The sequence below is a fragment of the Antennarius striatus genome, chromosome 16 (assembly GCF_040054535.1).
Source record: "Antennarius striatus isolate MH-2024 chromosome 16, ASM4005453v1, whole genome shotgun sequence".
In the NCBI taxonomy this organism is placed as follows: Eukaryota; Metazoa; Chordata; class Actinopteri; order Lophiiformes; family Antennariidae; genus Antennarius; species Antennarius striatus.
Window position 1 is genome coordinate 14,017,908 of NC_090791.1, and position 121,896 is coordinate 14,139,803.

General features: G+C 40.6%; 5 protein-coding genes across 11 annotated transcripts; 1 reads left to right on the forward strand and 4 right to left on the reverse strand.

The window, feature by feature from the left end:
- Positions 1-689: 689 nt before the first annotated feature.
- On the reverse strand, positions 690-2,803 carry LOC137609394 (immunoglobulin lambda-1 light chain-like). The gene is made up of 5 exons (XM_068336390.1): positions 2,697-2,803; positions 2,291-2,604; positions 1,858-1,865; positions 1,254-1,291; positions 690-1,095 (listed from the first exon to the last, which is right to left on the reverse strand). The coding sequence occupies exons 1-5, from the start codon at positions 2,734-2,736 to the stop codon at positions 773-775; spliced, it is 723 nt and encodes a 240-aa protein (XP_068192491.1). The 5' UTR covers positions 2,737-2,803; the 3' UTR covers positions 690-772.
- A 3,390-nt stretch (positions 2,804-6,193) lies between these two features.
- aatka (apoptosis-associated tyrosine kinase a) lies at positions 6,194-38,219 on the forward strand. Of its 3 annotated transcripts, XM_068335898.1 has the most exons (14): positions 6,194-6,280; positions 21,012-21,145; positions 24,391-24,532; positions 27,326-27,405; positions 29,231-29,349; positions 29,472-29,559; positions 29,682-29,815; positions 30,514-30,598; positions 30,694-30,815; positions 31,456-31,605; positions 31,915-35,302; positions 35,414-35,567; positions 35,667-35,870; positions 36,765-38,219. In XM_068335898.1, the coding sequence occupies exons 1-14, from the start codon at positions 6,199-6,201 to the stop codon at positions 36,806-36,808; spliced, it is 4,926 nt and encodes a 1,641-aa protein (XP_068191999.1). In that variant the 5' UTR covers positions 6,194-6,198; the 3' UTR covers positions 36,809-38,219. The 3 variants fall into 3 exon arrangements, with proteins under 3 accessions (XP_068191999.1, XP_068191997.1, XP_068191998.1); XM_068335896.1 differs by lacking the exons at positions 6,194-6,280; positions 21,012-21,145; positions 24,391-24,532 and adding an exon at positions 26,177-26,966; XM_068335897.1 differs by lacking the exons at positions 6,194-6,280; positions 21,012-21,145; positions 24,391-24,532; ... (2 more) ...; positions 29,472-29,559; positions 29,682-29,815 and adding an exon at positions 29,999-30,097.
- An 87-nt stretch (positions 38,220-38,306) lies between these two features.
- On the reverse strand, positions 38,307-86,665 carry baiap2a (BAR/IMD domain containing adaptor protein 2a). 5 transcript variants are annotated; one of them, XM_068335902.1, is made up of 15 exons: positions 86,450-86,665; positions 71,005-71,080; positions 68,032-68,118; positions 56,594-56,655; positions 55,156-55,227; positions 53,509-53,646; positions 47,493-47,645; positions 45,582-45,824; positions 44,781-45,012; positions 44,453-44,654; positions 44,278-44,346; positions 44,037-44,190; positions 43,779-43,816; positions 40,268-40,310; positions 38,307-39,762 (listed from the first exon to the last, which is right to left on the reverse strand). In XM_068335902.1, exons 1-14 carry the CDS (start codon positions 86,519-86,521, stop codon positions 40,283-40,285), a joined length of 1,626 nt encoding a protein of 541 aa, XP_068192003.1. In that variant the 5' UTR covers positions 86,522-86,665; the 3' UTR covers positions 38,307-39,762; positions 40,268-40,282. The 5 variants fall into 5 exon arrangements, with proteins under 5 accessions (XP_068192003.1, XP_068192001.1, XP_068192000.1 ...); XM_068335901.1 differs by having other exon boundaries at positions 38,309-39,762; positions 44,031-44,190; XM_068335900.1 differs by lacking the exon at positions 40,268-40,310.
- An 822-nt stretch (positions 86,666-87,487) lies between these two features.
- On the reverse strand, positions 87,488-94,488 carry LOC137609980 (charged multivesicular body protein 6-like). The gene is made up of 8 exons (XM_068337366.1): positions 94,326-94,488; positions 93,965-94,074; positions 89,916-90,003; positions 89,611-89,697; positions 89,205-89,270; positions 88,753-88,833; positions 88,112-88,187; positions 87,488-87,817 (listed from the first exon to the last, which is right to left on the reverse strand). The coding sequence occupies exons 1-8, from the start codon at positions 94,389-94,391 to the stop codon at positions 87,768-87,770; spliced, it is 624 nt and encodes a 207-aa protein (XP_068193467.1). The 5' UTR covers positions 94,392-94,488; the 3' UTR covers positions 87,488-87,767.
- A 960-nt stretch (positions 94,489-95,448) lies between these two features.
- On the reverse strand, positions 95,449-121,566 carry LOC137609847 (protein tweety homolog 2-like). The gene is made up of 14 exons (XM_068337182.1): positions 121,281-121,566; positions 117,034-117,206; positions 112,063-112,174; positions 108,210-108,430; positions 105,336-105,431; positions 103,853-103,925; positions 102,251-102,320; positions 102,090-102,145; positions 100,615-100,707; positions 100,436-100,528; positions 98,711-98,853; positions 98,397-98,582; positions 98,233-98,311; positions 95,449-96,413 (listed from the first exon to the last, which is right to left on the reverse strand). The coding sequence occupies exons 1-14, from the start codon at positions 121,407-121,409 to the stop codon at positions 96,321-96,323; spliced, it is 1,617 nt and encodes a 538-aa protein (XP_068193283.1). The 5' UTR covers positions 121,410-121,566; the 3' UTR covers positions 95,449-96,320.
- Between the last annotated feature and the right edge of the window lie 330 nt (positions 121,567-121,896).

The following is a 121,896-nucleotide window of genomic DNA, read 5'->3' on the forward strand; positions in this document are numbered from 1 at the left end:
CTCAGCTCTGCTTGGTTACATATGATACAGATCTACCAGAGGAGTTCAGCCTTTTAATGTTAAGCCAGACAAATTGTTCCCAGCAGAATCGTGAGAAAAATGAATGTTAAATCAGGCTCTTCTGGGGCCTCTTCTAGTTTAATTGTATTGATATTTCTTCTCGTACATTTTGAAGATGTACTCTCAGTCTTTTTGCTTCAGACTGATTGTGGAAAATGGCTAGCCTCAGGCCTGAAGTAAATGCACATCTGGATTGATTCGTTTTAGGTGAATGGTGGGGCAGAGCACATGTATTTCTATTTTGAATTAAAAAAACCCCAAACAAACCCGCAAAACACAAACTTTTTGGTAATATTTTTTATTGAATGAGCTTTCAAATATGCAGCTGCAAAGCCAATACAACACTCCCACCTAAATATCACAACATGTATTACAAGCAGGCACACAGATTTTTTCTGACATTAAAACAGTGTCATAAGGAAAAAGAACTAACGAGAAAAAAGCAGACATCAAATGATAGATAGATAGATAGATAGATAGATAGATAGATAGATAGATAGATAGATAGATAGATAGATAGATAGATAGATAGATAGATAGATAGATAGATAGATAGATAGATAGATAGATAGATAGATAGATAGATAGATAGATAGATAGATAGATAGATAGATAGATAGATAGATAGATAGATAGATAGATAGATAGATAGATAGATAGATAGATAGATAGATACTTTATTAATCCCGGAGCAAATGGTGACTCTGCTCGTTTATTCTTTTACACAGTTTGATTTTTTGATGCTTTCCTCTGAGGTCTGGGAGCCCAGAGACACTTTACATGTGTAAACTTTATCCATGTTCCAGTCTGATGTCTGGACAGTCAGAGAGCTGCTGATCTGGAAAGTCTGGTCCGGTTGCTGAACAGCGGTGCTGGTAGAGATCCCACTGCTCACTGGAGTCCCACCAACCAACCAGTTCACGTCTGCAAAAGGCACAGACTGACTGGACAGACAGACCAGAGTGGCTTTGTTGGACTGGAGCTCAGCAGTGGATGGAGGGAAGAGCGTCAGGACAGGAGGAGAGAAGCTGGAGCCTGAAAATACATGAAGGACGATCATCAAGTAACCAGCAAAGAAATGATTGTTAGAGGCAGAGCCTCAAGAAAATAAAATGGCCTGATTTTAAATTAATACATCCTCTTTCTAAGTCACTGAAGGCTCTCCTGTTCCATCAGAAGTTAAAGGTACTTACTTGTCACAATCAGCTTGGTGCCATGTCCGAATACCACAGTGATTCAGTTTGTACACACGGCTGTACAAAAACCTCCTGACTCTCACTGATGAGGAGGAGGAAGTGAAACATCCTAATTAGTTAACATGCTAGTTGAGGATTCAGACTTGGATTGGTCTGAGCAGAACCAAAGGCATGGTGAGCTGAGACAGGAGAAATTTAAGAACAGACTCAGGATTCAGGTGAGCTTCCCTGAGATGGTTTCTGACAGTTTGGGATGAGACTGTTTACCTCAGTGTCTGGGCGGCTGTCTCAGTCCATGTCACAGGAGGAGAAGGTGGATGTGGTAGTCCTGGTCTGACATGGTTACATGAGACCTACAGTTTAGTGACTGATGAAAGTTCTACTAGGACTGGCGGGAACCAGTGGAAATTCCACGATACAGCAATAATAACAGACTTTGTTTTCTTTCTTTTTTTTTCACCATCACAAGAAAACAAACCGCTGTGTCCGACGAAGCCGTAACGGCTCCGTTTGTGTGGGACATGTCCAAACCATCTCAGTCTGGCCTCTCTGTCTTTATCTCCAAAACCTCTAACCTGTGCTGTCCCCCTGATGTACTCATTCCTGATCCTATCCTTCCTGGTCACTCCCAGAGAGAACCTCAGCATCTTCATCTCTGCTACCTCCAGCTCTGCCTCCTGTCTTTTTCTCAGTGACACTGTCTCTAGGCCAAACAACATCGCTGGTCTCACCAGTTTTCTTCACCTTTCCTTCCATTTTAGCTGAAACTCTTCTATGATACTTTTCTCCACCCGTTCCATCCTGCCTGCACACGCTTCTTCACCTCTTTTAATTTTTAACAATTTCCTCCTAAAAGTACATTTCATGAGATACGGGACAGGTTGAGAAGTTTAAAAATGGATTTTAAAGTGGAGTTCTAAAAACATCATCAGCTTGTTGATTCACAATCAACATATTGGAGACTGAAAAAGCAGAAGTGTTTGGTGAGGAGGTTTTTGTCAGAGTGTAAATCACTGTGATGCGTACTCATTAACAGAGCTGTCCCATGTCTTACAGTAATAGACTGCAGAATCTCCCTCCTCTACATCACTGATGATCAAACGATAATCTGAACGTGACTGATGAGTAGAAGTGAATTTTGGGGCTGAAAACCCAGAGTTGTACGATACAGAGCTCCAGCCATGATAGAAGCTCAGCACCCACTGAGGGACTCCTCCTGGACTCTGTTTATACCATCTCGCAGCTGCATCAGTAACCGTCCCCAGGTTACAATTCATGGTGACCGTCTCTCCCTTCCTGACGGTCACAACAGGAGGCGTCTGTGTCACCACCGTCACACCACTCACACCTGGAAACAACAAGACGACATGGAGTCAAGACAAACACACAGACTGAAGACTCCAGCATGAGGTCAGAGCTGCAGTGAGTCAGCCTCCTTACAGGTTAGAGCAGAGATGAGAGAGCAGAGCGTCACCAGCATGTTGTCAGTGTGTGCTGAGAAAGGTCTCCTAGTTCAAAAAGTGATCTGACTGCTGGCAGATATGAAGGTTTGGAGGATGAGGAGAGGAGGTGCTGGAGGAGCAATTTATTACAACACTGAAGCAGAGAGAGACTGACAGGAGGAGGAGCTTTGAAGGGAAGGGAACCTTTTTTCAAAGTAAAGGAGACTGGAACTGGGATTCTGAGATGCATCTGCATGGGTGGTCACATTTGTGTTCCATATTCTGTAAAAGGAGCTGTCTCTATTACTGTCATTACATGATGATTTCCTGATTTCATTTCAAGTGATATAATTTAATTTTGCTGCTCACCTTAAGAATGGAATCAAATTTATTTCTGCCTTTGAACATGGATGTTTATATTTGAGGTCTTCATTTACATAATAAAGAGATGTCTTGCTGGTGAATCCTGGAAAATCGGTGTGGTCATGTTTCCTAATGGAAGAAGAAATTTATTTTCATTCAGACACTTCACTCTTAATGGTTTCAAACAAGTCATATTAGTCGACGGGGATATGTTCCATTGTGATGCTGCTACTACTGCCTGTCAAAAGTAAGAACAGTAACTCCCATTCTCCCTTTACAACTTTTTAGGGATATCATAGGGAGAAAAGTCCTTGAAAAGTTTGCAAAAAATGTCACAACAGGGAGGCAAGAGAAAATATTTCATTAATGCATAACCCTGGTTCTCTGAGAAGTAAATGAATCTCACAGCGCAAAGAAATATGGATGAGAATAAGTCTTGTGGTGTAATAGTGACAATAAGAGCTCCAAAATATGTTTATACTGAATACCATAAAAATATTGATGTTGTAACTTTCCACCTTAATATTTGACACATGACTAAAATGTAGTGAAATGACATTGAAACACTAGTGTTTCCTATGTCAGGTCTTTATTTTATATCAACATGATATGTTTATTTTCTAAAATTCTTTATTACATTGATGAAATCCCTGTGATGTCAATGTCACTGTCCACGTCTGTCTTCAATGTCAATAATATATCTGATCTTTTCTTTAATTATCTATTCACTTCAAGTGGTAGAGGTCAGTCACTAAGCTTTTGGTCTTTCAAGAATTTATTGAGGGAAGTTCTCTCCAGTCGTTTTCACAGTCCCAATCACGGCGGTCAAACCGTGCATTAGATAATGTGTTATAGAGGCAGAAAGCAGGAGTTAGTGAGGAGGTTTTGTCACACTGAGAATTACTATGATACAGCTACAGGTCATACATTAGTGGATTCCTATTTCTGAGCTCTTTATTATGAGGTGATAATTTAGCTTTCTTGAGGCTTTAGAACTGAGTCAGTCTGAGTGGAACCTTGTTGAAAAGTCAGGTGAAACCTGCCTTTGATATAATCTGAGAATAAGTTGAGGAACATCACCAAGAAGATGGTTATACCAAGTGAGATAATGTCCATCATTGACATTTGTGTCACAGTTAGGAACAACCACTTGTCTTGCAGACGCTGCATGAATGGAAAGCGTGTGGGTCAGAAATCTTGTGAGATCAGACATACTTAATACTTAAGTGAAGGAATTGTGGGTGAAAATGTGGGCCAAAAAGACATCTGATGGTGCAGCAGAGAAATGAGCAGGGTCAAACTGTGGGGAGTACAGAGACAATGAGGAGAGAAGACAGGGATTTTAAACATGTAATGTTGCTTTCATTCACAGACAAACTACTGCATATAAACACGCATATGCAAGATAGAAATGGATATTTTCCAATTTTTCATACCTTATTTTTTTTTACAAGATAACATATTGTTTGTTTCTTTTCTTTAAGTCAGTCAAGTGTGGCTTTAGAGATCTGAAAAACAAGTTCTTAATTTACATGAAGCTAAATAAACAGCTGCATCCTGCTGATGAGAGAGAAGAGTTTGAAGCATGATTCCTCTTCCCTGCTGAGAGCTCAAGTTGCTTTCCAGCAGTGATCTAATGCTGCTCTCTAGTGTGCATCCAACAGAAACACACCAGCCTGCATTATCTGAATTCCTTTATTGACATTATTGCGCTAAACAATAGGTCGCAAACAAAGATGCATTATCTGGTTAAAAAGAAAATACACAAATAAAATGCCACACAACTGCTTCTTCAACTTTCAAATGTAAAAAAACCCCAAAACTTATATATCGACAATTCAATGTAATAAAAATGGTGAAAGTCATTTTTTCTTTTTACCATTTTAAAACGTTTAGGTCATGACTGCGTAAGTGTTCAGCATGCAGTGCTGAATGTGTAAGTTTGAAACATCCCGTTTTTTGCTTTTGATTGATTTTTGAATGATGGATTGAATTTAATTGGCTGCAGTATAAACTATTCATGTTCCAATGGTCCAAAGTAAGCTTTCCATACACCCAAAAGTGATTGAAATGCCAGGTTTTCTCAGAAGCACTTGTTCACTTAGAAGTCGGTGATGAACCTGACACTGGCTGCAGTACTGCTGACAACCAGCAGGGGGACTCCTGCCATTTCTTATCCGTCCTCCCTCGTCATGTTCAACTTCTCGACTCGCACCTTTTACCCCATCAGCTACCCTGCTGTCCCTTCCTATGACCTTTTCATTTCATTTAATTAATTTGATTTTAAACGAAACGTTCCTTAGTGTCCAAAGACATGCGTGATGTCTTCCTTTGTTGCCTGCATCCCGTCTGTTCGTGAGCCAATTTAATGACCAGTATGGTGCCTAGTCCATTAAAATATCCTCTTCATGACGTCGCCAAAATGCCACGATTAACACACGCAAAACACGACGGCACGCGTCTCTGTTGACAGGTTTATTCCACCAGAAATTACTAGGATGTTACTTTCAAAGTAAAAGGAAAAATATTTGTTTTTTGTTATGCATGATTTTATTTTGAAAAGACAAAACGGAAACATGGACTTCATTTGACTGGACTCTGGTGCAAGACGTGCTCGTCGTCCCCGTGCAGAAGCTGAAACCCAAATGCGCATCGCAACCGACGCATTTTAAGGAAGGAAAAAGGACCAAAAAAACCCCCAAACAAATAAACAGCATTTCACCAGAATCAGGGAATGAACATCCAGGTTCCTTATTCTGAAAGAATCACAGATGGAAGATAACCAAATGTTTGGCGATTGCAAGATTTACATTAAAATAGAACTGGTGTAAATAATGGACGTTTCACGCGTATAGGTTAAAGTAAAGCCAATGCAGAATAGCGGTCAAATGAAAGAAAGAGAGAGAGAGAGACGGGTCTTTGCTGTCAAACAGATAAACCAACAGATGTTGTCAAATGTCAACATCTGTCTGCAAGTCTATTGGAGCTGAAGGTGGACAGGATTCTCTCTGCCAAGTGGAATCAAATGTTGCGCACTGCTGTTTCTACTACAGATCTGAAACGCACCTGAGTCGGGAATTCGTTCTTGACCTTTTCGTGTTCCAGCTTTTGCTCTCTCCCGCAACGCAACGAGGAGGATGCTATTGGCCCTACATGTGACTGTCATGTCTTCGGCATTTTTCAATCCTAGCTTTGCCTTCAGCTCCCACTTTGACACAGGTAAGGGTCGCACTGATGACTTGGAGGAGGTCGGGGTTGTTTTGGGTTTGTTTGTTTTTTTTTTGGTTTTTTTTTCTGCATACCTAATTTCGATTTTCAGTTTGCATCATAATTATATTTGGGATTTGACGCAAGGCTATACACGACATCTTGATGTGCACATCCATCATATTGAGCTTTTCCAGCACCTAGAACCATTATCATCACCACCAGCGCGTCTGCATGGATGGTCATCCTACACGTCCGTTCCTGTGCATGGCGGCTGACTTCCATATGACAGAGGTGTGTGTCTCTAGCTGCTCTGTGCCCCATTTGGATGCAGTGTTTAATCATCCCTGGGTTTATTGGTGGGAGAGTGAGTGGGGTTGGGGGTGGGGGGGCACCCTTGGTGAAGGAGAACCCAGGTGCTGCTGCAGTGCTACAGAGAACCCTTGCTGACAGACAGTGTCTTGGCTCCATTTACAGCAGAATAAATATCTTTGTGCAAGAGTGTGAACATGGATGCAGTACTAGCAACCGAGTGCAGCGTGCTCAACATACAAATGGCAGTCAGAGGCTCTCTCTGTCCTCCTCAAGCTAAACTCATGTCTTGGTCCAATCACAGGGGCCTCATCTACCCGACTCCCCACCTCTCATTCATCTTTTACATTATGACTAAAATCAGTTGAAAGTTGATTTGGATATTTTTATGAGCTGGCCTTTCCCCCATGGAGGTGGGAGGGTTTTGTGCTCATTCCTTCTTGACGACAGTGCACAACATGACAGTTATTTGTTATTTTTATTGAATCAGTGGAACACTTTTTTGGTGCAAACTTTCAGAAATCATTCAGAACATTTGCTCATCCACATTACAAAAGATGGGTCACCGAAATGATGTTGTGGGTATGAAGAATTTGTTTTGTATCTTGTCATTTGATGATCATTTCTGCTTTGAAATATAATCACAGAGGACAGGTTGTCTATTTAGTGGTTTAGATATTTGAAAGTCCACGACAGAAGCAGTCCTCTATGTGCGTGGCGGATGCTGAGGTGGTCATACTCAGCTCAGCTTGGTTAAATATGATACAGATCTACCTGAGGAGTGCATCCTATTAATTTTAAGCCAGGCAAATTGCTCCCAGTTGAATCATGACCAAAATGAATGTTAAATCAGGCTCTTCTGGGGCCTCTTCTACTTTAATTGTATTGATATTTGTTCTTGTACATTTTGAAAATGTACTCTCATTATTTTTTCTTCAGACTGATTGCGGCAAATGGCTAGCCTGAATTAAATGCATGATCTGGATTGATTAGTTTTAGGTGGAGGGTGGAGCAGAGCACATGTAGCTCGTATGTATCTGAACTTCAAGGTTGGGTCTGGACCATTACCTATTGTTGCCGTGATGATGTATGTTTCGCATTAGAGCAGCCCCTTACCAGCAATCCTGTTCATTTCTAGTCATTGAACTGAAGATCAATGCTGTAGGTGGAGGGGTTTGGGTGGGTGGGTGGGGGGGCGGGCAATGATTTTTATGCTTGGTGCTGAAGACTTGAAACGCAGGAGTCCTTTGTACAAGCGTTGAAAATCAGCTGCAGTGGCTGGACATGCTGTCTGACTAGAATCAAGTAAAGACACTTACAATTATGACCCATAGCAACTATCATGAAACCCTCCATAGCTGGTTCTCCTCCCCACACACCCACTCATTTAAAGAGAAAGTGTGTTGTCAGGTCACTCGTCACATAGCATGGTGTTATTAGAAATCAGCAGAGATGGATGTCATGTACAAACCTGATTTGATTCTAGTTTTGCGTGTGTGTGTGTGTGTGTGTGTATGTGTGTGTGTGTGTGTGTGTGTGTGTGTGTGTGTGTGTGTAGGGGGGTGGTGGTTATTGACAGTTTTTGTGACACCTGTCATAACTGCCCTGTACTCCTGAATGTACAGCTTCAAAACCACAAAGACCTCTCTCATTTAGAGAGGGAGCAGCTTTTTGGGGAGACATTTGAAACCTGGCTGCATCCCCGAAACAGAACTAACATCAACTGCTTTACTGTCACAGCGAGCAGAAGACAGACGGACCTGGAAGGCAACGCTGATTCACCAATAAGCTGACAATGCAGGGCTGTGGGAGGCTCGTCTTTGGGCAGTCTCCTCTGAAGCCTGGAGATGGCAGCAGAAGCCAATGTGCATGTTATGAATGGTAAAATTAACACCTTCAATCACTTCTACACTACAGCATCATGCATAATGCACAGTCCGCATGCATTGGAGGCTCCATCCGCCCTCGTACACTTATGGATGCACCATTGCTGGCTGTATCACAGTGATGCGGACATAGAGGAGAGGAGAAACGTGTTAAAAACTGTATGGTGGCTTGTTCAGAGAGCTCCTCCCTCTGAATCAGTCGGCACAGTCCAGCCGCTGCTGACGATTTGATTATTCATATCTGCATATGTTACATCTAGCACTTTAGTTGCATAAGTCTGCCTCCGGGGAACGAGCATAAGAATGAAGTGGATTTAAGCAGTCATGCAGAAACAACAGTGTCTCCTGCGTGCGTGTGTGTGTGTGTGTGTGTGTGTGTGTGTGTGTGTGTGTGTGTGTGTGTGTGTGTGTGACCATGTGGAGCAATTCTTCAAATTTGGGTGTTGATCAGGAGCATCTGGATCAACATATTTTTAAATTTGTAAGATAGGGGCAATTACTAGATTTTCGCTGCTTATTTCATGGACAGGGCAGGCAAATTTTTCATTAGTTGCACCTGACTGTTCCGCATGCCTGCGCAACATTTTAATTTGCTATTCCTACTGCTTGGAATACCCCACAGAAGGGCATACATTTACCAGCTCTAATTTCTGTGAATGACTTTGCTGTGACCCTATAGGATCCAGAACCTGAAATAGATCAATTACATACATGTTGATTTGAAAAAAAAAAAGAAAATTTGCAAAAAAATCGACAATGACATTCCCATGAGATCTAAAGTATGAAAATATGATCTGGATCCAACTAATATCCCAGATTTGGTGATCCAGAAATTTCTAAATTTATAATGTTCACAGAAAATTCAATATAAAAGTAATCCATATGTACTTTTAACGAAAATCCACTCACGCTCACAGCTACAGACAATTTGAAGTGACTAATTCATCTAAGCTCAATGTTTTTGTGGTGGAAGGAAGCGGAACAACCTGGAGAGAACCCACATATACACAGGGAGAACATGCAAACTCCACACAGAAAAGTTCCAGCTGGAATCAAACCAAAAAATATGGCTGAAAAGTGGCTGTGAATTCACGACTTACATGTCAATAAAAAAACAGAGAAAAATATTGGGGAATATAGAGTGTGTAATTTCCCGTATTAAGTCACTCTAACTTGTTTTGCTTCAGCATCTCTCTCGCATACACACTTTCACACCCATCTGCATACAAATGTACACACACCATGTCTTTGTGTGCATCATGAGACCATGAGAAGGCATTTCAAGAGCATATTTCTGTGTCTCTATATGGTTTGCACATGAATCTAATTTGTGTTTATCAGCCAGGCCTAAACTCACGAGGGTCCAATCATTCCTTCCTGGAGGTCCCGAGTGCAGAACTGTGTTCTGTCAGGTCTGTGCCTGAATGCTGATGAAATAGATGGAACCACATATGGTTAAGTTCATCTTAGACGTTACATTCTCCAGAGAAAAAAAACAGTTGACAGCTATAAGTTTCAAAGATTTAGATACCATATCTTTAACAAATATCCATCTCTTCAATTAATTATTTCTATAAACGAGAATAAGCATATTATTGCTTTTGAGACACAGAGTGCCAAGTAAAGTAATGAGAAAATATTTTCATCAGGAGTCGAAGCTTTACACCACTAAACATTTTAATTAGAGTTTGCGTATATATGCAGGAGGCGTTTTAGCTTAAATTTTATTTTTTCAGAGTAAAAAAAAATCTGAGATACGAGCCGTGCTTCGGGACACCACTGCTAGTTGGCGGATGGATACAACATCAGCTGAGACTGGATCTCATTCTTGTTCGTAGACTAAAGATGCAGCTTGTGTGTTCTTGTGACTTTTGGGTTTCTTTTCATACTTTATTTTGTACTTTTCATATTTTTTTATTCTTTATATAACATATATATATATAATAATCCTATATAATTATAGAATTTAGGGGGTTTGGAGCTTTTTTACAAGGCTGGAACGGAATTAAAATGATTTTGATTATTTTAAATGGGGAAAATTTGTTTGAGTTACGACATGTTGGACTTACGAGCTAAGTCACAGGACTGATCTCAGTATCTCAATTTACTATAGTTCGTTATGGCAATGCAGAAAACCATGCTATGGACCATCCTTTTTTTTTTGGTGACATAGTAGCTGCGTGTGTGTGTGTGTCTGTTGTAAATAATATCATGGTATATTTGTGGGGCATTGCTATGGCAACCAGCTACACTGCGGCGGTAGTACAGCTGTGCTAAGTAAAAGGTGAGGTGAGCTGATTCCATCAGTGTAAAAGAAGCATTAGAAGTTCCTCTTCTTTGCTTTTAGCTTTGGTCACCTGCAGATACCATCAGTGTCAATGACTTTAATTAGCACACCTTAAATTATGTTCGGCCTTGTTGTAGAGTTTCAACCTGAATGTGTTCAATTGGGGTATCTTTTTGCCAGTCTCACCCATCTGTTTAAAATAAATCTGTTGTTGGTACATGAATACATAAAATGTAGTCAGTCAGGCCTTCGCCTGAGAATAAACATCTGCTCTCATTCATTGTACTCTGATTTGATTTTAGAACATGTGAATAATACAGATAGTAGCCCCAAATTCTTTAAATCAGTTTATCACAATTTTTTCTTAAAAATTTGAGTCAACTGCTCATTTTGTTGAACAAAAGCCAGTGAAGCCCCCCCCCCATGTAAACAAATGGTGTTAATCTACATCTAGCACCTTCACACGGATACTTCGTGAATGTTGCCAAATGAAGTTGAAATATGATTAAGATCCTTTCTGGTCCCCTTTCCTGACACTGTCAGTGGACGGATATGACAGGCCTGTAATGCTGATTCATGGCGGTCCCCATGGGCTCTCACACCCGGTTAATGAAAGCTATCATGTCTCTGCAGGTCAGCGCATCGCTCTGCCATCTGTAGTCATTCACAGAGAGAAGGGTGAGACACCAGCAGAGAGGATGTAAAACGGTGGTGGATGCTGTACTCTGCCATTAATCATGTCATGCTGTTCCCTCCGCTGTCAGCCCATCTTGAGACATATCCGTACACATGCGTGCTGCAGAGTTCTTCTCCTCCGTGTCTCTATACCAAGCCTTTTCTCATCATAACATGTTCAGCACTCTCAGGTTTTTCCATCCTTCCCTCCCTGCCCTCTTCATGCGGGATTCAGAGGAGTGCTGCTAAAGGGGGACCTACAGTATTTCTCTCTTGGGAAGCCAGGCGGTGTCAGAGGAGAGCTGACTTCTCCTTTAATCCAGCCCATTGGTTCTGCCAGTGGCTGTCAATCACAGCAAAGCAAAGAAGAGTAGAGCAAATGAATCACTCTTGGTCCATCAATGCCTAATTGGATAGAATGTCATTTAAATGAGGTGCTCAAACACTTCTTGATGCCAAAAGTTGACCCTGAATGTTTCTTATATATTCATGCAATAGAAAATCAATTTTGTCTATCCTCACACTATTACCTGAAAATGGAATTCTTATTTGATGACTGTTGGTCAGTTGTTGTCATTATAATTCTGTAATAGGATACATCTCCATTAATCAACTTCCAGTCAAGTATCCATCCAGCTCTGGCAGTTTTGTCATTTCTATAAATGTTCATTTACATATTGTGTACAAATTCTTCTGTTGGAGTGTGTTTGGTCTTTGGCTTGCCCCCATTCTTCCAACATCACACTCACGGCTGAGAGTGTGTGTGGTATTTTGGGAGGCCACTTGGTGCAGTTCAGGCAGGGCAGATAGTAGAGCCTGTTTGCCCCTTGAAGCACTGTCTTGAATGTAAATGCATCCTCAGAGAGATTTGGGGCTGGTTCAGCTCCTGCATGTCTCTTTACTTTCCTCCTCACAGTGGCATAAATTTACATGTTTACCCATTAGGAATGTTGAGGGAAATCAAGGGAAAGCCAGTTAAGCTCCTAAGTGATGGTGGTTGCTAGCCTTTTTGTTTTGGGGACAGTAACCTCTGCTGACAGAAACATCCCACAGGCTTTTTGAATCATATATACAGCTTGAAACCATCGTCACCCAAACACATTCCCACATTCTGATGTATTTCCATGGCTTCCAGTGTTGTTTGGATGTTTTCTTTAATGTTAGTCCTGTTAGATGGATGTTAACGTTGGACTTCAGCCGATGACCACTGATCAAAGTTTAGTTGTTTACAATCCATTGAATAGTAATTTCAGTTGAAGTTGCGTATTCAATCCCTCTCTTCCCTGCTCTTGGGCAAAGCGCCCACCTTGCAGCTTTGTCATTACTTGGTGTTTTGATCTACAACAAGAAGCTGCATTTGTTTGTGCATCGGTGCATGCAAAATAAATATATCGGTAAGAAAAGACGACTAAAGTAAAAAAAAAAAAAAGGTAGATTGCAAATAGGGGGTGAAAAGGACGAGAGCGATTTACTGGTGTTTTTTTTTTCTGGGCTGCATCAAAGTATAATCTGTAGTCTGTATACTGCTCGTAGTGGCCACGGGGGTTATCCCATGCAGGACACTGTGAACACAGTGTGATTCTCAGAGAGATAGTCCTCAATCTATGGACACACAGCACAACCAAGAGGCTGAATTGTTCGTAAGTTGTTATTTATTAAATTTTGATTTATAATCGCCATTTCAGTTTATTTAAATGCATTGCAACTGTAAATATGAAAGTTCCCTAAGACTTACCAGAAACATTTATGGGATATAAAAACAACACGTAAATGAAATAAAACAACGTAGTACCATAATGTAACTTTTACATCTCTACCTCTGCTGAATGAATTTTATCCTCATGGATGTGGAGGCTAGGCTAAGCTTTAAAACACTGAGATATTCCACTGCACTAACTTGAATGATGCGCTGATGTGCTGGAGAGTAGCATCAATGATTAAAAAATATTTCAAATAACAGGCAGATAGTGATAGCTTTCTTACAGGTAGTCTATAGTCTTCTTGTTGGCTCTAACTCTCAACATGACCTGAACTGTCTGCAGTCTCGATGTTGGCGAATGTCTCCATGAACACAAATACAGTGTGGGTTCGTTTCCAGCTCACAAGATCACAAAGATGTGGATAAAATGAGAACGAAACGCTGCAGATGAAGCACAAACAGGAAATCTGGAAATGCCACATGGAATCCGACATCAGAGGAAACTGCTCACTTAGTCTGATATTTGCTGAGTTATTTTGACATGATTTGTGAAATCTTAATCTATGTGGTGTTAATGTTATGATGCTCAGCATAGGGATTAAGGGGAACTACAGTAGTCTGATATGGTGGTGCGCGGTTGTTTGTAAAATTGAATGCTCTTGTCTCGAGGACTACCTGTGCTCCTGTGGGACACATGGTTCTGTCCTGGCCTTGATAAGAGTGGGAGGCATCACTCAGCCTTGATCAACATACCTAATTTTTCTCCCTGTCCTTGTATGGTGAGACTGGCAGCAATGGAGTTTAATTAAGACTTGCGAAACAATTGTGATGTGTTACAGTACTTATTTTCACATTTAGAAATTACTCAACCTGTTAAAATTTTAGTTACAGATGTCTTTAATTATTGACATCAGAAATTCCCATTTCAATTGTTAGAATACAGTAATTGTTTCTGATACCTCTGACATGAATAAGTTTCCCTTATTTAGATATTATTTTCAGATATGCCACTCTTAGTTTCACGTAATTCTTTCCTTATCAAAATATCATTATCACTTTTTGACAAGTCAAAAATTTTATTTGTAAATGTGGGTCTGCAGATTATTAAAATGCTAAAATATTGTTGGTTGGTTATGTACATCATAGGCTCCAGGGTAAATGGCTGAACATTGAACAAGCTTATAATGGCATTTTATGAGAACAGAGAGAATTACGAACATTGACATAATGACTTATGATAATCAAGTTTTATATATCATGATATGGAATTGATACAAGTAAAAATTACATTATGCACAAGTACTGGGAATTATAGCATGTCCACATTGAATACATAATTGTGTTGATGAGTTTCAGTTGTAAGCAATGTTAAACACTGGCTAGGTGTATTTGGGTTAAATACAGCTGGGCGGCACGGTGGCGCAGTGGGTAGCGTTGTCGCTGCACAGCAAGGCGGTTCCAGGTTCGAGTCCCACTCTGTGCAGAGTTTGCATGTTCACCCCGTGTCGGCGTGGGTTCTCTCCAGGTTCTCTGGCTTCCTCCCTCCTCCAAAAATGTGCTTCAGGTTAATTGGCCGGTCTCAAATTGACGTAGGAGTGAGTGTGTGCGTGAATGTTTATCTGTGACTCTGGCGTCATGCCCGGGGTGTCCCCTGCCTCATGCCCAAGGCAGCTGAGATAGGCTCCAGCTCCCTGTGACCTGTGACAGCGGACAAACCAGTAGAAAATAGATGGATGAATATACACAGCTAGCCTTTCCACTAGATGGGAAAATAATTGTTGATATTGATCAATAACATTGTGACTAATAGGAAATTCATTGTACATATCTTAAATTAGATTTCCTAGGAGTCAGAATTGCATTATGGTTATGTTGGCTTGGTTTTCAATCTCGTCTAAAGAGTAATTGTTGATATCTACAGTTGGTCTACTACTATTGATTAAATGCTACAAAAGGTTAGTCCTGTCCTATTTGTTCTCGTTCCCTTTGCTGCCCATGCACATTTTGAAGAGATTTATCAAATACAGGATGAGTTCTGTCGCATATGGCACGGCTTACTCCTAATAAATATCACATTAGATGTGGAACTGACATTAATTTGCTTCAGCTGAAGCTGCACCACAACAGAAAGACCTCACAGGCACATCCTTTATTTATGATCTACCATGAAAAGTTCAGTGGCCGTGCACTACACTCTCATTTCATACATACACGCTTGAGCACTCATAAATGGTACATTCCTTCTTCTTTGGTGGGCCTCTGATTCTCTACATCTCTGAAATTCTCTTTTGTTAATCCAAACCAAACAAGCTGCTGTTTTTTTGAGGGAAACCAATCAGATGTAACAGCACATAACTGTAAGTAATGAAATTAGACTTAAAAAAACTAAAGTCAAACTTTCTAAAACTGCAATGGCATGACTTCCGTATTTATTCATTTATTCACCATGCAGAAACATTTCTGTCTCAGTTACTCTATCATTTAGGTCCACGTATTGTAACCTGAATTGTGGAAGTGGCCAGGTTACTCCTTTCTGCTGGGACATTACTCCTCTTCCTGTAGTCAAGAAGACAGCTTTTTAATAAACTGAGCGTGAAACTGGCTTTAAGTGCTTTCTTTTCGCTTCTCTTTAGAGCTAGTGAAATTGTGTGTGCTTCTCAAATATTTAAAGGGGCTGTGTTGTTGAGTCTCTACTTTATTTCACAGTAGGAGGGTAGATTTGTTCTGTAAATGAGGCTTTTATAAAAAAAAGTTCCATTCTTGTTTCCTCTGGTTAATATTAATAAGCCTTTTGTTTGCGAATGAAGATTTAATGAAGGTTACAACATACATAATCTAGATTGTCAATTTGTACTGGAAATACTGGAAATTCAGTGTGACAAAAAAATGAAAGACCTGTGACGTTAAGCGGGGGCTATGTAATGATGAAACATAATTTGGTGAAACATAATTTGTCATTTTCTTCTCAGAGGCATTCCCCACACTGAGGTACTCTGAGGTACTGACAGGGCTGTTAAATTCAAAGTGTCTGTGGCAGAAGTCAGAATTAATGACAGAATTTGTGAGTGGTGGTTAAAAAGCAAATTGGCCACTTGATTGAGTGCTTCAAGAGAGAAGGGGAGCATCGGAGTTTTCTGCTGTTATTATGATTGTCTTTTTTGAATGTTATCTGTTATATTTTAAAAGACTTTTTAAATATTTGAATCTACATAAAGGGCAGCTGAGTTATCCTAACCTGGATTCTTTCTGTTGTCTTTCATGAAGAGTGTTTTGTCATCCACATAGCACAATAACACTGTCAACAAGCGTGATTCACTGGAGAGCAGCCTCTCCTTGGATATCTGAAAATTTAGTGACCAAACACGGCTGATTTTTCTATTTTAGACTAAACTTTGGTCTAAAATAGGAAAAACACCATGATGCATTGTGTCAGAGTCCATGGATTGGTGGTGATGTAGGTAAATACGTTGATTTATGTGGAGTACTTCGGCTCAAATGATGATTATACCTTTATTTACATTGAAGGGTTAAGTAATTGGAAGTGGGACTATTTACAAATACATATCAGCAGACCCTGTGTTAACTTTGCACACCATCAAACAGTAACATGAAAAGATTGGAGCAGTTCTGGGTCTGGTTTGGTGGAAAAAAAATAAGAAAGACCGAAAAAAAAACAGAACAGAATAAGACGATTGAAAAAATGAGAAGTTCTGATGTTAAGATAAGCACAGGGGGGTTTTAGTCTTTGGTCAGTGGAGCCCTATAGGCTCAATATTACTATAAAACAAACTTACCATAATTCTTAAAAAAACAATATAGACTGGCTTTATTTTGTATAACATGTTTATGCACTGTTTGAAGTATATTTCTGGAATCCAAATTCAAAATGCTGCCAACAAACACATATATCGAATAAATAAGGTAATGGAAGATTTTACTCAACTACTTTTAATATGCATTGACGAGACACACAAGTGATGAGTCACAGATGAAGGCCGAGGTGGTGAAGGGAAAAGAGAGACAGAGAACAAATCATTTGGGATGTTTCAGTCACTGCAACATTGAACTTGATTCTCACAATCAGTGCTTAATTTAATCAATTTTAAAAAATAGTTTACACCTTAAATCACATTTTCTGCTTCCAGTTCATCATCCAGTTCTTCAGTACCTGTAGAAACATGACAGTTGCGGCCGAGGCTGCATAATGTTTATGCATGAGGATTTTCAGTAGGAATAAACTGATGATAGCTATATAATACAAATTTTGGAAAATACTTTAAAAAGACTATATTTGACTTTTAAAATTCCAACGTTTTATATCCACTTACATTTAAATACAATTTGTCAACAACCACAAGGTTTCTACTTATGCTCTGGGATTCTGCAAAGACTGCAGTCACTAATTACTAGTAGACTTCTTTTGGGAATATTTTTTCTCTTGCTCCTGGTGGAAATTTATAGCAAGAAGACTCATTAAGAAATGAGCAGACAAACTCATCTTTTAGGCACAGCTGTCATTGTTTGTGTAGTGAATTGTACTGAAATAACAGCCAAACAGAATACAACATGTCACAGCACAGTGTGGGGGAAAAAAAAACATGGTTGTGAGAAAGAGGGCAGTTAATTTCTGTCCATATTTTTTCCTCCAGCTCTGTTAAAAGTCCCATCCATCCATCCATCCATCCATCCATCCATCCATCCATCCATCCATCCATCCATCCATCTTCAACCAATTATCTGGGGCCGGGTCGCGGGGGCAACAATTAGAGATGGTATGACCCTACCAAAATCATTGACACTAAAACCTATAAAAAGCTCCTTTGTGAACCAACCTGGTAATTTATTTGTGCTGTATAAGGAAAAGTGAAATACGTAGAGAAAAAATATAAAAATTGGTTTGCTCTTTGACAAGGTTGTCATTGGGATTACATAGAAACTATTGATCCTCAAATTTGATGCATATACTCTTTATCAATGGTGTTAAGATCGAACTTTAGTCAGAGCAGCCCTTTGCTGTTAGGGTCATATTGGCTGTAACATCAGGAACATTGTGTTCCCGGCCTTAACTGATATGGGCCAAAGCATCACACTGCCGCCACTGGCTTGTCTTATTCCCATAGTGCATCCTGGTGCCATATGTTCTCTGTGTTAGTGACGAACCCGGCCATCCATGTCATGTTAAAAAAAAGAAATGTGATTCATCAGACCAGGCCACCTGCTTCCGTTGATCCCTAGTCTAGTTCTGACGCTCACATGGGCACCCTGACTGGTCTGTGTGTTTGTAGCTCCATAGCCATCAAACTGTGGCGCAGTGTGTTTTCTGACAAGTTTCCATTAGAACCAGCATTAGCTTCTTTAGCAATCTGTATTCTAACACAGAAGTTTTGAGAACAAATACTGTTCTCAAAACTGCTGCCTAATATACAGTATTTTACCCACTAACAGGGGCTATGATAAAGAGATAGTCAGTTATGAAGTTATGTTGTGGAGTGAAGTTATGGTGCACTTTCTGTCTGTTTTTATTTTGGACAACACACACACACACACACACACACACACACACACACACACACACACACACACACACACACACACACACACACACACACACACACACACACACACACACACACACACCTACATATACAGTATATATTCTCAGCCACCTGTGGTGGTATGGCCCATTGGGATTTAGGTACTTCTCCTACATACTGGGTTCCTGCACACTATCCCAGCCACTTGGTTGTGTCTCTACACGTAAGCTGATCAAGCTGCTATGTGCTGGACTGTCTCAGGGACATCTTTGCATAGTCTGCTCTACTCTGGTAGAGCCTGTCTTGTATTGAATGCTCTTGTCCCATGATTAGAGTCTGCGACATGTCAGTCAAGTGGTTTCCAGTCACTGGTAGCATTTCTTGTAGTCTGCCACCTCTTCAACTTGGTGGTGGTACATGCCATGTCCCTCCAGTTTGCCTGCTCCTCCTACTCTGCACTCTTGTTGGGTTTCTGCTGCCTGAGACATTCCCTTAACAGCTCATCCTTGGGAGGCCTGTGGTGTACTATTTAAGTTTAGCAACTGCAATTGCTGGGAAATTATGTGATCAAATCTGCTTAGAGTTAAGATTCGGAACATAATGGAGTGACATACAAAACAACATGAAAAATTTAGAAATAGGTCGTTTTATGCCTATTTAAAGAGATAACTGCTTACGTAGGATGCTCCAACAACCGAACTATTAGTAACTCAATGCATGGAGTTCATTTTACTTGTTCTGTGAGAAGTCTGAAAAAAAAACTTTGATGACATCATCAGGGTGACCTTAAGTTTCATTGGCTGTGAGGATTGGTCACAAAGGTATATTTATCTTTATAATACAGCATTGTTTAAAGCTTGAGACATAAAATTCAGCATGTCTAGGACTCTGATGCATGAGTTTTTAATCTGGTCACATGACCAGCGCCTGGGTTACCCTTTAAAATGTAAAGGTCCATAGAGCAGCTCCAACAATGGCAAATACTACTTAATCAATGATCATTATAGTTGAACAGTCTTCAAAGTAGCGTAATACAGTAACCAATTAAAATATATGAAGGGGCTAATAGTAAATAAAACAGGAACCTAAACAAAACATAGGGCTGTGATAAAATCAATCTTATTTAAGGTAGATTATTTATTACTGGAGGGTAGATGTGCATTTTTTTTCCGCAGAGGTGTGCTGAGGTGGAGGCAACCATCTAAATTGTTCCCAGTGGATGGTTAATGTAATGCAGTGGTTTAGCAGGCCAATAATTCATTGATTGAATATGAATCACTGAAACATTTTTTTAAATACTTTTGGTGTAAAAATGCTTTATTTAAGGTTGGCCTTGTGTTGAAGAGACATATAGATGTATGATGTATGAGTATTAAGATTTAAACACAGATTTAAACACAAATTGTTTTAGGAGTAGGACTGGGACTAAATGTGTTTATTGAAGGTTGCGTAGTTATGTGTGCTCCTTATAGTTTGTGTTTGCGCATGTATATTTATATTTGTCTGAGCCTCTCCCTCAATTTCCATCCATCTCTTCTTCTTTCACACTTCCTTATTTCTCCTTTTTCTTCTCATCTCTTCCATCTGTACTGGCAAGAGGGTCTTAACTATAACTTGGATCATATGGAGATGCTCCAAACTGTGGCATCTAGTCCTCTGACCTGTGCTACAGCTAAACAGACCTCGTGATATGTGTGCTGCACATGTGTTCACAGCAGCACAAAGGAATTATTAATTACCCAAAATCAATAGCTTGCTGTTTGTTTACTGGTCATAGACTTAATGAAAAAATTTCTATGCAGTTAAAATGCTTTGCATTCAGACAGCTCTTGATGTGTGTTTGGCTTTAACAGCATTTTGTGCTCTGTTCTGTAGAGTAGTTACTTTAATTAAATACATTTCAGGTTGAATTTGAATCACAAACATGACAACAGTTTAGAGCACTAAACTGTTGCAAAAAGCAAGAACCGGATCGCTGGAACTTTTTATTCGTCACAGTTGTTTACAGGGAGACATTATGCACCGCTACACCCAGACTCCACTTTATTAAAGTAGAGCCTGTGATTGTGTTCATGGGTGATGTCAGACTTGTAACCTCCTGATATGTAGATATAAAAATTGTAATATAAACAACAGGAGGCTGCATGTTGTTCAAAGTTGCATAATGTAGCAACAAATGGAAAGCAAAAGAGAAGGGTAACGGTGAGTCACATGTCTTCCTTCAAGCTGAAAATAAAATGTGCACAGATCACCTTTATCTGTATGTTTTTAATTTCCTGTTTGACCCGGTTTGCTGTACGATCTTTGTGCCGTTCCACCCCGCTAACACAATCTTCCTGTGATGTTGCAGATGGGGCTACGCTAAGTGAGCTATCATGGCCCTCATCCCTGGCAGTGGTAGCCGTGTCCTTCTCTGGCCTCTTCACCTTTGTCTTCCTCATGCTGGCCTGCCTCTGCTGCAAGAAGGGCGACATGGGCTTCAAGGTGAGCTCACTGCTGCCCCCTACTGGAGGTGGTGAAGATGGCATAAATTGTATGTGGGCACAACGCAACTAGAAACCAACACTTGCTAGGCATCGCATGTAATGAACGATTACTAATAGACACAGATCTATAAAAAACATTCTGAAAATGTTCCATTGATTGGTTTATCAGTTAATCAACACATCTATTGATGAGTACTTATCGGTGTTTTAATATTTCATCACAGGATATGTTGGAATAACAATCATATTCAGTATTGTTCAAGTATTTTGCCGACAACAACACCTCTTTGAATACAAATGATGCCACCGACTACCCTTAGCTGTCTCAGGCTGGCACACATTGTCTCTGTGTTGCATTCAGCTGCCAGCATGACTCAGCCATGCTGTGTCACACATCAGCGCTTTAGTGAGCGGCCGATGAGGTCTAATGGAGAAACGACAGGCAGCATATGGAGAGAGAGAGGGAGGAGAAGTTCCTCATTAAAAGTTTGCCATTAACGTGCTGCTCATTTTACAGCTTTAGGATCAAAACATATGTTCAGTATTTGTTACATTTGAATGTTCTTTCCTCTAAAAGCTGTAGTTTCATTATCGGGCATCATTTTAAGCCGGGTTGGCCAGGTTGAAATGACACTAAATCCTGCAGAGGATATTGTCTCATTGCTATTATCAAACGCAACACATCTGCAGTCAATGTCCTCTTCAACACGTAACTGAGAATGACAGTCATGTTGCCCCGACTGTGTTATTTTAACATCTACTATTTTTTTTTTCAGTTCAGGCATGTTTTATTCCTTGACACCAACACTAGTGAAAATCCATAATCCTCGAAACCCTGTTAGATTGAAACAAATAAAGAAAAAGCAATTGTTTACAAGCAATTGAAAGAATTTCCCATTAATTTGATGGCATACACCATCACTAATTTTAAAAGATTGTAAATGTTGAGACAGCAGTGCCAGCCTCCTCAGACAAAAATAAGGAAATTGTGTTCTTTTTCATGACTTCTCAGTTTGAAATGTTTCCTTCTTTCATCGGTTTTTGATTATTAATGTCGTATTGCTCATGAACCACAAACAGTGTCTGACGTGAGGTACTACTCTACACAACTCTGCACAACAGTTTTAAGTTGATGCGGAGCTGCCAGTGGATTTTAGAATTCTGTTATGTCTTCCTTCAAAAGCATCAGTCCTCATTTCCGTTTGAGAGTTTTCTTGCTTACTATCCTGGTTTACTAATGGTTTACATACATTGGATGAAGCTTTATGCATAGACTTACTTTTCATTTATCTGGTAAATGGCAAATTAGAAAAAAAAGTACATTTGTTGAAGGTTCACTAAAAGGATACAAACAAACCTCATCTAACAAATATATATATTGTTGCCTAAAATGTGAATATTCTTCCTCTTCACCCTTTTTGGTGCTGGCGTTTCCCCAAACCGCCCTGATTATAATAAAGTGCATATTCTTGTGGCATTTCTGCTGTCCATAAAAAAAATCTCTATTCTCCTTCTGCGCCGTGCTCTTACTGGAGCACATGATGTGAGGTGGGGTATTAAGTGCTTTCTAAACTGAAGGCTCTCTTGGGAGCTATGCAACGCTGACTCACAGCCAGGTGCTCGCTTTCACACTACACACCGCGGAGAGTGGCAGATGGTTCTCCTGAATGATACACACATCCTGTATACACACACACACGGACACACACACACATAGACACACACACAGGCACATACACACTCTCTCTCTCCTGCTCTTGCGTTTTAGAACACACACAAACACACACATAAAGCCATTCAAATATTTCATATTAAAACCAGTGGCCTCCTTTCTCATCCCCTCCTCTTTTCCATTCCCTTCTTTACCTCCATGGCGGCTGCTAGTGGGAGATAGACTTGTTGTGTTTGACAGTTCATTAGTCAGCAGATGGAAGGGAGGGAGCTTCTGAGGTCAGACTAGAGTCTGGTTTGCCCACATAGCCTCAGTCTAAGAAACTACAAGATTGATTTGAATTGTCATTGAACGCCGCTTTGTGAGGTACAGCTGTAAATGTTTAGTGGGAAGAGGGAGGCTGTGATGTCTGCTGCAATATATATAAAACAAAAAAGAAAAGATACATGGAGACTGGCATCACTCTTTGTGTCAGTTAAGCCTTTCTCTTCTTCATTTTTGTAAAGGGATATTCATAAGTACAGTATCTGACTTCTATTTCAACATGGCAGCCTCTTCAGAACAAATTATCACTATCACTTACTATTGTTTATGATTTCCTTTGTCTGTGCCACAAACACCTCTATATAGCTGGAAGTGTGATCTGGGTCTGTGTGTTACAATCACTAACTAATAGCTACTTGGGTGAAGACTAAACCTATTCTCCTTCCTACACTGAACCACACCATTTGATTTCAGATCAGCGCTGACATATAGCACTTTAAAGGGGTTCTAGAGGGACAGACCATTATAGAAACAAGCTACCACAATTAGGAAGCAAGGACACTGCAGCAAACCGTGGGGAATGACCGTGTATGGGGGTAGAAAGAAGGTTACGAGGGATATAGAGAACAGAGCTGAGGGGTGTGGGTATGGTCTGCTGGGGAGGAAAGAGGGTCATTCTTTCTATTCCCTCCATCTTTATAGGGAGGAAGGAGGTGAATCTGCAGTTTAGTGATTAGTGTGTTTTTTTCCTGCATTTCTCCTTGCCGTTTCTTATTTGTACATGGATAAATTGAGAATACTTGTTTTGGAAATAATTAAAAAACATAATAGACAATGTGAAGTAAGGATTTGACTCAAATGCTGGTGCAACATTGTTCTGTTCTTGTACTGCACATGTGTTTTGAGTATCATGTGGTAATACACACATTTACCAGATCTTCTTTTTATTTTACAATACTGCTAAAAGCATTGTTGCAATGACATAACTGGTGAAATGAAATGAAAAGCATCATGTGCTTTTTACGTTGTCAAAAAAGATAAATATCAATATGAAATCATGTTTTATGTTTTTTGCTACAAAATATGTACAAACCAATTTTGTAAATGTGAGGAAGGAGGAAAAGGATGGGGCTCTTTCTTCACAGACGCATCAGTGCTACTTTGTAGTGACTCCCATCGTACAGTTTGTGTGACTTATGACTGTGGTCATAGGTGGGCATTCATATTAGAATCATTGTCTCCTACTAACTCAGGGAACGGGTGGCTCCAAACGGATCACTAATTCCAGTCTGTGTTTTTTGCACCAGGAGTTTGACAATACTGATGGAGAAGAGTACCAGACAGATCTCTCTGGCCTGGCCTCACCGTCCTCCCAGAACGGCCCTGAGGTCTACATCCTTCCCCTCACGGAGGTCTCCCTGCCTGTCTCCAGACAGCCCGGCAGATCCAGTAAGAAACTGAACATAAACACATACCACCACGTTTTCTTTGTTGTCAGCATCGTCTCCTAGCTCTTTTGTTTTATTGCTGCCAAACTAGGAGGCAAACTGGATTATGAGACACATTAAATGTTGATTTGGAGGACGTAAACCTGCATGTTCTGTCAATCATAGTTCCGATATGGCCCCTTTTGTCTTTCTTTTATTTGTTATACCTTTCCCACTCTGTCTTTCAAAAAGAGCCACACATCTGTGTTGCTCTGTAATAAAAACACAAATACAAATAATCTAAGTTTTGCTATTATTTTCTGTGTCCATGATCCTTCCCTGCATCTTCACAGCATATTCATTTTTCTTCAGGTCATCTTTCATCTCACTCGTCCATTTAGTTAAAATGTTTGTGCATGTATGCATGTGTGTGTGTGTGTGTGTGTCTGTATGTGTCATGTGTGCAATCCTGGGTCCTCAAAATGCCTCTCCCTACATGAGTCACTTGCTGTCTGTGCTGCACTGTGCTCAGTCAGATGGGTGGTGAGCTAGGGCTCGGCAGCCTGGGATGTGAGCTCAGGCAATGATTGGACAAGGCAGTCTCAGTCTCACAACCAATCGGTAGCCTCCCTTCTGTCCTCCACAGCTACGGCAGTATGATTGGCCCAGGTGTTGCAGGGTGAGAAATGGATAAATGGTAAGGACGAGAGACAAGATTGTGAAAGAGAAAGTCTTGTTTCATTATCTAGCAGGAAAATGTTCTCATTTTTTTCCTTTTTCAGTAAAATCACCTCTTAACCTGTATGTAAGGTATAAGTTAAAATATGAAGGTTTATTTTTTTTTGCTTTGCAAATATCTGACTTATATACAGAGGCTGAGCACAGGGAAAAAAAATTCTGAAAAGCTTCCAGTGTACACATTAGCGTCACATTTTCATAAATTAACCACCTCCACACTGACATAATTGTGGAACAAAAACACCATTTAAATAGTTAAAGCTCTGACCATGAGTGCTGTGTTCTGTATGAGCTGGGCATTGCTTTATCTTCTGTGAACACAGCCTACTATTTGCCATTGATCTGACAACCTCGCTTCTCACTTGTTGCGCTAATCTTTTATTTAAGAGGTCATGTAGAGCTTTTGAATGCAACAAAATGATTTTCTGCGAAACGACTACGTGTGGGTGTCATTCCACACAAACTGACCCATCCATTTTGTTTTGCTGTGACCCTACCGTGTTCTCCGGGAATGTCACGAGTAGGACGGGAATGCACACTCACGCTCACACATTCCACGTTTGGAATAATACCACCTCTTAATTTCTTTCCTTTCTCCATTGAGGGAGGGGCGGTGGAGGCTCAGGGGTTTTGGGGAGTAGTGTTATCCCTGTGACAACCTCTGCCCGGCGTTCCAAAGCAAAGAATGGATCTTGTGTGTGTCTGTGTGTGTGTTTGGTGCACTGGGTACCAGGAGATGTAGCGTGAGCGTGTGCGTGAGTGGGCCGAACAATGACACCGATTTAAGTCGGCTGGGCAGTGGGTGAGCATAAGGCTAGGCTGAAATGTCCGTGGAACGCACCAGTGGAGGACTGGCATTATGGGGAGAACACAGTGAAGGGTCTGTGACAGAATGAGGAGAGACAGGGGAAGGGTGGTGGCATGCACCAGGACCTAAGAATCGGGAGGGGAGACTTGAGATAGGGGTGGAGAGAGTGTATGATAGAGGTCTTTTCTGCGTCTGACAGAGGAGCGTTTGTCCTTCTGGGCAGAGGAATGCTGCTGCCTTGGGTGACACTGAACATTACGTGGGCTTTATGTCACTACTGGGTATCTTCAAGCTGTGCACAGGGCTGGCACGTCAAACAGCACACTACCAACATGCGTGAGTGTCACATCGGGCGTGATACATGACCAGAAAATCTGGTCCAGGGCTGAATTCCACCTCAGAACTCCTGCGAGGAACCATCTGCAAGATTGCGCCTCTGATTCGGAGCTGTGAGAAGTTTCCAATCAGCTCAGTTTACAGTAGATTCGAAAGTAGCTTGTACAAGAACCGAGGATTTTGTTGTGTTTGCTCGACAGCTGGAGAGCTCCAGACGAGGACAGTGTGTGTGTGTTTGTGTGTATCCCAGTTGGAGGATGAGCTCGATGCAGACTGGGAGAGGCGGTGTGGCGAGCTTGTTCAGCTGCGCAAGGGCTCGGAGGGTTAAATCCAGCCGAGGCTCTCTCACACACACACTGCGACCGTGGGCTCTTTCTCACACACGCACAATGAGGCTAAGACGCCTGGGGTTGAGGCTGGGGCCACGGGCTGCAGGTTCTCACACTCTGGACCAGCCCTACATCCCTGCCTGGGATACAGTGCCTGTGCTCAGGGTGGCTGGCCGCTCCACTGCGCCATCAGCATCTCCTCTCTGCTCACCATCACCATTCTTAAAATATGAGGATACAAGGAGGTATTTGAACTTGTACATGACTTATGTCCTTGTTTCTAGAATGTTCTATTTCTAGCACTTACTTGATTTAGCGAAAAAGTTTTTTTTTTTGCCTTGAGACATTTTCTCCTTCTAAGCTATGTAACATTTTGTTGAGGAAATGTACATTTAGAGTTTATCTAAAGGGAGTTTCTATTTTTCCCTCATTAACTCATCCGTGGTGTTTCCCTCCGTTATTATTGAAATATCACTTTTATGTTTTTCCTTAATTTCCTTTCAATGAGGTGTTTCTTATGTCATTATCATTTATTTTGTGTTGAAGTAGTATTGTTTGGCTGATCTAAGAATAATCTTTAAGTCTTTCTCACTGTTCTTTCCAGTCCAGCTGCTGAAATCCACAGACCTTGGTCGGCATAGTCTGCTGTATCTAAAGGAGATTGGTCATGGCTGGTTTGGCAAGGTAAAATGTGCTTTTTTTTGTTCTTTAAACAAACAATATCTGGGTTTTTGTATCCAGACAAGCCATTTTGGTCATTATTACATACAGTGGGGTCAATAAGTATTGGGCCACCAATAAAATGTGCAAGTTCATCTGTTTAAAAAGAGGTTTGTAATTTTCATCATAGGTACACATCAAGCATGACAGACTGTAAAAAAATAATCCAGGAAATCACATTGTATGGTTTTTAAACAATTTATTTGCAAAAATGGGTGGCCAATAAGAATTGGGCAGCCAGCAAAACCTACTTTTAATACTTTGTAATGTAGCCTAGGTTGGCAATGACAGAGGTCAAACGGTTCCTGAAGTACCTGACCAGGTCTACACACACTTTAGGTGGTATTTTGGCCAAGTCCTCTGCACAGATGTTCTCTAGATCTTCTTCCTCCGTGTTTGAACTCTAGAGGGAGTTCAAACACGGAGTTTTAACTCCCTCCACAGGATTTCGATTGGGTTGAGGTCTGGAGACTGGCTATGTCATTCCAGAACCTTGATATGCTTTTTACGGAGCCACTCCTTGGTTTTCCTGGCTGTGTGCTTTGGATCGTTATCATGCTGGAAGACCCAGCCACATTTAATCTTCAATTCTCTGACTGAGGGAAGGAGGTTTTTACCCAAAATGTCACAATACATGGCCCCATTCATCTTGCCATCGATGCGGACCAGTCTTCCAGTCCCTTTTGCAGAAAAGCATCCCCAAATCATGATGTTTCCAGCCCCATACTTCACAGTAGGAGTAGTGTTCTTGAGATGCAAATCAGCACTCTTCTTCCTCCAAACACGGTGAGTGGTGTTTAAACAAAAAAGTTCAGTTTTGGTCTCATTTGACCACATCACATTCTCCCAATCCTCCTTTGGATCGTCCAGATGGTCTTTAGCAAATTTCTGACGGGCATTTACATGGTTTTTGTTTAGTAGGGAAACCTTTCGGGTAATGCAGGATCTCATCTCATGATGACGGATCATTCGAACCCCATGAGGTGAGATCTTGCATGGAGCTCCACTTCTAGAGAGGTTCTCAGTGATGTTATACTTCTTCCATTTTCTAATAATGTTTCTAACTGTGGATCTTTTCACACAAAGTCGTTTACCAATTGCAGTTTTACTCTTCCAGCTTTGTGCAGTTGTACAATTTTATCTGTGATGTTATTGGGAATCTGTCTGGTCTTGGTCATGGTGAAGACTGGAGTCTGACAGTTTGAAGGTGTGTGCAGGTCTCTCATGCATCTAATCAGTTCAAACAGGTGCCATTCATACTGTTAATGAGTGGGGGTCGGAATAATAATACTTATTGGCCACCCATTTTCACAAATAAATTTTTAAAAAATCATACAATGTGATTTCCTGGATGTTGTTTTTTTTTTTTACATTCTGTCTTACACGCTTGATGCGTACGCATGATGAAAATTACAAACTTCTTATCTTTTTAAATGGGTGAACTTGCAAATTTTTTAGGTTGCCCAATACTTATTGGCCCAACTGTTTCAACCACACAAAGTACTTTGTTGTGTGCGCGGAATGCAGTGGTAATGTGATGATCTCATTGTACCAAGACAAATCTTTCACTTGTATGAGGGTGTGGATTCAGTGGAGGAAGATTTGAAAATCACAGTCACAGTGAATTCCTCACAATTTACTGTACAGTCCATGCTGCTGTAATACTTCCAGAGTTACTCTGACACCATTCCCATTGTTTTTTTCTCATAAGGTCTCACTAAATGAGTGGGAAATTGCTCGAAAAAAGTTCTGGTCTATATTCCTACGTCCTCCTTTCTGCACGATTCAGGTTTTGCTTGGTGAGGTCAATGCAGGCCTCAGCACCACCCAGGTGGTGGTGAAGGAGCTAAAGGCCAGTGCCAGTGTCCAGGATCAGATGCAGTTCCTGGAGGAGGTTCAGCCATACCAGTGAGTCCTCAGATACACCTGGGGTCACATTGCATGTAAAAGCATATTGAATGATCAGATCATGACTTGTATGTATAGTCTATGCGGATTTATACCAACTCAAATCTTGTTTCTTTTCCCAGAACCCTCCAGCACCCTGCTCTTCTACAGTGCCTGACTCAATGCTCGGATGTGACTCCCTATCTGCTGGTCATGGAGTTTTGCCCTCTGGTGGGACACGTGTTAATAATCAAATTCAGATTATTCACAGGATACCAAATACCTCTTAAAGTCCTCCCTATGCCCATAGTTTTGGATCACTGAGAAAGTTAAACTTTTCTTTTGCTTTTCAGGGTGATCTGAAGACCTATCTACGTAGTTGTCGGATGGCTGATTCTGAGACTCCTGACCCTCTGATTCTCCAGCGAATGGCCTGTGACATTGCCTCAGGCCTTCTTCACTTGCACAAATACAACTTCATACACAGGTACAGCATTGCAGACATTTCAGCTCTATCCATCTTCATCTATATTAATAACCCAGAAAAGAAGACCGTCCTGTGTGTCTCCTGATGGTCTCTTCCTGCAACAACATCCTGGTGCTGCCTGAGTAATTGTGACAAAACTCCAGCATCAGTGATTTTGTTGCAGGAGGTGAACCCCTTGTGACTTCTCAGCCATGTGATGGCTGCCAAGTGAAATACCATATCTGTGGAGGAAGTGCAATTAGACAAAGAGAAGTTTATTTTAGCCTGTCGTCAAATGGTCAGGTGAGAAATAAACGTATGTTTCATGTAGTGCTGTGGATATGGAAGATTATTTATTGCATTTAGACCTATTTAGTGACAGTATTGGAATCCAACTACTAAGAAAGAATGGATTTTATTTATACACTGACTATACAGAGGACAAACATTATAAAGTATCAGTCACGAAAATTATAGGGGTACTTTAAACCCTATCAACAAATATGTATAAAAATTCTTATTTAGACACTAAGGATACTAGTTTGATCACATTTTTCCCAGTTAATGATTTTTTTTTCTCAACTGAGCCCCACTATCAGTGAGAACCTCAGAGATAAATCAAAAACTTTTCAAGGAAATTTCAAAGTAAAATGACCTAAAAGCATGCTCATTCAGCTTATCTGTAGTGTATTAGATGACAGTTTCCTTTGTTTTGACAGTGACCTGGCCTTGAGAAACTGCCTGCTAACATCAGAAATGTCAGTTAAGATCGGAGACTATGGCCTTTCTCACAGCAATTACAAGGTCAGACCGTCAAGTAATAACGTCATTATTTTTATTTAACGCTTAGTCCTCACAATAAGCAGTACTCATATATGTTTGTTGGTGTTGTTCTGCAGGATGATTACTATGTAACTCAAGACCAGATTTGGGTACCACTGCGCTGGATTGCACCTGAGCTCATAGATGAGGTCCATGGAAACTTGCTAGTAGTCGATCAAACAAAATGCAGCAACATATGGTGAGATACATCATAGATAGTTTTTCTTTGCACATAAAAAAATGCAAATGAAGTGCCATAATGTTGATTTAATTTACAAAATATTGTTAATATATTACTTTGGATTCACAGGATTAGGCTGTTTTTTTTATTTTTTGAGAGTTGATGCATCTAATAACATTTACTGAGGTTTAACACAGTCAGTTTTATCTCAAAAATGAGAATAATATGCATAGATTAGTCACTGTGATTAGTTGTGATTGATTATGCTCTCAAAATATTAGTATGTGTGGTGTTGGGCTAAAAAAACAAGTCATATTGGCTGTAGTGATCAGAATGTATTTGATCACAGTCATCATCACAACATCTCAGTTTAGTTTGATTAGTTCTTAATAAGATGCATTAAATATCAGCTCAGTCGTTATATTATCTCTGTTTAGTATACCCCTGTGAAAACCCATTCTGGCATAATAGAAAGAAATTGGTGTGTGTGTGTGTGTGTGTGTGTGTGCGTGCGTGCGTGCGTGCGTGCGTGCGTGCGTGCGTGCGTGCGTGTGCATGCGTGCATGCGTGTGTTTGTGTGTACATATGTATACTCTTTAGGATTATTATTGTTCTGGGTAATGGGTGGTGAACACTTAAAGATCTCTCCCTGTTCCAGGTCTCTGGGGGTGACTGTGTGGGAGCTGTTTGAGCTCGGAGCCCAACCGTACAGACACTACTCTGACAGACAGGTGCTAACTTATGCTGTGAAGGAGCAGCAGCTCAAACTACCCAAACCTCAGCTCCTATTCCCCTTGGCTGAGCGATGGTGAGACACACACCACACACTCAGGGTGACACACTGCAAATAGACATGCCTGGGTTAACGCTCATCAGAGATCAATCATGTTATTCGTCTTCACCAAGTGGGCCAGCCTAATGTTCTAAAGCTTGCCTCATGAAACTGAATGCAGTTGAGTTGGTGCAAACATTGAGGAACAGTAGGCACAGCTCGACACACAAGGAGGAATCTGAATGTCTTCTAACTGCTCTATGTCAGCACCTCAACAGGACTGCTTTCAAATGCACTCTGTCTTCTGCCTCTAATATTTCTCCCCACTCTGTCATTTCTTTTAAGGTATGAGGTGATGCAGTTCTGCTGGCTGCAGCCAGAACTCAGACCCAGTAGTGAAGAGGTGCACCTTCTGGTGACATACTTGTGTGCCAAAGGCTCCAGTGAGGCAGAGGAAGACTTTGAACAACGGTGGAATGCCTTGAGGCCCAACCTGCTTGGTAGTACCTCTCACACAGCGACATCCACAGCGCTGGTCCTAACCCCTACACCTGCCACAGACGATGACGCCAGTGTAGACCAAATTCAAGCAGTGGAGCTGGCCTCCTCTGCCTCGTCTTCCTTCCCTCTCCTGGAGCAATTTTCTGACAGTTTTCACTCTGACACAGGGGATGACCTACTCACTGTCACAGAGACCAGACATGGTCTCAACTTTGAGTACAAGTGGGAGCAGGCCAGAGCAGAGCAGCCCTACTGCTCCTCCTCCACCAGTGGGCCTTTGGGACAGGGGAACCCACACTACCAAGATATCTACTATTCAAGTAAAGGAAGCACATCAGGGAGCTGCAAGACAGACAGCCTGACCTCAGGCATGTCCCCATCTTACTGTCAGCCTGAACACACAAGTGTGGTCCCAGTGCTGAGCGCCCACAGCCCCTCAGTCAGCAGTGAGTACTACATTCGCATAGAGGAACCAATAGACTGTAACATTAATTTGAACGACAACATGGTGGACTATAGCCCCGGATTGGAGGCCAGCAGCAGCAGACTGTCATCTGAGAGTCAGATTGATTCATCCATTGAGCAGTCCACTGCTTATTGGGCAACTGCTGACAAGTCTACAGCCTATGATTCTGACTCAAGCCCCACTGTCCAACTAAACATTAAGGCAATGCCAAAACAATCAGCCAGCACCAGTCCAGTAGCATTAGGCCATTCTAACCACAGCTTAACATCTACTCAGGAAGATACAGTAGTCTGTGAAAAGTCATCAACGTACAAGACACATCACCACTTCTGTCTGTCTGAACAACTGGATACATCATCAGAGTCCAGATCAAATCTTGTCCATTCAATGCAATTAGAAAATCCACGGCGTGCATTACAAGCAGTGAGCAGCCCCAGCTTAGGGTTCTGTGACCCTTACCTTGAAGAGGGCACAGGTCGCAGAATGGTCAATGAAAACTGCAACAATATGATGGGTCCCCTCAGAAAGACATTACCCATTGTTAACCACATTAGCATTGATGTCGGAACAGACGATGGTTTACTGGTAAACTGTCCGAGAGGCAATGATGTTGAGGATGATCTTTTCTCTGAAGGAGAGCCCACTAACTGGATATCAAACCGTTCAGCAAACAATAACAGCCTGAGCTTTGATAGAAGGCAGACAGGAGATGGTAATGACAGCTATGTGGATTTTCAATATTCTGATCATGATAACACAACTCAAGTTTGGTCATTAACTAAGGCCAACACCAGAACCTTCCAGAGTTCCAGGTCTTGTGGCATTTTTGAGGCTAAAAGTGGAGACATTGCCAACAAGGCTAATGAATTAGTTTCACACATTCAGCTTTATCCTAAAGAAATGGAGGAATTTTCCACTCCAGTGGGAAGGAAATTAAATGCAGAAACTCTTAGAAGTATTGATTCTCTTACCAGAGTAATTATTAATACCAGAGATGTAGAGGGTGGAAAAACAGAGGGGATATATGAAAAGCAGTTGCTGAATAATGGGCAGAGATTGTATTCTCAACCTAAATTGATTCAGGAGAAAAGCTCTGTAAAATCTCTGTCCTCTACAAAGGATCCTGAGACTGGCCAAACAGTTTTGCCAGTTAAGCAGAGGGGGCACATTTGGGAGAGGGTTTCAACAGGACTCTCTTTTGGTGTTGGAGACAAGAGGCTACACTATCCAGGGGCATCAGTTAGCAGCAGAACACTGGACAGTGGGATGGGGGTCAGCAACTCCAGCATTGGCCTGGTTGAGCTCGGCGACTTCAGTGAGGATGATGATGACGATATCACAGATATTACATCAGGGATCTTTGCTGACTTCAATCTGGACTATGCCGAGGTAGAAGAAGAAGAAGAACTGAGCCCATTGAAGAACACAGAGAGAATGCCAGACTCTGTAGACACCCTGAACTTGTCCTCATCATTGGCAAGCACCTCGGATCAGGCCTTCAGCCCTGATCCGTTCAATAACCCCGTCCTTCCCAAATCTCTAGATAGTGGCTATGACACAGAAAATAATGAATCTCCAGAGTTTCTATTCAAAGAGCTTGGAGACTCCCTTAGTGTTGAGCGGGACCAGAGTATTGATGGAGAAACAGAACTAGTTCTACCATTAGGTTTAGGCCAAGGAGTCTGCACTTCCACAAGCCACTCCAAGCTACAGTTAAAAAGCCTGACTGATAACCCATACAGGGACTCCGCCTATTTTTCTGACTACGATCCTGAAAATGGGAGAAGCTCTCCAGAGGATAAAAGTAAATTCTATGAAGGTTCAGGTAAGGGTAACATCACGGATAAAAAATTTCAGGCACTCCTAGATGATGATTCCTTCCCACAGCAGTTCAGCAATGAAGACAATTTACAAAATGTGAAACACATCAAAACTTGTGTTTTGGTAAATTTCTCTGAGGCTCACCCTAGTTCACCCCAATCCATTCCTGCCCCTGGGTTGTCCATGCTGTCACCCTTTCCTCCACAAATGGGAGGCTGCCTGACCAAAGAGTCGGCCCCTTCAGAAGATGATCTTGGTTTGGAGACAGATCACTCAGGAGACGAACCTTCTTCAGAGTTTATCTCCTCCATTGGGTCTGAATCCTCCTCTACCATCCGGGAGGCATCAGGAAACCATCAGGAAGGAAATAGAAGAGCTGATGATTCCTCCCAAGTCCAGGCTTTGCCTTCCGAATCCACTGTAACTGAGGCCACAAAGGACAACAAACATGCTGACGGATCTATAGAGGATGAAGAACTCCCTGAATTTAGTTATATTAAAGACGACACAGAAGACAGAAAGGAGTCTGTCAGAATAAACGAGGATGATTTTGAAGACATAGATGCAGAAGAAAGTGACTCACAGGACAGTTTACGTGAAGAATCCAATGGTCCTGTTGACCTGTCTTCTTCCTCGTCATTGTTGGAGCTGTGCGGAGAGAAAGTGAGAGCTCCGCTGGAGGAGGCAGAGGATGAAGATGACTCAGATGACAGTGACTCTGATGAAGAGTTGAGGACCTACAACATTCAAGATGAAGAGAGTGAAGAGAGTGAGGAGGATTTCACCACAGTGCCAGTTGTTGTGAGCGACTGCAGCAGGGCGCTACATCTACGAAGCCTCCTGAAGATGCCAAACTTGCTTGCCCAATCCTTCTGTGATGAGTTGGAGAGGAAGAAAAAAGCTGTGTCCTTTTTTGACGATGTTACAGTGTTCCTTTTTGACCAGGTATGACATGGTAATGGGCCACAATTATATATTTGTACCGTCTGTTGACGGGATTGTTGTCTTTGCAAGATTATGTTGTGATAGGCAATATTTTTGGTGTGTGACCTCCAGGAGAGCCCCACAGGGGAGCTGGTTGACTACACCTTCACTAGTGAGGAGGAATCATCAGAGGAAAAAGCTTTTGACCACCACCTACAACCTGAAGCAGAATCCCGTGAAGGATTTTGTGTTTCTGAAGAAACAGAAAAGATTAACTCAGAAGCAGGTGAGTTTTTTCAAGGACATACATTGACTCACATGGTAATACTGATTGATTTATCCCACAACGCTTATCATAGCTGTGAATGTGCTTGTGATTATTCAGATCAGGGTTGTGATTGGAAAGGTGACCTCTTGTTTGAACCCTGCTCATCTTCTCCCAACGCCATCCCTGAGTCCCAGTCCTCACCCACATCCACCTCCAACAGTCCTGAGGCCACAAAACCTGCAGCTGTGGCACTCAATCGTTTCATGGTCTCACGCTTCTCGATCACACACGTCTCCGACCATCACACGGGCTCAGCAACAGGTCTGTATTGACTGTCTTCGACCAGCATGAACTGTTGTATGTCCCTTTAGGTATAAATTCAGTCACCAATTGTTTTTTGATGACATGATTTCTGAATGTCTCTGTTACAATGCTGTGTGTTAGCCATCTCCATTGACACTGTATTTGTTATGATCTGTCAGATCACTTCATTTAAAATTATACTTGTTCATATGTGCGTGAAGCAGCAATGACAGCTTTCGTCTGCTCCAATGCAGAGCAGATGGTCATTCTGCCTAACAGACAGATGCTTTTGACACAACAACCCATGTTCATTCTTCTCACTGATTTGGCAACACGTCTAGTCATGAACCTGACTTGTGAGGCGTGATCGAGGCTTGATCTCTGGTTAGCTGGCCACCTGGTGCACTATGCATCAACTAGACCTATAGTTGCTGGTGTGGTTCTGACTATGCAATGCCACTGCTAACACCATTAATAACAAGGCAGTCCGAGACTGCAACATCCCGTGACACCCCTGAATTCAACATTTTACCCTGACCTACACATTTTTGTGCCTCTGGCTTCCTGAAAATGTTGCTTTTTGTTTTGTGATTATACAGTATGTCACCAGGTTTCAGAGATGTTTACCTAAAAAGGTATACAGTGCGCCATCGTTCTTTGCGGTTAATGCGTTCCAGGAACCACATGCAATTAATGAATTCCGCGATAAGAGCGACAAACTATTTATTTTATTATTCACGGTAATTTAAATGTTTATGAACTGATATTTTAATAAACTGATTTCGTAAACTGATGTTTTTGAAATGTTCATGAAACCATACTGATATTAAACCACCTTCTATCTGGATTACCTTTCCCACATTCCTATAGACTGTCTGAAAGCTGTGATACTAATTGCTGTATTTCCAACAGCTCAGAAGACTGAGTGTCCCACAGACCCAACTGGAGGAAAATGAGCCCAGATCCTTCTCCACACAGAAAAACAGCAGTATGAAATCTAGACGTTTTACAGAGTTTTATTTTTTATCAATGTTTGGGGCATCTGCCCCTGGTTACCCTTTATGAGACAGTGCCTCATATTGTAGTGAAAGAACCTCAATGATCTTTATTTTGTGAAGAATGAATGCTGCAGGTAAAATAAGTCGATACAAAGTCCATCATTGACATTAGTTTAAACACGGTATATGAACATCGCTTTGCTCAGTGCAGAGTGTCTGTTGCTGACCTCTCATTAACTTGTGAATTTTAAAGAATGAATCAAACTAAGAGGATTAAAAACAAAAGGTAGCACAGTGACACTTCATACCTGCTCCTCTCTTCGGTTGCCTTGGTCCATTTGCTTACCATTGATCTGGCCTTCTGTTTTTGAGACTGTTAGACAACTCTCATTGTTGGAGCCAGAGAACAAATCCACTGTCACACAAGAAGCTGTGGTGCGTTTATGAACACATTAGCCGACCCACAGCCTTGGGTGGTGGTGATGGTGTTGGAGGTAGATGGAGGTGCCGAGCTTTGCTTTGTCCAGTTATCCAATTCATCTTGACAGGTGGACAGTGTGGATTGTGTTAATGGAAAAATAATGTGGGTAGTCTTAATACCACTACCACTCACTCCAGTTCATGATGATGTACAGTTATCCCATCTGTCAGAAGCACTTTGTAGTCCTACGGCCAAATGTTTTTGGCATTTTTTGTAGAAAAACCCTGGAATGAAATATCCTAAGTACTTACGTTTCTATTGGAGCCAACTAGATCTTCCCTTTATTTGTGTCAGTAGCAATTTTCATAGATTTTATCAGCAAAAATGTGTCAATAAGATTCAACAAAATTCAGCCTCTCATGTCATAGATGTCAAATGTCAGTATCAATGTTTATGCATCTTTTTGACGTCTATAAATTGACCGTTTCCTCATGACATTTATTCTGAATGCCCAGTCTGATGTGTACAAAAAAGAAAACCATATTTAAAATATGACATGTGACACTTATTGTGTGAATGTTTTATTGATATATAGCAGGTAGCTTGACTTGAATTACTACTGCTGTATCAACAGCTCCCTCCCCCTTCCCCATCCTTCTTTTGCTTAAAGTGCCAATTCTGTTTCGTCTCACCTTGCCTTTTATGTATTGCAAGACGAGAAAATGTTGCCAGTATTTTTGTATGACTTAAAAAGACGTAACCGGAGATGTGTCTCATAAATTTGCCAAAGAGATAACACAAAGCCGATTGGTTAAAATGGAAGACATCTTGGGAGAAGACGAGGTAGACTGTTGTGTGCACCAGTAGTAACAACATCGCTGTTTCCATTTTTGTCATCACTCAATGCTATTGTACCGCCCCAAGGAAATAAATTCAAATACTTTTTCACTTCTAGTTTCTGGGATTTACTTGCATGATGATGTCAAGCGAAAACAAGAAAACAAAAACATGAAAAGATATACAAGTATGACATTTGTGCCCAATTTTCATTTATTTTGGACAAGATAATTTATTTTCACTTTCTGTACAGTACAGATATAGTACAAACAGGGACAGAAGTGAGGAAAGGACAGTGAAAGCTATATAAAAGTAAAAATGCATTTGAATTTGCCCGATCATATCACTCAGTGTAAAGGATTCATCTGTGGGAAATTTACTTGATTTATTGCAGTCTACACTCATTGCTTTGGCTCATCCACACATCCCAACACATTTCTCCATCACATACAGTTTCACTTGTATCCTCACACATCATACCATCAGATAAATTCCTCTGCTCCAACGCTGTCTCTTAGATGAGTTTATAATACGAGAATGAACGATCACAAGTCATGATAATACTGTACCTTGTGTGATAAGCTACCACTCCCTCAAAGCTAAATACATAAAAGTCCCATTATGCGTCCGCTGTAATTTATGTAGCTGGCAGCAGACACGTTACTGAAATTTAAAAAGAAGTAAATTAAAGCAATTCAAAATATTGTATTTTTCCAGTGAAATAGTGAGAGCAAGGTGCTGGAGCTTAATCAGCAATGGAAAAAGTAACTATTACATGCAAAGAAAACAAAAGCAAACTTACGTTCTCAGGAATATCACGAATTACAAGTTGAGCTTTGATGCCCTTAAACCAGTTTAGAGTATGACCGGGTTAATTTTACATGAAGCGCATGTTTAAAAAGAAAAAGGCACAGCTCCCACATGGAAATATGGGTGTACTGTATCACCACTTGTAATTATACAGAAGTCTCTCTTAGCAAAATCAGAATCATAGTTTTTATCACCTTATGACCCGCTCTATTTGTGGCAATTTATTCTTCAATCTACTCGTCGTCTCTAGTGATGCCCTGAAAACTTAAAGACTGAGCTCGAGTCGGCCTCATTTAAACAAGTCATGTATTGTGCCTTTGCTGTTTGTTAATGTAAATATCTCAAATTAATTTTACAGTGTATATTGTTAAAAAAAAACAAATCCCATAATAGAAATGCTGATAAATAATAATGGGATGGCGCCACTAGTAAAACCTATTAGCTATACTTCATCCACGGTCGCTGGGATCTAAATAACTAAAATCTATCGATGCACTTGCGCTCAAATGTTCAGGCAGATGCGTTCAGTGTTTGTGGAAGCGTTTACAAAACATCATGAGGATTAATCAGAAATTCTCAAGAGTGCATTTCCATGGCAACAGAAACAAAACAAAAAAACTGAATTCATAGTGGTGTTACATCTTCCATGAGGTAATCCCCCTCCCACCCCTAGCTATACTTCTCGGCTATGTTGCGATAACATCATACAACATGTTAGCATTATGGTCCCGTTTAAAAGGGCCGATTAGCGGACAAAAAGGTCACAGCAAGAGGCTAGTAGAAGATTGGAGCAGATCGGTCATCAATGAAGGTGGGCCGGAGGTAGACCTCCAAGGAACGGTCACTGTGGGGAGAGGAGGGGTGAGAAAAGGAACAGTGATAGTTAGGATGAACATGACAATATGTAGAGAGATATGTGGACAGAGTACAACCACAGTGGAAGAAATCATCCTTCCTATAGGTTTGCTTCTTACAGTAAACTGAGCAATTAGTACTGAGTTAGCAAGCATATAGTGAGGAAACTGCAGTGAGAAAAAAAGAAGATAAAAAGCTAGATTTTAAGAATAGGTATGCATGCAGGGTTTGTGTTTATGATACTGTGAACCACACATACAAATAGAAACATAAAGAAATAAAAATTCAGGTGATTCTTGTACAACCCAAGGCCTGCTGGACTGACAGAACCAAATGCTGCCACATCCAAAGAAGCCAAAGGGACAGAAAAGACCCGTGATTCCCATCATCCTACTGCAGCCAGACAGCCAATGACAGCAGAGAGAGCTGGGCAGTAACAGAAAGAAAGAGAGAGTGATTGGCTGGCTGAAAGGCGATGGAGGCTGGTGACTTACGGTGGTCCTGTTCCCTCAGAACCGGGACAATTCTGGACCCAAACTGGAAGGTAAAGAGAACCTTTGGGTTTGAATGGCTCATCTCTCAGATGCATGCATGGGTCACATTTTGTAACAACACTGCTGGTTAGTCTGGTGCAAAAGGTGAGGGTGAATATACTGTAGGGTGATAATGACTATAAACGTAACGAGGGATGGAAAACTGAAGTATGCATCAAAAACATGCTCAACATGCCATATGAAGTACTGCAAGTGCTGATGTAAAACCAATGTAGTCAACACTGATGTTTAATAAAATGTGTGCATTATTTCTAGAACCAAACCCAATACAATGAAAATAATTTAAAAAAACAACCCTAAAATACGACATAAGGATCCAGTCAAAATTCAGATTCTCACCATAAACATATCGTACACACACCTCCACCACACACATACACACACACACACTGACAGAGCAGCACAGATGCCATGGGTGTTATCGGTGGAGGGGTAAAGATGAAATTGCATGCCTCTGAAACAATTCACACATGCATGGAAGTAAAAGAAATCAACAGCAAATTAACAACCATTAAAGTGGAGGGGAGATAAACAAAAACTAAAAATGTCATTGTGACTGACAGAACATATTTCTCGTCAGACCAAACTGTTATTAATATATAGAGATATGTTTTATTCAGAATACCTTTGTAAAAAGTCACCATACATTCAAGGTCAATTTTCAGTATCACATTGTTCTGATTTCCCTCCACAGCATGCATAAGATAAACACTTCAACTGATCAGTAGTTTCTCATTGTTTCTGGAAATAATTTCCTTTTTTTTTGTACAGGACAATATAATTTTTATTTTTATTTTTTTCAAAAGAAAGGACCAAAAACTACATAGCCACTCGGAATACAATCATAAATAACAACGAGAGCTGCAGAAGCCGTGTTCGTCATAAAACCTTAAACTAATTCACAGCCATTATTGAGGACAGTCAACAGAAAATAAAAAGCCTCCTCCAAACTTACTGCAGTTTCCGATAAAAAGACATTTTCTGCCAGGAAGTTCAGACAAGAACGTCGAAAGAAAAAAACAAAACATATCCTGTGGTACTGAGGGTGAAAATTTTTATCAAAAATGTATATGAACACATTATTTTGCATTGACCATAATGTAAAAATTTTGGTGGACTGACAGAAAATAACTAATATATATACGGTATATATATATAATTTTTTTTATTATATATACTGTGTATTCTTCAAGCGCAATTTTGTAGGTTTGCTTTATTGCACATAAAATATGTGTTTAGTAGAAAAAAGAAGCAAAAAGTAAGGCAAATATGACACACACCCTCTGGACGGAAAAATCAAGTCTAGCACTGACACAAGGAAGCACAGCACGACCTACAGGATCTCCCAGAACAGAAACATGGTAATCTGCTGCACAGCCTCACGTTGAAGAAGAGCATGTGTGCTGCCGGGCCAATGTGTGCTTGAAAAAGGCCATTCAGCCAGTGGCTTTAGTACAATGACATTGTAGTCTTTTGGCACTTATACAGTACATGAACATGTCCTTTAGTTTGACAAAATGACACAACCATGTACATGCATGAAGGACAAGCAGTAGCAAAGGCAGTCTCTTGAGAGACCAGTCCGTGATGTTGGACTGATCAGAGAGCGTATTCAGAGTCCATATCGCTGCATGCCGAGCAGGTAGGCCCCGCTCTGGCTCTCCCGCTCAACGCAATCCTCCACCCACCAACCGCTACTGTCCACACCAACACCACCAGCAGGAGCAGCAGCACCCAGGAAGGACGGAAGGAGGAAAAGGAGGGACCCGAGGAGGAAGAGAGGACAGAAAGGAGGGATGAAACTGGCCTCTTCCACTTGGAGAAGGGGTGTGTGTGGAGGCTGAGGCGGAGGAGGAGGAGGAGGAGGAGGAGAGGTGGAGATAAGTGGACAGGAGGGAGGCTAAGAGGAGGGGGAAAGATGGGACGAGGCCCCTTTGCTATCCGGAGCTGTCTGTGTCTGTCTGTATGTCTGTTCTCACACAGTCGAAATCAATTTGCCATCAGGACTGTCACTGTGGAACAAAGAGAGAAGGAAGCTTGCCAGGTCGGACACACTCAGAGAGAAATGGAGAAAGACAAGACAGGCACAAGAAGGTGAGGTAGGGTTTAAGAGGAGCGTAGGTGGGGGTCCGGAAATCTATGTTGCCCCCCACCTACAACTACGACCCCAAACACACCTGCCGTGATCAGGAGGATTGGACTTGCAATTCCCTCATCAACAGTTTTTATCATCCAAACACATTGGCTAAATGGATGCTACCATCCACCTCAAGCAGCTTTAGTAAATATTAGTCCCTGAAAAGTCAGAAAAATGATCGGGACGTTATTGTTGATGAGAAAATTAAGTCATCTCCTTAGCTGGACGGATGCAGTGTTAGATTAGACTGTAAGGGGTGAATGCACCCGGCAGGGCAGTACTGTCTCAAAATACTGATACAGTCAGAGCAGACAAGAGCATGTAAAACAGCTTGACACTGGAGCCCAAAGCCCCAGGCTGACAGGCAGTGATGACTGAGATGAGGTCAGCGTGATGTCTATTGTCACAACACGTGCTCCCAACACCACACTCCAGCTCTCTCACGCGTACAGACACATTTATATACATGTAGACAATTTTATAGTCCCTGTTCACACAGAAACAGACACAGAATAATCCATAACCCTGTCCTCAACATGACCCCGATGAGTCATCTCAAACTCTGCCATAAGCAGCGTGACAATAAAGTGGACCCCAGCTAAACTGCATTCATTAATTTAACGACTCGTTTTCAAAAAAAAATTATAGCGAGAGCAAAAAAGAAGAAAAAGTCGACGGTAAACCTCCTTAATTTCACTTCGGGGATCAAACCAGTATATAAAATTAAAAAAAAATTAAAATTAAACATCCATTTAAATTCTACACATGCATAACATTAGGTCTCTATTAAAATGATTAATCAGCACGGAAAGTAATGGCCAATTGTTTTTAAATTTTTAGACGACTCCCTATTCTCTGCCATCATTTACAGATATCCATAAAGTGAATTTACGTATTTAGGTTATAGAAAAAAGAAACCATAAGAGGAGAGCATTAAAAATTTTTTGAATACAGACTAAAAAAAGAAAAAAGCCACAGAACACAATAGTGATAATAATAATAATGAGATACTGTCAACGAGCAACAATTCCATACTAAAAATGGTTCTGCTGCTACATTTTCCTTGTATTTTCTCACCATCTTATATTTGCTTTGTTTGTAACTGATTGGTTCATACACTTCACATTCAGTAGAATGCAGAAACAATAAAGTAATGGTAATACAGTAAATTATTATCGGCTTAAAACGTGTACGCAGTTTTTAATTGGCAGACACAATAAGAAGTTGATCAATGTCTACTGAGTGTTATATCAAAGGCTTTCCTTAACAGCAGCAGTCATACTGGTGATAAAAGAGAGCAAAGAAGGCACTTACCTTGTGGCAAAGCGGCCATCGTAATCCTCAATAGCAGGCTGAAATGATAGAAGGGAGCTTTTTTTTTTATTTTGCATGCTCTCACATAAACAGCAGGTGGCAGCAGAAACTGAGCAAAAATCCTCTTCAGTTATTGCAGGATTACTTATGAGCAATTATACAACACAAGTCAAAACCTGGTGGAAGCTGCAAAATCAGCCAAGAGTGTTTGTGTGTTGTTCAAGGCTACTACAAATGTTAAACTGTACTTACTTGTACCTGTGTGCCAAAGCCTGCCATGCTGTAGGGGCGTGGGCGGGTCTGTGCTAGGCTCTGTGCCAGCAGGCGGGCAGTCAGGCCGTAGTCAGGTGTGGGCAGTGATCCATCATTCTCCAACAAGTTCCCCGTGCTGCTACTTTTCCCATGGTGCAGGCTGGGAGGCGAGGCAAACAAAAGCATCAGACTTGTGCTCATTGAGCCGACACACGGTTGGAGAGGGAAAAAAAACAAAACTACATACTTCACTTTAAGCTTCTCGCTATCGCTCTCCGGCAGTACACGTGTGTAGGAGAAAGGGAACCAGCCACGCCTGAGAAAGGCAAGTTCTGTGTTACTGTACGGCCATGGAGAGGAAATAAGTATTGAATCCTGCAGCTTGGATTCAGGCAAGAAAGACTAAATCCAGAGCTACTCACATCTTGTTCTTCTCGTTCTCCCCGTAGTGCCAGCCGTCGCGGGCTTCCGGCACTAGCAGGGTGATCACGTCTCCCTCGGAGAAGCTGAGCAGAGTGCTGTTGTCACCCGCAGCGTGGGAGAATATGGCCTGGACACGGGAGCGTCCGTTCTTTTCCAGGCCCGCAGCCATTGAACTGGATCTGGGCAGGGTCCGTGTCTCTCCTGAGGAGGGTTCAGATAATCACTGTGAATGACTGGAATCTTTTCATTGGTCTATAACATTTGAAAGAAACCTATAGAAAAAAAAAGGTCAGACAAGGAGGTGTTGCAGGATTTCTGATATCTTACCGACGGGGTTCTTATTCTTGGCGGGAGCAGGCCTGCGCACAGGGAGGGTGTTGGAGTAGACATCGCTGACCTGTCTCTGGGGCTGAGCCTGGGACTGGCCCTGCGCCTGGGCCTGAGGGGACGAAGGCCTGACTTGGGACACGGACATTGTTCCTCCATCCGTCCAGTATTCTTCTCCGTGGACCCCTGTTGTCCCGTTGACCATGGACATACCATCAGGGCCCATCAGCCTCTGGAATAAGAAGGTGACAATGAGAAAATGGGAGCAGCATCAGTTCCATTCTGAGAAACTTAAACTAGGCTGAAGTATTGATATGAATTCACTTCAATAAGATAAATTACAATTTTAGCATTCACTTGTTTGATTCCCTCTAACAGTCCCATCTTCTTCTTTATAAAGGGCCAAAGGCAGACAAGCTGACATTAAGACTACCTCAGATACCCAATGTAGAGAAAAGAAGGCTCAGCCATCAATTCTGATGTTTCATCCTCATATTACAGCAACTTTTTGCCAAAAGAAATACATCCAAAAAACAAGCACTGAACAGACATCAATGTGATGTAAACTACCAAATGTATTTCTCCTTTTGTGTCCTGAGCATTAATTGATTCATCTCCCATCTGAGGAAGAATTTGTGACCTATACTCCAGCTAGCCCCCAGGAGACAATCGATAAACAGCACAGAGTACCCACCAAGTGGGAAGGTTTGTATTTTCGTTTCCTTTTATTTAAAATAAATGTACAAACAAGATCTTTTTCTATTGTTGGAAAAATAAGAGAATAAAAGCAGTAAAACTTACCGCTGGGTGGCCCAGGCCACCGCCCATGAACACAGCCAGCTCTGGAGGTACAGGAAGAGGCTGAGCCCCGGGGATAGGGTCTGAAATAACCAGGTTGGATTTGGAGGTATGGAGGGGGCTTGTGCCCCCCAGGGCAGCAGAGCCCATCTGCTGGGCCAGGAGCACGGCCCTCTCTGGCAGCTTGTTGGGGTCTGAGCAAGCCTGCTGCCACATCGGGATCTTCTGGGTCAGAAGGTCTTTACCCTGAAAGAAGGAAGGACAGATCAGAGAGGACAGACACTGATGTGGCTCCAGAAAGACCAGAGGAAATAAAAGATCACTTTGGCATTTTCTTATGCTAAACGTTCAATATACTCTTATATACAACTACCTGAGACACTGGAACATTAGATATTGTTAAATTGGTCAAAGGAGGAGTGGAAAAAAAGTGAATGGATGGGTTTGTTCCTGATCTGGGTTGTGGGGCAGATTGTGAATTCAGATTCAGTGATAGAAGTGAAACACCAAAAACACAAATGTCACCTCTTTCAGACAATAGAAAGTAAAAAAACAAAACAAGTGTGTGCATCTAACAAATTAAAAAAAAAAGTTCTATGACGTTATGAACTCCTTGACCTTAAACAAGTCTGTTAAATCTTTGAACTCCTTGCATCGTGATGTTACACAGACTTTCTTCATATAAATAAAAGCTGGTTACATTCAAACCTTTTCCATTCATGTTTCTACAATGGCGACTAAACAGGAGAGACACAATCTATGTCAGCTAGAAACAGTTACCTTCTGCAGGTCGCAGTGCCCCTGGAAGGGGTTTTTGGGGTTTGGTGCTGTGCTCAAAGGCACCTTGATAGGAGGTGAGCTGTCACATCTCCAGCTACCTGTTCACACACCATACTTAGGTCCACGCTGGGCTTGAACTGGCCACCCTCAAACCAAGTCCATATGGATTGAGCTACTGCCACCTCAAATTTATCTGAATCTGAACAACTTCTCATTTAATAACCATTAATCTGGACATAGCATTTGAAAGACTAACAAAAACTCTGGGAAGTTTGTACAAAATTTTTTCAAACTGCTTAATTTCATAGTCTCTAAAAAAATAAAAACTGAAATATCTTCAAGTTTGTTTCCACTCCTTCCTTGACCACTGCCCTTTGCAAAGCTATGATAATGTGCTGCGTGGGTGAGGATGCGGGACGGACTAACAACCGAGCTGCCCACGTCAGCATCTCACAACCTGTGGACACGGCTGTTGTTCCTACAGACACAGAGATAGAATTTAATGGGTGTGCAGGAATGCACGCTTGCATCTGCAATGTGAGTTGACAGGACACACACAAACATGCATGCAAAACAGATGCAGCTCTGTCTCTTTGTGTGTGTGCTAATTTGTAGCTCTCACCATCTCCTCCCCTCACACACACGGAGACGCATAAATCTCGAACACAAACGCACCCTCTGGCAGAGGGTTCTTCACTTTGCTGAAGATGAACTCTTCCTACGCACACCCCAATTCTGATTAATGACTAGACTCCTGGTTGAAAACAAAGTCATCCTCCAGCCGCATCTTCATGCTGGCAGCTCACACCCACCAGTGATCTCAGGAGACCAATGTACTCCATTACCCAAGAATTTCACAATCTCTGGTAATGGCTATGCGCATGTTTGTAACAGATATACACACAAAACAAAATGCATAAAACAACATCTTTTCAAAATAAAACAAGTATTGAGGTAGTTTGGTTTTCTTGTGTTGTCACTATTGCCAATCAAATCTAATCGAGCTACATCCCCATTCCAAGATGAAGCTGATTATCCAATATTTCGTTAACTTCCTCTTTATTTATCGATGGAAATAGGCAACATTAAACATTAATTGAGTCGATTTTGTAATGGAGTGGTGTCTGGACATACCTTGCCATGGTAGGCGCTGTTGTTCTTGGCCACCGCACACTGGCGGTCAACAAGGAAGCAGTACCTGCGGCGCTCCTCAGACAAAGCTGTCTTGTATCCTTCGGCGATGAAGGTGTCCAACTCGGTCTGCTTACTGCTGATGGTCTCCACAAACTGAAGGCAAACAAAAAAACAGCATATTTTACTGACTGGAATACCCGTTTTCTTTGCGGTGCAGGTGAATCATGCATTTAAAAAAAGTTACTTTCACATTTAATAGGCAAGGCTGATGCACAAACGGCTAAGGAACACCCTGCTTCACATTAACACAATTACATAAATTCGCACTTTGGAGCTTCTTGGTTAAGCACCCTCTTTCAATACCAATCGTGAAATAGTACCACAGGGGCAATTAGGGCTAAGTGCAGTAGCAGCGGTCGCAGTTATGCAAGGTAAAGGCCTTACTCAGGATATTTCTCTGGCCAGACTTTCCCTGCCGTGCGCTGCCGAGAGCAGGCAATTAAGACCGAAGGCCTCGTGGAGGAACGTCTCACCATAATTAAACATGACAAGTGTGTTCATCTCAGCACAAGAGAGTCAGAGAAAGAAAGTGTCTTGATGAGTTGACACATTTCGCACACACGTTTTTTTTTGTTATTTTTCAGAGGGTCAGATTCCATGACCTCAAACTTGACCTTTGGTTTTGTAGCTTTGATGTTGCTGCGGGTGACTATTGTAGCACAGAACTTGTTTTACAAGGAGCATACACTTTGAAGTTAATTTCTTGTACGTTCATGTTTTATTTTGATTACTTACAATGATAAACCACAAAATTTGAGTACGGGTATAATAAATAAATAAATAAAATCACACACAGTGTGTATGCTTCCCTTTCGTCTGTATGCGCCTAAGGGAAGCATACAGACCACACCTCTTGTAACATTAGAATAACCACAGAATGACTCTAACACTGAGTTCAAATGTAGCTTAAACATGTTAATATGGTTAATAAAAAACAATTAATTACTAGATTCCCACTTTCAGACCTCTACATAGTATGTACGATTTTTAAAAAATTCTGTCTGATTGTTGAGGAGAGGTGGCCAGACCACACCTCTTACTAAACCTGTTGCAGACTGAGCAAAAAAGCGTAATTCTTTATTCCTTTATAATTAATTTGGAAATTATTAAAGCAAGCACTAAAATGATTTCTGGTCTGTTTTGTAATTTAGGATTCAGCCACAGGAGAGAAAAAGATAATCATAATCCAAGTTTGTTACTGCCGCTGTCGAGTAATTAATATTTCCTCAAGTGGGTACATCTTCAAAAAGTTTTACTTTTTTAGCCCACGAGGTCTGATTGAAAGACAAATAAAGTTTGTTGAGTTGGAGCTCCTCCTCTTTGCAGCTAAATGTCTGCTCCTGTGGTGTCACCACGCAGTGCAGATGTATTTCATTAAGTAACCGTTGGAGCACACGGCTTCCCCCCACCGACAGCCACGAGGTGGCTCAAACAAATTGGACATAAACATTCAAGGGACGGCCTTTCGGATAAGCTTTTGGAAGAAATCCACCAATGCCATTACACAAATCCACAGAGCCAGTTGTCATATGAAGACAGTTAAGACTTTATTCTGTTTTGTTTTTTTTGTTTTTTTACTGTGCACCATAAGTTCAAGCTAAGTGCTTGGGGAACCGGTTCAGTCAGTTTGAATTTCAGTTCTTGACAGTCACAGCTTTCATTTGGAGAGCGGAGCGTGATCTCATGGAGGTGACGAGCCATCGAGTACCGTAAAGGCTCCGTGGCCTAATTCTCCTATCAAGCATTCACCACGGTAATCCAAGACAATGAGTGCAGAGGGAAAACGCCAGGGAGTCACTATTACATCGAAGTGACCTCGGGTTACATCATAGCCGGAGCGACTAGTTCGACAGAGGTTCTGAGTATAAATGAAACCTGCTGGATGTCAATGCAGCGCTGGAATTGTGGCAAAAGTAACTGAATGTGTGACGATTCGCTCTTTTTACACTAAATTCAGTTTCCAGAGTGACAGCACTGAGCAGACACAAATCCCTAACCCAACCAGAAGTGAAGAATACAGCACGGTTCAGAAAAAAACAAAAGTGATTTTACTTTGGATGAAAAGGTTTGTAAGAAAACACTCCTCGGTGGGGGGACAGAAAGCATCTTCTCTAAATCCTGAACTTCCCACCTATACCGGACTCTTAGGAATAAACGGTGCTCTAAAAAGCCTTTATTCTAAATGAGGGTACCTTGGTGAATTACATAAAGAGCCGACTATCGTTTTGACATGGGCTTCACCCACCAATGAGACGTCACAGATAGACTGAGGGGTCGTGGAGAAACAGGAAGAGACAAGAAGAGACAGACGACGAAGTGGGAGAAAATACGACGAAGAATGTGAGAGAGGGAGAGCGATGGAGATCAACGAAATGTGGTTGCCAGCTGCGTCTGCTGGCAGACTGTGCCCAGACACACTTTTACTTTTTAATGAAGAGGGGAGAGAACAAAAGGCAACTTTTTATTTGCTAAAGTAACAGAAGTGGTGGAGGAGGAGGAGGGGGAGGAAATGTTGAGCTCGACTTATCAACTTTTGCTTTAACTTTCTCTAAAGAGCTTCTTTTCATCCAACACATGTAAAACCGAGCACATTCCATACATCTGCAGTCAGGGCCAAAGCCTTTCTGTGCATCTGGTGTGCATTTTTAGTTTTAGCTTGGGTAGTTTTTGCCCTCTCCGTATGCCGTACTCTCAGAAGGACAGAGAAGATGACTTCTCTGCTCACATGCAATGCAGTGGTGATACGATCAGTGCAAGCGAGCGGACTGAAAATGAGAAAGGGAGATTGATTTTCCTTTTCCCTGATAACTGACAGTACAATATGAGTCCAGGGCCTGATGAGCTCGCTCCTCTGCAGAGATGAGCCACTTCTCTCTATGCTGAAACACGCAGAGTTACTTTAATATTTATATACAGACACACATAGAATGTAAATCAAATGTAAATGTTCAGAATTGGTAATAATCATTGTGGATTGAAATCCAAGATGAACACATTTGGATGAATGCAAACACAAAGCATGAAATACACGCAGAACTTTTTTAAACCGTTAATGGCATTATAATTTTTAGTGGTAAATCACATCCCTTAGACAAATCCCAGTCCCAGAAATTACTTAAATTCAATTTGTAATGTTAGAAAAAAAGACAATTAATACAAAAAACAAACAAACAAAAAACCCCCCACAGTATTGGATTATTGCTTCAGAAAAACAAAGCCGTCTTGGTATTTTACTCAAGTACATACATCTACATCTAGTAGTTCAATGACCTCATCTCATTCCTGCTACTTCCTCCTTTATCTCCAGCCATATTGTCCTGTACGGATTACCCACAATCCTGTGTCCTCTGACATGCGATAGGACGCCTTAAAGAACATCATACATTTGCATGACGGCAATCCGAAAAAGCTTTATCTTCCTTAGCACATTGTCCATTTTGGTCCATCGACATTCACATTTGATCAATTCAAATTGTAACAAACAATGACGACACACTCACAAGCAACAGGTGTGTTGACTGTACTGTACTTGTTGGATACTGTCAAAATAAGAAACAACTTTTTTTCAAGCCGAACTGGGAAATTTAGGATCCCTATAGTTTAGACTCATTTTCAAAAACAGAAACAGATATTAGATTATATCTACATTATAATGCTATAATCTTCATCATATTTTGTGGTTTTATTGTTGTTACTTGAATATTTTTTAAAAAAAGGGCTTACTATCTCCATTTAATCAGAATGAACAGTTCAGATTGTTGGGTTTTCTGCTGTGCTAGACGGTTGAACTAAGTCCGCCTGTCACCACATCCACGTTGATCCACAACCAGATGTTGAATAACTTAGAGGATTAACTGCTACTCATGAAATGTAGCATCGTGGGGCTCCCCGGACAAACTTTAAAGCTTTCTATGATTCCCCGAGCATCTGCTGACTCCATCCAGAAAACTTCCAATCAAAAATCTTCCAGGCTTTTTGCTGAGCAGTTACAACATGACCCCTCAAGATGGAGATTTCAACACTGTACACAAAACGTGGCAGCACAACTTATTGTTTCAGCATCATAACCACAGCGCCAACATGCAGCAGCCACCATTCAGGAGAAACAGCAAAAGAAAAACTTTTTTTGGCATGAAAAAGATCACATCGCATGGAGAATGTTTTATCAACATATTTCTACTCCTGAGTCCCTGGACATAGATTAAAAATTGCCATTTGGCCCAAAAAATCTGCTTGCATTTTTTTTTCCCCTGACGTAACTAATTCTGAAACCTTCCTGAATTTGCTGATCCACCTATGCTTCTTTTCATACTGGAAAAGCATCGCAGGATGACTGAACCAACAGCCTGAGACATTCAGTGGGGAACATGTAACAACTAGTCACAGGCTGATATTCACAGGGTTAATGAACTCAAAAGGCCTCTTATACTCAGCTCCATGCAAAACAGTTCTGCTGCCTACACTGCAGACTTAGAGGCATCACAATATGTCTCCTCATGGTAGCTTTTGACACAGTGGAACAAACTCAATGTGACACAGAACGTCAGATCAATCCAGCACCATCATAACAGCCCAGACAGGAAATGGCAGATGTGTTGTGTGTGTGTGTGTATGTGTGACTGTTTTAACTGGACAGAGTTGGGGCTTTCGTCTCCAATTATTGCAATAAGGAGCAAAGTTTTCAAAAGCAGAGCACCCTGTGAAACAATAGAATCCTTAACAGCTTGCAGAATCTGATTCTGACATAACCCGAGTTCACAGCAAGACACACGGGACTCTGCAATTATTCTGCAAGTCTTAACCTGTCAGAGGTTTTTAGTTTCTCTCCCTTCAGGTGGTCCCACTTCCAGCATCCGGTGAGCTCCTTAGTAAAGAGCAGCAGTTCCCTTTTTTCCTGCTGCATCATGTTCTTCTTGCTTTGACAGCAATACCAGCTACATGATTGGGCCAAAGAGTTAACCACCGTGAAGTCCAGCAATAAGGGTCTTCACACAGCTTTACAGGGAGCGTATAGGGATTTACACTCAGAACAATCACTACTTCACCCACAAATTAGGCAATCAAGCGACAAACTAAATGTGAAAGACGATTAATTAAGTTTAAGCTGAAGGTTCATTCCAGTCACTCAAAACCCATTTCTTCAGGGCCGCTCTGACAAGAGATCGCTTCCCTCTGCAAACAATCACATGAGCAGTGACGCCCAGGGCGAACCCCACTCTGTTCTCTCGGACGATGGCGTGACTGCTTGATGTGTAATCAGTTTGAAAGGATGTAACATCAGCCATCAGCTTCCCAAGACTGAAACCGTGGCAAGAAAATCTAAGAACGTTTTATCGATAGACTATATAGTAATTACGCAAGCATACCTTTGTCATGTCACGTTTACAACTTTACATAACTTTGCAGTATGTTTCACATGACTGTTCACTTTTAGAGTCAACTATAAGCTTAGAAAAATGTAATGAGTGAATAAACACACAAGCAAAACACAGAAATGTCTGGATAAAAACTCAGCATACTTAAAATCTGTTCCTTTATTCCTTTGAATAATGGTATTCTGCTGTGAGATTTTCATTTTTAAATATCCAGGATTGTAAAAAAGAACAATTATACCCGAAGCCACGGACCAAATTACGTAGGCCGAAGTAAACGCATTCTCTTTTTTTTTCAGCATGACCAATTAGAGCTGCCGACTTACTCTCTTCTGTGTTTGTGTGCAGCTGCTGTACTGTATGTGTATAGATGTATGAATGATTGTGTTTTAACTTTACGAACAATCAAGTCATCATTTTTGCACGAAGACCAATAAAGCACCAAAAAGTCACCCACATAAATGCAAAATTTTGTTTTAAACAGAGCAACAGTGCTGCAAACTGACATTTTCATTTTGATCAGTTCTGGGGTGTTTTGCCCTTCTCTCCTATTCCGATGCTTAAACAGGCCCCACTCAGCTCACCTGCATCTCCTTGTCTCCGTACTTTGAGGGGTTCTTGCTGCCCTGGCTCTTCCGGCGCAGCTTCTTCAGCTCAGCCTGGCACTTCTCCAGACTCTCCCCTTTGTTCTTGTGTTCCATCTGGTATTTCTTCAGGGCAGCCTACGTGAGATGAGGAGCACGGCACAAACACTAAATCAGGGCAACATTTCATGACAAAATTTAAAAAGTTAAGAGTGAAAGTGGGTGGGTTGGGGACCGCCTGACCCTGCTTCCGAGGAAATTTGCATGATTTTTTTTTTTTAAATTGCCATTATTGGTCTACCCGGTTTGATTTTGGAACAATGCAGCTCCTAAGTGTGTCTCACACAACCCGATGTAATGATCATCCATCTCAGGATGACTTACAGTTGATATTCTTTTTTTTCTTTAGTTTGTTTGGCAGAAATCTCCAACAGCATGCAAGTGTAATTTTTACAACGAGCCATTGGCATGATTCATGGCCAGGATTTATTTTTTTAATTAATCACACGTGCATATTTAATTATTTTTTTGACAGTGCATAATCACTCAGCAGCAGCTCCATTGCTGTATTAACTGTGTTCTAATGTAACATGGCTCATGGGGTTAATATACGGGGCAAAATTGGCAGATGAGATTTGATGCATGAGGCTGGCTTAGGGCGTGAGGCGAGGCAAACTCAAGGCACGTTTTTCAACATCACTTTTTTTTTTTCCTGACCAAATTCTGACCTCAGTATAACACCTGGACTGTTGTAAGCCAGCTGGTAAGCCTCATTATATATGAGGGACAAGAGAGACAGACGATATCGACAGATCCGAGAGTGAGAGAGATGGTGAAGGAGAGGGAGAGAGAGAGAGAGAGAAGCACACACATCTTCAGTCTTATAAGAAGCTTTTCTTTGAGTCTGTTTGAACTCACTCAAAATTTCTGATTATTAATTCACAAACTCTGAGGCAAAGCGAGTGCGATTATCACTGCGGCAGATCACTGGGAAATTCATTAAAAGCAATGAATGTTAAAGCGTCGAGGTAGAAAATGTCTGCAGTGGTTGATGCAGCCGAACGAAAGTACAAAGCATCAAAAATTTCTATCTTTTTCGAATCATGAGTTAAAGATTTTAGTGAAGAAGTAAAACAAGAACACGTTTTGTTTTAAACTTAACATGGCAACAAACTTTCCTGTCAAGTTTATCCGTTAAGACAAAAAAGGGCGCAAATATGTTTCACCAACAAACCCTTTTTTAAACATTGTGCGCATTTATTTTACATGTTACTGCAGTGTGTGTGAGCTGAAGCATTATCCGTCCATTGATACAATAGTGGCCCCATTATGCCATCCTCCAAAACAATGTACAGGAGTGAACACACACACAGAGACACACAAACACACGCACAAGGGTTATCACGATCAATCCACGCTTGATGGGTGAGTAGACCCGAAATGTTATTTCAAATTCTCTCCTCTCACCGATGCTTCCTCTAATTGGCTTCGCCTTTGATTCAGATGACAAACTTTACTTCTATCTCGGTTAACGTGGGCGTCACACAGGAGCTTCACACACCTGATGTACCGTAGCACAAAGCGCTGCAAATAAAAGCTGGAATATGGACTTCCAGGGATTGGAGAATGCGTCGATAGGATACTCACAGTCAGATAGCGAGCGTCCAGCTCCACTTTCTTCTCCAGCTCTGAGAGCAGCTCGTTGTGGAAGGACTTCAGCTGCAGAGCGAGCACAAAAAGAGTTCACAGAGTTGACAGAACTGAAGGTCGGAGACAAAAACTTGGACATCACATGGCACACAATGGACAGATAAGTGATTAAAATACGTGTTGTGCTCATTTACTGAGTTACTGAGTAAATGTTTGTCCAACACTGTCCCGGCCTGTGAAGCCTGCCTGCAAATCTCTGTGACGGTCACAGACTGCGCTGACTGTGCTAACACAGAAACCATCTGCAAACCATAGATTGCAAAATTACCTGCCTGAAGAACCAGCTGCCCAAACAGAACAAAAGGTTCAAGCCCAGCTCCATGATGCTGGTCAATGATGTCATACATGTCGTACGTCAATTCCCTTTAATTATATTTTTTTAACTACTGCTGGAGTCACATTGCAGTTGAGATTTTTTTTTTTTTCAAATTCAATCTTTTCTCTCTCAAATGATCAATTTTAACTTTGTAAAGGGTGTGAATACCCATGCTGATGAACAACAGCAATGCCATTGCTGTAACAGTTCATTTCTGATGCAGGCTTTCATTGCTTGTGTTGGTTGCTGTGGTAACAGTCGTACAGTAACGGTCTGTCAGCTTGTTAGGCTGCGAGCGAGGAGGCAAAAAACAGGATTTGGTTGAAGCAAATTTCCCATTTGTATAATAAAACTAATCTCATGCATCCCAGTTGGCATTGCTGACAAAACACTGACATGAATGTGCTCAGTGTAAAAAATCCACAGACCTGAACAACCAAACCAGTTTGGGCTTGCATTTGTCAGCCGTGTGAACACTCCCTTAGTTGAATTATTTTTGTGTTTCCTTTGGGTTTGAGAATTTTTCCCAATAATCTTCAAAGGAATTCTGGATTTTCATTGTCGGGTTGTCAGATGGAAACGCTGTTGGTTAAGGGCAGCTCACTTTAGATTAGGGTGTTCAAGCTTCAGGGCATGCATGAGATTAAAGGTGTTTTTCTGTGCAGGACATTCACTAATTAACTCAATATCGAGCGTTGCTATATGAGTGCATATTACCCAGAATGCTATACGCTTCAATTAAATCACTTGATTTTCCAAGCCACCTCCTGTGTGTTTGGATTCTTATGAGCTCAGCATGTCTCTACATTCAATATGAGCTCCTGCTCATTTAATTACCACATAGTCCCTGCTCTTCCCATAGGGACAAATCTATGTCATAGCCTGCAAATTTGTTGTGCAGTATTATAGTGTGTAACAGATGCAATACCACATTTGCTGTGTGTAAACTATTGTTTAAAAATTACCAACACACAACTTAGAATAGAGCCAGAGTTTTATAGAGAGCACTGTAGTGTTGAAACACACAGCTAAAAAATCCTTTGAGCCCAGAATACCAACCATCTCCTCTAGCTGCACTTGGATCTGTCTGTGGACCTCAGCCATCTGGAACAGCACATCCCCTACACAGAGAGAAGGAGGGAGACAGGAGAATGCACATGAAGAATATTCAACAGCTCACGCATTCCTAGAGCGGAGAAACAAGAGGAGGAAGGTGGAAACCACAGGAACAAATGGCAGAAACAAGACAAGCAGGAGCGACAAATGGAGAGATCCCAGCGTGCAAAGCTCATGCAGTATTTAAGACACATGAAAACACAGGACGGATGATTTGTAACCAGGACAATGAAAACGTGTTGAAGGAAAACGGATAGAATGAAAACAACAAGTGACAACAAGTATGACAAAATACTAAAAACTGAAACGTAGTTCAAGAGTCGCCAAAGTACTGATCTCTTGTGAAAATCACTGCCCTTCTTTTTTTTTTTTGATCAATCAGGACATCTGGCAAAGTGATTTCTAGAACAGTAAATTAAAAAAACAACAAAAAAAAACAAGAACTCAAGGGATGATCATAGTTTCCATAAAAAAGAAGCAAAAAAAGCCATGTTTTTTTATTTAAAGAAGCGATAAAAAGGGGCATGCAGCTTATGAGAGTCATGTTCATATACCTACAGGCTGCCTCTTCTGAATATGCAGTGCATTGTCAAGAAAAGGAACACAAAGAGCCACATTGAGCAGAGGACACATATACACATAGAGACCTGATGGAAAGACAATGTGAGATCTGCATGTACAGAAAAATGAGACACATACATTAACAAAGCCTTTTAGCTGAGCATATTTCTGTTGGTACACTGACACTAGTTTATCTGTTACCCTATTGCATTAAAAAAGGCAAAGTATTGATGCTTATTGCTTTGACATTTAATACCTTTATATTGATATTAGTGAGAAAACTTAGCAACAGAGTGAGGACATTAATCTAAAATGGATTGAAACTGAAAACACAGTTTACATCTTGTATCAATTTATGTGGTTAATTCTTCTACCTATGCCTGCAGTGATGACCTGAAGTATCAGATAACTCTCTCTGGCTTCTTTGCAGGCAGAAAAAAAACTTTTTATTTTTTAAAATTTCTATTAGTTGTAAAGAAGTTTCAGTGACCATTAATGATGTATTTGACAATATTTTAGATGAAAAAAGATCAATTAGCAAAGCATTTCTGGTCTTTTCAATTTTGGCAAAAAACAAATAACCCATGTATGGTTAAAACCAAACTGTAGTGAAATATTATCCATTATATTATAAGCACTGGAATTTTTTGAGTAACTCCTCATGCAACATTTGAAATTTATTCAGTTTTAAATGTACATTCCCTTGTGTGCACCTCCTCTCTTGAATCGGTAAGAGGGCATCTCAGCACAACTCAACATTCTTCATAAGTTCAACTTGTATTGAAGTGGTTTAAGTACATTCTTCAGTCTTTACCAAAAGCCTTTAGAGTGGTCTTCAACTCAACAGACAAGACATACAACGCATTCTAAAAACAGCCATTAGAAGTCAGAAAAAAATAATGCAATTCATATTCTGCAGTAAATAAATAAAAATAAAACATAAATATTGGAGAGATAACAATATGAACTGTTAAAGCAGCTTTTTAGCAGTGTGTAAAACTAATTTTAAAAATTATTCAAATGTAGGTAGAATTAAAAATAATAAAGGCATCAACTGTTATTTCTGAGTTTAAGTTTAAATTGCCCCCACCATGGTACACACAGAAAAGCAAGAAAAATATACAAAAGGTTTTTTGCAATAAACTAGACAACAGATGAAACTATTAAATAAGTGTAATTTACAAAATTAAAGAAAAAACTCAATTATATGAAAAAAATCTAATATCATCTATTCCTTGACGGTGAAAACAAGTAAATTCCATTTGCTCACAACTTAATTAAAAAGATTTATGAACCCATAAAGCAGTTCATTTTTTTGCTGCAGGGCTGTCCCGAAAGTAAAATTTAAAAACTTTGATTCAATAATATAAATATTAAATACCTGTATTTGAATTTATAGTAGTAGTATTAAGAATTTATATTTTATTCATGATTTAGAAGAAAATATACAAAAATAAGTTGTTTTCAAACCATTACAACTAGGATGCAAAAAAACGATTTACTAATGACCGAAATTACATTTTAAACATCATGGCAAGTTGTTGGTCTCTACAAAAATGTAATAAGCATGTAATGAATTATACTTAGAGCGATGTTTCCACTAAACAATAGACTACAGATGAGTTTTGCACCTACAACAATTGTATACCCAAGACTGTGAGGCGTTTTGCATGTAATGCAACATGCACACTGATCTTGAGCCTGACAGGAGCAGAGAAGCAGGCCAGAGCATCCTGTCAGCTCCCAGCAGGCTCGCTAAGCAGCTTACAGATGCTCATCCCTGATCACAGTCCTTCAAGGCTTAAAAACCCTGGCACTCCTTTAGCAGCTTCAACTAGCTAGATCAATTAACAAATGAGTAGCCATTCCTTGTATCCCCACCCCCACCACATACACACATGCATGTGCACGCACACGCACACACACACACACACACACACACACACACACACACACAGACCAAGTAAAAGGCGGCAGGGACAGGGTGTTTGCAACAAGTCAGAAAGGTAAATAATGAATGAATCTGCAAGACATTTCTTCTTCATCTTGCAGTCTCATTACAATAAATGCATGATGTCAATGCAGTGGGAAGGAGAGAGAGAGAGAGAGAGAGAGAGAGAGAGAGAGAGAGAGAGAGAGAGAGAGAGAGAGAGAGAGAGAGAGAGAGAGAGAGAGAGAGAGAGAGAGAGAGGAGGGAGGGAGGAAGAAATCACACTTTGAAAATGCAAATAGTTTCCATGGCAACTTCAATATCACACAACAACAGTAACAGAAAATTGGGATGAAATCTTCATAGCCAATCCACGGAGAGGTTTTCAATCAAGAGTTAATAATTTAGAAAAAAAAATAATGTAGACAATTGATGCAGATTATCATTTTGTACAAGAAATACTTGGCAGGCAACCTGTGACACAACCTGTGAGACTCAGTAAGAGTTGTCAAGCCGACGAGGATATCCGCATAGCAGCTCATGGCACGGCAGACGGGCTGATATCCATAGTGACAGAAGCACAAGAGCACACAGAGTGTGTGCTCTTCGACACAAAGATACACAGTAAATAAACCCTCAAAGGCCGGTCATTAGTGGATCAAGACTTCCAGGCTCATCTCAACCCTCCCTGCATCCCAGAGAGAGACACTGACTGAAAACAACAACTCATTTGTGGGGAGGGGAGCTCGCGTTGAGCTGCACCTACAGCTCAGCAACACACAGCCTGGTAACTTAAAACACAGAGACGGACACATGGACACATAACCAGGTTGCATACGAGCAAACCACCCCCCCCAAATTATGACATCATCGAAGAGTGTAGCTGTATTGAATGCTTGTATAACAAAAGCGATGCTACACCCACACAGGTAGAGATGAAGGAAAAACAATAAAAGAATACAGGCTGTGCAGGGGAAGAAAACATTTCAAGAGTGGAAGTTCGCAACAGAGAGAACAAGAGAGACAGAGATGGAGGGAGGAGAGAGGTATGGAGGTGGATGGAGAGACACTGAATCACTGCTGAAGGTCAATCTGGATTCACTACGTGTTGTCATGGAAGCGGGATAACGCTAGGGTCGTTTCCATGGGAGAAGTTGCAGCTGTGATGGTTGTGTTCAAAAAATGCTGCGCAAAACATCACCACTCTTACTACCAGCTATCTCTGAATCAGCATTTACACCTGGGGAGTATGTGTGTGTGTGTGTGTGTGTGTGTGTGTGTGTGTGTGTGTGTGTGTGTGTGTGTGTGTGTGTGTAACTCCATCCTAACATGCACAGTCACAAGAAGAATAACAGCAGTGGGAAAATGTGTGAGATGTAGATTATAGCTGAGATTTTGGTGGTCGCACGTTTACATTTTAGCCATCCCATAAACTCATTGTGTAGATTCTGGGGGACAATGTAGGAGGAAAGCAATGGTAAATATGTGACAAGATATAAATAACATAAGCAAACCTCAGCTGTCACGACCTACTAACCTCATATAAGTTTGTCCAGCATTTAGGTCATGAGTGGGGAAAAATGAAAAGATGTGGGGCGCAGTGCATTTGCAAAATAATAGTCTCTTGGAGGATGCTGCACATTACATGGTGGGTGAGACGACACATAGCCAAATGGAATTCAAATGGAATTAAAGAGGCAAAATCACTGAAATGGTAAAACATAACACGGCGGTTTCCCTCTGGTGTAATAAACAAAGGAGGATTTCTGAGGATTTCTACATAAGATAGCATAATAGTTTAATTGTTTTGAGCTGTGGAAATACAAACCCAATGTGTCAAACTGGTCTTCAGAGTCTCGTGGGAAGTGTAGTTTTTTCAATACTACTAAAGCAATTAAAGGATTAATCTACACAATGAAAATTCTGTAGTCCCTTTAGCTGGAAGCTAATAGAGAGGACGGATTTTCTTGTAGTCAACATGATCGCCTCGTCTACCCCTGCTTCTTCTGCTCTGCAGGTCACTGGGGTTGCTGGAGTCTATCCCAGCTGACTATGGGCGAGAGGAGAGATACGCTCTGGACCCGTCGCCGGTGCGTCACTGAAGTTAAATAAATCATATTAAACTAAATCTACTGGAAAAATAGTCACATTCAGGAGGGGACAATGAATCAGTTCAGTATTGCTGCTTTCTTACTACAAATACACTAATAATGCTTTGCTGCGCATATGTCTCATCCTGCTGTATGTTACCCTGCAGCTGAATATCTCAGTAAAGCTATTTTATTATCAAGTTGCAGAGATCATCAAATGCTCCACAAATTCTTCATTACAATCTAAATGCGATATGTGTGATGTGTCAAATATCCCTTTATTCTTCTGATTCAAACAAGATCTTAGGCTACATGGAAAAAATAAAATCAAAGGAAACTTGCACTGGAGGCCAAAGGCAATCTTTGTAATAATTAAGGCTTAGATTTGAATTTAGGTATGCTGCTTTGAGTTTAGATTGATGGATTACTTCCAATGATCATATCGCTCCCCTCCTTCCCCATACACTCCAGTCTCATTCATTCCTATTACTAACTTGACTTCTTCCCAGAGTCTTTTTGACTGGCTCTTCTGCTAGAATCCTTGTCAAAATTCACTGACACCATCGTCATCATTATAATCATAATAATCACTATTAAGAAGATCATCATTACTATTATCAGTGTCATTACTGCAGTACAGTAATTATGACTAAGACAAACTGTCATGTTTCTATTTAAATATCTGTTACTGTTATTGTAGTGGCATGTGTCAGTGTTCCTGTTCTTTATTTTATCTACCCTCCATTTATGTCCCCATCGATCTTTCTCACCCCATCTAGTCAAGGCAGAAGGCTGCCCAGCTTTTATCGAGAACTGCTAAAGTTTTCTGTCACATGGTTGCTCACGGGGATCGCTGGGACTCTGATGAATTCGGAGTCGGTCTAGACCAGGGGTGGGCAAACGTTTTTGGATGGTGGGCCACATGCAGTTTTAAAATTTGACAGGCGGGACATCTGAGTAGCAGATGGAGTGTTTCTTTGTATTAATGCAAATGACAAGCAAAAACAAGTATATAAACAGTTTTGCCCTTTAACAGTCAGCACGTCATACATATGCAAGGATGATTGTGAAAATTATTTTACAACTGCATTTATTTCATGAAGCTAATTATACAGCTTAAACAAGTTTCGCGGGCCAGATTATGAAATCCAACGTAAATGGCTTTCATGCCTGGTCTAGATCTACCCTGTTTTGGAAAGTACATTTAAATAACGTTTGGTGCTATATACTGAAAATGCAGAAACTCCTACTCGGATATACAGATTATAGATTATATGTGACATATCAAGAGTGGAATACTTCTTGGGTTTTTTGTGACCAAATGTTTTAACATTGAAATGCATGAACTACCTGGGGGAAAAAAGCTCAACATGAAAGAGAAGCAGATTTTACTTTAAGGGAAATTGGGCAGACAGGAGGTTTCAAAACATGTTGGGTTTAAATCCCTGGGATACTTGTACACACCCTCACAATAGCACGGTTTTCTCCAAAGCTGTTGAGCAGAGGCATTTTTGCTTGAGTTGAGGCACTAAGACAAGAGTGCAGTCATGCAGCTACCTGTTGAGGTATGGAGAGTCAAGGAGGGGCCAAGTTAAAAGCCAAACTGAGCCCTTTATTTGTTATTTGATATAGCCAGTTAGACCAAAGCAGCAAGAGGAACAAGGGAAGGCGTTCACTTATTAATGTAACTAATGTCCAACAGGCTCTATCAAAAGTTTGCTTCTTGTCCAATCTGGATGAACAAGTTCTAAATATACAGTAATAGCTTGAAATAAATGCATTTTTGCATGCACAGCAAATATATATTAGCCAAAATGTGGACATACCGGTTAAACTGCAGGTACAGTTTCACATTCATTGCTGTGGAGCTTTGCATTTTTTTTGCAAACCAGCGTAGAAAATATTGCGTCGTTCATTCTCGTGCATCTGCTGATGCACGAGTGTGAATGTTGTTCATGCAGCTCTGTCCATCTCTATCCCAGCTGTATTCAAGCTCACCTTGAGCACATGTCACTGCCACGAACAAATGAAGGGCAATGTGATGTGTGATAAAGAGCGTGGGGGCCACTGGTTTCCCATCATGCAGCGCGTGTCTCAGAAATAGAGCAAGGGAAGGCAGGGACCCCTGGGATGGTGGTACAGAGCTAAGAAAAGAGCTCTTCTGCTCTCATTTAAACAGGGACAGGTGGTGGAGGAGGAGAGAGGTAGGCCAGACTAAAGGCAGACAGACAGCCGGCTAACAGATAGAGGAAGAGGACTGAATTTATTTACTTGCGGGGGGATCATTCACAAACAGCATGTCAGTGTTAACATCGCCTCTGACCTGTGCTACATTAAATGGACATTTAGCATTCTAGATGGTGCCTTTTTATCATCACAAATTTAATGCTTACGTTCCCTAATCATTAACCTAAAAAAGACAATTATGCTCATTAGTCTGCAGCCTCATTTTCCCTGCGAGATCACTTTTTCATCTGGTAATTTCTTTAAGGTTCTTCTTTCCTATTGGCCCTCTCCCCTACAGCAGCCTAACCATTGAATGTGGTTAAATAAGACTCTATTTTTTTCTTCCCCTTTAATGCCTGTAATTTCCCAAAAGGCATATCTTTCTGCTGAATCATACATGTGTGTTATTAGAATACAGCAATTAGGAAGGGTTACAGATGATGATAAGAAGCCAGATACACATTTGATGTGCTGGAGAGTAAGCGCTTACCACTCCTGATCAAGTCTGTTGGAAACAGAGTAATTAATCAAATGGCTCAACAAGGATTGCTTTTTAACAAGAGGACTGGACGAAGAAAGCCATAGCAAATATAAAACACGCATTTTATGTTTTATATTTTATTATATCTGTGCTGTGAATATTTGCTGAAAGTATGGCTGATTTTCACAGTAATCGTAAACTTCCAATAGTGAAACATTATCTATGTAGGAAAGCAGTGGGGAGCCAGCCAAGCACCTGGTATCCCTCAACTCTGTTTCACCTAATGATACGAAAGCAAGGGCTGATCATCTTAGTCCAAAAGGGGTCCATGGCCAAAATCACAATTTCTATTTAGCGTATGGTGCATATGATCTCTCATTTAAAGTGGTCCAATGATAATAAATTCCTACTAGTTTGCAAGTTTTAAACATAGACAGATACACTGATGATCATCTATTCAAATCAAAATTCACAGCGAGATAACAGCCCTCACCTTGGACACGAGTAGGTGGCTACTGTTCTCTTTGCTAGCACACAATTTAAGAAACTAGTGAGTCATACTGAATTACAATGGAATCATTTCAGTTTTGAGAAGAAAACTCAGGGGAAGTTTGTATTCAGAACGCGAATAAAGATAAGGCCATTAGTCGAACCACCTGTGCAGTTTTTATTTCACGTTAACATCAGGCTGCTTGGGTTGTGTTGGCTGCAAATAAAAGAAAAACGGATCGCTATAGTGCGTATCTATAAAGAAGAGTTTTTTTCTAAATGGTAACACTGGCTTACTGCCTGGACTTAGTTATAAACAAGATGAGCAAGCTCTGAGAATTATACTAAACTAAAAAGCTATGAACTGTGAATTAATTCTCTGTTTGGACTGAGGACTAGAAGAACAGACACAATGACGTTGAGTTGCTCAGTAAAACTCATCAGATTCCAAAGTCGCATGTCACAAAGTCAAGGAGCGGACTGATGGTCGAAACAGAGGGAGAAAAGGGAAAGATAGGGATAGTTGTGTGGATGTGTGTGAGTTTGCATGCACATGTGTGGGTGGCAAAGTGACAGGCGATGATTAGTCCAACCGGAGGAGGATCTGTGGGCGGGAGTGCGTGGGGGTAGTGGGGCTAGCGGGAGAACGAGAAAAAGAGGGAACGAGAGGGAGGTTCATTGGGCGGAGATAAATACAAGTGGATTAAAAGAGCACTCATACTGTATAAACACAAAGAGCCGACAAGAGATTTATGCACACAACCGTGCAAGTATGAAAAGCATGAGCACACGCAGCTCATACTCACCAGGGTGGACTCCAGTGGGAACACACAGTTCTCCACGGGAGGAGGTGTATGTTGATTTGTTTAGAATTAAAAAAAAAATGCAGAAGAGAGGATGATTTCACAAGGTAATTCAAATCCCTGTTTAAAGCGTACATGTGTGCGTGTCTGTTTGTGTGTAAAAGACATTAGGAGAAAAAAGGAGGAGGGAGGAAGAAAGATGGAGAGCAGCTGCCGCCTCTTAGGTGTGTAGGTGGTACCATTTGCAGCCCGTCTCCCACTGAGCCTCAGTGGAGTTAACAGGCTTTAAAGAGCTCAAATTCATATGAAAGCGTGAGCACTCACAAATATGGGGAAAAAAACCCCATCTCTTTAAGATAAACAACCAATCAAAGATTATCTTGATGCCATGACCATGACTGATGTGATTACGAGTATGGGAAATGGGACGTTCTGTTCTGGAACACAATCAACAAGAAGCGTACACTGATGTTTACACTGATGTCCATCTTTAGCTAGTGAGATCAGATATTTGGACCGAAAACCCCTTGTGATGTCTGTAGACGTTTCGAAATCTCAAGGGTGGCATAAAAACGCTGCCTTCTTTTTATCCCGGAGCAAGAGTTGATCATATTAAGTAAAGGAGGAGATTTGTGGAGCAGAAACATCTCTGTTCTGATCTGATTTGAACCTGATGATTATCACATGCTCTATTTTACTCTGTAAGGGACTGTAAAAACTTGAAGCTAGCAACTGAGACCATAAATTATTAAGAAACTATTCACTCATGTAATAAATCCAAAAGTAGGGGTCAGGTTCTCATAAACTTCAATATTTCATTTGGCAGCACACTCCATCACTCAGTTTGCTGCCTCAGTTTGATATCAAATACAGATCTGAGAAATTTCAACATCTCAGACCCAGTTTGTCCTCTCATTGACCTGGATGTTACAACAGAGCCTGGGTGGAATTAAAGTTCATGAGACAGGAATCAGTTATTACTGATTCTAATTTTAAAAAACGGTAAAAAGCAAACAAATATAAAGCATGAATATTTTTATCTTTCTAATCTCCACCGATGTTTAAATAGTTATTGAGAGCCACAATTTTATTGGCACCATCTAAAGAAAGATAAAATTAGTACAAGATTGTTCAAAAAGTGTAGTAGCAAATTGGACATTGATAGTATATATATATACAGGCTTAACTCAGCTTGACACGCTGCCAGCTTCAGGAGACACCTGTGATCTACTGAAGTCACCTCTCGTGCTCCCTTTTCCTCCAAACTGGATATTTCTGTACTTCATCACTAGATAAACAGGAAACTCTGGGCTGACCCCAGTCCATGGCCTGACAAAAGGTCAGAGCGCTGGAATCAACCACAAAGGTGGGGAGCAGGTGGCTGGAAAAACAAAAACATCAATCTTTTCCTATGTCATGATGGCTTCAACTGGCAAATTATACTAACGTCTTCTGAACAATTGAGCACAGCAGGAACAGACCAACACTCATCAGTTTGATCATCCAAGTTAAAGTCTCAAGCTACATCACAAACTTACAATTTCCAGATATAAAGAGAGAAGATAACCCAATGGATGAGTCATTTCATCCAGCAGATCTTCCTCCTTCCTTGGAAATAGAATAGGTTTTTTAGGCCTGTCATACACACTTGTGAAAAACTTGTAAGTAAAATAATACTTCCCCACACAAACATGTACTATATATGTAGGATTTTCAAAACTGTGATTTTCTGCACCCAGCAGGACACATTTATAATGAGCATCCCGGTTTCCGTTAGCATGTTGCCACAATGTTTAAGTGCTGCAAGTCAGAAACCGTTGATGCTTTTGTTTTGCACCAGCTTAGCTGATGATGTCTGGTGTGGAGCATCAATGTGGAGATGCTGCTGCAAACTTTGGGATCAATGAGATACCTCACATACAAGGGGGGAGTGAAAGAGAGAGCAACAGCGAGAGTGAGAGAGGCTCACTGAATAAAACATCCTTAGACCACTTTCATGTCAGTCCCAGTTGGCCGGGCTGGAGGAAACCCACACTGGATCTCAACACCACTGAAACAAGAGCCCCCGTCACATTAATGGATACTTCTACCCTCATCAGGTGGTTGAAAGGCAAAATCAATGCAAAGGGAATCTCTTCAAGTAGGAAATGATTTCCCCAAGGGCTGCTGACTGCAAACACAGCCACATTCTGTGACCACCTAGGACACTACAATGTATGAAAGGACTGTCACTTTTCTGTCATAAAAAAGAACATGCAAGCATCGCACAACGCTGCTGCTCGTCTTGATACATTAGTCACACTGAATCAATACAATGCTGAACAATTTTTGATTGGCTAACTTCTGCCAATCACAAAAAAGGATTTTCCAACATGAAATTACATCTTGTTTGAAAACACGCTAAAATCATCCATACTGTTGTAAAGAAAAGACTCCCGCCTCACTCACAGACGGTACATTCATTACCGTCATCTATTTCCTTCTCTGATGACATCCTTCTCACCACAAGGAGCCCCACAAATTGGAAAAATTACTTCCTCCAGGAAATAATCTAACACTTAACTGCTTTTGGATTAAAATGGTTGAGTAAAAAAAAAAAAAGCCACCTCCTGTGCACAGAAAAACATTTGAATTTAAATGCATTTCCTGCACAAGATGCTGTCAATACATAAAGGGTTTGTGCAGCTGGGTGTACAACAAAAAACAATGCTGCTTATTAAATGTACACCAGTATGAGCGAAGGTAGAGAAATGAGTGACTGGCGAAAGACAGAGGTCATCAAGTGTCTGTCGGTCACTTACCCAAATCTTTGGATCCTTGGCTCTCGCTGGCCAGTTCACCCATCCTGACCAGAGCATCAAAGTAGCCTTTGGCTGCAAACGTCACATCTAGAGATGGAAATAAATAAAAAAAAACAAGCAAACAGGATGGCTAAGTTATATTAGATCCTTTACTTAATTAAAAACACCAATACTATAGTGTGAAAGACAACAATCCAACTTAATAAACAACACTAAATGAGTATTACTAAAATGTAATTATTTTGGTAATACAGTACTCATTTATTCCTTTAAAGGAAGTTTGTCAGCATTTTACTATTATATGTAGATATTTCATTTTTGAAAAAGCATGCCTGACTCATCGTGTGTGATTCATTTTTCTGAAGGGCAGTTTGGGCTAATGTCATCTACTTCATGAATACTTTATTTAGCTGGAAAGGTACAATAGGAGTTACTTTCAATCAAAGACACACAAAATGTGGAGACATTACACATTAAAAAAAAAAATCTTAAGTATAAATTGTAGTGAATACCAATTGTAGTAAAGTAAGTAAAAACTACAATAATTCTAGTACAATGAGCGTCAGAACATTTGGAAAAGACAGGCCACAGTTTAACTGTGTAAATACCAGTCAGGTAATACTGACATCCTGTTTTCTTCTCACATGTTTTTCAAGTAGCTTCTCAACACGAAAAAACAAGCAGCCCTGTGGTTGCTACGTAATTAATCCACATCATCTCGTTGGCATTCTAAGACGTAGATCGCAAATAGGAAATTATTTCCTGACAGATAATCTGTGCTCTACAGGGATGTCACACAAGCATCAAAATGTGTTTTTGTTGCATTTCATTTCTGGATTTGTGTTAAAATGAGAAGGAAAGCTGCTTTATGATCCCAGGTGTGTTTAAGAATTATGTTTAATATTTAAATGATGATTTTGCTCAAAGGTTTATCTCCCTCTGCTCTGCAAACGAGCCTGAATTAATGTTGAGCTGAAGTTAACTTCTTTTTGTGTATGCCTTTAGCCTTTCTAGGATAGGAAATGTACAACACAATTAACTTTTAATCACTTTTGTCTGGGCTTCCCAGTTATGTTGAAGGATTTTTTTCTTCTCCTGACCTCTTTTTAATAAGCCACAAAATGGACAAATAAAATCAAATATTTACAGGTCAAATAAGAAATATCTTTTCCTTCTCTTACAACAACCGATCAAACTTCACCAGCTTCTCTTATGAAATTATGGGAGGGCAACCACTGGTAAACACTGCTGACCATGGCATGAATATTGATTTTCATGATGAATGCTAAGTCTTATCCATCTCTTACTACCTTAAAAATCTATCACTTATAATAATGAATGCTCCTGGTAACCATGATCGATTTCCACCTTCGTCTCTACTATTTCAAATGCTGTCTTGCTAGCCATCAAGTTTTACTAGAGAAAACTTAGCATGCCTTATGTCGTGCAATTCATCCTTTTTGAGTTGAAAAATGTGTGTACTTTGGAAGTGAATCAACATTCTTCCATGTGACAGATGGTCTTCTGCATCTCAGACAGCTGCCAGGTGAGAAATTTATAACAATAGCCTCGCTGGAGCGACCTAGTTCTACCATACAGATGCATTCCCCCAACAGATGAAGTCTCCCAGGATGGATGCCTCGAGGCTTTGCTCCAAGGATGAGGGGCATATGCTAATGTTAATTCCAATTACAGACGTGTCAAAGGGAGAGGATGAGATGTGTTTCCACCTTCCTCTCTCTCTGAGGGAACACCTGAGAAAACAGTCCCTCCCAAACATCACCTACCACTTATTTTCATTATATCAAATAAACATTTGTGTGTGTGTGTGTGTGTGTGTGTGTGTGTGTGTGCGTGCGTGTGTGTGCACAGCTAAAGGGTGGACAAGTAGATAAGCTGGATCTATGGGATACATTACTTTTGTCTAATGAAATCTGTGGTGAGGGGCTCACAGAGACAGACGGCAGAGAGGATTACCAGATCTTTTTGTGGCTGGGGAGGGAACCAGTTTGAGAGGAGCTCTTTAAAGAGCTACTTGCTGATCACTCTTTCATTTTCACACATACTTAAATCAACAACATCCTTTTTCTGCACCTATTAGCGTCCTCATTATGCTGTCGGGGAATTAGGAACTAGTCTAACAAGTTCCAGGCTGTGGCTGGTTGGCAGTTGGAGTCACTGAACTGTAGCATCTATGATTCACTGCTGTGATGCAAAACCTGGAAAATATACTTATATTCAAATGTAGCAGGCCAGGCCATGAAGCCCTTTCTGCATCCTTGGTATTGAATAATTTTAGTGATTGCACCATATGGGTGGAAATGTATTCTCAACCCCCGCCCCCTGTACATCAGAACGTCTTAGTACCATGAGCCAAGGCAATCCTGCAAAGTGGGTCTTTAATGGCTCAATGAGCCTCTACCAGTCTGTCTCTTACCTACACTGACACTGGGATTAGGAATTGTGTGTTACGGGAAAGAGACACAGTCTTCTTGGGGAGACTAGAAGCTCTGGCAATTTCCGCATTACTGCAGGTGGATTTTAAGAGGAGAGGGGCTTTGCTTTGTGTTGAGATAGAGGAGCATTTTCAGGGAAAATGGACTTCTGTTACTGTGAAAGAGAGAAATTGAAATACATAAAAATCCTTAAAAACTTATTTCAAACCGTATTCTTTTGTGATTTCTGCTGCTGCCACCGGACTGTCCTCACCTCTGTTTCAGATTAAGAGCCTTTTGTGTCTCTGAATACATGTCCCCTATAGTATACAAACCGTGCCAGAGGCTGTGCACCACATGATAAGGCCTACCCCTTTGACAATGGATAAATATCATCCTTTAGTTGGACAAAGGTAGGTAGATAGATACAGCGAGAAAGAGAAGAAAGGAGAATGATACCAAGAGAGTGCTGATTTGGCTATGTGCCTAAACTTGCAAGAAAAGCACAGAGAAAATAAACAGAAAAAAAAGGACTTACTGGCGAGGGCCTTCTCATAGTTCTTCCCCATGGCAACAAAGTTCCGTAAGCAGGGGTTGAACTGCTCCATGATGGTCTGAAAAAGAAAACAGATAGAAGGGAAGTGGTGGTTTCACTTACCATGGAAATGGGGTCATGGGCAGAGAAGAAAGACCACATCACTCAATTGATTCTCTCGCTCAATTCTGCTTCAACAACACTAACAAAACTCCTATGTGGTTGTCTTGTTCCTGTCCACAGAGCAGGAAGTTGTCAAAGTGGAATACAGCCTGTACAGCTGGTTTATTTTCAAACTGGTCAAACACTGCATCGGATCAGGATATCAAACCTGACTTCAAGGTGTTGCAGAGGTGCCACTCCCACTGAGCCCAATGATGGGAGTAAAAACATCACAATCTGAACACAATGCGTTTTTATTTTCTCACAACTGCTTAAATTAACTGTTCATTCCTGTAAGATCAAAATAAGAAATAGAGCAAACATTCAATAAGTTTGAGTCATGCCCTGCATTACTTCTGCATCTTTCTTTAAAGCAGTCCTGTAACACCTTCTTTCCATTAACAATACACAGGATAGCGGTAGGTACATTACATACTACACGGCAGGCACAGTCAGTGTAAAGGCAGACAATGCCTGATGCCTGACTACCCCCCCACCCACCATTGTTTCCTAAACCTCTGTTCTACCTCTCCTCCCCCTTCCACCCCCCTGTACACCTCCAGGCCTTCCTCCAATTAGCTGGTCCCCAGTCAGCTAGTTAGGGAGAGCCAAGGGACAGACAACCATAACACTGCTGCAGCAGCAGCCCCACATGCAAGGCATCAATAGTGCAGGAGCAAACTAAATAATCTATTTCTGGCTAGAAGAGTAATACAGCAGGGTGCCACCAGTGTCAACCTGAAACAACCCCAGCAGCTCTTCCTGAAAATCAGATGATAATCTCATGCAGTCATACTTCAGCTTTTTTTTTTTTTTTTACCTTCACCTTCATCCTGCTGCTTCCTTATTTATTTTTTATTTTTTCAATAAGAGACGTTTTGGATATGTCTGCGAGCAGGCATGTGGTCCCTGTGGTGCGTTTATCCCGTCAAGGGTCAAGTTCAAGTGGCTTGAGTGCAGAATAACCCACCTACAGTAGAAATACCAATGAGACATAAACCACTGATACTCTCATTACAAATAGTAACTATTTTACTACACTCAGCTATTACTTGCATCTCAAGCTGTTACAAAAAAAACAGTCATGTATTATGCGAAAATTGTGAAGTTGTCAGTCCCGAACAACTGCAACAGTAAAAGACATAGTTTTACCTATTCTATAGCTTAGCATGAAATCTGTTCCCTCAGTGCCTAAAGGTATAAGAAACTCATTGAAAATTAATATATATTTTGTTTATCATTATGATAAAATAATTAATTTTTTTCCTGATCTCTTGCACCATCCCTGGTGTCAGGACACCTTAAAATCTGCTCAGCGGCGTCATCGACGACACCAGTCAGTCAGGGCGGCCATTACAGCACAATATGATCAAAGAAGTGATACTTCTGACAAAATCATGGTTACTTGTGAGGTGAATGGTTATTCCAACACCACAGGAGTTACACACAAAGATAAGAACCTATCTTTCTTCAAAGTACCTTCTTAAAAGATTGGAGAGCAATGGAGAGCAAGGATAAACAGGGTCAAAATGACCAAAGATCCAAGAATCTGCCATGAACACTTCACCACGGATGATTTTGAAAGAGATTTGAAGGTAAGATCATTTTCAGACAACCCATAGTATTTATTACGAATTCCCAAGTCTTAGTGGATAATTAATTCATGTCTGTAGCTACTGGAGGTATTGCATAAATGTTTTTATGACAAGATTATCAAGCGATTATGGTACTCGCGAAAAGTAAACAATATCAAAAGTGATAGACAGGTCAATTGATTTTTTTTCCCCCCAGGGCTTGTTACTAATTTACACCAATTACCTCAGATTTTGCGGGGTTATCTACTTGATTTGGTATCATATAGTGGCTTGTATAGTTCGCCGTTATAATGCAGTTATAACCTCGGGTCGTGATTATAGGGGATTACACCCCCAGCTGGGTTCACAGCGAACTCCTCTTCCGAATCTGATGATGATGACATGACTTGAGATGATTTCTTGATAGATGAGTGTGATAATGTTGGCTTGTTATGTTGTCGCTTGCTGTATATTTATAAAACGGCGTTGATATGGATTCACCGTGATGTCTACGATTGCGTTCACTTCCACTGTCATGGAGCGCATCGTATCTTGTGATATATTTGTTTGGCCAAGGTCCCCATTGTTCATAAAAAAATAATAATGCCACCAAAACTTTTATTTAATTATGTAATTCAAATACACACCTGGTTCATTTAGACTTTCCTGTTCCTTTAAGATTAACATATATGATATAGTGAAGATGTTCACATATGTATTATAGAATAGGTTATTTCTATGGCTGTAATCAAGAATTGTTTCATTTGTGATTGATCTGCACTTTATTTTCTTGATTATATAATGACTAATACAATGCAGCTCTGATTGTTCAGATGATTTCTCATTTTTTGGAGAGCTACCAACCCACTAAGATGATAGAACTTTGCCCTGCATTAAGGCCTATGTTTCACATCAGACAAGCATTAACAAACAGACGATGATTTTGCTCAAAGGTCCGTGTCCATCGGCTGGGTGAGCTCAAAGGTCACTGTTCTCCCCGTTAAATTCCCTGACGCTAACCGGAGCTACTCAAGCAAAATGGACACAGAGCAGGTCTCCTACATATCAGCTCCAAAATACTCGGGAACACTTCAGGTGCATGAATAAATAAAAAGAATCAGAAACAGGATACTGAAAAAAAAAATAAAAAAATTATCAGTTACTAATCTTCATACAAATATTTGTGAATCCCCCTGATCGTACTTTGTCTTCAGCCATTTGACTCTCCCACACCAAGAAGACAAAAAGGAGCAAACACATATTCCAGAGCGAACACAAGTCTTTAAAACGATTTTTGTATTTTCTGTATTTTTTGCCAGATCCTCACCACTACGTAACCGTAGAGAAACTCAAACAAAGAGAACAGGTTATTCCAAGTAAACATACAGCCGATTGCAGTTCAGAGGACATTGTCTCAGCTCATTGTTTTGCATAAACTTGTTCCAGTGCTACCTGGGAGAGATGGCTGAGAGTGCAAAGCAAACTACTATAACAGCTAACGTTCAAATCGGCTCCCTTTACTTAGATGGAACATAATTGGGGAAAATCCCATCTGCAAACACACAAAGCACTCGTATAAAAAGGTATCTTCCGCCTCTGCCTCGGGGAAGATAAGAGACTAACACATCCCTCAGGACCTTGCTCAGGAAATATTTATTCCTTATTGCTTCTTCACACATCTCATTGATGAGGATGGGGGTCATGTGAGTGTGTTCAAAACCTAAAACATAGACACACATTCATTCAAATGTGTGTTCTTCTGCACACACCTACATTAATACAAGGCTTTGTAATAAGAGAGTGGTGGTGTTTCAAGCTGGTGGGAGGATTGCATAACAAAGCAAAGTGCCGTGCAGCATCATTAGGAATGTTCATCCACTGAAGAGGCCAAAGGTAGCTGACACAGGCCAGGTTGCATTTCTTATTTTGCATATGCACAATGCAACCACAGGCACAGATTGTGTGGGGGCTGCCCATGAACTGCCCAAGGCTGAGCATGAACTGGGAAAGTGTATGTCAATAAATACTCTAGACAAAACTGCTTCCTTAAGTGCATCTGTATGTAAATACTTTGTGATGAAAAAAGCCTGGATGATAGTCATTGCACGGTAGCACTGTGCATGTGTCTAATGCATGTATACAGTAGAGTCACATTCTGCTGAAGATTGTGTGTGAGGAGTCCAGCAGAGAAGAATAAACAATATTAGATCTCATTAATTCGATTTTTTTGTGGCAATCATCACTTCAGTGTAATCACTTAATTTGAGTTCCCAAAGGCAAATACAAATCGGAAAACAGGATGGAAATATTATTAGTAATTGAACAAAGTTACATTAAGAGGGGTGGTAATGTGTGCAGTGAGTAGTGCTGTTGCCTCACAGCAAAAAGTTCTGAGTTTAATTCCTTTCTGTGAAGTTTCTTCTCCGTGTATTTGTGTGGATTTTCTCTGAGTTCTCTGGCTTCCTCCCACCTCCAAAAACATGGAGCTTAGGTGAATCAGTCACAGGAAATTGTTCATTGGTTTGAGTTTGTGTGTTTGTCTTTCATGTGGCCCTCTAGTGAGCCGGTCTTAACCAGGATGTACCCCACCTTTCACCCATACGTAGCTGGGTAAGCTCCAAGAGACCTGTGACCCATAAGGCAAGTAAGCGGAGATGAGATGATAGTGTTTGTCTCGCCTAGAAGAAAACTGATGGGTGGATGTTATATGAAGATGTGAAGAATTACATTTTTTTCACCATGGGTGTCAGCATTACATAAGAGCCATTAAAGGGACATACAGCCATGGAGAAGTGGAAAAGAGAAAATACAATGAGGTGGTTTTTCTTCATCTCTTTCCATCATTGCTAAATTTGTCATCCCAGTTCTCTTGTACTATATTGTTACCCTAATTGTGGCAGCTAATTGGGAAAGGGTGCCAGGAGGCGCTTGAAGCTGTGTGACGTGAAATGAGAGACAGGCACGGAGGATGGAAAGAGGAGGACGAGTGAGAAACGGATATGTTTAATAATAAAGATTCGTGATCATGTAATCTATATCACATTCACACACTCGTCTGCTTCATCTTCGAATTGAAAAAAATAAATAAAATAAAATTAGAACCATGTCACAGCTGAGGTGTAATCTTTTTCTCGAGGACCTGTCTGCATACAGACTGAATTCATTCATTACCAGCATTCATTGAAAAGATTAAAGCAACGCAACTGAAGGAGGGTCTGAAAAAGGTCTCCCACAAAATGATTGAAACCAAAACACCAATTTGTACTGTGAGGTCAGACAGGCCGAATTTGTAGAATTCAACATATACATACTGGAAAACAATCTTAATAGGATAAAAATAATTTCTCCCTGCACACCATATTCTAACCACATTTATTTATCCCTGAAATGGAAGGAGCAATAAAAAGGTCAGTGCATACGAAACAAATCATTGATTCAAACCATATTCATTAACCACAATCTGGAAGAATCACACACAAAAGTCAGGATGTCATCTTCCATTCCTTCTCCTCACTCCTTCTTGGCTATTCTCCCTTCAGCCCAAGGCCTCAAAACAGCCAGAGTCAGACCGGTGCTGAAACCACCATTTGCTGTGTTTCTAGGTGGGGAGAGGCAGAGGTGGGAGCTGAACCTAATCATGTAACCAGGGTGGAATGTAAAAAAAAAAAAAAATCATGTGAGTACACAATGGTCTCAGTCAACTGGGAGACAGATAAGGACCTTTAGTTTAAACTCATTACTGGGCCAGGAGAAAATAGCCAGGTAGCAGCATGATCTCCTGTCTGGCTGACTCTGCAGATTTATAATGAACAATGACAACCAAGAAGAAACATGTCTGAGAAGGATCAGGATGTCTCACCGCCTCGGCTCATCTGTTTCCTAAGCTGTGCTCAAGTTACTGCACTAAAGCAGGCTTCTTTAATATTTCTATGTTTCAGCTAACCGTGTGAAGTTTTTTGTAGGGGTTTTGGAATCAGCTGAAGACGACTTTCAGGTGAACCAGCTTTATGAATTAATTCAGGAACACATGCTAAGAGGAATCACAGAAGTGGGATTAAAATGAACAAAGATGAACAAACCAATTTCTTGTGTTAAACAGTAAAATAATTCTGCTAATTCAGTAATGGTTTCACTGGTGTTAGTTTGTTTGACTGAGAGCAATCTTATACAACAACTACTCAACAGATTTCCCGACACTTGGTATTAGGGTCAGACATATTCTCAGGAAGAAACCAATAAAACTTCCAGAAAGTAAAAATAAAAAGAGAATAAAAATAGGAAGATCTGGGCATTCTGCTTGAACACTTTGAGATGTGGCTTTCCATCAGTTACACACAGATTACAAAGCTAGTACTGCATCGCAATGAAGAATCTATCGAATTGAGAAATGGGGCCAATAAAGCAACTGTGACACGTGAAATTAAAAAAAAGGTCTTTTGACAGTTTTGTCAATTACCATGACACTGGCTGAGAGGTTGGGGTGCCATGAAATAAATCCTCACATTTTGGAGTGGATTCAGATAAATCAACAGATTCATACCGCTTTCTCCCAAATAACAGCTTTGGCTTGTGTTATGTCATTTAGGAGCTATGCCAACTTAATTTAAACATCACGCTCAAAGACTGCAATCGGTGTACTCATTTGTCTTTTTAGTTTAATAATAGGGAGTGGTAGATGAACATTGCTTTGAGCAATCAAGAAGATCGTATCTACAGCAAATGGGGAGTATAAGGATTTTAACAATAAAGATGTTATAAAAATGAAGGAAGCAACCAAAATTCTTCCTGTACAACAGATGAGAAGCAGGAGAAAAATCTTTCTTGCCTAAACACATCAAAAACACAGAATCTTATTTCACAGCAATGTCCACATGTATGTTTTGAACAGATGCCAGGATGAAGCTCATCCTTGCATACCTAAAGCCTTACTAACACTGCTGTGAGGCACATCATGTGCTTTCAGCAAAAAGCCAATGCAGACGTCAAATCTGAGAGCATCATGTGAACATTTGCGTTCTTTCCAAATCGTATGGAGGAATGCAAACTTCAACACTGTGAGCTTCGAAAAGAGACGATTAGGTTTGAAGCAATTTCTACCATTCTTTATTTAATGAGAGCGTGTTGTGTCAAACAGACAGGATCCATACTGAATGGATCGGAGATGCGACGTATATCAGGCAACACTTTATTTGCTTATGGAACAAATGCTGATAGTATCACACTTGCTTACAGAAAGAGAAAATGAATATAATTGGCAATGCCTCAGATTGATATTCCCTTCAATTTAACAGGAATTAGACTTGTACCCAAATAATTATTTCTGTTTTCTGTTAGGATACAGAGGGGAAAGTTTTGTGCCCTGTGACTAATTTAAATAACACCTGATTATATCACCAACTCTAGGAGATGAAAAGCTGACCTCTTGTGATCTCTTTACCCAGCTCTAAAAGGCAACATCAAGCGCTACCTATTACAGCTACCTGATTAGCAGCAGCCATCCAATTATGTGTTGAAACCGAATGAAACTCGTGGCTCTGCAGAATCTCGGCAAACACCAGCACATCCCTACCGATTTAAAGGTCTGATGCATAGAACGGGGCATTTAAGGAGTATTAAGGGTCATAAATACAAAAATACTGACAAAAAAACAGCCCACTTTCAGACAGAACTATCAATTCATACATCATTTTCACTTTCGGTCTTGGACTGATGAATATTCACAGGTGAGGGGAGGTGAGGGACACTGATGTTCCCTAACCTCTTTCTCCTAATCACAGGAGTCCAACACCTTTCTGTTTGGATGTAACACATTCAAGTTGGTAACAAGCTGCATTTAAGAATGGAGTGGAGAGAATGAAATCGAAATATTGTTTGGCGATATTAAGAAGGCATCCTTGACAGCGGCATCTATCTTGCCTCCAGCAGCTGCCACTGCTGTTATTACCTCCACCTTGGAGGTGGAGGAGGTGGATTTGATAGTCTGGATCCAGGCCAACAGAAACTCAACACAATATTCATTATAGCATCTTCATGAAAACAATAACAGCGATGTGCTCTCGTTAGCTTAGAGCGAGGTTTCCGATCTTCTATGGACACTGAAGATCCGAAAGATCTACAGTGGCCTAGAATGGACAAACTAAAATCTCTAGAGGGAGAATTTCGTATATTCTATAGGGAGGGTAAGACAAGGGGGCATTCACAGTCTGGAGTATGTTGCATCTAAATGTCCTCTAAGTCAGGAACACATTGTGAACATTGCATGCCACCACACTAGGAGGTGTGAAATGGAACCAGCCAAAGGGCACAATTTGATCCGATTCCATCCCAACTGGACTTGATATGAAATTTGAGGATGGCGTTTGGCTTCACTTTCATTTATAAAGGGTCTCTGGTGGAGAAGAGGAAAAACAAGCCATTACTCAAACATATTCTTTGTCCTATAAATTTGGCATTACCTGGCCTGGGGATTTGAGGCTGTTATTAGTTTGAGACTTGGATAATTCTCTGTATTGAGTAATTTGTCAGTTAACAGAAAAATATGTGGAAATACGGACACTCTCTAGGTTTTAGACAGTTATGGAAATATAAAGGCGTTTACAAGTGAAACGTAAAGATGTGGTGCAAAAAAAAATCCTTTCGCATAGAGCCTGGATATATTTTTGTATTTACACATGGGGAAAATTTCATAACTAGTCCAATTTCTAAAGACAGAAATGTTAGTTTACAAGCCCAGTCCTACAACGCGCAGTCAAATACTTTTAAATTACAACACAAAAACAGAACTCATCAACTAACGAACCTGGTGACCTTTTCACCTGTAATCAAATCACAGCTACTGTTGTGTATTTTGACAATTTACTACTATTAAAGTGCATATTTCTGTCAGAAAACAGTGTAGAAATGTTTATTTGAAACCTTGCTCACAAATATGATCGCGTTTTCAGAATGATTTTTATTTTTGAATAAGGTAATAATTTATAGCAGTGACTGTGCAAGAAAAAAAAAAAGTTAACATGAATACAACCAATTATGGATAAAGAACCACAACAGAACATGGAGGAAAAAAAACCCATAACAATTCATCTGAACATTACACACAACTTTTTGAGGTGCATTCCAATAGTTCTTTGATGAAGACACATAAACTAACAGGTAAACAACGGGCCAGAGTGCATTAACAACATCAAAATGGGATTTCACAAAGCGTTATCCATTACAATCCGCATCATGTCTCACTTGATGTGAGTTCTGTCTTGTGAATGTCGGTCAAGGGGCGTTAAGTGGCGCTGTGTGCACAACTCCGCTTCAGCACGTCACAGCCAAACAAAACGGCACCACCCTGTTGCATTGAGCTTTTACAGGACTGCTGCTACCTACCACTCGCTGCTAGTTTTCTCCACCTACGCCAGACAAGCTCTAGTTCAGCTGGTTCATATGACGTTGGAACCGGTTTCAGCTAGTGTGCTGCACTGGACTGACAAAACCAGAAAATTGTCCGACTCAAACGACCCTGGTCCTTTCTCAGTTTGGTGCAGTGTCTCCTGGCCTCAGTGCACAACAAATAATTTCACCACAGAGCAACTACTTACTGCACTTGTTTGCTTTACTGCCATCTGAAAGCAGTATGACCCCCCCCCCCCAACACACACACACACACAAACTTCACTAAACCAACACAGGCACTGGTTACCACAGCAACTAAGACCCAAGACCCACACTTATTTCCTTGCTTTTGTTCTTTGACCAGTAAAAGACCGTTTCACTTCAGTTTAAGCTTAAGCAAGAAATGCAATACTCTGACAAAGCTGAAAATATTTTCACTAACTCATCTGTGGAAAAAAGGGAATAAACAAACACAGAGGATGATGGCAAAGAATGTCCAGAAACGACCAAATAAGAATGTCCCTCCCGCTAAATTGGAGACCTTCTTCGTTTACATGGAGAGGATACTGATAAATCCACAGGTAATTCTGTGGGGCTCCTGGACGCCCACTGCTCACCTTTTTTGCAACTTTTAGAGTTCAGCACAGCCAAAAAAATGCAAAAGATTTTTAACTTTAAGCTAAGACTGAATGCAACACAGGGCAGCATACTGGGTAACGCTGTTGGTCTGAATCTTCTGTGTGGAGTTTGTATGTTCTGCCTGTGTCTGCAGAGCTCCACGGCTCCCTCCCACCAACAACAACATGCAACTGGTCGCTCCAAATTGTCTTTGAGTGTGAGTTTGAGTGGGTGTCTGTCCTTCTGTGTGACCCTGTGATGAACTGCTGACTCGTCAGAGCTTTACCCCGACTCTACCGGGCTCTTCTTCAGACAAGCGAAGAAAAATGAATGAAAAAAAACTGAATGGATGAATGAATGAACTGTCCATCTTCCATTTCATAATATTAAACCTCAGTGAGTCTGCAAAGATGCACATTTCTCTACATTCATACAGGGCTATTACTTTAAGTATGAACTCTACCTTTATATGTGGAGTGCGATAAAAGTTTGGCTACATTCATCACTACCCTCACAATTTTCTCAGATTAGATTCGGTTGTCAGTGGTTCACATTTATAATGGAGTGTGATCAGTACTTAGCTGCAGCTGACAGCATGTGTACATTGATGCATTTTGCATGGTTCATCTGCATCACAACCTAACAACACCATTTGTGCAGCAACTCATACTACTCAAACCGGGTAGGAGAAGGGAATGTAATGCGTGATATTTTCCTCTGGACGACAGCAAACGCCTCGTCCCCAGTCACAAAGTCGTAATGATCGACATCGATGCCGTTCCATTTTACCACACTGGTGACGATGACGTGCGAGTGTGGTACGAATTGGATATGTACGCAATCTGGATCCAGATCTAGACAGAGACTCAATTTAGATTTGGAAGGCTGCGATTTTTCAGCAAAAAAAAAAAAAAAAATCTGATTTGTTATGTAAGGCCAAAAAAAGTGAAATAATCAATTTCAACTTCTGGTCAACATCGCCTGAATGCATCTATTGTGTTTGTTATTGTGTCGCTGCACACAGCACTAAAGTTTCTCTGCATAGAAAAGTCTCCAAATGTAGGAACATTCAAACATTCAAAACATGTGGGTATGAAATGCAGACTCTGTGCATCACCATGCCGGGTTTGGGGCTCAGATGGAACACTGTGGTTGCCTGCTGAACTAGCCTGGTGGGTGTAACATAGCCCGTGATACTGAAAGTAGCAACATCTGCCACAAAGACATACAACAACAGCAACCACAGGCATGTTAACTGCAGCCCATGAGACGTAAATATAAGTCTATTGTCCACTGCCTCAGTATGGAGTGAAATGTTCTGACTCTGCATCTGTGTGTCTGTTTCAGTCTGTGTAATTACAACTTCACCCTGTAATAAGGGGCTACTTCCACAAAGACGTGGAATACCTCCTACATCTCTTCCCCGTTCACCCTCACAAATAAGATGTATTTTTTTCCAGAAAATGCTAATATTTTAGGGGGAATGGTGGCGGCATTAAGGTGATCGACCCTTCTCTCCTCTGCGGCAGCGACGAACCGTCTTCACCAACAGTACAATCGAGATCTTGGATTTCGCACCGAGCATCTCGAATCTCCGTCCTTGAAAACGCAGCGATGAATAAAGAAAAGAGAGAATGTCTCTCAACCATCCGCCCCCGGACGCGCAGAGAAGGTGGGTGTATGGAGCAATAGTCCTCTCTCTGCATCACAGTCAAAGGCACAGGGAACAAATCTGCTGTTTCACAGACTATGAGTGTTAGGATATCTGCAGTGCTCAATGCAACATTTTGAAGGCCCTGGGCTCCAGCAGGTATAAACCTGTTGAAACACTATATTCTGGAGGCAGATGTTCAAAGGCTAAAAGTCTTATTTTCAGTCTTATTGCTTAAGTTAAATGGCGCTCTATGTGATGTAATGCTGGGGAAAAGAATAAATAAAGTGATGGGTGGTGCCATCATTTAAACGACTCCAGACGGTTTCCTAATGCAGCACTGTGGGGACAAAACACGACACGTTATACACACCAGATGGGGGGGGGGTTACTTTGGAATGCTTAAAGGCTTTTTTATGAACCTTTTTCTACAAGATTACGAAAATGTTCAACCTTTTCCTTTTCATCTCTTTCTGAAACAAACCCCCACCCCCCCGTCGTTTCGTCCCTCTCGGTCGGTGGCTTCTTCGGCTGCATGTTTCTTAGCGCAACGATATGACAGAAACACATAAGAATAATGGCACGTTGTTGCTAAGAGACCACCTGTTCAGATCTCCCACATGAGACTGTGATGAAACTGTAGCCTCTCTTAGCATTATCAGAATATCATTGGTTTGAGCGTAGTGGATTTCACAACTACATCGCAACTGAGAGAGGAGCTGGTTATATAACAAGATGTCTTTTAGGTGGAAGAACTGCATTTTGGACCCTTTCTTTAAAAATAGCGTGAAACCCATGACACAACAGCGATCCTATAACCACAGAGTTGGATATCACGCTCGATTCCATTAGCTCCAAAAACAACTATTTTGTCTTTCACATAAAACATTTGAGAAAAACGGCATTCACTGTTTTTGCAGGCCTGTGTTGACAATTAGGGAGTGGCGCTGCATGGGAAGATGAGTGTTTTGTCCTGAGGGTTGGCAAAGACAGGACACGCCCTTCCAGTTCATTACCTGCCAGGGTGTGTTTGAATCCTGTGACACATGCACTGGAGCAACAGAACGCACACATCCCATGACAAACGTTTGAATAAATACAAATAGAAGTCATGCTAAAAGAGTGTGTGTGTTTATCTCTGCATCCTCCCATCACGTTTGCACCTCGTGAGAAATGTTCACAGGTAGAAGTCATGGCGGGCTATTTAAAATATGTCACTGTTGACTGATTTCACACACGGCCCCTGTCTCCTTCGGATTCAATCTGATTAATTTGTTTGTTCACTTGGGTTACAATCCCGGTCACGCGCACAGACTTCATCCATCAGCGTGTTAAGGAGCTTGACCCCGGGCACAGACATCCGGCGACACATGCCAGCTGGTGAACGCCAACAAAACACGCGAGGGCCTAGAATCCCTCCTGAAGAGTGGGGCTCACCGTGTCAGCAAGGCACGGTGAGGCCACTTCTTAAACACCCCCCGCCTATGATAGAGGGGAAATGGAAGTGAGTCACAGAGGATCACGCTGGGATTGCTGGGTTTACAAGGATAACTCCCCCAATGATTAAAATAGAAAGAACCTAAGGAGCACCTCTGGCCTTTACCAAAGCATAAAACACCACCGAGATTAACAATCTCCATTCTTGCTCCCACACTGCATGAAGTCCCAGCCCTGTTAAACACACACACACACACACACACACACACACACACACACACACACACACACACACATACACACGGACTACCGTGACTCACAACAACGTGGTAACCCCACTCTCATCCCCAGCAATTAGTCAGTATCAGCCCAGCGCTGGTTGTAATGAATTAGCAGCATCTAGATGTTGTTGGGGGGTTTTTTTTGGAGCATTTTCTCTTTCTCAAAAAAAGTCTTCTTGCATATCAAATGGAAAAACAGTGATTGCCTCCAGACCTGGGACATTCAAATGCGAATCTAGGAGAGGATAGGGCAAACCGACACTGTGGAAGTCCCATTCATTTCCCCTCCCAGACTTATCGTTTGAAGGCACAAACAATTAGCGACTGCAATATAAAGTCACAATGTGAGGATAACAACTTTCACTCAATCATTATCCCATGCTGTTTTAACCATTAACGAACAGATGAACCGTTTCTTTTCCTCTTTAAATTTTGATTTGAGATACATTCATCTTATTCTTACTATTCAAACTACACATCCATATTTTAAATCTAATTTTAATACTTCTGCTGCTTCAATATTTCATAAACATGGTTGAAAAGTGCATGAAAATTTATGTTGACAGTCTGCACTTTAAACTCGCACAAAGTGCCATTTTTAACATCCAAACTAATAGCTGCAGATTTCAGCGACCACACATCAATTACCGCTCATCCCTATAATAAAGCACCATCATGATAACATTAAAACACATTGCGGACTGTGAAAGATTGTTGCCTTTCATCACTAAGTTCAAGTTGAAGTAATATAATGAAATATTACAGCATGCTAAAAAATTTGCTTTAACCCTGCAGGGGAAAGTAAGCAGTGACTATAGATTCCACTCTCTGTGACCTTCTTTGCTTTTGAAATGAGTTTGGATCCTGAGGGAGGGAACTGTATGTACCATCTGATGTCATAAGCATTGCTGGTTGTCAGGAAGCTGATGACTGGACCCCGCTGCTCAACTTGCGCTTGAATGAGTAACACTGTCTGAGTAAGGACCAATTCTACCCAAGGATTCAGTGAGATTCCTGCTTCATGCATCTACATCTTTTACAAACTTGATGCAAAGAAGGTAAAGTCAGTGTCTGAAACATTGCCTCCCCTTTAGACCTTAATAGAAGCACCATCAGGCTCATCTATTCCCTGCAGGAAGAAGAGCAGCTACCCTGTACCTGTTATTTGGGCCCCTGTTTGAAGAACTACAGCTGGCCTCATGTATTGGAGGAAAAACAAGGAGGTGGGACGTTTGAGGTTTGTTATGTGTAAACTGTCACTGGGAATATTTGGAACCCATTGAGTACCACTGATCTCTACTGAAACAGAAACCAGATATTATCTTCAGATTCCAGAGCGGGGCCCTCACTGCACTACTTCTAAATCATTCACATTCAGTCAGTAGGTTCATCCTGCAAAACAAAGCTCTCAGTGTGAATGAGGAGCATATAAAACAGCAACTAATGTGATTCAAACCTTCAACTCAACTATGGAAAGATTCAGTCAAGCTATTACCTGACATTTACTTGATAATAGCAGCTTACTTTTATTTTACAGCATCGCACACTGAATGCATTTCAGTTTGGGCTGGCTGGTTGGACAGAACAAGCGATCTGATGACATTCTTAGAAACATTTGCTGTTTTCGTTGACAAAACAATCAAATTATTGGTAAAATTAACTGTTAGAATTATTAAGGGGAAAGAATTTGGAGATGAATACTATGAAAAAAATAGACAATATATGCATATATCACCAATAGCAATCCAGGGTTTTTTTGTGTGTGGTTTTTTTTCCAGTTGCAGTTGCATGAAAAGTCTTCTGGAGTCTGCAGAACAGGTTTCAATGTTGAAATCCCTATGGGGCAAATGTTTACTTGTTCCAACAGATAAGCCCAACCTTCTCCGCCACTTCTGGAATGTCCCCATTTCAGAAACCGAACACGATTATTGAAATCCACTATAATTTGTAAAGGGAATATCGTCGTACCTGTGAAGTAGGTACACAGGAAAACACAACACAGGCTTACGAGAATCGATTGATTTTGATTTTATTGTAAGCAGCGGGGAATTTTACCTGATAAAGAGATGTTGCCTTATCAACATGGAGTCGCTCAAAAAAAAGGCTACGTGGAGGTAAAAGACTGAGCTTTTTTTTATTTTGGTCAATTGGCAATTGATCAGAGAAAAAGAGCTGCTGCGCCTCTCCCGAAAGAGATTGTGAAAGAAAACATACGTCTTTAAACGCCTCTTAAACAATAATTCATAAAGTCTGATTCATGTAGGAATGAAACTGCTAACTTGACAGTTAGGTTTATTTTGACGCATGTAACTTAAAAAGTTTATTCTTCACTTGAACCTTACCTTATAGACATTTTCCGTCATGCGGTGAACCTCGTCGGTGCGAGACATCGTGAAATCTTCAGCCAGGACCATAAACGGATTTTTCCTCCTATGTATCCGCGTAAAATGAGGGGAAATGGGTGAATAGGTGAGTTCGGTGAAGGAATTAACGAGACAACGAGCCCGTGAAGGGAGACGCGACGCGTTCCTCCCGAAGCCCCGCTTCAACTAAACACGGCTTCCCTCTGCACAGCTGACAGCCTGTTGCTGCCTTCACGGACTCCTCGCAGGCTTGTTTTTTCTAGTAACCTCAGACGTGCACCAGAATCACTCAGAAATCAAGTAAAACATGAACATGGATCTTTCGCTTATGTTACATAAGAAAATTGCATTGATTTTTGACTGGACGACGGAAATTACAACACAGATTTGATCGCAATATATTGTCTAAAAACCAATCCAGTGTCTCCTCGAATTTATGGAATTTGTGAAAAGCCAAATTATTATCCAAATCAGAGGTTCAAATTGATACTGTCAATGCGGGTTCAGCGAAGCGTGTTCTGTAACGCGCCTCCATCGTTTTTCCTACGACATTATAACGCATCACCATTTTGTCAAAGTGCAGATTTATTGACCGCTCCCTCCATCTCTGCATGCATTGAACTCAAGCATTCCTGACCACACATACGTATCATATGTATTTGTTCCTTAGCTTCTCTACAAATAATTCAAACAAATAGCCGCCAGACATATGTGTGTTTTTCTGAAAGTGAATAATTTGTGTTACCTTTATCTTACCAATTAGAGGTAAAAGTGCCTCATTAGTGCAGGATTATGAATACTTTATAAGGCTCTTATAGAAATCTCTTATATATCTGCAGGGTGAGCTTTCTCATTTCTGTCCGTAACCACATGAGTAATGTTCTGCTGGGATGTGAATGAAGCTGCCTGTTTTTGTATCGAGTCAAAAAACAAAACCTACCCAGCAGTGCCCCCTTCCGGAGAAAGCATGTCATAAAAAGTGGAACTGTGAATGAAAAGCGTTCATTTCTATGGGAACGGAGTAATAAATCTGTTTTATTAAGGCGTATGAAATTCAGGAGTAAACATGTATCCTAGCCACAATTCGGTTTACTCTGGAAAACTTCTAAAATTCACATGAAAAACATTTAAAAATGAGTTCTTTCTTCGTGTCACATCAAACCAGACAACAGGGAACAGAGCATTTCACTCCCATCATGGAGACCCTTCAGGCGGGTAAAGGTGCTCCGATGTCTTCAGGTTCCAGCCTCCCATACTAATTAATGACGAAAGAGACATCTTGCCACAGTAAGCTCTGTTAGGCTGTCAACATCTCTCTGTCTGCCTTCTTCTTGGCTTCTCTTCTCTCTACAAAAGACAGTAAATCAAAGGTGATCCATCTGGCAGCAATTTAAAAATGTGTCACATATGCAAGGGACAATCCATGGTGTGAAACATAAAATTATGACTGTATGGTGACAAAATTTTCTTTTTTGTTCATTGTCACAGCCAGGTTTTCCATTTTCATTTGTATTTGACGAGTGGTGTGTGCACAGATACATATTTCCCGCCAGCTATATTGAATTAATGATGCTCATGCTGGTGCAATGGAGTGTGAGCTCGTGGCTGTCAGACAGCATTGTACATTTGAAGTTAAAGTACCTGTTTCAGTTTTGGCTGCCTCTGGGACCTCTGGGACTGGCTCAGTGGGAACATCAGGAAGCACCACATCATTTGCCTGTTTCAGGTGAAGGGACAAAGTCACAGCAGGATCTGTAATGTGACCAGTCAGACAGGCACAAAAATATCTGGAACCTGGAAGCTGCTTAAAAAAAAACTGGCAAAAGTCAACCTTCAGAAAATTATGAGGCACCGCTAAACTAAGTTATTGAATATTCACGTCTGGTTAAACTCTTAATCCCGTTTCTCGAAGTGACGATAATCAAATTAAATATGTGTTTGTGTTAAAATGTGAAATTTTATGATGTGTTTTGCCTGTGTCATTTGGAACAGTAATTAGATCACAAAAGGAGAAAGATCTGCGGAGGTTTTAAGTATTGTGACTGTTTCAATTACAGAGCGTATTATTAGCTGCTGCAGAATTATTCCTCCTCAACAGGCAAACATGTCACAAATCTGAGATCAAAATACAAGCATGCAGTTTTGGAATGAAATCCCCAGTTCCAGTGGAGGATGCTGAGTGGCAAAGAGTTGAAGCCTACAGTAAAGTGTGTCACAGGAAAAGAACATCCATGCTCAGCAAACATTCACTGTAGCAATGTTAACGTTAAGCATGTGACTACCTGAATGATAGATTCCAGCTCAGCTAAAACAGAATCCTCGTCGTCCTGCGTTAAGGATCCGGCCAGCATTTCATCTATTTGCTACAGGAGCACAAATAACATGTTAGCTGACAGCACAGAGACAGATCAGTGTTATCAGCTGACATACTGTGAACATGGACAGTTATCCACAGTTCATGTTTGGTAAATTAACGCAAATTTATTCTAACATACTGAAAATAATGTAAATGTAAACATTAATACAACAGAAACCAAATCTGAAAAGCGCTTGGTGACTACACTTAGAAAACACATGTAGTGGAGTAAAATTTACTATATTGATTGCACTTTAGCAGACTTTCTGCTATTGCTTATATCTATTATGAACAGATGCATTACTATCTATATAATACAGTTTAACAAATAACTATTTGGCGTAGATGTAGCTCTCTACATGACTACAAGACATTCACCCGTTGATATTCAATCGCCTCCTGCGTCTCATCCAGGATTCTCTCCACATCTTCAATTGGCATGCTCTGTGACAAGCAGGAAAAAGAAGATCAAATTACAGAAGAACTGTGTTTTGGATTAAAAATGCTCTGCTGGCTGGTTTTCAAAATTCCGGGACATAAACAATCTGTGCCCTGTATCCAAGGACATGTAGCATTCACACCACTGTAGTTAAGCTTTGCTTCTTAATCCTTTAATCTTCAAACAACGTGCACCTGCTACACAAACATAAACTGTGAGCTCCCTCCGCCATCCACTTATCACCCTAGAACTACATTAAAAAGTGTGCTAATCAGTTGAAACTTTGACCGTGCAGACTCTGACATGCAAGCGACAGAAAAGAACAGAGGAAAAAATGAGATCTACCTGATGCATACTCTTCAGACAGTCGTTGCCAAATTTGAGAACTTCAATTACTTTCATGTCTATCTCCAAGACCTCAATATCTTGAATCTGTTGAATAAAAGGAGCTGGTAAAAAAAAAAAAATTGCACCAAAGTACTGGACTAAACCAACAAGGTTCCATATTATACATGTGAAACAAACAGTGGAATGGCAGCATATAGCAGGAAGAGATCAGACTTTAATAATATCACACTGACCTGCATGAGCTGAGGCTTGCTGAAGTAAAAACATGATGCTGTCAAAAAGTATGATCTCAAAAAACTTACCAGGCGCTCTAGGTTTGAAGTCTGAATCTCAGTTTTGTCCAGCAGCTGGTCCTGATATCGCTTTTTCTTGAGGAGAAGCAATGTTTTTCTACAAAACAAGAGGAGAAATGTAGTATGAATAAGAGTATGTGTTTTATATATGTATGCAGAATAGAATTACATAAAACCCACTGAAGGGCCTGCACTTCAAGAGAGTTCAAAAGTGACATACACACAGTATGGGTGCATACAGTGTCCCTAATTGACCTTTTTATTATTAAATTCAATTGAAAACCGTGAAATGACAATATAACGGAGGTTATGCCTCACTTATGCCATTCATCTTTGCAAATACATGTTTATTCTGAGATTTCTGCCAACAATACAGCTCAAAAAACCTAAAACAAAAACATGGTTGGGAAAAAAAAAAGCTGACTGGACCATTTCACTGGTGAAGAAAATTAATTGGTGACAAAAGGACTGACTATGAAAGGGCCATCCTCGAAAGTCACTCACAAGCAAAGGGGAGAAGGTTCACCACTTTATGAATATTTGCAGAACAAACAGTCAAACAGTTTAAGAATAAAGTTTCTCATTGCAGCATCGTAACAACATTGAAAGAACCTGAAATTAAGGAGAAAGTTTTGCATGACAAAGCCCTGACCCTCAATCCCTCAGGCAACATTAATTTCAACATTGACATGAAGAACTATGTCAGGGAAACTTGTCAGTAATTATTATTTGTTACTGCATCTTCAAATGTAGGTTAAGACTAAACCAAGATATGAATCAACAAACATGAAAAACGAGACCTCTGACTGTTGAGCAAATGACACCACGCATTCAGCAAAAAGGGCCAGAAATCCGTAAAAAGTTCCACAAATAGTGTCCAATCATCCAAAACCACTTAACTGAGTCTTCTTCTTTTGCTTTTGGCTTTTCCCTTCAGGGGTCGCCACAGCAAACCAATTGCCTCCATCCAACCCTGTCCTTTGCATCCTCTTCTCTCACACCAACTACCTTCATGTCTTCCCTCATTACATCCATAAACCTCCTCTTTGGTCTTCCTCTAGGCCTCCTGCCTGGCAGTTCAAAACTCAGCATCCTTCTACCAATATATTTACCATCTCTCCTCTGGACATGTCCAAACCATCTCAGTCTGGCCTCTCTGACTTTATCTCCAAAACCTCTAACATGTGCTGTCCCTCTGATGTACTCATTCCTGATCCTATCCTTCCTGGTCACTCCCAGAGAGAACCTCAGCATCTTCATCTCTGCTACCTCCAGCTCTGTCTCCTGTCTGTCTCCTGTACACCTTTCCTTTCATTTTAGCTGAAACTCTTCTATCACACATCACACCTGACACTTTCCTCCACCCGTTCCATCCTGGCTGTACACGCTTCTTCACCTCTTTTCCACACTCTCCATTGTTCTGGACTGTTGACCCTAAGTACTTAAAATCCTCCAACTTCTTGATCTCTTCTCCCTGTAACCTCACTCTTCCACTTGGGTCCCTCTCATTCACACACATGTACTCTGTCTTACTGCGGCTAACCTTCATTCCTCTCCTTTCCAGGACAAACCTCCACCTCTCTAGCTTCTCCTCCACCTGTTCCCTGCTCTCACTACAGATCACAATGTCATCTGCAAACATCATAGTCCATGGAGATTCCTGTCTAACCTCGTCTGTCAGCCTGTCCATCACCATAGCGAACAAGAAGGGGCTCAGAGCTGATCCCTGATGCAGTCCCACCTCCACCTTGAACTCCTCTGTCACACCTACAGCACACCTCACCACTGTCTTACAGTCCTCATACATGTCCTGCACTGCTCTAACATACTTCTCTACCACTCCAGACTTCCTCATACAATACCACAGTTCCTCTCTGGGCACCCTGTCATAAGCTTTCTCCAGATCTACAAAAACACAACGCAGCTCCGTCTGGCCTTCTCTGTACTTCTCTATCAACATCCTCAAAGCAAATACTGAATCTGTAGTACTCTTTTTTGGCATGAAACCATACTGCTGCTCACAAATGTTCACTTCTGCCCTTAGTCTAGCTTCCACTACTCTTTCCCATAACTTCATTGTATGGCTCATCAGCTTTATTCCTCTGTAGTTGCCACAACTCTGCACATCTCCCTTGTTCTTAAAAATGGGCACCAGCACACTACTCCTCCATTCCTCAGGCATCTTCTCACTATCTAAGATCCTGTTGAACAACCCAGTCAGAAACTCTACTGCCACCTCTCCTAGACACTTCCAAACCTCTACAGGTATATGATCAGGGCCAACTGCCTTTCCACTCTTCATCTTCTTCAGTGCCCTCCTCACTTCATCCTGACTAATCTTTGTTACATCCTGGTCCACAACAGTCACCTCTTCTAGTCTTTGTTCTCTCTCATTTTCCACGTTCATCAACTCTTCAAAGTACTCTTTCCATCTTCCCATCACACTACTGGCACCTGTCAATAGACTTCCGTCCCTATCCTTAGTCACCCTAAGCTGCTGCACGTCCTTCCCATCTCTATCTCTCTGTCTTGCCAACCTGTATAGATCAGTCTCTCCCTCTTTACTGTCCAACCTAGCATACAAGTCATCATAAGCTTCTTGTTTGGCCTTTGCTACCTCTACCTTCACCTTACGCTGCATCTCCCTGTACTCCTGTCTACTCTCCTCAGTCCTCTCAGTGTCCCACTTCCTCTTAGCTAACCTTTTTCTCTGAATACACTCCTGTACCTCCTCATCGCACCACCAAGTCTCCTTATCTACTTTCTTTCCAGACGACACACCAAGTACTCTCCTACCTGTCTCCCTGATCACATTAGCTGTAGTTGTCCAGTCATCTGGAAGCACCTCCTGACCACCCAGAGCCTGTCTTAACTCCTTCCTAAAAGTCATGCAACACTCTTCCTTTTTTAGCTTCCATCATTTCGTCCTCTGCTCTGCCTTTGCCCTCTTCATCTTCCTCACCACCAGAGTCATCCTACACACCACCATCCTATGCTGTTTGGCTACACTCTCACCTACCACTACTTTGCAGTCACTGATCTCTTTCAGGTTACGCCATCTACACAAGATGTAGTCTACCTGTGTCCTCCTACCACCACTCTTATAGGTCACCCTATGTTCCTGCCTCTTCTGGAAGAAAGTATTCACTACAGCCATTTTCATCCTTTTTGCAAAGTCAACTACCATCTGTCCTTCTGCGTTCCTCTCCTGGATTTCCTGCACCAACATGTCCATTGAAGTCTGCACCAATGACAACTCTCTCACTTCTAGGTATGCTCTGCATCACTTCATCAAAGTCCGACCAGAATTTCTCCTTCTCCTTCAGCTCACATCCTACCTGTGGAGCATACCCACTAACAACTTTGAACATCACACCTTCGATTTCTAGCCTCAGACTCATCACTATATCCGACACTCTTTTTACCTCCAGGACATTCCTAACAAAGTCCTCCTTCAAGAAAACTCCTACTGCATTTCTTTTCCTTTCTACACCATGATAGAACAACTTGAACCCTGCTGCTAAACGTCTAGCCTTGCTACCTTTCCACCTGGTCTCCTGGACACACACTATGTCTACCTTCCTCCTCTGCATCATGTCAACCAACTCTCTACCTTTTCCTGTCATAGTTCCAACATTCAACGTCGCCCCTCTTCTCTTTCTTCATACGAACACACTTTTCTCATCTCCATTTAACTGAGTGTTGGTAAGTAAAAACGTGATCTACCAGTCAATATGTCCCTGTCAAGTGTTTTGCATGCATCATATCAGCTTGGCTGTTAAACATCGTGTACTTGTACTTCATAATAATCTCAAATCATTGCATAATGTTTATCTTGGAATTTTACCCAATGTCCCAACAATTTTGGTATCAGGATTGTAGAAAACACTAAAAATAAATGAGTTATTTTGCAGCTGCAAAGGTAAAGCAGGAGTTTGATCAGCCATGTGCATTATTAATAAATTAATGATTGCCTTCAATGTGAGGTGCATTCATTGTGGTAGATCTGTTTCAGAGCTGAACTAAGATGGTATACAAGCTTTATTATTTCAGCTTACTCTTTCCTTCCATCTTTTAGTAACTGCTTTGCCAGAAGTCGCTCTTTCTCTTGTTGTAAGGTGATTCTTTTTTGGTACTGCTTCAGTTTATCTCTCTGCTGCTTCAGTTGCTGTGAGAAACAACAATCAGATATATTTATATAAATGCCAATATATCCCGATGGTACATTAAAAAAAATTCTGATCATGAATAACTGTAAATTAAAATAAATAAATAAATAAACCTAATAAAATGGATCGGACTTATTTGCAGATGATTCCACGTGTCCGGATAAAAACAATCCATCCATCATGTGTCCGCAGCTCAGGACAGCTAGCTAGCAGCGGCTCTAATCTGCTGCTACAGCCGCGATCAGCTCACCAAAATCACTCTGTCTCGTTCCGTTACTCGAGGTGGAGGACTCTTCCCCCCAAAAACGTTGCCCATTATTTAGCCACTTCCCCCGCACATCCTCAAACAGTCAAAATATTGACCCGTTATTGAATTTATTAATGAAAAGCTCGCTTTTCCTTGTTTCCTACGGCAAGCGAGGAGGGACATGTGACCAGTCCGCGAGTTCTGGACTCGACCGGAGCCGGTGTCCCGCGGAGCGCTCCCGGTTATAGAAGTATAGCAGCGGAACGTGGTAAAATAAAGACAAGCATCACCAGTATGCAGATATTCGAATACGATAATGCTGATAATTATTTTTTATAAATTTGATTTTCATTTTTATTTCGAATTACTAATGTTGGAAATGACGTAACAATCCCGTTAGTCTGGTGTTCTGACATGCAACAGACCGGTTCCTGATTTACCGCTTTCCTCTGGATCAGCACCTTGGACAGCGATTCACTGAATTTTTCATTCAATCATCGGACACTGATTTCTGAGCTGAAAGACAATTAATGTCCACTTTATCTATTTTCATGAATAACCATTTCTGGATAAAATGTTTTGCAGTAACTCAGATGATAACTGCTGTGATAAACGGATTTTCAAATAAACCTACAGATCAAATCACAAACTTTTCTATCATTTTGCTTTAGGGTCAAGAGTGACACACTACCCAAATACCACTATCCTGGTTGATATATCCTGGTCACCATGGTGTAATTATTACCGTGGTTTTAGGAGTAACAGAAGAGAAAATGAAGAAAATACCGTCCAATTCAAGTGCTGGATTTGAACATGAAACACACACCACCACTGTAATTAACTAGATTTGTGTTTCTAGTGATGAACACAAATCTAGTTCATCCTTAGGAACCATATATATAAACAGAGAAACAGGACATTCAAGCTTTTCTTGTCCATTTCTATTATTTTCAGAAGATTTAAATCTAGATTTGTGCTGCTGACTGCTGTAAACACATCATTTGGTCTGGGGCAAAGCATAATCTATTTATTTACAGGTTAGTCTAAGCAAAATGAAAGGATCAGTGGTAAGTGAATAATGACGACAAATATGTATGACTACAGTGTTTATGGACAAACAGCAGTTTAGTTTATTCACACAAATCCATAGACAACAAATGTCTGCAACACTGAAGAAAACAATTTTCTCTTTCACTAGACAACAGGTGATGGATGGTTCTAAAAAGAGAAAAAGGTACATGTGTTTTGCTCACTGTGTTATCAAACAGGAGCACATGCCTGGACACGAAGTTCAGTTATTGTCTTGAGAGCGTATATAATCACCAGATGTAACAAAATACAGAGAGATCTCTCAGTTAAGCTCAGTTGATTTATCCCTGATTACTATCGAGATGCTGAGACCCTTGGCCTTGAAATACCTACTCAGAGAAAAATAATACTGATCATAAAATTCAATAGTAGCATCTTTGGCTCTTGTTAGCGAAACTGCAATATACAATTATTATTATTTTTTATTAATAAAAGGTGTTGTTTGGTTTTTAATTTCATAAAACACCAAGCAAAAAAAACCTGAAAATATGACAGAATTAAATAACCGCCTAAGTGTATCAATTTTGGAACAAAAAAATCAAAATCCGTGATGGAAGGGCTACGAGTCATATTCAATCATCTCACTTTACATACAATTATGGTCCATAATGACGATCATATCCACACAGAACACAAAAATAAAAGGCAACAAACATGTTGGATCCAATTGGTTCCATACATCACAATAGTTTCCAGGTGAGCTTGCAGAGGCCATCTGTGTTCAGAACATGCAGTGCTTTCAGAACACTGCTTTAGTGTGTTATTGAGGTAATTATCTCACATGGCCTGCTTTCATGCCTCAGATTGGGACAGCAGGCAGCAGCTCCCACAAACTGGATTATGTCATGAAGACAGCCTCCTTTGGCAAGGACCAGGGGTCTCAGACAGCATTTCTCTGAAAATGATGCTTTAGGGAGCAGGTTGCACCTGGAAGTCAGTCCCAAAGTGTCTGATCTGAGCATCAGTCATCGATAGATAGGTGGTCCTCATACTGGGTGAATACTGCAAGGGAAAGACACAATTTAGCACATCTGTATTTTAAAAACAAATTAAAATGAAAAACTTATCTTTAAAATGGTGTTATGTTTGAATTTTGGGAGTGTTTCTTTTGATATGCCTTTTTATTTAGGAGGTGGGGGCATCAGAGGGTGGTAATCTACTTAAGTGGGAAGCATGGGGTCACAATAACATTCACTCACATGTACACATGATAGAACAGTGCCAGGATGTCACACAATTGAGGTACTAAATGGAGCTTTAAGGGAGCATTTGGGTTGCTGGTTAAAAAATTATGTACATTAAGCATTGTTTCTGGAGGAAGGTCCACAAATTCATTGGAGGGAGGAGGATTAAAATGAAATCAAAGAAATCAAGAGGAGATTAAGACAACAGAAAACTTACAGTCTCTAAAAATCTGAGTGAGAAAGGAAAATAACAAGAAAGTTAGTTGAAGAACACTGATTAATATTCAGCAGATAATGTGATTGAGGAAGAGCTCACATTGAATACTTGAGTGAACTACAGATTTATAATTGACTGACAAAAAATAAAAGAAAAATCCAAAAGAAATACACTCTAAGATGTCTTTGTATCACAATCAAACACAAGGCAGTGCCTGAGAAAGTGGAAGCAGACCACTTTTTAGCTCAACTTCAACCACTGATATCTTTACAGTCATCATAAATTAAATATTGTTTACTCGAGATTAAAAACCACAGAAAATAACTACAGTATTTTGCATTTGTATTGGTTCCGTACAAGCCTCCCTTTCACTGTGCTTTTCTCTCTGCCACCAGGCAGGATTGTTCCTGCTGATTTACAGCACAAAGTAAGCACATTGCTATTGTGCAGTCAAACAAGAAAGGATTTTTTTTTCCCACAGCTATCCCATGGTAATGGTGGAACAAATGTCGAAACTACCCTGCAAAAGACGTAGGTGCAAGACAAAGATAGAATCAATAGACTCAAAGGAAAACGAGCATTATTTCTATGACCAGTGAGTAGGAAACTGAGTAAAGTGGGAGTTTTGATGTTTACCTATGACCTTCACAGTCAAACTGAGAACTGAGCAACTACAAGTAGCTTGAATCTAACTGTGATTCTTCAGGTTGATTCTTGAGAAAGAATTGAAAAGTTGCTCGTTTTCATTTTAAATATTCATTTCATTTATGTAAACTGAAAGCGCAATTAATGATTCTTTCCCTGTCTATGTGTGTGTGTGTGTGTGTGTGTGTGTGTGTGTCTTCCCTTCAAAAAGTGTTTCAAGTCTTTGCACACTTAGTTCAAGCAGCGACGCTAGCAGATAATCATTAAAATGCTCAATTCTAAATATTTTGGGATGGCATGTAAAAGTTAATAATGTAGTCATTTTGATATTGGCACAGAGCCTCAAGAACATTATTGCTTTTACACTTATTTGCATTTTGCATCTATTTAGTTTTACACATTGAAAACTAAATAGATGCAGCTTCTTATGAATTGCATGAAGAAAAAAAAAAACTTCACTTAAAGAAAACATTAACTGTAGAATTGCCAGTGAAATCTCTATTTCATCCAATTTTACTCATTAGTATTAGCCATTACTTTAAAATAATTAAACATAAAACCCAAGGAGGTGCAAAAACGAGATGGTTACACTTCCGTCACTGGCCAGAAGAGGGCAGTCTACCATCACTCAAAAGGCGACATCGTTCTAAGTTCGTGGAGGTTGTCTGAATTTTCATGATTATGGTGCATGATTTCTGTTGCAGTAGACATGAGGTCATTGACACCATCATCTTCATCAAACAAGGGACACTAGAGCCCCATAGGTCCAACGCACCGAAGGCGGTGGCGATCCTCTCCCTATCAGCGGCACATTCTCGTATCGAGGACTCCCTCCAAACAGCATCGACTGATTCCTGTAGCAGAAGAGAAGGGGAAAAAAAGTGTTAAGAGATTAACCACACATATGCCAGTTTACTGTCACCCTCCATTTGATCTTACATGTATTCAGGAGGTGGTGCGACATTAGAAGCTGATTGTGACGTTGGGGGAGGGCTGGCCTGGCTACCCAGGCTGCTCGCATAGCTATAGAAACTGTGGATGTTAGACCTTCTGGGGTTGTAGGATATCCGCCGTGCTTGGGGATTGAATGGGTCCTCCTCATCTATGTCGTCATACTCTTTGTCTCTGGGGACACACACACACACGTCACATGCACACAAAGGCAGAAATGGGAGGGAGTGTTTGCATGAACATTTTACAGGACAGTATTGCCGAGAATACAAAATAGGATAAGGGGGTTGCTTGGTGCTGACCTGCTGCCCATTAGCGTCCACACTCTGAAAATTATACACATCATAGTGGAGAGAGCACAGGCGGCCAGCAGGGAAAACAAAGAGAGGTAGAGGAGGCCTTCGACTCCATCGTAGCAGACACCCATTAGGGAATCCAGGTAGTCCTAGAAGAATGGACAAAGTAAAATTGTCACGTTTTAGAAGCAACAGTGTTTTCCTGCGGCAAAACACACCTGATTACTCAATCCGTTTACTTTATTTGCTATAATGACTTACAAACTGATAATGCCCATCATATTTGCATAGTTGTGTGTGCCAAAGTGCATGAGCACACATCATGCTTCATGTTTAATAAAGAGTAAATCCTCCTGGCATATACAAGGTGTTCCAAAAAATGTATATAACCTTTAGCAGCTGATATTTAATGTGTTCATGTTTTGTTTTTTTTACAGATGAAATGCATCGAAGTCAATAATGGTAGCAAGACGAAACTTCAAAGAAAGGAACTTCGTTCTAAAGAAGAAGAAAGAAGAAGACATACTGTTTATTATCCCCGTAGGGGAATTACTTTTTCCACTCCAGTCCATTTTCCCCCACACACACATACAGTATGTATATGGTACAGCCCCTGAAACACACACAAACAAGGGGCTTGTACGGCATGCAGGTGGATAATGAGGGGTAGAGCAGTGGACAACTCCTCACTGGTGCGCCCTATGAACGGCTTAGGGGGGGGTGCCTTGCTCAAGGGCACATCGGCAGTTTTTAGGAGTCTGTTCACGCTTCAGGTTTTTTTCATTCCACATGGGATCTGAACCGGCGATCCTCCGGTCCCCAGCCGAAGAATTACTGGAGTGAGCTAATGCCGCCCCCATGCTACTGGAAATATGAAAATGCAGTTGAAGTCCAAAGACAACTCAGGAGGGAGTCTATACAAGAACCATTAACACCAGTTACCATCACTTGAATTAGAGATGACTTTGAAGCTGATGGAAGTGCTCAGAGCATCCTCAAGAAGCGTTCCAGAACACCATGGACATCCAGAAGCCACACAAAGGAAGAAAGAGGTCTGGGAATGTCATTTTAGAATTAAGTTCCTTTCGTTGAAATTTAGTCTTGTTGTTATCACTGACTTCATTTATTTGCAAAAAAACCCACAAAATATTTAGTCATCAGCTGCAAAAGGGTGCATACACTTTCAGTACACCATGTATACACAAGACAAATAGCTTCTACCCGTCATCCCTTTTTTTTGGGGGGGGGGGGGGTGTTGTTGTTGATGTTGCAAATGTGATGAAGGTGTGAAGTCTGTTGTAATAACATGTCCAAAAAGAAGATCAACTAAATAAATAAAACACACCTATACAACTTGCTGACGTTACCCATAGAGTCCCCACCCTCCATCTTACTGTATGTGTTTGCTTTTATTTATAAAATGACACACCTAAATGCAGCCTATAGCAGCTCATTATGAGATGAAGGCTCTACTGAGTTGAAAGCCCACATCTGAGGTCACATTAGGAACAGCAAGAAAAGCAAATGCAGCAGCAGGACCTCTGACTTACTTACAGAAATAGAAACCTGCTAAAGGAATCTTTCAGAAGAACATGGGGTGTTTAATGGAAATCTAGCAGGTACACATGGTTTCACAACTTCAACTAAACATAACAAAGAGACAAGGCCTGAGCGAATCACAAGGTTACACCTGTCCTCCAATTAGTTTTGTCGGTTGTTAAAAACACACACCTTGTGCAGTCCGCGACAATCGAGCAAGGCTGTCAGCTGGTGTACGCTGAACTCAGTGGAGTTTAACAATCGCTGGATCCCCAAAAGGTCTCTCTGTACAACAAGGTACGAAAAAGAGGAGAGAATGATTCATCCATTCTTCGCAATCTGGCGAAAGAGCCCATCAGTCGGCCACTTACCTCTGCAGTGGGAAAGAAAGGGACAGAGAACTGCAGAAAGTTCTGGATCTGGGTTTGCATGGTGGTCAAAGATCGCTGGCAAGCTGTCAAGGACTGTGAAACACAATGAGAGGATCATATTAATGAGAGCATTGTTTGGGAGCAGTATGCCAACAAGTAAATTGGTGTTAAATAAGGCTTTTTTAATGCGCTTAACAGGAGGACACACTTCTCTCCAGACAGATCCGTCCAGATTATCCTTCACCGGCACACGTCTCGCCCACCAGTCGCATCCTCCTCCCACACCCAGAGCCCAATTTCAAGCTTAAACAAAACATTAATATTCATATCAAGTAGGCCATCAGAGAAAAAAAAAACATCCTTACCGACTTAACAGACATGGTTTTAATCCCTAAATGGATGCTACAATGACAACTAAGCATGTTGGTTTCTGTAATTATTGTTTAAGGATTTATTGTGTGAGAATTGACTCAATACACTGTATGTCACACAGATGTAGTGTCGCTCATGAAAAAAAGCCTGAAATTCTATAAATATTACAATACATAGTAAAAAATTCACATGCTTAAATTTCATGATGCCCTCAAGCGTTGATGTATGACAGGAGTTGTTTGAGAAATAAAAGATCCTTTATTGGTAAAGTGGGCATCAAATTCACGCTCCGCAGGACACACCGATCATCAGCATTAATTATGAAATGGTTTATCTTGATAAAAACATGATTACCTTGAATTACTGACCAATGTTTTATTAACATGCTACTTCAATCCTTTGTTATCCTCACACTGTTAATGATGAAACAGGAGCACGACAGAAAAAAAGTTGGAGAAGTCCTGGGTTGTGACAGACGAGGTCAATTTTATTATCATGAAACTGTTCTAAAGTAAGAACTTGATGTTTTCTTCTGGTAAGTCCTATGAGGTGAGCTTCATTGTCTTGCAAGAATGGTAAAATATTCTTTCAAACTCATTCTAGCTCAGACGCCACACTTGGAAAGCACGTGCTTATTATACGGCGTTATATTTCTAACTCTGTTGACCTTGAAAATGTGTGTTGGAATTGCAGCCTGAGTCTCATATTCTTTGTAGGGGTTTTGGAGAGGTTGTGTGAGAGCTATATCATCATTGTAGTTACTTTTGGATACATACAGTAAAGTAGATATATTTAATATTGACAGTACCCAAAGGCAAAATTTATGCACCGCTAATTGAAAGGAATCATTTTTTTCAGTAAAATGTATCACTATAATTTAATCATGGAAATTTTCCCGCTGTGGGATGAATAAAGGTACATCTCATCTTAATTTGATTTTTAAATATAGCTTCAAAATTTATGATGTAATGTGTCTTTTGGAAAAGCCAATTAGGGCAAGTAATGCTCTTGGCTGCCTGGCATCGAATGAGGCAAAACTTCACGAAAATAGCAAAATATCTTTCTCTTTTGTGACTGTCAGTAAGCATCTTTTTTGTCATTACCTGTTGGAAGGGGTTTGGCAGATTTGGACTGCAGAACAAATAATAGTGTGCAACATCTAGAGGGGGAGAGAAATAGGGAGTATAGGAGGTTAGCATCGCATCCTAATATTCAGTGACAGAGAGCCAGTATCTGTGCTATTCTGCTTGCAGAGATAAATTACCTGCACTGAGGAAATCCTTGGTTTGGTTTACAATGAACTTGTCTGGAGACACGCAGAAGTCACTAGTGCCCTGTAGAGAAAAAAAACAACAACAAAAAACCAAGATGTTGTAACTCTGCAGCAATGCAAAGCCAAATGTGGGGACTATTTATTCAGTCAACTCCATGAAATGTCTTTTGCTGCAGTTTCAGTTGAGGAAAATGGATTTTGCAATGGGTAGATATCGATGAGTTCTCAAATGACAAAAACCATTTGCTGTGCAGCACTTCATACAAAAGCCTTCATATGGTAACTGAAAGTCGTAATACAAATGTCTCAAGACAGTTGCGATACATCAGTATTGTGCGTGCATGTGCATGCATACACCCACACACACACGCACATAGATTAAAAAAACCACAGCCGCAATGTAAAAATGTGTGATGTAGCAAGCAGACTATATCTGCCATGCAGAACATGTAATGCTTTGCTGACCATGGGTGAAATCTAAAAAATGATTTTATGGTCTGTACTTCATCCGTGGAGAGATGATAATGCGTTTGCATAAACAATTAGAGTCAAGGTCATAAAGCCTCTGCGCACATAGTCAAAAATATAACGTAATAATTTCTGACACACATACATGATTAACAGATAGGATAAAAATAACAGATCAAAAGTTAAAGTGTTACATTATTTATTCCTGAAGAAGTCTTGCATCTGTTGCTTTTCAAAAAGGTCAGCTCTAATCAAAAGGTAGCTTTCTACATATTTTAAAGCAAACTCAAAGGAGTTACAGAGTAAACTTACATCCATCTAATGAATCAATGATATCTGTAAAAAAATAAAATAAAAAAAAACACGACTCAATACAGGATGAAATAAAGTAAAACATGACGGGTTGCAACTGCAAAAGCAAGACGAGACCACAAAGGCAAAAAAACAAACAAAAAAAAACAGCCGTCCAGATGTGATATGGAATGAGACAGTCCACAGATGGAATAATCAGCAGGGGGCAATGAGATAGAGGCGAGAAGATGGTGAAAATGAGGGATGAGGTTACTCTTTATACCCCGAATACTGCTCCTAATGCATGCCCCATTAAGGCCAGATGTTCTGCACACATGTTGTACAGACGAGAAGACAGAATTATGTGTCAGACAGAGAGGGGGACATAAGGAAAAGAAAATAAAGGCAAGCACAACCAAAGAAGAGATTTAGAAGTAAACAGAACTAGTAATTAATGCCCCATACAGCTTTGTTTACGGTGGAGGGGCTATGGCTTGAATAGCCTAAAAGACTGGGGACCTATAATCAGCTTTACTGCATGACTGACTTGAGGAAAAGCGCCGGCTGTAAACCAGGCAACCATGTACAGACTCTCTCTAACAAGGACGTGTCCAACAACACACGCTTATTGACAGTAAGACCCAAAGGAGGCAATCGCACGTACTGAGAAGCTAAAAACAAGAACCACCATCACCATCCACCGCTACGCGTACGGGTCACAACTGATGTTGTGGTCAGAGTCAAGGGGCTCCAATTAAAAACAAACACAAATAAATAAGTGACAAGATTTTAAAGATATTAAAGATTTTCTAAGAAGTGAAAGTGTTTTCTCACCACGGCCGTAGCGGTACCCGCTCCCAGGGAGGCCCAGCTCAGGATCAGAGACAGTGCTACAAACATCATGGTCCTGGGAGGAAAATGAAGGATGGAGAGGAAGAGAGAGAGAAAGAGAAGGATGAGGGAGATACAGACAAAGATGTACAAGGAGAGGAGATGAATAAGTTTGTCTTTGTCCCAATATTCTGCAGTCTCTTTCAACCTCGTTAATTTGATTTATTCCATTCTGTGTTCAGTTTGGAAATTACTCTCCTTTCTGCTGGAAGACACAGATCCAACTTGCATTTCGTTCTCGTGCATCACAGATTGGACAATACAGCTGAGATTCAATTTTTCATGGAGTTATATAAAGATAAATTAACTTATGACTTCCTTGCTGAACGCACTCTTTGCTTCCGAACTTAGAGAAAAAGATTTATTCTGTTCAGAGTTATGTTGGAATGAAGCAGTTGAACAAAGGTCTCACAAAACCGTGACATAAATTCAACTATCAACCCTTTAACTGATGTTAAGTTGTCAATCACTGTATGAAATCACGGTCAGTTACAAACTTTGTTGACTTCCTATTTTATCTGCAGGGGCTGAAATCTATGGATGTAAATTATATTTTTTTTAAAAACAAACCTCTCCCCTATGATTAATCAGAATTTCTTAGCAGTTGTTGGCGGAAGCCAGAGAATGTGCTGCAAATTAGAAAAAGCTCCCCTGATGGATGCAGGGAAGCTGCAAAGCACTGTTCTCAGCTCAGTGCTCAGACCTTCTTGAAAGCACCAATAAAGTAGCCTGAGAGCACTTAATAATTAGTTAAAGGAGCAGACCCATTCTGCTGGAGTGATCAATAGGCATTTGAGGGATCCATCAGAGATGGATGTGAAGAGTGATCCTGAGTATCATCCGCTAATACTCGCACATAGACGGCACTAAATTGGGCAAATGGGATGGGAAGGAACGCGTGGATTTGCCTGTTAGACATTTAAATTATTTGTTACACCTCACTGGAAACAAGTTTCCTCCATCTTTTTGACCTTTTTTATAGATTTAGAATGTAAACTTTTTTTTTTGCATTATGTCGAAAAGAAACTAGAGTAGCTTTTTTTTAAAAATAGTTTGGGGAAATATGAGAAAATGCATTGATCAATCTGATTGGCTGCTTTGACGCATCACAAAAAGGATGCGGTTTAATTGTATGTCGAAATGTAAGACAAATCAATAAGGAGAGGGATAAAGGCTGATTCAGTCTGAGGGCTGTTTAAAAATGTAATCCTATCGTTGGTGCTGTTAATGGAGTGACTCATATGGTGCCAGAGAGGCTGAATGGGCAGTCATTATCTACACACACACACACACACACACACACACACACACACACACACACACACACACACACACACACACACACACACACACACACACACACACACACACACACACACACACACACACACACACACACACACACACTCACTCTCCAGATACCTACGTGATGAGCAGCCACCGGGGCTGCTTGGCCATCCCCAGGCACATGGCCAGGCAGATCACCAGATCCAGGATCAGCAGCAGCAAATAGGTCAGCCATCTTTGAGACGGGAGAATGAAGTGTCAGTCTAACAACCCATTGATTGATCACTTCCACACGCAGACAGCATACTAATAGCATGTACCAGCCTCAGGAAGTGTCGGCCCCGACATATGTTTATGACTGAGCGTGTGAGGTCTGTGTACATCAAGCATCCTTGTCTCCTGGTTGGAGCCCATCTGTTTCAGGTAATTTCCAGACTGTTGGCTTAATAATTCAACACAACAAATCCATAGGCATTAATTTTTCAAGCTCCCCTTCACAGGAAAGACCTGCGGTCAGAGTGCGCTTGAACACTTAAGCGTATGTGTGTGTGTGTGTGTGTGTGTGTGTGTGCATGCGCGCGCGTGATTTTTTTTTTTTCTGACAATCCAAAGATGTGCAAATGCTCACGACTATCTCTTAAGCAGCTCCAGAGGTTTTGTGACTCTGTTAGCATTTTACCGAAAACGGTTCAAACGGTTCAGCACATGTTATATTCATATTGATACTTGCTGTGGCATATATGCAGCATTGCAATAAATCTGTAAAGTAAGGTCACAAGAAAGTATGAATCACAAGCGGTGTGTGAAGTAGACTGGAGGTACGCTAATGGAATGTCAAAATAATCTGCAGATTAGAATATGACTAGAGAGAAACACAGGGAGAGACGACAAATGGATTTCTTTCAGCACAAATAATAGGGATGAAACAGGAAATAGATTAGGGAGATAGGGTTTCCCCTGTCTGAGGAACGCTGGGGCTGGTCGTAACACGCTGCTGGTCAATATAGCCCTTCCTGAGGGTGATCGTAGAGGCATGGTTGCATGAAATCCAATCAACACCCATGAGATTTTACAAGAAGGTGGCATCTGTCCTCCCAGAGAGGATCCGGTAACATCACAGCCAATGAAAGACTAGCAGACAGCAATGGAGGTTATCTATGCTGTCACACCAGGAGTCAGAACCACTTGCTGGTTCAAAATGAAGTACAAAAAAAAAATTTATGAGAACTTATGCAAGCTAACTGCAGAGTCGTGCAGATGTTTTTGTTTTATCATTTTATAGGCGCTCGCTTGCTAATGTAAAACAGATTTTCATAGCAACCGGGGAGGACTTCAGGTCGTGAATCATGAATCATTCGCCCTCCTGCATTGTCAGTTTCCCGTTGCTGAATGCCAAAAACTCATGATGTAAAACCGTGTTAAACTTTTAAGGTGAAGGTTTTCAATAAATCTCTGGCGGAGGAACTCCAAAATCATCTGTGAAAATGGTGAACAGACTGGATACGGGACTGCAGAGGACATTATCTTTGACTGCCTATCTTTTATATAACCAGGGGCCAACTGTGACTAACAACAACAACTTACCGTAGACGCGGAGAGATGAGCCGCATAACAAGTAAACAAAGCAATAAACTGTGCTTTTAATCAGCTTGCTGCACATGCTTTCATAGGAGATGTGCCAATTTGGGCAACTTTTGTGGGCTTATATTCAACCGTGTGCACGGCAAAAGTGATACATCATGCACGCAGTGAAAGGTGTCTGTATCGTACATATTCAGAGTTGTCCAGTTACAATACACTATGTAAGCATCTTTTTTTAACATACAGTACGTTCCTGAATTAAATCCGGAGGAGAAATACACTGAGACTTGCATTTTGCAGTGTATTTTTACAATAGTTGCAAACAAGTGGTAGAATCATGAGTTATGGGAATAATTTAATGATATTACTTTGATGAACTCCTTCATAAATACATCTATACAAGCCTTGATCTCTGATTAGGTTTATGTCTGAACTGCATATGAAGGCAATCCTTCTGAAGACAGTTCCACCCTAAATCTATCTTATGTTGCTCTCTCCCTTCCAATTTCTTCCACATTAATCTTACAGTATGGTAATGAACAGATTGCAAATGTGAAACTTGACAGCGCAGCAGCGCCACTAAGTTTTATGTGCTCAAAAGTAAAAATAAATTTACAGAAGCTATCAAATTACACTCACAGTTTGGAGCAGAAGCTATTAGAGGCTCATAAATTGGTATCCAGCTTCTGATTTAATGTAATGCATGTGTTACTTTTTTTTTCTCTCTTTCTCACTGCTTATTGAATCTCAGTTCCCTGTGATTTCTCACAGATCTTTTCTGAAAGGAACATAGTTCTCAAAGCAAGAACCATGTCAAAATAACAACTGCAATCAATGTGAGCAATGGTCTGCGGGTAAGGAGATCATTCATGGTCTAATTGCCACTCTGCCACGCATAACGTTCTGTGAGAGCAATAAGCATTACAGCTGAAACTGCACAGTGGGCAATAAGCTCAATTTAAGCTTTCATTTATTTAGCAATTAGGAAAAATATATTTTCCGGTCTGTGTTCCTCAAGGGAGATCAATAAAATCCCTGTAGGTCTGTGTCTGCTATGGCTGACTTTATAGAGCTGCATGAGCAGCGTGTTTGCTTCAAACACATCCAGATGAAACAGAGCGAGATGATAAAGCTGTCACATGATGATCCTGCACTGCATTATTTTTAACGGGCAAAACGGAAAAATATGAAATGATGATAGATGTGTTGCATAAAAATTTTCAAATAAACATTAACTCAGCATAAAGGCAGGTAATGCTAACATAAAGTTTTACATTTTACAAACTGAAGTGCTACGGCACATAGTGGAGACAGGAGCTGTCGACAAAATTTCAATCTCCCCTCTGCAACGTGCCCTTCCTTAACTACATTCAGAAAGACGTAACCCATGACGTCAACCACCCGAGAGAAGGGAAACTCAGGCTCCACCTACCTGTAATACTCAATGAAGGCTGTCTGGTCAGCGACGGCTGACAAGTCAACATTAGCTTTGCTGACATCTGGCAGAACCATCATCTCGCGAATGACACTGTTGACTGACATTTGCATGATCCTAAGAGTCTGCAGGTAGTCTGGCCTTGTAGCAAAAATTTCATCCAGCCGTTGCAGATTCTGTTTCAGTCCAGTTTCCACATTTCCCAGAGATCCAGCAACCTACAGTATTGGATAAAATAGAGATAGGTATTGGTGTAGTGGAAAAAGTTAAGGTCCCATGATAAAATAGAGGGGAGGATGAAGATAGATCAGTGAGAAAGCAGAGTCTGAAGTTAGTAGGAGCAAATGTAAATTAAAAAAAGATGCATCTTAGAAAAAAGATTGAAATGTAGAAGGAATAGTGTAGATGGTAGAGTGAAAGAAACAGGAAGAAATTAACTTTGCTCGTCTGTCTTTCTTTGAGGGGAACACTGCTAGAACAAAATACGGATAATACCAAGGAGACCTGCTATAATAACTTCTTCAGAACAGAGTTAGAAAAGGCATGACAAAGAAGAGTAAACATATTTTACATTTCTGTCCAAGCAAAAACAAAACACAGCAAAAAGAAGCACTTTCAGTGCATCAACGAAGCTCAAAACGGCTCAATTTTAGCTGGATGCTGACAGGAGTAAATCAGGTCTCTACCGTAGCCCCGTTTCACTGAGAAATCACAGACACAATAACCTGACCCACTTTCACAGATATTTTAGAAAGAGGTGCAAAAAACACAATCCACTCTGCAAATGTAGAGAAAGAGTAAACCTGCCATCAAAATGAAAACACGTGCTTCAAAACCGCTGCCAGTGCAACAATAGGTCTTTCAAAACTGAGACTAAACATTGAATCTTAGGCAAGATTTGGGGGATTTAATAGTTCGGAAAACATGATATTATGTAGTTTGAAAAAAGATGTGAAGTGAAGGTTCAAACAGAAAAACAGGGAAACTCTTTTTACACACTTAGACCATAGTTACTTCTCTTTCCATCCTGTAAGTCATACGTCCACGGCATTCTCGGTCTTTCCTCCCATCAACGGCTGTTGCTGTCAATTGCAATATAATCTATTTATTCAATAGCAAGAGAAGATACTTTCTTCCTCAGGCTGATCAATCTTTCCAAAGTCATCAGCCACCACCACCTGTTTGAACGCCATGGGATAGTTCTCCTCCTATTGATCTGCTGCAAATCTCCCTGAATAACCTCCAAAAGCTTTCTGACAAACAACGTGTTGCATATAATCTGCACAAATAAATAATTATCACATTATAACCACTTATCTGTCTTGACTGCACTTGAGTTAGGTTTGAGAACTAAAGCTGTGAGTTTCCATTAGTTCCCTGGTGACCTAGCATTTGGTCTAATTATACAAACAAGAACAAACATCAGTCACTGAGCTTTAGAGGGGGTGTTAAAAAAATCTTAGGTGCCAGGATTTCTTACAATTTCTAGCAATTATTAAAATAGGTGATTAGAGACACAATGGCAATGGTACAATACTATAATTAATATTAAACAAAAAAGGACACTGCACACAGATCAGATTGCGCTTTAAATTTTAAGAATTGAAGCAGACCGCAAACAATCTTTATTTTCTTCTTTCAGGACTGATATTTCCCACGTTATGAAAACTCAACTCCCAAGAAGATAAAGATATCTGCCTTCTTTACTCTATCACTTTTCAAACACTCTCAAACTAGACAGATTTGAACTACAAAAGAGGAGATGAGGAAAAATTAAAGGCCCATCCTCCACTCCAACATTCCCAGAGGACGGAATGAGGGGATATGAGATCGCCAGCAAAGTGCTCCCACTCCCCACCTCGATGTTCCTTGTGTCTCAGATTCTTGCCAAATCTTATCTGCAACCCTATATGCCTGAGTGCCAGAAATGGGATCTATCAGCTGTAGCTGCTTTATGTGAGCCACATTTTTTCTCATCTCAACTATCTGGTTGCTCTTGAAAACTTACATTTACTCAAAGAGGGTCAGAAGAAGGCCTCTCAGTATCAGACACGCCTGTTAATTGAGACTGACTGATTTTACGGCTAACAGCAGCGGCACTCTTGAGTGCAGAGCGGAATGTAACTGCGCTGTTCAGTTTGACCTTCAGTGATTTTATCCAACTGTGATTTACTGTATTAACTGTTACAATAAAACAATATATATGATGGTAGGATTTAAACTCTAAGCAATGGTATATAATATATCTCAATGAGGAGATGCATTTACAGCGCTGATATTTAATGTGGAAGTGTGAAGTCTTATTTTTTTAAGTGTTACAAGATAGCTTTCACTTAAAAATTAAAGTGAAGGATAAAAATGTGGCAAAATTCCAAATGTGAAGAATACATTCTGAAAATTAGATGTAAATAACTCCATATTTGTTTGGTCTTGTCCCTACTTTGCCATACAATACATACCAGTGTGAGACATGCAGGACAGGAAACTAGTGAATTTAATAGAACGACAAGAAGAGCCAAGAAAGGATTTTGTAAACCAATCACGATGAGTGGATAAGTTCTTCTCTCAATCACAAGACTAAACACAGACTGTGGCGGCCTCAGATTCACGGGATAGATGGCCAACGGAGTTATTAGATTTGTAATTATATTACGCTCTGAGTTTGCAAGTGACAAAAACCTCCTGCAGCCATAGAATGTGTCCTGATACAGTCTTGACTGTTGTCAGCAAGAATATGAAATCATCAATATTAAATCAATCTCAGTACCTAATCCATCACATGAGAATGCTGCTCTGAAACCTACATCCCTTTTCAGGGCTTGTTGTCGACATCCAAATTAATGTTATCCTCTGCAAGAGCATTCAAACAGCGTGTGTCCTGCCATGTTCTTCATACGTGTTTTAATTGCATGAAAGATTTGCTGAGTTTAATGTATGGTCATTCTAAATGCTGCTAATATGACCAATATATTTAAATGAACAAGGGTAGATTGAATAATACCTGAATGATAATAAAGTTCAATCAAAACCTAATTTAAAACATATTAGTACTGTCTATCGTAACCCTTCATCCAACATGACCCAAATCAATGTGTGAGCTATGAATGGATTAAATCTTAATCTGCTTTCTCTTCAGTTAGATTCAGCAGAGTGGAAACAAATCACACACACACACACACACACACACACACACACACACACACACACACACACACACACACACACACACACACACACACACACACACACATCTGTTTGTGTCCACACATTAATAAAATATGTGTGTATTCTGATGTGTGGCACTGACATACAGTAGAGCAATGCATGCACACACACTCACACACATACAGTACGGATCATAAGACTGAGAAAGATGGAGCGAGGAGAGGCTTAACAGCCATTAATGCACTGCAGATGGGAGCTAATCCTCTTCTTCCTCATTGTGATTATTGCTTCTTTTCCTGACTCCCTTGCTCTCCTTCCCCTTTCCTATTCCCTCCTTCTCCTTCTAATGCCTCACAAATAACTTCCCTAAATGCAGGTCAGGACTTGTACAGAAAGGATCCTATTTTACAAATCTCCAGGGGGTAATTCCGTCTCGGTGACAAAAAGCAGATAGATACCCCTGCAGGGAGGTGCTCCCCCTTGAGACAGACGAATGTCCCATTAGGAGAAGAGGTGCTCTGGTGTCACGATTTCAAAAAAAGTGTTAGCAATCAAAATCATGTTTTACACCACCATGGATAATGCATGATATTTAGTTAGCATGGGACAGCCGGTTAGACTTTGGATGATGATGATGATGATGAAATTGTAGATTATATAGAAGAACTTGGCATGCTGTCCTTACCAGATTGTTGATGCCACCCAATGTGTGATTGGCATTGTAGAGAGAGTAGGTCAAATGGTAAACCCCATCGTTGGTCTGACTGTTTCCATAGAAACCCACTCCTACAGCAGAACTGTGAAGAGGATGAGAATCAGAATAAGTAAACAACAAGGGCACTCAGCAGAGCGCGTACCTTGGCCATGGTCCATTAGTTATTACATAAAAACCTAATCCAAATTATTAATGTAACCTAAGTTTCAAGAACATCTGCCAAGTGGTAGGAAAAAAATGGTGGAAAAAGCCCCATCTCACAATAAAAGAGTGTGAAAAGGATTTGGTCTTTCATCCAGATCCACCACAATAATTTTCTGGTTTCTTACCTGGAACAATTTCAAGCCTCCCACCATTTTTTTTGTGAAAATCTGTCATGCAGGTTTTGTATAATCCTAGTACAAGTCAAACAAAAGAAGAAAAAAAAAAAGAAACCAATGGGCACAGGCAGAAACATTACTTCCCTAACAGAGGTAATAAATACAAAGAAATTGGAAAAAAAAATCCCTATAATTATATATAGTAATGTAAAACAAATGGATTTGATGTCTGGGTTGACATTCTGTCTGAAAAAAGAACCCAAGAGTGATTGAGGCTTTTCTTCATTCATGAGTAAACTGCAATATTTATATATACATGTATATGCAGTACTATAAAATGTCTATAGAGACATATAGGGAAAGTGTATTAAGCACCTAAAAACCATTATACGTGTTACAGTAAAACAAGGTTTATTAAAAGCTTGATCAATACAGAGAGGAAATGAGCCAATGCTAAATTGGGGCATCTCCTGCCTGCTTGAAAGTTACTCCTTCCTGGGAAGAGGAGAGAAAACTCGATGCCAGGAAATTAATGCTGGGTGCAGTCAGATGGTCCTGCTGTTATCGAGATGAAGCACAGGGTGCATGAAGATGAGGAATGAAAGGATGGCTGAGTTGATGAAGACACAGTCGCGCAAAGTCACGCAGATCATAAACCATTCAATATAAAACCAATTTACTGAAATGAGTCAAGAAAGCTAAAGATGGTGATTCAGAATGTCATTTAGGTCCACGTGATTTTTACCCCAGCAACAGTCACACATGAGAAAATACCTGAGTTGTAACTAACAACTTGTCTTCAGTTGAAGATGGAGATTTAGTTTCACAGCTCGCAGCAGACTTTTACAAATGCAGTTATTTTCAACAGCCATGAAGAGTTTAGTGGGTTTTGGCATTACCACCAGTCTGCGTCGCCAACATTTTTTTTATTTTTAAACTAAAATATGCAACTGTTGCTGAAATATTTCAAATATGCACATGAATAAACGAAAGAAATTCAGACCAATTTCGTCCATTTCATAAACTCAATTTGTTCCTCCTTAATTGGAAAAAAACATCATAAGTCTATTGAATATTCAAAAGTGTAAATATGTACAGAGGTAAGTAGACTCTGCAGGAGCTCCACGTCTCACCTTCCTCAGAGACTGAGCCTATAAACCTGGTAAAAGGAAAGCCTGGTGTCTGAAACTCCAGTCAGTTTACTGGAGTCTACTGTGACACGAACAACAATTCTCTTTCGTCATTCTTTATTTTGTGAGAGGTCAGCAGCCACCTCCACTGCATTGAAGAGCAGCTCCCATAAACAGAGGAGGAAGCTCATCAATCGCAACTCAGATAAACATTGTTAAACAGGAGTTAGATGAGGCTATGTGCTCCGTCTGTCTGTCTGTCGGTCATTTCTCTACAAGACATCGCCATATATTCACAGTACCATACTTTGGGTAGGGGTGGATGTTGGGGAAAAAAAGGAATAAAAAATGTTTTTGTCAATATCATGGTAGCATTATAACAATAAAAAAACTAATATAAATAAATAAATAAAACTAGGCATAGAAAACATGTTTCACCACGATCCACAATTGCATCCAGATACCGATAATACTCCAGTACAGTACAGTAATGGAAGGGTGAAGACACGGCACTGCCACTGATATTTAGCCATGATACTGCAAATCCAGTCAATGCAGTTGTGAAAAAATTAAGAGAAAAAAAAGTCAGTCCAGTTCAATTATATTTTGGTGACAATTCATAAAAAATAGATGATAAACATTAAAAAAAACAACTACATGGATTATTTTTTCAAGGTTAGTGTTGATATGATATGAACATTGATATGCATTGATAGGATCATTAATGATATCCTCACAGTACTGAATAGAGTGCTCGTACCGTGCACTATGCACAAGTGTATCCATGCAATCTCTCAGAGGCCTGAATGCTGCAAGAAGTTACAGAAAGGACTCTTAAATGTTTTGCAATGGAGTTGAGTTTAAGTGACAATGATGTTGGCGGAGGTATGGACCTCCTGAGTGCTTTCTGCCATACATGAATATATTAAAAAAAACAGATAATCAGTGTACTCTTACAATCACTCATTTTCAGAAGACTTTTAATGCCATCTGTGCTGCAAACCACAAAAAAAGATGCACAGTAATGTACACAGAGACATGGCCAGGTTAAAGCTATCATCTGCACTGTGACTAAAGGAGGCTGGAGAAATGCAGACAGGATATGAAGTCTTATTTCATTTTAGCATTTAGCACTTATTTGTGGGTGTGTGTGTGTGTGTGTTTTACCCATCTGCCAGAACAATTTTACTGTAACCTTGTAAGCATAATGAAAAAAACCCTGCCTGTGTCTCCATTAAACTAGTTCCCTCTGGTTATAATGAAGGGCGCTGGAGGTACACCTTCTACAATCCAGTAAAAAAAAAAAAAAAAAAGATACAATTAGAGTCACCCTCACAATCCCCACTGCATGGCTATAATTGGAAAAAATAACATCATTCAGCTCGGCGAAGAAAACGGAACAATTTTTTGTCACACTTTTCAAGTTAATTGTGTTCCAGTTGATCTACAGTGGCCAGGATAATGAGCACTTCATTAACCATCCGACCAACCTAGCGACATGTCAGTGACAATAACAACCCACTAATGACAGTAAAGAAACAGTAATGACTCAGGACGTTGTGACAATGTTTAGCCTCCAGGAAAGCATTAGTGTTTTTGTGGCCTTGGCAACGATTGTCTGCAGCAACTAGAAGTGTGAAATTCAACACATTATACAATATAATAGGACTACAGCATATGTGCAGTCCTGCAGTTATTGGTGTTTTTGTTCATCTGTGAACATAAGACTTCACAGCCTGGATGATGACTGGACAACCCTTCTTTAGCATTCAAAACATGTTGTGAGCTGAGCAAACTACTACAATGAACAGTAATAGCAGATAAATGCTTTGGTTCTGTCGAGACCACTATATTGCCGCTTCCGCAAACTGAATTAAGGGGTGGTGCAGGAAGGTAAGATTTTGAGATAGGATTTGTTTTCTCTATATTTGTTTCTTTTCAATTTCTTTCAACCCCAGCTTTATTCTGAGGTCAGAAAAAAAAGTAATAATTTGCTGGAAAATGTTTCTATGGTGCAAAATGAGAGCTCTGAGTGGAGATGAGAGAACAGATCTTCTTTTGAAAGTTGCACGTAACAAAAGACCTTATGTGCTTTCACGTTAATTTGGTATCGACGCAGAAAACAAATTAAGTCCATTTGCTCTCACATTAAGCGTCACAGGTTTAAAGTCATATCTGCCAAATTCTATCACCTTTTTCGAAACTCATTCCTTATAATAAATAATAAACAGAGTATTTAAAGAGCGTTCAAGTTTGCAGTGTGCCAGAGAAAGTTTCCTATCTGCTTATTTGTGCTTGCATTTATTGAATTAGCATTGCAACAAAGATAAAGCATTCATCCTGTGACAATATGAGACAGCATCCACAATTATCAGTTAATAATATGGCAAAGAAATAGATAATTTTTGGTAAAAGGCAGAGGCCAAATCTAAGATTGCATTCTGTAGAGCATGTTGATGGAACAATTTGACCAATCAGAGATCAGTGAACAATCAGATGTGACATTTACGCGTCTCATCACTTATCCATTAATGATATGGCCAATCAGAAATATGCCAGATTTACCTGGCTGTATCTGGATTCATTGGAAAGTGAGATTTACAGGGCATTTATAATCTTCATTAAATCGCACAGAGCTTTTTACTTGTATTCTTATTTGGAGGATGTTAATGAATGTGATGCGGCATTGAAGGTCTTACGTAAGAAACAGCAGAGTTGAGTCATTGGACTCATATTAAAATTTGAGCATAATTCCATTTGACAATGCAACGCTTTGTTCAAGTGAGCCTAATTCTCCAATCAAGCTATGAGGACATGTTAATATGTCCTCACTCATCCTGTACAACCGGATGACATTTGTGCCTCGTGCCATCAGAGGGCACAACCACTCTCTCAGGAGGGGGGCCGAAGCCACAGGGTCATCAAGGTCGGCTGAGAAGGGATAGACGAGGGGGGCCTGGGACGCACTGTGGGTGCACTGTGGGATACTTTGTGGGGTTCCTTAGTGTCAGTTTACAGCTCGGTTCATCCACGTGTTTCTGATCATACATCGTCTACACCCAACGCTTCTTTCTTCTTTCATGTCCCTATGCTTTCCTTTTATTTCAGGTTCTTCTGTTTTTCTGTTGTTATAATTATTTCAGTATGTAAATTCTGTAATTTATACAACGTCTTTTGGCTGAGCCATTTTTTTTTCTGTCACTGTTATGTGTATTTATTGTATCTCTTGTGAGCAGATGTCACCTGAATTTCCCTTGGGATCATTGAAGTATATATCTATCTAGTTATTTGTCCAAATAGATGAGTGGCTTAATGCAAATCAACAAATAAACCCCCATAACTTTCAATTTCCTTAATGCTCAAGTGTTGAGAACAGATAAAGGCGAATAGAGAACAGATCGTGCCTGTCATACATACTGTAAATGAGAGTTTAGCGGTGAAGCAAAAAAACATGAAGGTGCACTTTTATGTTTCAACTTTTTTACACTCACCACATGAGGAGGCCTGTGATCACGGCAGCACACGTGATGCAGCATGTCTCTGGTCTTTTGGTGTCTTCGTCAATGTTCTTGTAGCAGCAGCACAGGCAGACCAGGTATATCGTCAAAACCAGCAGACTCAAACCTAGACCGATCGCACCAATGCATGCCATACATATCAGGGACTGAGGCAGGACAGAGGTGACAGAAAAGAGGAAAAAGACAAGTTTGTGGTTGAATGAAGGAAAGGGCTTCACACAGAAGATTAGATTCAGATTAATCCATAAAGTGGCAGCTGTGTGTCAGGCTGGGTGACCCACCACCTGAAAGGTCGACAGCACACGGTGAAACCGGTCATCAAAACACTCATGCGAAAAAGATATGTGTAGCTGTGCACTGATCACCATTATCAATGCTGATTACTGTCAACAGCAAAAGGGATAAAGCTCGCTGGTGGTCTCGGGGTGATGAAGACAGACTTTTTGCTTTTCTCCGAAGAAAATGATACAAGGCCACGGGAGAAGAGCACCATGTGACAAAGGGGCTTTCATTCAGCCTTGTGATTTCTTCGTGTACAAAATATTTCAAGCCTGAGGGGCAAACATGTAGAAGAATCTGATATTAAAAAAAAGTGACAAATACTGTCTAAATATGGACATGTACATGATATGCTGCATGATCAGCCCCCATAATACTCTGCTTTGTTTTATCCTCTTGATGATCTTTAAGCACCACATAGTAAAGACACAGGGGTACATTTGCTACAGGGCAGACAAAAATAGAATTGTTTATTTCCACCAGATTATAGTTGGAGGGGAACAGTTCTTGCATTTTACAACAATCATTTTATAATCCTGTTTATTTTCTTACAGACATGTCACATGATTTTTCATAGCGCAAACACACTCATAGTTTTCCGCGGCTTTGAGGCATTACACACATCAATTGATCTGTTTATCTTTACTGCAGCATCATAAAGCAAACCCCAAACCATTTCGAAAAGTGCTTACAGTGCAGCTCAAACATAGTATTACCAGACCCACAAAGGCATCAACCGAGGCTCCTCTAAAAGACATCGTAATAGGAACATTATTTTTAGTGGGCTCAAACTCAAACTTTGAGCTCTATTTTTATTTTTTTTTTATAAAACTGATGTTCAAAAGAGAAGAATGACCTTGATTCAACTTGTAAATAATTTGAAGATAGATTTTAATGCCCACAAGTTCAGACAGTCTGGGTTTGGCTGACAAAACAGAGCAATTATTCAAGTAAGTCTGTGACTAATTATTCTATTTCAATGATGATGACACTGTGAATTAATTCAATATTATTCTTTTGCATAATCTAAAACACATCTTTCTCAAGCTATGCAGCACTGAGCACTATTTTGCTCTTAGTTTCGTTATTATTTTCCAATAAGACAAAAACAAATTAGGAGCCAATCAACCCGAGACTGTCTCAAATACTTCAAAAACACTAAATCACAAGTCTGTGATTTAGATAACGGCTGAAAAAACAACAACAATCCAGCCCAAAAATTCCTGTACCTCCACAGGAAAACATTATATAGAGTATATTAGAGGTTAAATACAAATGTGATTCTGGCTGTGCAGGCTAACAGGCTAACCTGACCAAAACCTTAATACAATGATCAGCTAATCGCTGTTTGTTGAGAACATTGTTAATGAGCCAAGAGCTGCAAAGTAGAATTTTACACAGGTTTCCACTCGAGTTAGATTTCCTGTCACTATAACTCAGACCTTTCATATGCACTGTGCTGCACCGCTCTCCATCCTAATTTTCCACTCCATTATTTTGTAATTAAACATGCAGCCACTTCAATTTCCTCCAGCTGCAGTGCCGTAAAAAAGGCAAATGATGCATGGGAGAGAGAAAAAAAAAAGAGAGAGGCAGAAAACTGAGGTCTGTGAGGTCATGGATTTTTATTCTTCTCGGATGTTTGTGTGAATCACTCATAAGAGTGATGTGTGTCTGATTAAATTAAACAGGAAATAAAAACTCAGTCTTTTAAAGTGTGCCTGAACACGCTCTCTCTCCCATTTCCTCAAAAAACAACAGTTATTTGAGGACCTGTCAGCCCTTAAGATCGCCAACAGTCTCTGTGATACCAAAATGGTTATTCACTCCTCACTGCCTGGAATTCAGGTGAACCAGTACGACACTGCTGGGATTCAGTAACACAGAGGACATCGGTAATTGTAGAGAGGTGTGGTAAAAGACACAAGTCAAGTTTTGGGGGTTCTTGGTAATACCATTTGAAATCATATGGGGGAAACAAAAAGTCTGTAGTATCACACTGATGTGTTTTTACAAAGATCACTCACTTTCATTTCATGTGAATTCACAGGGTTGCCTTTCTTTAAAAGACAGGCCTGAAGATAAAGGGGCAAAATAAGTTTACTTATGATCAAAATGAGTATAATCAGTAAGCTGGATGGTCAGGTTACACAGCAAACAACTGTGTCCACAGAAACAGCATATTCTCTTCCATGAAAGACAATGCCTTATGATTTTTTTTAATTACATTTGCATAAGTGTTGCTGTTTTTTCTGTACTGCAATATGTTTTAAGTTAAAAACAAATGATAAAAAAATTAAGAAAGTCGAACGAATATGCAAATGGTGGCCCACAGGACTGTGTGCCCTACATTCTTATTGCTTATCTACAGTATGACTCCATAACCGAGCATGGATTGAACATCACAGATGAGGACACAGGGGTCGGCTCGATCAGTGAGAACAATGGACTTGCCTATAGGGACGCGTAAATACAACAACATAACCCCTGACCACCAAAAAGACCCAAGAACTCATTATAGGCTTCAAGAAAAGCACAGACTTCACTCAAAGCGGAAGTAGGGTGGAGGCTACCTCTAGATTCAAGCTTCTGGGAGCGAGCATCACTGAAGACCTCCCCTAGTACACCATCTCATTTACCTTGTGTAAGAAAGTAGAACAGTGTATGCACTTTCTGTGGATAACTAAAGAAGATGTCTCTTCTCACATCCTCATTAACTTTTACCCTGACCAACAGCATCCCAGTGTGGTACATAGTCGCGCTTTAACTGACAGGAGGGTCCTACATCAGGTGGTAAAAGCTGCTAAACCATCACATCGCCCAGCTCCCCTTCATCACTCACCAAAAGAGGCTTTCAACATTGTTGAAGACTCTATTCATCCAAACCAGATTGTTAAATCTGCTCACCTCTGGAAGGAGTGCTGAAGAACAACTTCTTTCACACAGCTGTGTGAACTATGGACTACTGCATAACACATATACTCACACAGTATACATATACTGTGTGTGTGTGTGTGTGTGTGTGTGTGTGTGTGTGTGTGTGTGTGTGTGTGTGTGTGTGTGTGTACGCACACATACACCTATATACTGTATTTATCACTAATTGCTCCTTCAGGCTCGATGATAAATTACATTTTACATTTCTGTTCCAATTATGAAATAATCATTTCACTCAGCTGTATATGCATATACAGTTTGTGTTGGACAAGGTATGCAATTTTGTGTACAGGCCCCTGAAAGTTGAATCTAATCCAACTGAATCTAATCTAATATACAGTTAATGTCTAGTGTCTTGTCAGTCGCATCACTACACCTGTCACTTTTTGAACACTTACTGCACAGCACACAGTTTCACATGACCATAAAGTTACTGAAAATAACTCATGTGGAAATGGGGGGGGGCGGTTATCACACAAGAAAAAAAAGTAGTTCCCTTGTTTGAAGTATTAGTCATAAAATGTAATTTTTCACAGAATAGATAAAATCGAGGAGAACTCAACTCATTGTTTCTAGAGTTTTTAGTATTTCTTACTATGGAAACCAAGTTCTGCTTATAAAAGAGTTGAGTTGATGATGAAGCTTGAAAAAACAAAGTAAGGGATACTTGGTGTAACTAATCAGTGTGTATCAATACATACATGGAGATGTAGAGAGAGCCATGGCCCCGCTAATGCAGGTCATGTGTGATCATGTGAGCGCTGCACGCGGATTCTTTCTATTTGGTCGTGGGACAACACAGGGATCAGTCTGGGTGGGGGTGACACCCACGCGTCACAACAACAGTAAAAACAAAGAAAAACGTCCTACACAGGGGTTGTGTTTCTTTGGTGTAACTTTTTTTTTTTTTTTTTTTAAAGTAAATCGTCCAAATTCCACTGTCTGCCGAAAATCACCGGAAATTCCGTGCGCTTTTACGCGTAAAGATCCTTTAAGTGACCAACCTGCTGATAATTCGCGTCCTCCGGATTGAAAGTGTTGTCAACCGGCTGGAAATAGAATGTGAAGTGCGGGAAATTGTGCAGCCAGTATGTCCACCACGGAGCAACATAATCAAGCCTTGCAGAGGCCATTCCTGTTTGCAAAGTACTCAAATGTTCCCAGGTGAAAAGTAAAAAAAACTAACAAAAAAAAAAAAAATCAACGTGATTTCTGTCTAAACTACAACAACCACAACATATTAGAGATTAAATTCTTCTTCTCACAGCTCAACTTGACAACACAAAAGAATATAACCACAATCTGGTCCATGGGTTCGCATTAAATCAAGAGACCGGAGCTTCTAACGCGGGTGACGCGTGTTTGTCGGTATGAACCTGCCTCCCTGAACAGGGAAGGCGGGACAAGCTTTTTGCTGTCAAGTGGTCCACTGGAGACTTTGATTGTAAGAATTAAACAGAACTTTACAGTTCCACACTGACTAAGAAGTAATGAACAGATCATCTCAAGTCACCGTTAAATCGTACAATTAAAACGATCGAATACCAACTTTCTGATTTTCCATCATGAGGATGAACCTCAAAGGTTCCTACAAAACTCTCTACATCCAGTCAAATTATA

Bases quoted from the DNA above. Each gene is read 5' to 3' on its own strand.
- LOC137609394 (XM_068336390.1), bottom strand. From the start codon at position 2,736: ATGCTGGTGACGCTCTGCTCTCTCATCTCTGCTCTAACCT. The intron at 2,605-2,696 runs GTAAGGAGGCTG...TGTTGTTTCCAG, and splicing joins TCTCATCTCTGCTCTAACCT to GTGTGAGTGGTGTGACGGTG. The intron at 1,096-1,253 runs GTAAGTACCTTT...ATGTATTTTCAG, and splicing joins CACCAAGCTGATTGTGACAA to GCTCCAGCTTCTCTCCTCCT.
- aatka (XM_068335898.1), top strand. From the start codon at position 6,199: ATGCTATTGGCCCTACATGTGACTGTCATGTCTTCGGCATTTTTCAAT. The intron at 6,281-21,011 runs GTAAGGGTCGCA...GTGATGTTGCAG, and splicing joins CAGCTCCCACTTTGACACAG to ATGGGGCTACGCTAAGTGAG. The intron at 29,350-29,471 runs GTGAGTCCTCAG...TTCTTTTCCCAG, and splicing joins GAGGAGGTTCAGCCATACCA to AACCCTCCAGCACCCTGCTC.
- baiap2a (XM_068335903.1), bottom strand. From the start codon at position 86,521: ATGGTCCTGGCTGAAGATTTCACGATGTCTCGCACCGACGAGGTTCAC. The intron at 44,655-44,780 runs GTAAGATATCAG...AACCCTCCTCAG, and splicing joins CAAGAATAAGAACCCCGTCG to GAGAGACACGGACCCTGCCC. The intron at 43,817-44,036 runs GTACAAGTAAGT...CTATCATTTCAG, and splicing joins TGGCAGGCTTTGGCACACAG to CCTGCTATTGAGGATTACGA.
- LOC137609980 (XM_068337366.1), bottom strand. From the start codon at position 94,391: ATGGGCAACGTTTTTGGGGGGAAGAGTCCTCCACCTCGAGTAACGGAA. The intron at 89,271-89,610 runs GTAGATCTCATT...TGCTTGTCACAG, and splicing joins GTCTGAAGAGTATGCATCAG to AGCATGCCAATTGAAGATGT. The intron at 88,834-89,204 runs GTGAATGTCTTG...GTGCTCCTGTAG, and splicing joins AGGCGATTGAATATCAACGG to CAAATAGATGAAATGCTGGC.
- LOC137609847 (XM_068337182.1), bottom strand. From the start codon at position 121,409: ATGGCCTCTGCAAGGCTTGATTATGTTGCTCCGTGGTGGACATACTGG. The intron at 100,529-100,614 runs GTAAGTGGCCGA...CTTGTTGTACAG, and splicing joins CTTTCTTTCCCACTGCAGAG to AGAGACCTTTTGGGGATCCA. The intron at 98,854-100,435 runs GTGTGTGTTTTT...CCATTCTTCTAG, and splicing joins ATTGTCGCGGACTGCACAAG to GACTACCTGGATTCCCTAAT.